Source organism: Rhamphochromis longiceps, linkage group LG17, assembly GCF_057381845.1.
Source record: "Rhamphochromis longiceps isolate RC_006_pf linkage group LG17, R_longiceps_female_GT1.1, whole genome shotgun sequence".
NCBI lineage: Eukaryota > Metazoa > Chordata > Actinopteri > Cichliformes > Cichlidae > Rhamphochromis > Rhamphochromis longiceps.
Window position 1 is genome coordinate 5,299,276 of NC_140573.1, and position 102,927 is coordinate 5,402,202.

At 41.4% G+C, this 102,927-nt stretch overlaps 5 protein-coding genes across 10 annotated transcripts in view; 2 read left to right on the forward strand and 3 right to left on the reverse strand.

The window, feature by feature from the left end:
- Positions 1 to 2,802, reverse strand: part of cep83 (centrosomal protein 83) — a 10,040-nt gene extending 7,238 nt beyond the window's left edge. The window contains exons 1-5 of one of the 2 annotated variants that reach the window (XM_085386188.1): positions 2,344 to 2,490; positions 1,514 to 1,720; positions 1,180 to 1,330; positions 912 to 1,004; positions 1 to 103 (exon numbers count right to left, since the gene is read on the reverse strand). The exon at positions 1 to 103 is cut by the window's left edge and continues 29 nt beyond it. In XM_085386188.1, coding sequence (XP_085242314.1) covers positions 1 to 103; positions 912 to 1,004; positions 1,180 to 1,330; positions 1,514 to 1,713 — 547 coding nt within the window. In that variant the 5' untranslated portion in view covers positions 1,714 to 1,720; positions 2,344 to 2,490. Of the gene's footprint in view, positions 104 to 911; positions 1,005 to 1,179; positions 1,331 to 1,513; positions 1,721 to 2,343; positions 2,491 to 2,664 lie in introns of those variants that run through there. The other variant, XM_085386187.1, reaches the window with a different exon arrangement.
- A 4,334-nt stretch (positions 2,803 to 7,136) lies between these two features.
- Positions 7,137 to 18,220, reverse strand: hcfc2 (host cell factor C2). Of its 2 annotated transcripts, none has more exons than XM_085386016.1 (17): positions 17,981 to 18,220; positions 17,347 to 17,495; positions 17,098 to 17,258; positions 16,810 to 17,012; positions 13,970 to 14,054; positions 12,071 to 12,174; positions 11,669 to 11,902; positions 11,377 to 11,580; positions 11,111 to 11,145; positions 10,430 to 10,550; positions 9,713 to 9,769; positions 9,572 to 9,627; positions 9,347 to 9,490; positions 9,078 to 9,260; positions 8,691 to 8,988; positions 8,531 to 8,603; positions 7,137 to 8,444 (listed from the first exon to the last, which is right to left on the reverse strand). In XM_085386016.1, the coding sequence occupies exons 1-17, from the start codon at positions 18,144 to 18,146 to the stop codon at positions 8,435 to 8,437; spliced, it is 2,283 nt and encodes a 760-aa protein (XP_085242142.1). In that variant the 5' UTR covers positions 18,147 to 18,220; the 3' UTR covers positions 7,137 to 8,434. The 2 variants fall into 2 exon arrangements, with proteins under 2 accessions (XP_085242142.1, XP_085242141.1); XM_085386015.1 differs by having other exon boundaries at positions 9,078 to 9,263; positions 17,981 to 18,218.
- Positions 18,221 to 21,457: 3,237 nt separating this feature from the next.
- Positions 21,458 to 30,389, forward strand: elk3 (ETS transcription factor ELK3). The gene is made up of 5 exons (XM_085386018.1): positions 21,458 to 21,823; positions 25,556 to 25,803; positions 25,897 to 26,625; positions 27,804 to 27,926; positions 29,488 to 30,389. Exons 2-5 carry the CDS (start codon positions 25,597 to 25,599, stop codon positions 29,581 to 29,583), a joined length of 1,155 nt encoding a protein of 384 aa, XP_085242144.1. The 5' UTR covers positions 21,458 to 21,823; positions 25,556 to 25,596; the 3' UTR covers positions 29,584 to 30,389.
- A 1,248-nt stretch (positions 30,390 to 31,637) lies between these two features.
- cdk17 (cyclin dependent kinase 17) lies at positions 31,638 to 88,651 on the reverse strand. Of its 3 annotated transcripts, none has more exons than XM_085387250.1 (17): positions 88,334 to 88,651; positions 62,412 to 62,556; positions 59,115 to 59,279; positions 44,489 to 44,622; positions 41,226 to 41,351; positions 39,792 to 39,848; positions 39,586 to 39,700; positions 39,197 to 39,291; positions 39,016 to 39,078; positions 38,614 to 38,737; positions 38,403 to 38,523; positions 37,026 to 37,123; positions 36,811 to 36,916; positions 36,533 to 36,575; positions 35,561 to 35,651; positions 35,364 to 35,441; positions 31,638 to 34,642 (listed from the first exon to the last, which is right to left on the reverse strand). In XM_085387250.1, the coding sequence occupies exons 2-17, from the start codon at positions 62,536 to 62,538 to the stop codon at positions 34,602 to 34,604; spliced, it is 1,584 nt and encodes a 527-aa protein (XP_085243376.1). In that variant the 5' UTR covers positions 62,539 to 62,556; positions 88,334 to 88,651; the 3' UTR covers positions 31,638 to 34,601. The 3 variants fall into 3 exon arrangements, with proteins under 3 accessions (XP_085243376.1, XP_085243377.1, XP_085243375.1); XM_085387251.1 differs by lacking the exon at positions 88,334 to 88,651 and adding an exon at positions 78,142 to 78,258; XM_085387249.1 differs by lacking the exon at positions 88,334 to 88,651 and adding an exon at positions 64,096 to 64,117.
- Positions 88,652 to 91,211: 2,560 nt separating this feature from the next.
- phyh (phytanoyl-CoA 2-hydroxylase) lies at positions 91,212 to 98,543 on the forward strand. 2 transcript variants are annotated; one of them, XM_085387253.1, is made up of 10 exons: positions 91,212 to 91,373; positions 91,486 to 91,581; positions 92,243 to 92,298; positions 92,526 to 92,636; positions 94,115 to 94,283; positions 95,499 to 95,580; positions 96,019 to 96,200; positions 96,285 to 96,434; positions 96,572 to 96,706; positions 97,846 to 98,543. In XM_085387253.1, exons 2-10 carry the CDS (start codon positions 91,516 to 91,518, stop codon positions 97,897 to 97,899), a joined length of 1,005 nt encoding a protein of 334 aa, XP_085243379.1. In that variant the 5' UTR covers positions 91,212 to 91,373; positions 91,486 to 91,515; the 3' UTR covers positions 97,900 to 98,543. The 2 variants fall into 2 exon arrangements, with proteins under 2 accessions (XP_085243379.1, XP_085243378.1); XM_085387252.1 differs by lacking the exon at positions 91,212 to 91,373 and having other exon boundaries at positions 91,392 to 91,581.
- The last annotated feature ends 4,384 nt before the right edge of the window (positions 98,544 to 102,927 follow it).

Below are 102,927 nucleotides of genomic sequence, written 5' to 3' on the forward strand. Positions count from 1 at the left end.
CCAGCACACGAGCGTGTTCCTCTCTCTGATGGTCAAACTGGGACTTGAGAAATGTGTACTCATACCGCAGCTTGTTGTACTCAGACCTGTACTTCTCCGTCTCCTAGAAGAAAGAACATGGAAATTAGCTGCTCTTTCCTTTACTAGGGCTTTAAAGGACCTTTAAAACTCTTGTTGCTATGGACTTTATATGCACAGATTCAGTAGAAGTGTTAAATAGCCCAGCAATTTCATTTTTCACTATAACCCATTTATGGCCATTTAGTCACGTGCATTATCATCAACAAACTAAGAAAAATGATGTAAAAACAGTTCACATGAAATAGCATCTTGTTCCAGTACTTCCAATTATACTGATTCCCCCCCGAATGCAAAATCTCCCAAGTGAAGAAATACATTAGCATTCAGGGTTGTGGGTGGACATTGTGAAATAAAACAAAAATGTGATAATGTCATCATCAGGACTTAGGAAAAGAAAATCCCAATGCATTTACACCGGGCCGCTTAAAGCAACACTGGATGCTGTTGTTAAACTACAACATCCTGAATATGGACTACAAGCAGAGACATACTGCCTTGTGCAGTTTTAATGTCTTGCTTCATGCATGCTGTATATAAAGCCAACCCCAGTGTATGATTATGACTTTATTGCAGATGCTGGACTGGAAATGAAATGGCTGTTACTTTCAGTTTAGCTTGGATCATTTATTCATTTTTTACTAACGTGACGCTTTTGAGTGCCTTAACAGATATATTAATTATAATAATGGCAGCTGAGACCTTTGAATGACATTTTTCAAGCTATAAAATAAATATATTTTTATGCCTTTCTTGTTTTCTCTTCTGAACATCTGGGGATTTTGCAAAGTTGTTTCTCTTTCATTTGCAAAAAACTAATCAGAGTGCCTGACCTCCTCCAGCTTGTTGAATCGGTCTCTGACTGGAGCCTCCATCTCCTGCTGCACCTGAGCTCTGAGCAACTCCAGCCGCTGAGGGGTCATCACCTTTTAAACACATAAGCACACACACATTTTCATCCAGAAAGATTACGATGAGAAATAAATGTCACTTTATTTGGGTGTCTTTAATATTTAGGAATGTGCAAATCTTACAGGGAACAAAAGCAAGAACGTTAATCTTCACTATCTAAGACTTCCCCTGATCTTGGGGGTGGTGTACCTGCAGACGAAGCTCTTCCAGCTCCCTGGCTTTGTCCAGCAGCTCTCCACGCAGCTCGGCCAACAGCAGTTGCAGTTTCTCCTGCTCAGACTGTTTGTCACTCAGCAGGCGCTTCAGCTCAGCCTGTGCCCGTGTGTACTCATCCTGCAGGCTGCACAACGGACAAAGAAGAGAATAACCAAAATTTGCCCCTGACACATTTATTACAATCTTCTGTCCTCTCTAAAGTTTCCCCATTTTTAGCAGTGTTGGTAAGAAGATAGCATTTTTGTTTCCAAGTGATCCCTACACAGACATATAGTGTCATTAAGTATCAAATAAAATTTGTTTTCACCTGGTATGTTCCGCCTTTAATGTCTGGTAATTTTTCCTGTGGTTCTCACTCTTCATTCTCTCGTCGATCAGCATCTTCTGCAGCTCCATCTCTGCTCCCCCCAATCCAGTTGACAACCCCAGCATGGCTGCGGGCTTCCCCATCCCCGGTTCCAAGTTTGGCAGATGAGGAGCCGACTGACCAAGGGTGGAGGAGGTCATCTCACCTCTACAGGAAAGATCCCAAAACAAGAAGAGACAAAAATTAAATAAATAAATACATTTTTAAAAAGGTTGGGTAAACCAAGCAAAGGAACAGAGGTTTTCAAAAAATCTCTTCCTTTGTAATGGTAATAAAACTGCCTGCAGTGTAGTAAAGCCAGAGATGACTTGGTGGCTTTGTTGTCAGTTAGTAACCATGGTGGCTTTAAGAAGAACCTCCCCAGCTACTTATTAAAATCACAGCCTCTTAGCATTGAAAGCTCTGCATCTGTCTCAAGTGATTAGCTGGCTGCTGGCTCTGCTGCGGATACCAGGGGCCGTGATTGCCACTGCTACATCACTTCAGCCTCAAGCACCCCGACTAATCCTAAAATAATTTCAGACTATTGCCAGTTGGTCAGAAATTAAAGAAATGAAAATAGCAGAACCATGAACTCTGGTAGTTGGTGAAAGGTCTTCGAAATTAGCTCTGTACAAAACAGCTACAGCTAATATTACAAATTCTATTATTGAATTATATTTCAAAACATGTTCCCCTGACATTGTCCACCGTTTATTTTAAATATCGCGCCGCAAAACATGCTAACTAGCCGCCTAGCCGCTCCAGTGGGTCCGTTATCGGACACTTACTACTTCCGCCGTTTTCTTTTTATCTTCTGTGGAAAATACTGTGCTTCACTGCCCATGATTAACACTGGCATTCTAGCTACATTTCTAACGAAAACAGGCGTCACTGAAATCAATCTTACGCGGTTCTTTAAGCTGTTGTCTACAAGCTATCGTTGGTTGGCCATGTACCAATGGACAATGCTAGCTCTAACTTATTAACATGGGTAATAATAAGTAGACGTTCTTGCACATTTGTAGTTCTAGCGACGGAATAGAAACCCATAAAGTACCGTTACAGTATTTTCCCCAGATGTGAGAAGGTGGTTGCCGAACAGCACTTACCTCCCGAGTTTGAGACTTTTTTCTTACTTCCTTATTAGCTATTTGTTTTGCTAGCTGGCTAATCTGTAAACTACAAACTGTGGGGTCATGGGTAGTGTTTTCCAACGTATTTCTCGCGAGATTGAGTCCAACTTGCGCGACACTTCTTTCTAAAGGAATTATCATTAATCATGTTCCCTACCGTCTATTTACCGACATAAGCAAACATATTAAACATAGCATCGGAAATCTCTGCCTTTTAATGTATCCGTCTTTTATATACATTCTGAGGCACCAAAGAAGGAACACTCGCTTTTTGTTGTAAACAGTTATAAATAGTTGCAAATATATTAATAAACTTTCATTATTTAATTATTGAAAAACATCTACCTTTTGTGTGCTTTTTTTTCCTATATTGCCAAATGTATATAATGACAACTGTATTTTAATTTTATATTTAGAAACAAAGCTGGTGATAAAGGAGAAGCAGACGGGATACAACTCGTCAGCAGAAACCAGCAGCTTCAGGTTCATTATGAGTTCATTATGTTACTTCACAGTGATGGCTTGTTGCGTCCTTGTTTAAGCATTTGTCACAGTTTAGTGCAAAAGCTTTGAAACAAGCGTTCTTTTCCTGTCCAGCACGTCCAGCAGACAAAGGAACAGGACGAGAAACTAGCAAGAGATCAGAAGGAACACTCGCTTTTTGTTGTAAACAGTTATAAATAGTTGCAAATATATTAATAAACTTTCATTATTTAATTATTGAAAAACATCTACCTTTTGTGTGCTTTTTTTTCCTATATTGCCAAATGTATATAATGACAACTATTTATTTAGCTCTGTTTGCGGCATAGTTTTTTAAGTCTAGTTCCCAAATCGTTTAATAGTAAATTATTTTAATTTTCATTTGTATGTTTTATTGAGTGGTTTTATGTCTGTATTGGCAGTGAACATTTATTGTACTTTCTAAGTGGCTTCAAAATCCCTCGGTCAATCTGGGCGCGGTCAATCACTGCGACGCGCTGTTGTACTTATATTTTAAAAGATCAACTAAATAAACTTGTCTGATTTCACACGCACGTCTGCCGTTGCGAAAACTGTATATCTGACTCCAAAATCAGGGACAAAATGGCTGGAAAATGTATTTCAACCTTCCCCGGTTAAACTGGTACAGTGGGTGATACTTCAGTTCTTCCAACAAACAGCATTGCTCGGATCCTTCAGCGTCTTTGTCTAAATCTTTATCCCTGACCCTTTCAGAGAAAAACTCGAATTTCAAGGCGTCACGTCCTCATCGTTGTTCCTTATTTCCGCCCTTCTCCACGCCTCTCTCTGCGGACCTTTAAGTAAAGGACTGCTCCGCGGTTGTTGTGGGGTGGCAGTGGCATAGCACTTAGGTCGAAGGGCTATCAACCGGTATTCCGGGGTTCGAGACCACCTTTCTCCACTACCTTCCCCTTTATGCGACCGTAACCAAGGATTGTGTAGTTGAGTCGTTTTTTTGTTTTTGTTTTTTCAAATTTAACACACGTTTGTTTTGTTTTGTTGTTGTTGTTGTTTTTTTATTAGTAATATTAACATACAAACAAAATGCACACATTCAGAGAATAACCATTCCTTACATATTAGCAACTTTCATGCATAGGAAAAAGATAATATAAAGATGGGGTCACATAATTTAACAGATTATTAACTCTCTAAATCAAAATCTTCCACAAAGGAAACAAAAAAAGCAGCCTTTTCCTTTCTAACTAAGGTCAAAGATTCAACCAACAGGTTTAAGTCGTTTTTCCAGTAAGCCTATGTTGGTTTGGTCTTAAAAAAACGACATTTATGTATAAATTGCTTGTACAAGATTAATAACACATTAACAACATAATTAGCTTTCTTTTCTTTCAAAAACACTCCAAAACATTATCATATTTAAGGTAAATTGGGTCATTTGAATCCCACTGGAATAAAGCCAGGTATGAAAATCCAACCAAAATATTTGTATAAAATTGCACAAAAAGAATAGATGGTCCAAATCCTCCTCTTCTGTTTCACAAAATACACAATTACCAGTTTCTATTTTGAATCTATCATCAAGGAGTCTATTTGTCAGGTAAATTTTATTCAAAATTTTAAATTGGTCTTCTTTCCCTTTAGGAGGGATAGGGAAGGTGATATAATCAGTTCTTATTTTTTCAATTTCTTCCCTTTGGAAATCTTTTAATATGTAAATTTGGAGAATAAAGACTCCTTAATGAAGATCTTAGAAACTTATTCAGTTGAGTCGTTTTATTCTATATCAGTGTTGAGTGTGCAGGTGCTAAGTTTTAAATTACAATCGCCGATTGTAATGTCCATTACGTCCTCCTGAGCTTATGCACTTTGGTTCACGGGATAGTGCCTTTCCCTATTCACACGTAAACAGCCCCAAACCCATATTTAAAGCATTCGCCTATGTTTGGTTTGTCGCTTCTTCCAGCTGAGGTTATTATACAGCAGGATCCGTGATAGTCTCCGAAGCGAACCGTGCACATTTACCCACGCAGGGGACATTCACTCACTGCCAGCTTCCCTGGGGCATTTTCCTGTCTTCTGGCCACTTTGACCACCTCCAGAATGGTCAACACCAATATTCAAGTGTCAGCGTTTCCTAGAAAGAACATTGGTCTGAAGACTACTGCTTTTTCCTTAAGCCCCTTGGCTATTTTGTTTCTAATTTAGCTTTTTTTGCAAGTGTCATTACTTGCAGCATGACCTGAAGCTCATTCAGATTAATCAGGTAGTTCAATTTCTAGAAGATCTATGTGTGCTATTGCAAGAGAGTTCGCTGTGTCTACCAGTAGTTTCAAGAGTGTGGAGGAGCTACCAGGAGATGGGCCATTACATGAGGAGACCTGGGCTGGGCGGTCAATCTATCAGTAGGACTGGCATCTGCTCCACTGATTTAGGAAGAACGGGAGGAGCACTGCAAGAGCCCCGCAAGATAACCTCTATCAGGGTGCTCATGTGCATTTTTCTAAACATATGGTCAAGAAGTCTCCATGAGCATGACATGAGGGCCTGAAAGGACCTGTGTTCATTGAACACCAATCAGTCTACATGGTGCTGTTCTATGGGGAACACCAGAAATGGTAGGTCCACCATTGGCACCTCATTCTTTTTCAGATAAGAGCAGGTTTACACTGAGTACGTGACAGATGTGGAAAAAATGTGGAAAGAACAAGAGAGATGTTGTGCTACCTGGATAACATCTTCCAGTATTGCTGGTTTGGCAGTAAGTTAGTGATAGTTTGGCAATGGTTATCCAAGGAGCACCACACAGACCAACAGTACTGACTCCTGTTATTGAACCCTTCAGACCTTACTATGAGGCTTACTTCTGGTTCCTTGTGAAGGTCATTCATGTGGTCAGAGTGTGAAGGCAACTCATAAATGAGGAAGGCACGGACGCTGATGACTGGCCTTCACATTCCCTAGACATGAAATAAATTAAGAACCTCTCCCGAGCCACATGAAACGAGCCGGATCAGCCTGTGATCTCAGTGTTTAATATTGACTTTTTTGGTGTGATTTTGTTTTTGAGGGACAGTCAATCTGAATGAAGTTTACTTTTCAGGGAAAAGGAAGCTGCACCAGCTCATCTAGCACCAACAACCATGACATGCCCGGAGTCAAATAAATCATCCATTTTCTCCCATTCTGATGCTCAGTTTAAACTGCGGCAGGTCATCTCGTTCACGTCTACATGCCTGCTGTCTTATTATTGATTAGATCATTTTTAATGAGCAAATAAACAGGTTGTAGGGCGGAAAATTACTGAGATTTTTACTAAAAAGTGTTCATCCTGTAAGCATGTGCTATATCTGTTACAGTAATAATTATATTTGCTACTGTATCAAACCTTCATATATAGTCTGGTATTTCCACATTATAGTTCATACTAACCCATACATTACCACAGCTGTTTCACACACATTTACCACATTCAACAAAATATGTTGCAGCGACTCTTCATATTTTAACTGAAATGCTAAATATATATTTGAGAACAACATATTTCTTTCTACGCCCGTACCCTCACCTATGGTCACGAGCTGTGGGTAGTGACAGAAAGAACGAGATTGCGAATACAAGCGGCGGAAAAGGGTGGCTGGCCTCGCCCTTAGAGATAGGGTGAGAAGTTCAGCTATTCGGGAGGGGCTCAGAGTAGAGCCGCTGCTCCTCCTCATCGAAAGGAGTCAGTTGAGGTGGTTCGGGCATCTGACAAGGATGGGCGCCTCCTGGGCAAGGTTTTCTGGGCATGTCCCACAGGGAGGAGACCCCAGGGCAGACCCAGGACACCCTGGAGAGATTATATCTCTCGGCTGGCCTGGGAACGCCTTGGTGTTCCCCCAGACAAGCTGGAGGTGGTGGCTGGGGAGAGGGAAGTCTGGGCTTCTTTGCTTGGGCTGCTACCCGAGTGACCCGGCCCCAGATAAGTGGAAGAAAACTGATGAATGGATGGATGGATGTTTTTTTTATTATTATTATTGCAGGTCACATTGATTAGTTATACACACATTAGACTTCATCACCTCTGAGACCTGAGCAGCTTGCACACATCTGCAATTAGATACCAGAAGAAGCTGCTGCTGATCCAGAGCAACAAACCGACCAAAGATGCTGAAGCACATCTCCACCGGCCCACACACAGGTGTTACACCAGCATCCAGCAGGTAGTCGTATCTTGAGCACCTTTCTTTTAAATCCTATACAGTGCCACTAATGATTGTCATTAGAAACTTTGTGCACTCTCTGGTCACTGCTTTAAAAGTGAAAAATGTAAATTCACCCCTTTTTTTGTTTTCCATTATATTGCAACAGTATTTCACCCAGCCTCTGTAATAACTGCCTGTGGTCTGTACATTATTGAGGTCCATGCAAAGCTGCGAGTGTCCTCAATAGCACAATTACAGGCTGATGTTTGCTGATACTATCATGACATTTATATTTATAAATCTTCAAGAAAACAGGTGCAGATTGATATAATCCGAATTATAAAAACAACAATTTACTCAGTGTAAATTCCAGTGGCTAACTGATGAAACTATATATGGATGAGTGAGAGTCTTTTATAAGAGGAAAATGAAACGGGTAAAAAGTGTGGCATCTTTACTGCACCTGGTAAAGACGGTAACACGATGGAGAAGATGGCAAAGCTGTAATACCTTTCACCCAGTACATGACTGTTTTCTGTGGCTATGAGTATATTGAAATGAAATTATGTCAGAAATAGGTTAAGAGTACATGGCTTTTGAACATGCTAATAAAAGCACTGTGATGTATTACACATACATTACAGTGAGATAAATGTAAAGACAAAGAAAAATCAAACTGAAATTATATATATACGTATAACGGAAACAAGTTTGCAGTAACATGTGGCTGAGTAAGACACAAAAACATGAGTAACATTGCTGATATTTCATAACCCCGTGGGACCGGTGGGGCCTGTAAAAGGACCACTCGTGTTTCCTTCTCATAGCCCGTCAGTGGCTTGTTCAGTAAACACTGAGGCGTCTTCACGTCTTCCAGAATGCATTTCAAACAATACTTGCAGTGTTTTCTACATCTTATAATACTATAATAATTACTTAACAAAACACTTTAACTAAAACAGAACAGTGGCCAAACAGCCTGTGAAAATGTAAATCTATTTACAAAGTAAAAATTAAATAGATTAAAAATAAATTAACAAAACTATTGGGAAATAGATTTGCCAGCATCTTGAGTGAAAAGTCCTTTCCCTAAAACATTTTCAGCTGGAGCTGCAAGAAGAAAGAAAATAAAGAACCAATTACAAGTGTCCACTTTGAAAAATAAACAAAGCAGAAAAGTTAAAAACTCTGATCACCTGTCAGCAGCGTCGTTGTCAGCCTCAGCACTGCTGTCAGCTTTGGATAGTGATGTTCGCAGTGTACTGGGATCTATAAAACACAGAAAGAGGAGGTTGATACATCCATCATTTTAATGTGAGAGGAAGTTTAAATAAATAATATCGGAAGCTGCTCCACCTTGAATCCAGCGGATCTGCGTGGCTGGGCCGTAGCCTTGCTCATTCTTTGCAGCGATCCGGAAGACGACTGCTGGTCGGTTGGAGGCAGAGCTGTCGATGTGCGCGTTGTCCAGGTGGCTGGAACTGACCGAGCAGGAGGTCTTGGTGCCACGGTATATCCGGATGAACGCCATCTGACCCGGCCGATCCGAAGTGGATGAGCGGCTCTTCCTCACTGCCATGTACATGGAATACTCCAGGATCCGGCCCGATGGAGATGAAGGAGCCTCCCAAGTGATGTGGACTGAATCAGTGGCCTACATGCAAACGATACCGAAAAGCACATCAAATACATTTTCCAGTTTTCCTGATCTTTGCATCAATATTTCTTGATACTGTGTGTCACCTTGGTAATCTTAACAGCAGAGGGTGCTCCAGGGAAGCCAGGCTGGCAGGTTTTGAACTCGCTCACTGGGCTGAAATCTCCCTGGCCAAAGTAGTTGATGCCTGCAACTCTGAACCTGTATGTCTGACCGGTAGCCAGCTCCTGCTTCTCTCTGCCCTGGTAGTCCTGAGGCCCTGGCAGCTTCTTCTGAAGGAGAGAGCGAGCATGTGAGGGTAAGATGTAATCCATAGGTGGTTTCTTCATAAACACCATTCACTTCTGGTTTTTACCTCTTTAGTGTTCGTTGCCCGACTGTTGATGGCAGATGTCACCTGGTCACCATCAGCAGGTAGGTAGTAGTGGCTGACCTCAGAGAATAGTGCTTTGAACACGCCGACATCAAACCACACAGCGTTGTCTGGATTCTGCCGAACCTGTAGGTGATGGTTTGTGGTGTTAGTATGAACCAAGCTGAGAGGCAGAGTTAAAAATTCACTATCAGAAGAAAATCCGACCTGATCTGTGTGGGTATAAAAATCTGCTGTCTTGTCTGCAGAAACCGGCTTTTTGCCTGTAAAAAGGTAAAACAATCAACACGTTTTAAAATCCTCACCAGTCAAATATCACTGATGTTAGAGCGTAAGAGCCACCATTACCTGACTGGAGCTGAGCTGAGCTGCTGAGATCTGCTGCTGCAGTCTCCTGCCCAGCAGCTACAAACAGAACACACAGAAACAAAAACAATCTAAAAATGTCATAACAACAAAATCCTGCTTTGGAGAAAAATTAAATTACATTATAGGTCACATCCGGTTCAGTAACACAATCTGATGTGGCCTGCAAATTTTGAAGCATTTACATTCTGTCATAAACAGTGCTGTGCCTGCACCAAGGCAGAGTATATGATAAATAAGGATAATTTGAACTGTGACTCGTACAAAGCTACTCTAGCCACGTCAAAGAATGCATTGCTTTTGTATTTTTTTTCAAGTTGAGTCTAAGATTAGAAGTCATAAACTGGAGTAAGAGTTTATTTGTGCAGCCATGTTTCTGCAAACATATCTGACTATTACTGTGCAGGAGCTTAAATTCTTAAACACACATTGGTAACAGCAGATAGCTTCCCCTCCCTGACCTTGCGTCAGCTGGAGGCTTCTTCCTATTAAAAGGGAGTTTCCTTCCCACTGTTGTAAATCGCTTGCTTATAGGAGGACATCTGATTGTTGGGGGTTATTTCTGTATTACTGTAGTCTTTATCTTACAATATAAAAGTGGCTTGGTGACTGTTGTGGTGATTTGAGGTCGTATAAACAAAACTGAAATGAACTGTATAAAACAGCATTTAAGCAAGAACCACCTGATAAGAGACTTACTGCAGAGTTTTAGGTTAGAGTCCTCTTTCAAGTCTCTCCCATCGATCCTCCCACCCTGTGCTTGACTGTCTGCTGAGCCATTTGAAGATTTTGCTGAAGCATCCTGCTGCAGCAAAGCACCCTGAGAAAGAAAAAAAACATCAGGGAGAAAATTTAAGCACTACGTCTGGACTGCTGGCGTGTTAGTGTGGCTGTATGTTAGTGTTTGTGTATTAAATCTTATTTATAGATAGTTCTGGGTGATAAAATGATAAATACAGTTATTGTGAAGTAACTTTTCCTCAGTGTTAAGATAAAGCCAGTAGAGCTCATTCCATTCACATTTTGACAGATAACCCAAAAAGCTAATAAGATTAGTACTGAACTGAACTAATGATGTGGCTGGATCTGAGCTATAGCCACATAATTTTAAACTGAAGCACCGTGTAGGACTGGCAGCCGGCAATAGCACACATGATATTTGGGCGACTGAAGCTTTGTACACGATTAAATCAGGAACAATAACAAGAGAGAAAACAAAGGGGAAAAAAGTGACTTCTTCAAAGACTTAAGTCACTTGGACGATGAAATGTTTCTCCCACTGACAGCACAACGCCCACAAGAAGTGATTTGATTGACATTGATCACTGTTCTTCCCCCATATTGCCCAGCCTTTATTATTGATATAAGAAAGACTCTTACCTGTGCTGCTCCTTTCTCCTCTCGGTTTGCGGTTTCTTCATTTTGACAATGATGGGATCAAACCATTTTACAAAGAAAGTAAAGAAAGACTGATAGTGTCAATAGTGTATTTTATGAGTCTGAAAGCATTGAAATTGTTCCCTTTTTGCTGTATTCTGTATTCTGTTTGCAGTGACCATTAGCTCTACACAGAAACGTTTCCATCTAAATCCAATAAAGATTTTAATATAAACTGATGAAGTCACTGAAGGCTGTGCTTTCCTTACCAGCAGATTGTTTTTCCTTTCCATTCTGACCATCTATTCCTGTTGGATCCGCTGGTTTGGGACCACTCACTGTAGTCCTGGGGGAACTTGCAGGCTGGATCTGGAGGATATAGCAGTCTGCCGCAGCCAGGGGGCGCCATGCCACATGGAGCATGCTGACAGTAGATTTGATGAGCAGCACTGCCTCTGGGGTCGCTGGTCGATCTGAGACCAAAGGATTTTTAAACAGATTTGTGCTTTTTGCCCCCCCAGCACCGACCCCATTGCCCTAACTCGCTCCCCCGTTTCTCACCTGTTTCCAGGTACCACAGGTCCTTGCAGCACACTTGGTAGTTCCAGCTCTTGCGGTATCCATCACGACCGCTCCAAACGTAAAGCCTGGAGCCAACACTAGCGGCGCAGTGGCCAGCCCTGGCTCTTGGCCTGCAGGCATATGGATCATCGGTCTGTGGTCCCTGGCTCTGCAGCTGGTACTCTATATCATCATCGTGCTGCTCTGGGCCAAGGTTCTGCCAAGTCATAGTGTCTGTGATAGGAAAACCAGGTAACAGTGAGCTTGCTGGCCTCCATGAAGGATTGTAGGAATTCCATGGATGAGATTAAACAAACAAACAAAAAAGGCTCACAGGCTACAGATCTCATTTACAAAACCACTCATAAGTTATTTTAAGGGGTTATAATGAGAAGAACTCACCTAAGTTGAGAACGCTCAGGGAATTAGTGCAGATCCATTCAGTTCCTAAAGCAATGTGCGTCTCTGACTCTGGAGCAGGAATCCAGCCGCCAAAAACATACATCCTGCAGACAGAACACACCAGACTATGTCGAAGGACATTCTGGTTTCATATATACACAAGAACTATAAAACAATAACACACAAACATTGGGTGATGTAAGACTTGGATGCAGCTGCTCATCCATGAAAACCCATTACAGCTCTCTATGCACTGTTCTTGACCAATTAGCTCAAGGCCAAACTAAGTTTGGAGGTCTGGAGCAACTGAATCTGCCAAAAGTTGGTGACCTCTGCACATTATGTGCATCAACAGCAGATGACCCTGCTTTGTAATTTTACATCGCCTACCACTTCATGTATGTTGGAGTTGCTGTCATCCCTAGTGGCTTTCACATTGTTATAATACCACTAACAGCTGACTGTGGAATATTTATTAGTGAAGAAATTTCATGACTAGACTTGTTGCACAGCTGCCATCCTATCACGGTACCACACTGGAATTCACCGAGCTCCTGAGAGCAACTAATTCTTTCACAAATGTTTGTAGAAGCAGTCTGAATGCCTAGGAGCTTTATTTGATCCACCTGTGGCCATGGAAGAGCCTGAAACACCTGAACTCAATGACTTGGATGGGTGAATACGTTTGGCAGTATAGTGTAGCATTATGCTCAGGACGAACTGAAATATGTTTTATCAACGTAGATAATCATTTATAAAGTTAAGCTGCATTATCAGATTTAGCCACATGGCAGAGTATAAAGTAGGGCTGCCACAAACGATTATTTTGATTATTTTTGTGATCAGTCGACTAATCACATCATGCATCTATTGGAGGTAAAGCGTACAGCTTATTTTAACAGCATGCATCTGCTCTTATATAACTATCATTAGTTTACAGCTTGAATATGTGCTAACTAAAAATAAAGACAAGATGATAGTTTATTAAATTTTTAATGAAATTTGCAGATGGTCTCAGTGGAGTTTAATAAACTCAGCCATCTGCTCCTTGCTATCTAAAATACAACAGGACATTGGAGTAAATTCTCGACCATCTCACACTTCTGTTTATTCAGTTTTCTAAATAAATAGAAAACTGATTATTCAGTTTGTGAAAACTATAACTTTAATCTCAGCCAAACTGATTTACTAAGGAACAAATAAAACACAGAAAAAAGCCAAACAATAACATTTTTAAACTATCTAAGTGACTTATATATCGTGTTTAACCCGAGTAGCGAAAGACCGCTGCTCTCGCCGGCTCTAGTGAGCCCTGAACCCCGGCTAGCTGTCGAGCTAGTGGGTAACAGACGTCTCTCGAAAACGTCAGAGCACTTTTGCAAATATGTGATGTCTTGATAAACTGAGCAGATATTTGAAGTTTACACAGCTACATTCTCGCCTGAAAATATGTTAAAAGTTTATTTTGTGACCCAGAAAGAGTAATAAAACTGAAGGACACATCTGTCGGAGTCTTCGAATTTGGATAGCCTTCGTCGTGTCGCTGTAACATAATAGGCCTACAAATGCGGCTTCCGAAGGATGCTGTCCCTGAATTTGGACACAGCAACGATGCTGGACACCGCTGCTTCTTCTTTGGGGTTTAACGGCAGCTGGCATCCTTGTACATGCAGTGCTGCCACCTTCTGTTTCAGCCCGTTATTACACTCTTAAACCCTAATGCTTATTCCTGTGTCTTTCGGGATCTTACAAAGCTTTAAAGGACGCGTCTACTATTAAATAAATCGTCGACGTAATCGTGATTAGTCGACTAATTGTGGCAGCCCTAATATAAAGTAGCTTTTTGTTGCCAGAGAGGAACACAAAAAACTCTCTGGTGTTAATACATAAGAAGCTTACTTGTTTCCGATGACACTGGCCGAATGAAGACTTCTGGGAAATGGTGTGGAACCTTTTGTTTCCGGTATTGACCAAACCATTGTGTCTAACGACGACAAAGAAAAGATATAGGTGTGTTTAAATATTCCAAACTCCTGTTCCTCATTACCAATTAGAAATGGAGACATGCAAACAGGGCTTAAAACATCAAAGAGAAAAATCAGGGTGTTAAACATGTCACTTCTTGCATTCTGATGATTTTCTATTTAGCAATTTGAGTTTTTCCAGAAATAATTTCTTATGTTATTTCAGTTAATTCATCAACCCTTGAACTTAATATGCTTATGCACATTAAAAAAGAAAATCTCACATCTAATTGGGGATGACCGTTTTCTAATTATGAGGATCTCAGTGGACTCACATGTGTTAGAGACATGGCTGAGCAAAGTTATATAACGTTACCTTTCTGTGATGAATGATTGCCAATAGAGCTGGGCGATAGAACGATAACGATATGTATCGCGATATAACTTTTACTCGATAGAGAAATTAAGCTATCGCGATAGACCTCGCCGCTCTTGTCCTCAAAAAAAAAAAAAAAAGGTCAGCCAATCCAAATTAAGTAGCGCAGAGCCGAACCAATCACAGCCGCAGCGTCACGTCGCGTGACTTGTTACGTACAGCACAAGTGCCAAGCCGCACGTGTGTTTGTTTGGGAAGCAGCCAGCGGGTAATGGAGCCAGCGCGTAATGGAGGAAATGAGTGTGCCGACTAGAAAAATCAACCGAGCGTGACCGAAGAGAAAACAGATGATGGTTCCAATGCCGGAGAGATTGTCGAACGGAAGAGCCAAAGAAGGTCCGTAGTGTGAAGGTATTTCGGCTATTTCAAGTCTGACAAAAAACAGAGTAGCGTGCACTGTAAATTGTGCCGAAAGCAAGTCTGGAAATACAATAAACCGGTGCATGCGTCACACTGTGCGCCACGTTATTGTTTCGGTGAAATTAACTTCTACAATACTGTTAATTGTACTCTCTGCAGTGTTTAAATGCTTACATATACACACAGTTACTGTCCCTCCACACATACGACTCGGTTCTGCTTCTATGCCCCAGCTTTGTTTACGTTTTCCCACCGAGGCTTCTAGACTTCTGATTGGCCAATATTTCTGCACGGTTAGGAATCTAGCGCCACCTGCTGCTTTGACATGTTCATAGCAGCGTTTTCCTTCATTTCTCCCTTTGTGTGTGGACGGGATTATTTTTTAAAACGAAAACGGAAAATCTCCGTTTTCAAAAATACCCGTGTACGTGTGGACGTAGCCTCAGTCTCTGACTGGAAGCGCTAATTCGTCATTCGGCTTTTGTCAGACTAAAGTAACTGTTAAAACTGTTTGAAAAGCTCAGCTATACAACAAGGAGAGATTGAGAATTTCCTTTTAGTTCTCAGTTTATTTGATATTGACAAAAGTTAGTCAGTTTTGTCTGTTCTTCTGTAAAACAAACTAAGATTTATTTTTAGAATTAATATTTTGTTTCTAAGTGGAATTGACAATTTAGTCTGTTTCGTTTGTTCTATTTTGAAACTTAAACGCTTTAGTGGCTGCCTTTTGTGTAGTTTGCAATATTTGCCTTTATTTATCTGAAAAAGTCTCATGTTCCTTAAGTACATCTACCCTGTTGAACTTATTATGGGAAATAAATATTTAAATAAAAACAAGCTGCTGATTATTTCACATTTTACTTGTGAGCAACGGCACATTTAAATCTTACAAATATAGTTATTTGGCTTATATCGTGATAGATATCGTTATCGCCTGAAATGAAAAAACATCGTGATATGAAAAAATCTCATATCGCCCAGCTCTAATTGCCAAATTAGCTTAAAAGGTCAAAATAACAAAATGAAGCCTGCAGGGAATGACACAGCTGACACCTAACTGAGGAGCAATGCAAACAAAGGTTTAAATTCATAACGCTGGTTTATTTTCTCAGAGTTGCCAACTTTGGAGGAAGACTGAACACTGACAATTTTGATCATATGTAACTTCACCAACTTCTGGCACAACCAAAGGTATTTTCACCATTACAGTTTTCATTTTATACTTACTGCCATGTTGCACAAATATACAAACACATGAATTTTTGATAGATAGATAGATAGATAGATAGATAGATAGATAGATAGATATACACACACACACTGCAAATCCTGTGTAGAGTTAATATCAACCAAACTTACTCTCACATTAAGGCAGTTTTATTAAAAATTCATGCTTAAACCCTTTTTTTGTCCTTCTTTTTCTGGCTGGTCTGTTTAGGGATTGCCTCCATCTCACACTATACCTAGAATCCTCCTCTATCACACCAACCCTGTGCATGTCCTTCTCCACTACATCCATGAATCGCATTCTGTGGTCTTCCTCTTTTCCTCCTGCCTGGCAGCTGCAATCTTCATGATTCTTTGTACGATACAGCCACGATCCCTCCTCTGTAAATATGCAAACTATCTCACTGCTGCCTAGCGTTGCCTCCAAACCATTTAACCTGAGCTGTCCCTATGATATACTCATTTCTAATCCTGTTACACTCTTGCTGCTATCCTTCTGTCCCAAATCCTCCACGACTCTGGTCTTCCATCGACTCCACACTTGCATTTAGGTTGTTTCTTTTTGTTGTTGTTATACTATTGTTCTTTTTTGGCTTGCAATTTATTGGGCAGGATGAGAGAATGACAATTGGCAACAATCACAAGCATAAGTATCACTAGTGCAATTTAAATTTTAATCCAAGTGAACATCAAAATAAAGCTTTCTTTCTGCAGCTAGTCACTATGATATATAAAACCAAGATCACTCCTACCAAGATCAAGCTGCCAGAGGTCATCTAGCCGACTTCCTTGCATCCCTCCAAAGATGTAGAGCTTCGGGGAACCAAGGCCAGTGTAGGCAACTGATGTATGGGACTCCCGTGCAGAGGGACCACGGCCCTTTGTGTCTGGAATGTTCCAGCCTCTGGCCCCTGAAACTGACTGGAGCTCCAATTCATACAAGTCTCCCAAATACCTAAAATGGGAAAAACCCAATAAACCACAGAGCACTTACAGGTTTTTACACCATTCTTGAGAGTAAAGATGTGTCTGCACAGTACCTTGGCACGTTGCCATTGGGATCCTCACTATCATTGGCCAGCCCTCCAAACAGGTAGCATTTATTACCCACAAGAGTGAAGCTGTGTCCGATCCGAGGGCACGGCAGTGAGCCATTTCTGGGTGCCCTTGGTTTCAGCTTCTTCCACAGCCAGCGACTCGCCTGAGAAACAAAAAATATCTTTTAACATCTTCCCCATAACAGCAGCAGAGTTAGAAGAAGCTGCAGTGGAAAAAAGAGACAGTGTTACCTGGAGTTCATAGAGGCTGTTGGTGTATTTTCCAAACTCAACCATTCCACCAAAGACCAGTATTCGAGTACCTTCACAAACAAAGCCATGGGCTGCACAGCCAGGAGGGATGTCACCCCTAACCGCAGGTAGAAACCACTGCTTTGAGACTGGGAAAAAGGGTAGCTGTTAGCCAATGTATTATACAAGTCTTAATAATGTTTAATGCACTGGCCAAAGCTGGCCTGGAGACAATTCACGCATTCACGTTAAATATATTTTTACATACATAACCCAAACTGCACCTTAAGTAACAAAAGAACTTCATATATTTAAACAAAGGATGTGACGTTCTTACTTTTTTTTGGCTCTTGCTCAAATTCACTTTACAGTTCACTACATTTCGGAACTATAAAACTCTCCTGATCAAGTAAGTGGATAGTTTACAAACATGAAAAATAACCCAACCAAATAATATCGTACACGCAATTTTATAATTTTGCGGTTGTTTTATAAAGATATATGTAACACATATACAGTATACAAAAGCCCGTGGTGGAGGGCTCGTTAGCTTAAGGGGTCGTTTCCCTCTCGAGCATGCTAAAAACATTAGCCGCTAACCTGCTAGTTAGCGTGAATGCTAACGGTAGCTCACCAGTGTTGTAAACATGGAGATCCTCCGCTATCCCTTCGTTTCCACCACCGAAAACGACGATGAGCTCCCGGATTGCGACTGCACGGTGTCCATGCCTGGACCGAGGTATCACTCCTGTAACGGAATGCACTTTCCTCCACTGCGGATCCTCTTCGCTGCTCGTCATTTTCCCGTTGGGGAGCCCAAAGTTTGGCGCTGTGGACGTTTTAAAGATGGGGGCGGACCGGAGAGGGCATCAGGAACTTCAACCAAAGAGGAACAAACAAATAGGAAGTCTCACTCTGATCTTTGGTTTGGCTTAATTTTTCTGTATATGAGTTTTTAGGAGTTGCAGAGCAGTTCGTTAGATTAACGTGAAGAGATGGAGAACTATTCGGTGGAAGCACATATTCTTGATGCCTGTGACAATTGATTTTACACATGCATATCTGTCTATTTGTAGTCTTTTCATCTGAAAAAATATTTCTCATTATTTATTTTTATTTTTTGGGTGGAAGGGGAAAAACACAAAGTTTTGATTTCCATTTGCGCCAAAATATGTTCACATGTGCACATAAAGCATTTGTTTTAACTTGTTATTGATCAGATTGTGTGTGTTGATTGGTTACCAGACAGATTAATTGTCCGTCAGTGCAACTTGGCCTCTTTCATCCTTTCTCTTATTTGTCTGTGCAGTTTTGCATGTCCTGATGCATGCTATATGGCTGTATTGTTATGATTTTCTTACTGACTTAACATTTAAAGGTGTATTTTGTAATTACCCTAGGCAAGAAGTAAATAAAACTTTCACCACCAGTGGGCAGTGTTTGGCAAGTGAGTGTCTTAAAATGGTTTCAAATGTGCATAGCTGCGCTTTCATTTTTGATGTAGCCATACCCACCATCTCGCCAAGAGCCTTTTGTAGTAGTGATGTGTCGGTCGCCAACGAAATGGCTCTTAGAGCGGATCTTTTTTTCCCTTTCTCTCACCCTCTCCCTCGCACTTTTTTCCGCTTCACTCCGCACGCGAGCCTTGTGCTTTACGCTGGGATGAGGGGGGAGGGTCGGTAGAGTTACACTCGCAGTAGCACAGGAACAGAGCGGGAGGGAAAGAGAGAGAGAAAGAGAGCCAGGGACAATGACGTCACATTAGAAAGGTATAGTAATCATCCACAACTATTTTCAGTTGTGGATGTTAAAGGATTCAGAAAGTTTATTCATGCAGGCCCATATGACAGAGAATATGCATCTTCTTTTTGTTTTCATATTTTAATTTATATTTAATTGTGTTGTGGTTTGCAGTGTTTTGTGTTGTTTCACTGAAAATTTAAATAGTTAAAAGTTGAAATGTGAATAGTTGGTTTTAGTATTATATGATTTATTTATTACATTTTATGTGGAGTGAATAAATAAAAGTATATTTACGGTGGCAAACGTATGTAGACAAAACACGTACAAACTCCAAAACACATAAAAACTCCAAAACACGTAAAAATTCCAAAGCACGTACAAAAGATGACAGAAGTGCTCCAGGATGCTAGGGGCAGTGTTGAGCTTTTGTTACCTAGTGGCTATACAAGCCAGCAAGTACCAACAACCGGATTTGGTGTGTGGTAGTAACAGGTAAATTAACTTTTCTTTTAAATTATTTTAATATATATGAGTGCTTGTGTATAAATACACAAACAATACACATATGCTTTCAATTATGTAATTTAAGTGATCTAGGTAGCTCTGTTAAGGAAGTTCAGTTAACGCTAGAAATGTGTTTTGGAGTTTGTACTTGCTTTGGACTTTGTGCATGCGTGTTTATACATGTTTATATATAAACATGTATAAATAAAACCACTTTTTTTTACATTAGTAATTCCTTTTGTGCTTAATTTTCTATTGTTGTTAATAATTAATTAATTAAAGCAACATAACAACCTGAAGAGCCGGTTCGGAGCCGAAAGAGCCGGCTCTTTTTAGTGAGCCGAGCCGAAAGAACTGGTTCTCTAAAAAGAGCTGGAAATCCCATCACTACTTTGTAGGCCACCAAAAATAACTTGCCTTGTTAAATTCAGTCCTCCGAATTCTCTTGGTAGTCTTAGTTTTTTCTAATGTTATCAACTACTTTAAAAGACAGGTATTCAAAAAAGCGCAGCAGTGTGTGCTGCACGTAGTGTAGAATGTTGCTCGATTGCACTGCATGTCACAAGCTAAACAGTCAAATGACATAAGGACGACATGCAAAACCACACAGTCAAATGAGAGGAAGTGCAACAAGATGACACATGTAAAGTTGCACTCACACAGACTAATCTTTTATTAGGTGAGAAAAGACCTGCACAATAGTTTGCTATTATTTCGCACACAAATGAAGCACAGGTCAAAGCAGACAAGACAACAAAATGTTTTCTCATGCGTTTGCCTCACACAGTCAGACAGCATCTGAACGTAACTTTATCACAAGAGGAATTTCATAGGAAACCCAACATTCAAACCTCCACCCAGGGACATTTACATAACAATTTCAAATTGATCTGTGTTGCGTTATGGAAAGTAACTTGACATGGTGCACAGACAATCCAGCTCCACCAGCTGTTGGGTAAGCATTACCTGCCAGTGACTGCCCATTACATTGTGTTTTTCCTGTTGGGTTAAATTAGCTTCTGACTGCTTGATGACTCTAAACTGTCTCACATGCGACCCCTATCGGCATGCAGTTGCAATAATAAATGATTGCAGAATTATGTCATGAAGGCTGCATGATATAAATGATGCAACAGCTGTTGGCATGGCATTGGAGGCCACCGTGACACACATACACTCACTAAAAAATGTTTAATGTAGAATTGAACCATACAGCACTGTCTGACTTAGACACAACAGGTTTCTCAGTGATTAAAAAGCAAAATCTGATTAATATTTTATGCTAAATTCTGTCTGTTGACCAGTATGTGACTAGAAGGTGTGAGGTCGTTTGATGTTGCTCTCTGGTGTGGGTTTGGAAATGGAAATTTCAGGGAGAGCAGAGAGTGGGCTGCGCTTATGCTGAGGCGTGGTTCATCTTTGCAGACATAAACGATCTTTCCCTTTCTCTTCCAACAGTCTGCGGTTGACCTCTCCAGATTGAAAGGCACCTTTCAAGGGTTTCAGCTGATGCGTCAACTAACAAAGTCCTCAGCCCCCATACTAAGTATTTAAGTCGAGAGCATTAAAGGTTTTATATTAAATCGTTTAAATATTACATATATATTTATTCATTAAACTTAATAAAGTTTTTGCTTTGTAAGTGTATGCATTGTACCCACCTCCAGAAGGTGATGATTTTTCCATAAGGAAACTAAAGTTTGGACAATAAAGTTACCCAAAGGCCCAGATTTACTTAACGTACTGTGTGTGTGTGTGTGTGTGTGTGTGTGTGTGTGTGTGTGTGTGTGTGTGTGTGTGTGTGTGTGTGTGTAAAAACAGGAACCCCTCCCGGTGAGCAGGAAGAAGGTGACGTCAGTTGTCACTTGGCTCAGCGCTGAGGGTAGTCAAGATTACAATATTTCTGTGTGTGTGTGTCTGACACAGAGAGAGAGAGTATTCTAAAAGAGGAGGTGTGTTTATGGGAAGTAGAAATTTTGTGTGAACGTGTGCACGCGCCTGTGTGTATGTGTTTACACAGACTGGAATACTGCGCCAGAGGAAGTGCGCCCGTTCTCCGTCTACGCGTCCCGACTTCCTGCTCTGAGCAGGAGAGAGAAAAGCTGCGGATCCGCTTTCAGACAGCGGGGCAGCAACAGCAGCAGCATGGAGCCCCAACACACCTCGCACACACCGCTTTAAAGACACAAACCCACACATCGCACACGGACAGAGGAGCAGCCACAGCTAGGTAGGTGCCATATTTCCTGCTATGGGCAACTTTCTGAAGTTATGTGTCTGAGCACATTTGGGCGTAATAGAAAGACAGAAACGAGCTCGCGTTAGCTGTTGGTGTATCTGCTGAAGTCCTCTAACGGTCAGGCAGTCACTGTCAACTTGAAATCCGACTAAAGTCGTGCGTAAAGTTGTGCGTAACGAGGTAAAGCTGTGCGTAAAAATGTGTTAAAGCTGCGGTTTTAGCACTCTGCTTTGGAATCAAAACTGACCCCGCTGATGGGAGCTACATTTGGGGGTAAAGAAAGGGATTAAAAGAGGTTAGAATGGTGGCTGCTGTGGAAAAAAAATCAGCCGTGGCTCCTTTAAAAATCTAGTAGTAGAATTTCTGGTTTGTCTGGACCTCGCAGACTAATTGCCATGCGCTTCCGGATAGAAGCTGGCAGCAGACAACATCTTGAAAATGAGTCACTGGTGCAAAAACAAAGAACCGTTTGAGTTCCAGCAGAAACCCCTGCTCTCTTTCCACAGACATACACTCACACACAGACATACTTCCAAAAATAAGAAATACACAGCCTAAAGAAAATGGATAGACTCATATGTGGCTTTTGGTTTGTTTCTGCTGGACTGAAGAGCCCCCAGAAGACACTGGCAGAAAATCCCATGGATAAACATTTGCAGTAGGAGAATTTTTTATGTACAGATCTTCCATGACTTGTGAGCTTGCACAAGAAGAGGGAGTTTATGGACAAGCAGATTTTAAGCACTGAAACAGCGGACCAGTGCTCCAGACTGCTTTTATTCTGAAATTCCAAATAAATCAGCAGTTTTTGTGGCTTTGTTCATCTCCTCAACAGACTTGCAGAGTATAGATCAGAAAGTTTGACACCGGGGCATACATGTATACCCCATATAACAGATCTATATAGAAGTATAGACCGTGTGTGTGTGTGTGTGTGTGTGTGTGTGTGTGTGTGTGTGTGTGTGTGTGTGTGTGTTCGTTCCCAGTGGGTCTCTGTGACAGGAAGTCCTGGATAGGAAAGGTCTCTCACCGGGAATGACGCCCCTGAAACTGAATGACAGGAAGTCCTCGTTTAGACAGACGGACATCAGTACAGTTCTTCCATCACTTCACACACACACATTCAGGAAATAGGAAGTGAGAACACACTTGCTTGTGTGTGTGTGTTCACGATGATGGGTCATTGTTTGCACGAAATGCACTTTCACCCCTACCCCCCTTTTGCTGGTTGGTTTCCTTTCAGAAAGACACAAAGGGAAAGGTGTACGCTGTATTTTTAGATCGAATCAGTAGTTGATTACTCCGAATATTAGCGGTTGTTTGTTATTTTTCGTTTCGCAGTGTGCAGCTCAGGAACTGTAATTTAATTTATTTGACAAAGGAGGCAGGGAGCGACAGGCAGACACCCACAGGTAAACATGTCAGTTAAAAACCCAGGCTTGCCTTGGCAGAAGATCACTGACCACATCCTGTTTTATCACCATGGGAACATCCAAAAACCAACCAACCAAATGTATGAACCTCTCTCTCTTGTTCTCTCTGTGTCACACACGTGATACTAGAGCTCATGCACACATGCGAAATAACAAGAAGCACAAAGAGCAGTGTCGGAGTTTGAGGAAATCCCAGAGAGATTTTATTTTTGTTTGTTTTTGGAAATTGTTTTGCATCTTAAAACAAAACTGAAAAATGATCAAAGAGCTCTTTTCAGAAATTGTAACACTAGTGATCCACCCCAACATGTACTGTAACATACACACTTCCACACACACACAAGAAGCGGGAGGAAGTAGCAAAGAACACAAACCAGTACCCACAGACACATGGTTTACATATCTCACACTAATCAACTGTAAGCAAAAGTAGTCCAAGTAAATACGAACAGAGCTAACAACTGTTGGCTTTCTGATCGTTTAAGATTCACAATAATGGAAGATTTTGGCAAGAAAATGACCTTTAATGCAGCAAATCATTTTTCATACCCCGTGTATAAATCTTCTGGGTGTGTCATTAAAGCATAAATAACCAAATAATGGGCTGATTTTCATTTCAAATGGAAATGCATGGGTGAGCGCCAGCTTTTGTGCATCAATATAGAATGGAAATGTTTTATTTTTGTAATGCAAAGCACCAGGTAATAATTCAACATACACTGAGTTTCCCCAAGTGTGTTATTTTGCTTTTTGAGGAGGACCAACGCATGGGGGAGGAATATGACGTGTTCCCCTTGAAAGTTACCCGTATGCCTTGATAAACATCCATATTCACAGATGACCGTTGCATGTCTGTTCTAAAAGCTCTTTTATTACTCTGTTATTCAAAGGTTGAGTTATTTGAACATGTGTTAAACATGTTTGAACCAGAAGAAGGATCAGCATACTCTTTAGTTTTGATGCCAACAGTCTTTCTCTTCTCCACCCACCAACTACCCTTTTCCTTTCTTTTTATGATGTCCTCTTTCACAATTGAGTCTTGGAAAGATTAAAATCTATAACCTTTTAAGGACACTGGATGACTTGCATGTATTGTGATGTACTTTAAGTACGGTTTTCCACAAAAGTTAACCCGCTGCGTGAAATGCAAATGCGAACTTTGAATGTGATGCCATCAACAATGTCCAGATATATCTTTGAAGCACAGCAACATTTATCAGTAAAAGGGATCAGCTGACTTGCAAATATTTTTATTTACATTTTACACAGCATCCCATTCTTCAATTAGATTGTTTTTCCAAGTTCAAGGTTCTCATTTATTTAAGTTCACTGGGAATGGTGTATTGTATTTCTAATAAAAGTGAGCTTTAAATCTGCATTAATCAATATTTTTATGACACCAAGTTCACATTATTAATATAAAATTAATATTTGTAATGCACAGAGTGTCACAAATTCTATCAGCCAACTGTGCAGTTTATAAGAAGACCTTTTAATGTCTTTTATATGGCAGCCCTGGAAGTCAAATGCAGTGCAACTTTAGGAAACACCAGCAAATAGAAAAATCCTGCAGTAATTTTTTTTTAATTGTTTTTTGTTTGTGAGTTTATTTCTTGAGTTGCAGTGCTTTTAACCTCTCAGGGCCATCATAGTTTGAGCTCATTGTTTTGGTTTAACTCATCGTAGCATGTTGAAGCTAAAGAACTAGATATTTCATTCTAAAGGGACTAAGAGCTAGATGGGCTTTTTTTGTTATCAAATGTTTATTGTCTTTAGACAAACATAAACATGTAATCGGTATTATTAAAAACTACAATAAAGAACCAACTCATCCAATAAAAAAACATAAAAGAAAAAACAGGTCCAGAATGAGGCAAGAGAGACAAAGGGGGAGATGACGATGACAAGACTTGGGCCCAAGTCATATCAGATCTTAAGTTTAACTGTGAATTCATGGAGTAAAAGAACATAGAGTTGTTAGCTATTATGACAGAAGCCGCTGTAAGTTGTAGACTTGTAATGCACCAGCAAGGAGAACACTTCCTATCAGCATCATAACTTCCAGAGATTCATATGTGACATGATTTTACTCGTCCAACAGTTGACATGTGAATGTTCTGGTACAGATTCAACTATAGAAGAGATGCGCTCTTCCTTACTGCACTCTTTGTACAGTAAAGAATTTATTGTCACTCTACAGATGTACAAAGAGATACAGAAGCAACCCCTGCAAAGGAATATAGGCCATTCCAGATTGACTGTTTCTCCTGATCTGATTTTTTTACTGCAGATCACCTGTGTCTTTGGTGTCCCCGTTCCCTCCCCATCATCATGGAGAGCTCCATCACACTCTGGCAGTTCTTGCTGCAGCTGCTGCTCGACCAAAGCCACAAACATCTTATCTGCTGGACATCCAATGATGGCGAGTTCAAGCTGCTCAAGTCAGAGGAAGTGGCCAAGCTGTGGGGCCTGCGCAAGAACAAGACCAACATGAACTATGACAAGCTGAGCAGAGCACTGCGCTACTACTATGACAAGGTACGCAACTTATATATCTAAGCTACACAACATTGAAGTGGTTTGTCTCCTCAGTTGTAATGAACTGCACATCTCATCGTGATTCTCCTGCAGAACATCATCAAGAAGGTGATCGGTCAGAAGTTTGTCTACAAGTTTGTGTCGTTCCCTGAGATTCTGAAGATGGACCCTGCATTGGTGGAGTCGGGTCGCAGCAGTGAGGAAAGCGGGGGCACCGCATCAGAACCCGAGGCTGAAGATGAGGATGGGGGTGAGAGGAACCAGTACCTCCACTCCGGCCTGTATTCCTCCTTCAAGATCAGCTCCCTGCATCACTCCTTAGAGCAGCACCGGCCAATCAAGACAGAGCCCAGATCCGATCGTCCGGACGACGGCTCCTCTGTCATCCGATTCATGACCCACCGTGGCCACTCCTCGCTCCCCTCCACCCCACCCCCATCCTCAACCGAGAACTCCCATTCCTCCAGGCCGTCTCCTCAGCTGGCCTGCTCTTCCTCCTCCTCATCCTCCTCCCCTCCACAAAGCCCCACCCATATGCTAGTGAGAGTGGGAGTCCAGAGCACAGATGCAGATGAATTGGAGCCCAGCGCACAACCTCTAAACCTGTCATCTGGTCAGAGAGACAGGGAGAGGTTACAGAGCAGGACAACACCAGAAAGGAGGGGACTGGCCAATAGTACGCCTCTAAAAGGAAGAAAACCGAAAGGCTTGGAAATCTCCGCCCCTTCACATCTCTTGACAGGAAGTGACCTTGTCTCACTTGCCCTCAACAGCCCAGCTCTGCCATCTGGGTCTCTGACCTCAGCCTTCTTCACAGCACAGGTACAACGTGACACATTACACACTTGTTATACACACATTCATGCTTCCAGAAATGCAGTAGGTAATAGGTGAGGAATGAGGAGATGAGGGTCAGACGAGCGAAAGAAGAGATTTTTGGATGAGGAAAGTCAGACAGGGAGGAGATGGAAAGAGGTGAGCGGAAAGAAAAGGAGGAAGGGAGGGAGGGAGGGAGGAGGTTCATAAGTGAAGCCATATGTTCATGCAGCTTCCGATTCACTGGCAACAACACACTGACCAAACCAGGACAGTCTGACTACATTCAGACATTCGGCGAACGCTCTTATCCAGACTGACTAATCATACACTGCTGTGCATCACTGATGGAAAATAAAAGTATAGGCTGACCTGTTCACTCATTATTTCAAAAGTTGAGCTGCGTTCATGTGCACACTTATTTAATATTAGTATGTATAACCCACTTTCACCCACGGGAACACATGGGAATTTTAATAAAAAGTCTGGAACTTTTTAAAGACCTTGTTCCCCCCCTTTTTCACTTCCTGGATCACAACCAGAATAGAACTGTGAGAAACAAGTTTATGGTGTTTGCTTTTTTTTTTCTTTTCTTTCAAATTTCGTAGGTTGTGGTTGGTAAAGAAGCAAAAATCCATTAAATCGTGCGCCACAAACAATCTTAATCTAGTTCAGTGGACCGGACATCAATAAATGGTTTATAACAAGGTTCATAAGACAGCTTTGAGTGGTAAAACAAAAGACATTTGAGGTCCTGGAATTACCAGACAGATCAATGGCAGGCAATCAAGTAAAGGTCATCAGCTAAAAACCATAAGTATACAGCCGTCTGCAGTCTAGCATTGCTGAAAGTGTAACTGTACTGACAGTGGGAACACAAAAGCATTCATTTACCTTTTACAGACTGTTGAAGAAAAGAAAACCAAACTGCTTTTATATATCTCAGAAAGCCGAGACAGAAAGTAGATGTCATGAATTTTGCATGAGTGGGGCTTCCTGGTCTGCATGGAGACAGTCTGCCAAGTCGGTTTGAGATCACTAGAGGGCACACTTGGCTTTGAGCTCTGGGTGAGACTGAGTGACACGACAGCCTCGCCGCTGATGTGCTGCCAGAATAAACACCATCATCTATTTCTTAGTGTATTTATTCCCTGACATTTCATTTGGGGGTTTTGTCTATGTAGACTCCGTCTGGTCTGCTGCTCACTCCCAGCCCTCTGCTCTCCAATATCCAATTCTGGTCCAGCCTCAGTCCAGTGGGACCCCTGAGCCCTGCCCAACTGCAGAGCCACGCGCCCCTCTTCCAGGTAACAGTCATTTATTTTTATTTCCATGCATGTGCACGGGCTGTCTTCAGCAGCTGCAGATATTTGCCAAGCCTCTGTTAAATCTAAAAATATCTTAACTTCAGGAACGGACCACAGGCTCGAGCTACATTGTTAAAAGTTGATTTGATTTTAACTGGATTCAGTTTTGTTTAGCACCAGGTTACAAAACAACTCAAGGTATTGGAAAGCAAAGATCAAAATATTAGACAGAGAACCCCAAAGGATCCTCTATGAGCAACATTTGGCAACAGTGGGGATAAAGAACCCACCTCCAAGAGGAAGTGGTTGCCAGCAGATCCAAGGAGGGAGAGCATGTCTGCTGCATTCTTACACTTACATTGATTACATTGGTTTTGTCACTGATGGTTATTCAGCAAAAACTACACTCTTTCTACATAGACTACGACGGATGTACTTCCCAGGGGGACTGCATTGGCTAGAAAAACAATCCCTGCAGAAGATATCAAGATAATGATTGTTACAGAATGATGTTCATTTTGTAAATTGTGGTCAAACAGACACAAAGCAGGTTATGACTGTATGGCCACAAAGTGTGAAATTAAATGACACTGCACAATTCCTCAGGTTGCCTCACTCATCATGTTGAGACCTGTTAAAATGCTCAGCTGGAGGCTTCAAGATGGGACTTCTAACCATGATGAACTCATCTTTTATATACAGTCTATGTCTTCACCTAAAACCAACATAGAAAAATTTTGGCAGTTTCTACTTGATGAGGACATGAAAAGATAAATGTTTTCATCTTTAAGTGTAGTGATGTGCCCATAAACTATCTCAGTTTACACAAACTGCTCTTTATAGTCATTTCATATGGCATTGAGACAAGCAGTTGCAGTTGTTTTCTCACATTAATGTGTGTGAGGTGTGTGTGTGATTCACTTTATGCCAAGGGTTTCAAAATAAGCTGCAGATGTTTCCGTTTTGGTGTGGACAAGAAAAGAGGGCAACTTCCTGTTGTCTAGGGGGAAAAGAGAGTCTCTCCCATCCAAGTCAGCTCTCACACACACACTACAACAAATAAACTTTTAAACCAAGCATCAAATACACAGTTTTAGTCCTCAGAACAGGATTTGGTCCCAGTGTCGTCCTCACAATGTCTCGAAACCTGAAGCACTTCCTCCAGCAGACTGTTTAGACATTGGCATGAAACAATTTTTACACTGACTTATACATTAGTCTGTTATATACTTACATAGTATTGTTAGTATATAACAGACTAATGTATGAGTCAGCGTAAAGCCACAAATAAAAACGACATGCTTTAAAGGTGATTTGATTTTTTTGTGATTTGCTCGTAAAAGCATGCAGAAGAACAAAAAGAAATGACTGAAGAAAAAGTAACAAATGACTCTAAAACTATCGAGTTTCTTTCTTCTTCACTTTTAGTGACTGTTAATAGAGTATGTGTTTTTATTTTAATTTATATCCATGGAAAACACTGAAGTCAGGAGACTATTTTGTCATTCACACAAACAACACAACAAATACAAAAATCCAGTTTTTTCTTCTCCTTCTGCAGTTCCCCACACTGCTGAACGGACCCATCCCTGTGCCTTTGCCTGCCATGGACACCTCCTCTCCTCTGCTGCTGTCCTCCAGCTCCCACAAGTCTTGATGCCAGCCTAAGATAACAGGGAAATGGGCCGGACCACATTAACACTGAACCGGCGCCCATTAAACACAGAAGAACCGCCGAGGATTTGGACTCGCTCTGTTACACTTTAAATCCAACACCTGTTGCTTTGTATTGATTATAGAAGAAACAGGAGCTTATCTGAAACTTTGCTCTCTGAGAAGAGCATCTGCATTGGCCCCTTTTTCATGTTTACTTGCTTTAACATGTGTTTGGTGTTTTCATTCCTTCAGGACAGAAATCTTTGAACTGTTTTCAAGCAAAGAATCTGAGTGAAGGCCAGACCTCATCACATTTCTCATGTCATTTTTTTTTAAATCAGTCTCATTCCACTTTGTCTAAGCTTCAGTGATGCAGACCAGTTGAAATATAATACTGCTTTCCCCCCTTGCATTAACTAAACTCAGTATCCACATTCCTAATTAGTGTACACCACAGTGTCAGAGGCTAGTCTTAATAGATTCATACCAGCAGCTTAAAGAAAGCACAGAAATATACTTTCCTATTGAGGGTTAGTGTTACATGCCAGGATTGTTGGCACTCCCACGCGTATGTGTGCAGAAAATGAAGCTAGAGCCAGACAGTTAAATGTTTAGATCTGCTTATTCACAAGGTAATAAAATCCAAGTACCTGAAAGCTCATTCATGAAAGATTTATCTGTAAATAAACTGACCTGTAACCCAGAAAATCACTGACATAGAAGCTCATCTGGCTTATGATTCATCACAATTCACAGGTTATTTTAATGTGTAAAGTATGCAAAGTAAGTACTTACTTGGCTGAACTGTGTAAACAAGAACTGAAATTCACTAAAAAGTCAAGGACGTTTACAGTCCTATCATGTTAATTGTTAATGAATCCCAATAGATTAAAATCTGACCAGTGTTCTAGGAAGAGTGGTTCTTCTGAAAATTGGAAAAGGCATCCATGAAATCTCAAACATAGTCTTGACCTTGAGCACAGTTTGGGTGAATATTGTGTGCAGGTTCGAGTCAGCTCTGACCAATACTCCAGGAGGAGTAGCGATCCTTGTGAATTGTGGACAGATTTGTATTCTTGTAGGGTCTCTACCTTACAACATAAAGCACCTTCAGGCAAAATCTCATTAATACCAAGAGAAGAGTCACAGCCTAAACCCTAAAATCACAACTTAAAGCTTCAAAACACTTTTTGTGTGTGTGGATTAAAAACTTAGTGATTTAATCACTAGTAAGCTTTAGTAATGGATTTTGTAACCTTTGAAACAGTCAATGAACTGTTCTAGCTTAATGTTTACTGCACATATATGAAAGGATCAGTCTTTGAATTCATCAAAATTTGATCAAAAGGGGACCATAACTCAAGAATTTGACACTACAGGCTACATAGGCCAGTAAAGAAAACTTGCTACAACAGCGAGCAAGTCATGAATGAGGATGATACAGCTTTTCCCCCCCCTTTCCTTTCCTGCTAAACCTTCCTTTTAATATACCAAATGTTCACATTTTTTGGATGTTGCAGGTCTCAGGATTTTTTTTTTTATTAAACACAATAAAAAAGTCTTTGAGCCGGACATGTGACCACATGACAAGGGACCTTCACTGACTCCTAGCAGAACTCCTGCTAGCCAGAGTGCTACAACGCTGTGGAAGTCATTATTTCCTGTATAATATCTTGTATTTTCTCAAATGCACTGTAATTTTTTAACCTTCTACCAGCTGTGCCTTTCTCAATATGTAAGATTTATGTAAATGTGTTTAGCTTAAGTTTGACATTCAAAGTCAAAATTGCACAAAGAATTTGTTTTTTGTTTTAATGGTTTGTTTTTTGTTTTAGAGAAATGAATAGAAGTGTATTCTCAGTGATTTGCTTGTTTTCTGCATTCTTTAAATAAATGTTACATTTTTTTGAAATAGAATTATTATAGTACTTTTTTTAAAAGTCAAAATTAACTATCGGGTAGCGTGGTGGTGCGGTGATTAGCGCTGTAGCAACAAGGTGGTCCTGGGATGGATGAAAAACAAAGAATGACTGCTACGCAGAGCTTTTAGGAAACTGTTTAAATTTACTTTCCATGGTTATGAGAAATAAATAGTTCCAGTAAAAAGAGTCACACACCAACTGTTCACCGGCAGCTCAGTGTTTCAGAGAGGTCGAGTTCACAACACAGCAGGCCTTCCATGCATCAGGCTCACATACACACACACGTTCAGACGTGTTCACGGAAAAATACATCAGTCACACATTTTGAAAAAGTACAGTTTTACAATGATAAATATTTTAGCTGTTATCGAAATCTCCTTTTGTGCATGTTACTGCTGTTCGTGCACACAAATGTCCTATTAACAGGAACAGTTTGCAGTTCACGGAGAAATAATCCTGCATCTTTTGGTCTGATCGAAGTAAAATGGAAATCAATAACTTCTGAAAAACAAAAACTATTCTAGTGAAGCATCCAAGCATGCAGTATAAGAAAGCTACTTTATTTTAAAGAGACATGTTTTGGGTCGATGTAATACAGGAAATCTACCATTAATATAATGACATTTTCCTGGGAACACAATAATTTATACATTATTCTAAATATAAACTGGTTACAGTATATTTTCTTTACAGTATTTGTGTTGTCACAGTTTGTGTTGAGCTCTTGAACACGATAATGTCCGCCTTATAAGGAAAGCCTCCTAAGAGTTATCTACAGGATTATTAAACTGTTAGCTGCAAACTGTGTTAGTTTAGTTTACTCCATTAATGCTTTCATATATTAATTTATCAAGAATTAGTTGTGCCTCGAGCACTTCTATAGCATTTTTCTACCCAATCAGTATCTGAAAGAGAAATCTCTACTGTAGACATTTAAAAAAGAAAAAAAAAAAGAGTGTAAATACAAAACTTTCATTAAGATGTCGACCAAAAGAACTGCAGTAACAGGAAAACCTCCATCAGATCATCTTACATGTGATGTTCAAAGCACCCTGGTATTTAGCTGCACAAGATTAACCACTGCAGTCAGGTCTGTTTTGCTACTGTGAGTGCAGGTGTTCGCTGACATTTTACGTAATTCTTCCGCGTGTGACTTTTTTGCTGCCACAAAAATGTAATGTTTTCTATTAATCCTTTAAGGAAATGGTTTGACATTTCGAGAAACATGCTTATGTGCCCCAAGTAAGATGACAAGGCTGACACAACTCTTGGGCTTGCACACTGAGCTAAAATTCCCAGCACCTGTAAAAAAAACCATTTTGGTTTTTACAGGTGATCATGTTTTTCACTTAAACGGTGAAATAAAGCAGAATGCGTTGATTTGTCAGCTTTGTAGGTGTGGACAAACGTTACAGAGTTAAGCTCGTCATTTCAAACTCTTTTCAGTCTTTTTGCTAACCCAACCAAAGCTAAAGCTTCACATTTAGCGTGACATCAATCTTCTCATGTAACCATTTCCAATGAAGATCAGCCAAAGTCTGGACCACGAGTGATTACACCTACACTGGTCCATGGCAAAAAGAAAAGTGCATATACAACTAAAATAAGCCAGGGATGCAAAGCACACCAGTGAACATTTATAAGAGGGTGATTTGAGGAGGTCTTCCCTTTGTTTCAGTAAACATATAATCAAAAGCAAGACTTCTCAACAGGCTTTATCATCTGTAGCATCACTGTTGGTTGCAAACAACATAGCGGGCAAATGTAAAAATTTCAATTTGAAATGTCTTTTTTTTTTGTACAAATACTGAAAGAGCAGTGGTTGTTCAAAGGCAACCCTCATTGCCTTTGAACAGCCCTCCCCACCCCCACTATCCCACCCCCCAGCTCTGAGAACATGCCACACTGACACTGCTGTTTCACAAGGAGAGGTCACAGACACAGAGAACACATCCTAATACTGTTGGGTAAACTTGGCCAAGCGAGGCTCCTGTCCCTGATTCCAAAAGAAAAAAATAAAACAAAATAACAAACTGAAACAGACCAAAAACAAAATACACGCACACACATGAAGTGCAAGTTAAACACAAAGAATTACTGCAGTGACATCTCCGAATGTACACAAAGCAAGAAAGTGTAGTTTGCATTTATCTTAAAAAAACAAAAAAAAACACACACAAAAGAAAACAAAGGAAACAAAGCATTGAAATCCTGGCAGCTCTGTGAGAGGTTTTAAGGAAGGCTTGCTGGCTTCCTGTGGGAGTCACATGACTTCCTTTTCAGCTCCAGTATTCCTCTTCTTTCATCTGCTTGCCTCCCGTCACACCTCAGTTTTGGTCCCGTTGGTGAGCAACAGTGGTCAAAAAGAAGCAAGGGGTGGATGTTCTCATGTAGACCATGTAGCTCTGCGTGTGCTTCTTTCACCGCCCAGCTGTCAGTCATAGTCACACTCTCTGATTTTCAGTTTAACCCCAGAGGGCAGCGGGTCTTCTGCAAGTCCATCCTAAATGTTTTTGGAGAAATGACAACCAACACCATCTAGTGTTTCTGGAAATGTTGTAGAGTTCAGTCACGGAAGCTCGAAGAAAAACAAAACATAATCTCCAAATATATATGTATATAGAGATATACATATTTTACAAAAGAAGCTTTCGATCTCCAAGGACGACGACAACAAGAACAACAACTTGGGCCACAGCATCGACATCAACATCAGTTGACTCATGAGAAGCCGGAGGATCGTTGTCAGGAGAACAATAGTAACCTTACTGACTGCTCAACTGTGCATGGCATCCCGAGTTCACATTGTGCAAACACACACACACACACGCGCCTTCGCGCAGACACACACTGTGTTAAATACAGACAGTAGTAGTTTAGCAGCAAAAAAAAGTTCAACCTCACCCATCCCCCCCGCCCCCAATAAATAAACAGTCACCAAATAGATTCAACTCAGAGTCACTCGCTCAGATTGAGTGTTTGCGTGCGCGTGTGTGTAGTTAAATGGGTGGTGTGGGTGTCACTCCGAGGGGCGGTGGGCTCATGCAAGAGGCTGCTGGGAGGTGTAGATGAAGTGGGGCGTCTTCTTCATGAAACACTAGAACAGCATGCTTTGCCTCCTGTTGATCTTGCTGTTACCTAAAAGAGAAAAAAACAACATGTAAAATACATCACCCATAATGCCTTTGGTTTAAGCCATAGACCGCAGGTGTTCCTCATTCAGAACTGCACTTTCTGTGTGTGTGTGTGTGTGTGTGTGTGTGTGTGTGTGTGTGTGTGTGTGTGTGTGTGTGTGTGTGTGTGTGTGTGCGCGCGCACGCATGCATTTAGGCAATTCTAGGATGCTAGAACCGTCTTAGTTAACAGATGCATTTTCATCATAAATAAATGATAGCAATAAAGCATTTTAAAGTTCACATTTAAATTTTAAGGATGGTTGACTCCACAGTGAGGTCACCGAACAGTTTATGAACTACTTTTCTGAAGTCTCGAGGTTGAGATCAATGCTGATGCCTTCTTCGTCTTTTGAAACCAGATTCGAACATGTTTGAGAGAGAGTGGAGCTGATCAGCTTAGCTCTTGGTGCATTTGATCTTCGATATATTATTTAGCTATTTTTGGACAGGACAAAATGTAAGGACAAAGGTGGTTGACTCTTTAGAGTGGCGGTTGGTACAACTGCATGCTGAACAGAGGGTGGGTTCTTTAGAATTCATGGACCATAATTAAAATAAATAAATAAAATCAGCATCATGTTAATTAAAAAGCACTTGAAAATGTAATTGAGACCATGATTTCATTTCTTCGTTAAATGATCTAAAAAAGCCGAGTTGGTTAAACATTTGGATTCTCCACCTACCTGACTCTGGATACGAGGAGTTCCTGTAGCCTGGGTCTCTCTGCAGCTGCACTTCTTTCAATGTGAATATCGATACACCTGAAACACAGGGGAGAGGTTCAGTTACTCCAACGAGTAACAGAAAAGATAAAAGAATCGAGAACCAAAGCCTCTGAAAGACAGACAGCAGCTTTATTATCAAAGGTGTGTGTGCTCACTCTCAGGCAGTGTGTGGACTCTCATCCCAAGCTGCCTGAAATAGGAATGCTTCATTGCCTCATCAGCTGAAATTCTCTTCTTGGATTCGTACTGCGGAGACAGAAACAGGAAACGATAAGGATACTGTGACTTTATCAAAAAACGCATCAGTGCAGCAATCAGGGAATTCACAAGAAGTTCGTTACTGTGCCTCCTGCTGTCATCATAAAGGAATTCATTACTAAAATAAATCTAGTGACTAGTGATGCAAAGCTGAAGCTTTGCCATTACAGAAACACACAAACGTAAACATATCAGCCTTTTTTCATATCCAGCAGATGAGAAGAGAAATGACAGGCAACAAACTGGAAGTCAGATATGAACTGGTGATACTGTGGTTCACGGTTGGTGCCTTAAACTAGTTAGATTATTTTTCATTAGTTTAAAGTCCTTTGTTTGCTAGTAGACTTAGACTCTGAAAACTACTACCAGACTAAAAGTCAAACATATACAGGCAAGCTGGTTCTTCCATGCAACCTATGGGAAACCTGCCAGCACCCATAGCAAACATAAAGAGGCATTTAATGCAGCCCCGTACACCTATTTGCAACAATACCCTGGGACTCTCTGCAACCACTAGTAACCATTCACTAACCCATTGAGCAATACACTTCTTTTCTTTCTTTTTTTTACCTGGCAACTTGTGGTTGCCGGGTGTTGGGGTGGGGTGTCGCTCTGTGTGACTGGGGCTTAAGTTACACCAAACCACTGATGATATTCATGTACATCTCACTATTTTTTGAGTAACTAAATCAGTTTTTAAAAAGCTGGGTGTAAATGGTTTAATAGGAGCATTTAACAGAACTCAGTTTTGACCAGCTGTTACTATTTAACCAAAGGCTTGCATAAGACAAAGAAAACTAGGAATATCAGTGCAATATATATACAACTACTTATACAGTATTGTGATTACTGTGACAGTAAAGACTCACTCTGAGGAATGACAGCAGCAGCTCGATGCCTTCACTGTCTAACCTAAAGAAGACAAAAAGAAGAGAACAGTTTGGGCTGATGGGAATCTAGGCGCTCATGGGAGGAAGGAAGTGGACAGACCTCTGTAAATGTTTTACAGGATTTCCTGCCTGCAGCAGGCATACACACACAGACACAAGCATGCACACACACACACACACACGCTCAAGAATATATATCAATTATATAAATGCAAAGGGGCAGATAAGGAAAAACAGATCCCACGTGCGAGCGGTACCTGGGGGCATGATTGATGATTGGCTGGGGTTTGTATTTGGGGAAGCTGTAGGATTTAAACTCTTCGATAGAAGAGATTCCTGGCCAGTTCTCCTCTGTAGGTGTTCCTGAAGTCACATAGTCACATATAGGTTGCCATGTTCAATTAAGCAGGTAATAACATGTGGTGAAACGTCTGAGTTGTTAAAGAGATCAGATCTTGCAGAAAATGCTCACCCAGTAGCCTGAAGATGAGGTGGAGCTCGTCTTCAACGGTGGAGCCGGGGAACAGAGGCCGACCTGCAGCCATCTCATAGAATATACATCCAACACCCCTGGAGACACACAAACATGCAATTTCACACAATAAATGAGTGAGTGGGAGGTGGGGTTAACAGTTTTCAAGCTGAGAATAATTTGAATTAAAAATGCTGAAGAGGTCTCATGATGAGGCGAACAGTTTTATATGACACAAAAATGTTATTAAAGTTAAGCATTACCTCTTCACGCATTCATTTAAACAGACCAAAGAGCAGTATGTGGTGATCATGGAAAACAGAGATCACTTCATGACTTTGGCTAACTGTAGGCATACTACTGGTTTGTTAGCCAAGATCTGAGGGTTGCAAAGAAGTAGTGAAACTGTAAGAGTGCAACAAAAACCGCAAGCAAAACCTGTACCGTTTCCTTTAAAATCTTTTATTCTAAAGATGCCCAGGTGTTCATTTCCGATTTCTCTCGCACTTTTCACAGATTTACTGCTGCTTAGCAAGTAGTTGACAAGTGTCTGCAGACGAGTCATCGTTTCCCATACAAAGTATGGGTGACCACTGCGATCTGCTAATGATCAAAGCCTTTGCAGGGAGGTATGTGTTGCAGTAACATGCCTCTTTGGGACCAATTTCACCTAGCAACTACAAGCCAACCAGTTGCAGAATACACGTTTTTCCCTAGCAACCAGAGTAATTCATGACCAACTGGTGTCTAGGCCTGTGTAAATGGGACATTGGCTTCATTTCATTCCCTCACTTTATAAGTCCACAGCTAACTGAAAATACAACCACACAACTACAACAACAAGAGATCTACAACTAACTAAATAACTAGTTTAAGGCACCAACTGTGAACCACATTATCATCCTCAATTCATACCTGACACCTGACTGGTGTTTTGTTGACTGTCATTTACCTTCTTAAAGTTTTTTTTTTGCACCATGAAATTGAAAGAATAACTAGCAGTTACTGTAACGTCGGAGCCTACAGTATTCACCTTCTTCCTACTTATAACCGTGCTTCTCCTTTAAAATTTAGTTTTTCAAATCAGAAGTTGATAAAAACTTATTTCTGGCTTCAGACATACATTATTTATTTATTCATACACAAGCCAAAGCAAATGAAAAGCTGTTATCATTAGCAGCTGCAGTAAAAAGAATGAAATAAGAAGTGCAGTACAGTAGAGAGTGCTGTTTAGTTAGGTCATAATTCCCTGTGGGTTTGTAACTACAAGGGACACGTGTTGCATTACCAGCAGCCATTTGATTCAGCATTTAATTAGTGATGATAGCAGTTTAAAACCATAAAAAGGATTATTTGTAGTTATTATAAGCTACATACCACATATCGATCTGGGTTGAGTACTCAGAGGATCCCAGCAGAACATCAGGAGGTCGGTACCAAAGAGTCACCACCTCGTTGGAATAGGTTTTAGTTGGAACAGACTTGGCCCTGGCCAAACCTGCAAAGCCACCACAGACTCATAAGGGTTTTTACACAACAAATCAGCATTATGTCTGTGAAGATCCTCTCCTGCTGGTCTTCCTCTTACCAAAATCAGCCAGTTTAAGTTCTCCTCTCTCATTGATGAGGAGGTTCTGTGGCTTCAGGTCCCTGTGGAGAACTTTCCTTTTGTGACAGTATGACAGCCCTCGCAATATCTGGAACAGGAAGATCTGGAAAGGTATTTTTAAATGGCTTGATGTTATTAATAAGTCAGCTCATGTTTTCATTACTTATGTTTATGCTTTTCTGATCTAATTTGCCTGATGTGATGGAAATACAAACAGAAGAAAAGACCAAAAGATGCTTTTAGACTCTTGGGAGAATTTATATAGAAAAATTGACAAAACAGTTTAATCTGTTAGACACACAGAAAATATAACAAAGCTGGAAGGGTTGAAAAAAAAGAGTTTACTTTACATAGCATGGGGAAAAAAAACATCATCCTCACCTTCACATTATGCATACTCATTATGTTTCCACAGTCGTCCATGTACTGCTTCAGGTCTTTGTCCTTCAAGAAGAGGTGGCACCATTAGACAGGACGTACATGTACAAAAAGTCTATAAACGGATAGACCATTTTTCTTTTTCTGTTTCTCTGTCATTCAACAAATCCACTCTGAGTCTTACCAGGTACTCAAAGACGAGTGTGAGGCTCTTGTCAGTGTGAACGATGTCATGTAGCGTCACAATGTTGGCGTGTTTCAGGTCCTTCAATAATGACACTACAGATGCACAAAGATGTTTACAAAGACAGAAACATTTAACATTTATATAACAAAACCTGACTCAGGAAAATGAAACACCAATTAAAAGGACAGTTCATAAAACAAAGGATTTTAAATCAGAATTTATTTTAGAGATAAGAAGGTTTAAAATGTAACATTGACACATTCGAGCTGTCTCTCTCAGGGTGTCACGTCTTGTTGTAGTCAACTATGGCTGAGCTAAACTGCTACACAAGACTCCAGATGAAACACCAGAACTTTGCTGTATCAAAGGACATAAAACCTGCTAACCTTCTCTGATGGCTGTGCACGGGGCTCCTTCCTCATGCTCCAGCCGGATCTCCTTCAGCGCCACCAGGTTGTCAGTCAGTTTACTGCGTCCTTTAAACACTGTGGCGTAAGTTCCCTGAAAGCAACACATAGCATTAATTTAATTAATTTAACTGTATAGCAAAGTTACACTGTGAAGTGCATGTGGAAACTTGAGCCTTCCTCACCTCTCCCAGCTTGTCCAGTTTAATGTACGTCTCCAACTTTCCAAAACCAATCTCTGACTAAGGAAGAGAAGAATTTAAGCATATTAATTGCACTCATTTCTGCAAACAGACACTTGCAAACAAATGCAGTCTGCGTTCTGTTGACCATTCACATTTGAGCAGGCTTTGCAGGTGTTTTCCTGCTGCACCATCTTACTGTGTCCCCGCACCCTTCAGAAAACCGAAGGCGTCTCAAATCTTTACATAACCCATCATGTACACTCAAACTTTAGTTATTTGTAGCAGGTTTTTTTTAATAATGTTGCAACAAAACCCACATCATACTTTTTCTTTCAGAGGGAAAGACCCAAAGTTCACGTGTGCAGGATATGATTTAGATCAAAGGTTTTCAAACTGTCAAGCAATTAAGGGCCCATTAGGATCACGTCCTATTCCAGTTTTATTCTAGACCCTTACAGAGTACCAGTGCATGAAGCGCAGTTAAAAATACTCTGTATTTATCTTATACTGATGCAGTTCATCCAGTCTGAAATGGGCTGTTTTAGCTCCTATCACTTTAAGACAACAACATGTTTGAACATGACCATATTAGGTATATAACTTCTAAACAAAAGAGCCCAGAAGAGAGGAAAAAAAACACCTGGAGCCTCAAGCCTGAAGTAAAGAGCTCACATTGATCACTCGCTAAAAAAAGAAATCTGTCCGTATTACATATAAATATTCAGTAATATTTATATATTTAGTAAAGACCCTTACACTTGGCTGGTGCAACAGAAAAAAAATAGAGTCAAATCTTTTTCTCAAAAATTGGACTGATATTTAATATTACAGGACCTTCAGAAGAAATAAATCAAAGCAGCCCACAGATCTCTCACAAACTCAGTAGCAAAATCATGCACCCAGTCTCACCAACAAGTGTAGTTCCAAAGCACAACAACAAGATAATCCCCTAAGAAACTAAGAATGAATAATGATACATATGAATATTTCATGTATGTGTGCCCACAGAGCAGCATGAATCAAACATTTTCTATCATATCTGGTTTCTGACAGCATGTCTTCAGGGATTGACCAAAAAAACCCCCCAAAAAACAAGAAGAATCGATATCAAGAAGAATGAAAGGCGATTAATTATGAGTGTTTACCGTCTTTAAACCTTTTTATTTACATTTAATCTTTCAAAAAACGTTCAAAGGCAAACTCACGATGACCACGAATCTCCCTGTCAGTGATGATAACCACACCGCAGCAGAGCATTACGATCTAATTTTATAGGCTACAAGTGTGAGGTGAGCGCATGTGACTACAGATTAATCCATCTTGGGCTTGTACCAGGAAAATCACCATGGAAACCCGGCACAGAGGGTGTCTGGTAACAGGACTGCTTGTGCCACAAAGCAGTAAAAGAACAGAGACAAACAGACACACACTGACCAGCGAGGCTCGGCGCGAACGTCGGCTGAGCGGTTGGTCGAAGGGTGGGCTGCTAAGCTGCAACTTCTCCAGGTAGCCGTCAGGGATTCGGATGTCAGCAGGCAGAGACAGGCGCTTGTTGAGGTCCTAAAACACACACACACATATATAAAGAAGTCTTTATCTAACGTTCCTAAAGAAACCGTAAAGTTAGCCTGTGTAACAAGATCACACATGTGCTGCTGACACTTGTTAAGTGTCGTCTGTATGTTGTGTAGGGCATGTTTCAGCAGTGAGCAGCACAAGACAATGTGCCCTGCAGAATCCACCCACATCCCTGCTGCTTCTAAAATAACTCGTCCTCTTCTCCTCCTACTCCCAGAGACGACAAAAAACAGGTCGATCACCATCTTATGGAAGGTGAAAATAAGAGGCGGCCTGTTGAAGTGTGACTGCTGGTAAAAAAACAACACCATGATTACAACATGATTATAAAACTGTACCTGCGTTAAGCTCGTACAGCCAATCTGCACTCATACTGCACAACTCACATCTAAAGTGTTCTGGATGTCAGATCATATCTATTCCAGGATCAAAGTCAAGAACACCACATCTGACACTGACGAGCTTACATAATGATGATGGATGTAATGGGGGAAAAAAACATTTAGTGGATTAAAAATACAGCGTGCATAAACCTCCCATCTCTGTACTTACCTTTAAAGTTTGGCCTCACCGCAAATAAATTATTCCCTCTCATGACAACAGCTTTTTGTTTTCTGAGACTGCTCGGAGAATAAGTTAGTATTATGAGTTCCCACAAAAGTCTGATCATAGTCAACATATACATCTTGTAAAAGGAAAATTTGTCCTCCATCAAGATGGTGTCAATATATGATAGAGTCATGAAAAAGAAAGTTTTTCACAGGACTGCAGTTCTGTGAAAAAATAGGTACACACTATAATACTGCCGACCTATTGCACGCAATGGCGGCGCCATCTTACCCTCCGACCCTCAAATGGTTATCTGTATGACTTTATCAGTCTCTCACATCCCTGTGGAGGAATTTCGGTCCACTCGTTTACAACGCTGCTTCAGTGAACTGAGTTATGTGGGCATTTGTTCACACAAATCCCACCACAACATTTCAATCAGGTTGAAGTCTGGGTGTGATACATCACAGCGCCTCGACTCTTTACTTTTTCAGTCTGTTGTAGATTTGCTGTCATGCTCGGAATCATCGTTCTGCTGCATGATTTCACGTGGGCCGAGGTTTAGCTGTCAGAAAGATGGCCTCACATTTCGATTCACAAGATCTGTCTAACCACACAACTACAATGGGAAGACTGGTAGTATTAACACAAAGGGACAAACTACCAAAATGTCTCCAGAGGTGCTCACAATTGAAAATGATCTTCTTTTTTTTTAGTTGACCTAATTAGCAGCACCTGCCTGCTACCTACACTCTTATGGAAGTGGTAAACATGTAACTTTCTCAGCAACACTGTGAGCCAATTGCTTGAAGCTTGGCAGCCTAGCCAAGGAAGACCCTATTAAACTGTGGTGAAGATGTGAATTGGTTTCTTAATGAGTGTAAGATAGGGCACTGACCCTGGGGGAGGACTGCACTCTCCAAAAGCCAATATTCTAACCATTTGTTTGTCAGCAGAGTTATACAAAATTGATCAGGTCAAACTTAATGAAACTTGGTGGAGAGGCGGTGGAGTGTGGACAAAGGGACAGAACCAACTCATTCATTCTGAGATCTACAACACTCATTTTCATACTGCGAGATATCTCATTGGCTAGTGCGATTTTTAGGTAGCTTCCTATTTAAACTACGCTGTGCATCTTCTTTAAGAATGAATCAACACAAAGACTTTGTAGACTTCTGAAGCATCAGTTTAATGGGTTAAGAAAATACCCATACTGCTTTTATAATATAGGAAACAGATTTTACCCAGGCATAGAGCTGGTTCACAAGTGAGAAACCAAAAGCCTGTTTATCTTTTACTAAGACCAGGTGACCGAGCTTTCGCTGTGCTCTTAACCTCTTTGCTGAGACAACTTTATGAAAACCTCCGCCATCAAGGAACCACAAGAAGAGCAGTGCGCTTACCCTCATGTAACGCGTATCTGCTGTCTTTGACCACATCCTCGATTTCCACTTATTTCATGCACAAATGAAACTAACATTTAAAAGGGGTGAAAAGCAGGTCAGTGTGCATGTGTATCTCTGTGAGAGGTAGCATACATCAGGGAAGGTGATATGGCGGGTTCTGGCATATTTTACCATTGACCAGCAGGGGGCAGGGGGTCTCCAGGTGAATTCAGTCTTCCTTTCCAAATCAATATTCCCCCAGATTAAAAAAAAGCCAAACAAGTAAACATATCAAATAGGTTTTATAGTGCACATAATCTATGGTAAAGTCAGCATTTGCTTTAATTCTATTAGGAGAGAAGAGATTTTCTGTAACTTACTAGTGAGTAACACCATAACAGGTGCAGTAAAAGGGTTCAATGATTACAAAACCACTGAAAAATTAAACAACTAGAAGGCAAAAAAATCCCCTGATAATCATGAGATCTGTTTCAATTCAGCTCTCTCCCTCTTTTCTGTTTTTTTTCTTATCTGAGCTTGCGTAAGGGACTAATTCTAATCTATCCTGGGTGACACCAATGCCAGTTTTTCATGTATAAATAACTTTCTTTGGGGTATTAAGAAAAACAAAAAGTGGCGAAAGCTGAAAATATGAATGAGAAAATAAGGAGATTACTAACAGGAGTCATTTAAAATGATTATGCAACAAAATTGGCCTAATGCTTGTTTTTAATACATTTTATATTGTATTATAATTCACCCCTGCATTTGAAATGCTACAAGTACTACTCACTTATACATGTCACACAGTTGTTTAAAATAGCACAACATAATTGTATTCTTCTTTACAAGAAGAATAAAGGGGAGCATGCTCTCAAGTGGAGACAGCTGACATGAAGAAAATCACTGTGGTAACCAGCACAGATTATCTCGTCTCTTTACCAGCCTCTTCTTTTGTCCTCAGGGAGCAGGGCTGCTATCAGTATCATGACGCCCCGACTCTTAGAACCCATTAGCCGAGAAACAATCTGTCCCAACCCCCTCCCAAATCACTTGAGGCAGTGGAGAAGACGAGCAGAAGGAGATGAGAGGAGGTGAAGCGTGGTATGTGGACTTGCAGCGTAAGCCGTTTTTACATGATTTACAGTGTGTGCATGTGTGTCGGGATTCTGCACGTCTCACCTCCATGGAGATTCGCCGGTGGACCCTGTTCCTCAGACAGACGCCCGTCGGAGACTGGACCTCGTCTGAAGACGTTCCTGATGCCTGATCGCTCTCCCCGTCAGATCCCATCTTCAGATTTTCGTGGACAATATCTGAAAAAAATCAAGGATAGGGCACAAGAGGGCTTTGGATAAAAATCACACTGGAACTGCCAGATTAAGACGGTTTAGGAGTGATCCAGACCGGCTAATGATTAATGCTGTTTGTAGAACAGACCTAAACTTACAAGAATCAATAACTTTCATTATCTGTTTATCTGTTGCTTAAAAAAAAAAAAAAAGGGAAAAACAAAGAAGAAAACACCCAAAGCTAAATTTCTTAAAGGATAAGTCAATAAACTAAAAAGAGCGCAGTTTCTACTATAAGTAAGAAGGGATAAAAAGTTGAGTTGCAAATCTATCTTATAAAGCCTGAGGTAGTATGTCCCAGTTGCTTTGTGTTCATGCATAAGATATGTCATTTAGAAGCACATATTACCATATTTTAGACATTTATTTTTTATGGCTCTGTAGCTTCATTCAGAAGTAACCAACAGCAGATATTCAAAGCGTTGCCTGGTGGGCGATGGGATAATCTTGTTCAGACTTTTAAATCGTGACATTTGATAAGTCACCATAAACACATCTGCTAAACATAATGCAGCTGATGAGATTTTTGGCCATCTCAAGTACAATAATCAGTGAGAAATGTACTTGTGAACTGATCTTGTGTTGGGTGAGCAAGAAAATGAAGCAGGAGAAGAAAAAGAAGGAAAAGAAGAAGAACAGCAACAGCTGGCAGTGCTATCACATTATTACCCAAAAATAGAGTTAGTTCAGGCAGGTGAAAAAGTGAAGCTCATCCACAACACAGGTTTCATCTGACCACAGCACTTTCTCCCAAGCCTTCTCTGAAACACTTAGATCAGGGGTCCCCAATCCCGGTCCACGAGTGCCGGTGTCCCTGCAGGTTTTAGATGTGTCCTTGATCCATCACAGCTGATTTAAATGGATAAATGACCTTCTCAACATGTCTTGAAGTTCTCCAGAGGCCTGGTAAAGAACTAATCATGCACTAAATAAGATGGCGCCGGTGAGGTCGGCTGCCGTCACGACTGCTCCGACCACTTTTTCTTTGTCTTTGTTTTTTAAGTTAGTTTTCAGCGTTTCTAAATCAGCAAAATCATCACCATTGGGTACATTAGGTATGACAGTGACACTCTTGTTTCTATTGGTATACAATGTACTCACAATTCGAAGTTTTTAACTCCGGATCCGAGCTGGCCGAGTGAGATCTCGAGGGAGAACAAAGGGAAGCGGCGGCGGCCTAGAGGGAAGCGAGTCGGCGTCAGGAACAGGCTGAGAGCTCGTGCACACCGCACACCTCTGCCTAGCATCCTGCTCGCCAACGTCCAGTCACTGGAGAACAAGCTTGACGACCTCAGGGCCAGGATAAAGTTCCAGAGAGACATTCGGGACTGCAATCTCCTCTGCTTCACCGAGACATGGCTGAACCCAGCGGTGCCGGACCACGCCATCCAGCCGGCCGAGTTCTTCTCGGTTCACCGCATGGACAGGACACGGGACTCGGGGAAGTCAAGGGGAGGCGGCGTGTGTTTAATGGTGAACAACAACTGGTGCAACAGTGCGAACGTTGTTCCTCTCACACGCTCCTGCACACCAAATCTGGAACTACTGTCCATCATGTGTCGTCCTTTTTATCTACCTCGGGAATTTACATCGGTCATTGTAAGTGCCGTTTATATTCCACCACAAGTGGACACGGTCACCGCCTTATGCGAGCTGCATGAGGCACTCACACAGCATCAGACACAACACCGGGACGCTGCGCTTATTGTGACGGGGGACTTTAATAGCGCCAACCTCAAACGCGCAGCGCCGAACTTTTATCAACACATCACCTGCCCCACCAGGGGTGAAAGGACACTGGACCACTGCTACACTACGGTCAAGGACGGCTACAAGGCACAATCCCGCCCTCCGTTTGGCAAATCTGATCACGCCGCCATCTTCCTCATGCCAAAATACAAACAAAGGCTGAAACAGGAAGTTCCGGTTCAGAGGAAGGTCGCGCGCTGGACGGATCAATCGGTGGCCGCGTTACAGGACGCACTCGATGACGCAGACTGGGGCATGTTCAGAAACAGCTCCGACGATGACGTCAACGTGTTTACGGAAGCAGTTGTGGGATTCATCGGGAAACTAGCGGATGATACCGTGGAGACAAAGACTATCACAACGTTTCCCAACCAGAAGCCGTGGGTGGATAAAACCATCCGCAACGCTCTGAGATCCCGCACCGCTGCCTACAACACGGGACTCATGACGGGGGACATGGACCCGTACAAAGCCGCGTCATATAACGTGCGGAGGGCGGTGAAAGAGGCGAAGCAGCGCTACGGGAGGAAACTAGAGTCACAACTCCAACAGAGTGACTCTAGGAGCCTGTGGCGGGGACTAAGGACAATAACGGACTATAAAGCACCAACAACCGGTATGACGAACGCGGCCGTGACTCTGGCAGACGAGCTGAACACTTTCTATGCTCGCTTCGAGGCTGCAGCTAAGGTCTCCAACAATGCTAGTGTTAGCGGCGCTAACGGCTGCAGACAGGAAATGTGCTCGTCATCTCCGAGCATGAAGTAAGGAGAGCCTTCAAGAGAGTGAACACCAGGAAAGCAGCAGGACCAGACGGCATCCCAGGTCGTATCCTAAGAGACTGCGCATACCAGCTAGCTCCTGTGTTCACTGAGATATTCAACATCTCTTTATCTCAGTCGGTGATCCCCACATGCTTCAAAGAGTCCATCATTGTTCCTGTCCCGAAGAAACCCCACCCTGCTTCTCTCAATGACTATCGCCCTGTAGCCCTCACCTCAGTAGTGATGAAGTGCTTTGAACGCCTGGTCAGAGACTTCATCATTTCTTCACTACCAGACACACTGGACCCACTACAGTTCGCTTACCGTCCAAATCGTTCCACAGACGATGCCATCTCTCATCTCCTCCACACATCACTCACTCACTTGGACACTAGAAGGGGGAATTATGTTAAAATGCTCTTCATAGACTACAGCTCTGCATTTAACACCATAATTCCCTCCACACTCACCACCAAGCTGGAGCATCTGGGACTCAGCTCATCTATGTGTCAGTGGATCTCCAACTTCCTAACTGGCAGACCACAGGCAGTAAGGATGGGCGGACATGTCTCAGCCTCCACCACTCTCAGCACTGGAGCCCCCCAGGGGTGTGTTCTGAGCCCCCTGCTGTACTCTTTGTACACATATGACTATGTGGCCACTACCAGCTCCACCACCATCATCAAGTTTGCTGACGACACCGTCGTGGTGGGCCTGATCTCTGATAACAACGAGACGGCCTACCTGAAGGAGATTAGGAATCTGGAGAACTGGTGCCAGAGGAACAACCTCCTTCTAAACGTCAGTAAGACAAAGGAGCTGATAGTGGACTTCAGCACTAAGCAGGAGAGGAACTACCAGACCCCCGTCATCAACGAGTGCCCAGTGGAGAGAGTGGACAGCTTCAAATACCTCGGAGTTCACATCACGCAGGACCTGTCATGGTCCTGTCACATCAACACCGTGGTGAAAAAGGCCCGACAGCGTCTCTACCACCTCAGACGCTTGAGAGACTTCCAACTGCCCTCCAAGGTGCTCAGGAACTTTTACTCGTGCACCATAGAGAGCATCCTGGCGGGAAACATCTTAACCTGGTTCGGGAACAGCACCATGCAGGACAGACGAGCTCTACAGAGGGTTGTGCGGTCAGCTGAGCGCACCATCCGCTCCGAGCTCCCTGACCTGCGCTCAATCTACAGCAGGCGGTGCTGGACCAAGGCCAGGAAGATCGTGAAGGACCTCAGCCATCCCAACAACAGACTGTTCTCTCTGTTGAGGTCAGGAAAGCGATTCCGCTCCCTGAAGACCAACACAGAGAGACTGAGGAGGAGCTTCTTCCCGCAGGCGATACGGTCTCTCAATCACACCACCACACAGTACTGACCCACACATATGGTTCTTACACACACACTGGACTTTCTGGACTTTGGTTTTGCACAACACTGGTCACTATATTCTTCATTTCCGGTTAATACTTGTACAGCTGCTGTTATTGTGTATATATTTATTTATATTTAGATTTCTTCATACATTCTTATATAGTTCTATATTGTGTATTGTGTATTTTGTTGTACAGTTATTTTATTTTCAACTTTAATTTATATATTTATCTTTATCTTATTCTTCCCAGTTAAATTTACCCTTCATTCTAATTTGTGTTGTACAGTTATTTCATTTTTAACCTTAATTTATATTTTATTCCTTCCTAGTTAAATTTACCCTTTTTAATTTTTCATATTTATTTCCTATCTTATTCATAGCCTTTTCCTTTTTTGTTTTCTTTAGATCACGAGCAGTTGTCCAAGCATTTCACTACATATCGTACTGTGTATGACTGTGTACGTGACAAATAAAATTTGAATTTGATTTTGAATTTGAATTTGATTCAGGTGTGCTGACCCAGGGTGAGATCTAAAACCTGGGACACCGGCCCTCGTGGACTGGGATTGGGGACCCCTGACTTAGATGTTCACTGACAAACTTGTGATTGGCCTGTACGTGTGCCTTCAAATCAAATCAAATCAAATCACTTTTATTGTCACATCACATGTGCAGGCACACTGGCACAGCACATGCGAGTGAAATTCTTGTGTGCGAGCCCCACAAGCAACAGAGATGTGCAAACACAACAACACAAACGAGCAAAATACAAGAATGGCCAACCTGAAACTAATAAATATATGTACAATATATAATAGTGTATGCATTTCTGGATGTGTATACTAAATATTTTCCTACGTGTGTGTGTGTGTGTGTGTGTGTGTGTGTATACACATTTTTACAAATTAAATAGTAAAAAAATAAAATAATAATAATAATAATAATAATAATAATAATAAAATATATAAAATATACAGAGTTGAATATGTGCAAAACAAGTGGCATTTATATACAGTGTGGAGTGCATAATGTTGAAGTTCCAGTAGTGAAGCTGAGGTGTCTATGACGTGTTCAGCAGTCTGATGGCCTGATGGAAAAAGCTGTCTCTCAGTCTGCTGGTTGGGGACCGGATGCTGCAGAACCTCCTTCCTGATGGAAGCAGTCTGAACAGTTTATGGCTGGGGTGACTGGAGTCCTTGATGATCCTCCCCGCTTTCCTCAGGCAGCGCTTCCTGTAGATGTCTTGGAGGGAGGGAAGCTCACCTCCAATTATCCGTTCAGAGCACCGCACTACTCGCTGGAGAGCTTTGCAGTTGTAGGCGGTGCTGTTGCCATACCAGGTGGTGATGCATCCAGTGAGGATGCTCTCAATGGCACAGTGATAGAAGGTCCTGAGGATGCGGGGGCTCATGCCGAATCTTTTCAGTCTCCTGAGAAAGAAGAGGCGCTGCTGCGCCTTCTTCACTGTTTTGTTTGTGTGTACTGACCACGTAAGATCCTCAGCCAGGTGTACGCCAAGGAACCGGAAGCTGCTCACTCTCTCCACAGCAGCGCCGTTGATGGTGATGGGGGTGTGTACTTCTCTGCACCTCCGGAAGTCCACTATCAACTCCTTTGTCTTTGCGACGTTGAGGGTGAGATGGTTGTCTTGACACCAGTGGGTCAGGGCGCTGACCTCCTCCCTGTAAGCCATCTCATCACTGTTGGTGATAAGACCCACCACTGTAGTGTCGTCCGCAAACTTCACAATGATGTTGGAGCTGTTAGTGGCTGTGCAGTCGTAGGTGTAGAGTGAGTACAGGAGAGGGCTCAGTACACACCCCTGTGGAGCACCAGTGTTCAGTGTGATGGGGGATGAGGTGATGCAGGTTAAGGCGCTGCAAGATTTCAATCCATTACAGCATTGTATGTTATAAATGATGTTCTTTGTGACTGTGGTCCCCTGTGTAACAAGCTTCTCCCATGTAGTTTTGGGAATATCCACCACCTTTTTTGTGATAATCATTCACCCCATGATTTTCACGGAGCTCCAGATCAAGGGCGATTGATGATCACCTTATTACAAAGGTTCATGCTCATAATCTTGCAGCCCATTCCAGCACCGTGCAGATCTACAAGCACTTTTTTCTATGCTTTTTCTATCTAAGTAACATTCACATATATGCACACTCCAATAGATGCATTGGAGAGCAAATTGGGGCTCAGTATCTTGCCCCCACTTGCTTTGGCTTGCAGAGTGGAGCAGCCAGCGATTGATAAACCAAGCCTTCCCTTTAGCGGATCCATTCTGTACTTCCTGAGCTACAAGCACCCCATTAAACATTTAGTTTGATTAAGTTTGATCAATCGAGTGTCTTACAAAAAGTAAGACATGACAAGAAACTTACAGAAAGAATATATGACAGAAACACTATCCATCAGTGACCACAGGGTGATGATTAAATAGTAAAGCCTGGGGATCATCACTAGTCTGTCTCCAAAGCAAACTTAATGAAAGCAAAAATGTACAGCTTTATTTCACAGAGCCCACCTTCTCCCATTCATCTCCTCTCAGACCCTTATAACCCCAGAGGCCCAAAATGCCACGCCACAACATCGCTACCTTCTCCACAATAAAACTACCACTAACACAAAAGAGGCAAACACACTCAAGTTCAAACCACATGCCCACCCTCTCCTCCGCATACACAAAAACGCTCACCGAGTTAATGAGTAGCCACAGTTTTGAGTAGTTCTCTGTCATCAATGTGTTAGCACCTCCAACCATGCAGACTATCATCAAATGGCACAGCGCGGAGAAACAGGAGGGTGAAAAAAAGAAATCACTGCAAGGTTTCTCTTAAGAAGATTTAACTTTGCATATTTCAGTCAAAGGAGCTTGCAAAGAAAAGCGTCTAGACTTCTTTAAGTTGCTTGAAGACGTTTCACCTCTCATCCGAGAAGCTTCTTCAGTTCTAAGGTCAAATGGTGGAGAGTCCCAGATATAACATATGCATATTTAACATATGCATATTTTTTGCATATTTCAAACATTACACTTGTTAATCAGCTCTTTCATGTGCTTTAACAACCAAAGTTCTTCCAAGTCTCACTGACTAATAATGTACATAGATGTATTTATCCATTCATCACTGACTTTTGAGGATGGCGTGTATCTACAAATCTGTCAGCAGGTAAAGTAAGGTCTAAATTACAGACAGAAAAACTCAAACCTCTATCAACAACATGGGCATAATTGAGAAAACGATTTCTTTAGCGTAGACATGCAACTATATACCACTGCAGTTAAAATTATCTGGATTTTTAATGGGTCCAAGTCTGCTTGTTAAGTCGTTTTGTCACATGACCAGAATTCTCAAGTTGGTTCACACTGCATGAATTTCAGCTTGAACTATTCACACTCTCTCTTCTAAAGTGTACTGCTGCTGTTTCACAAAAAAGCATTATAATGGGAAATAAAGTGATTTTTACTGTGAAGAAATTATGGAAAAATGAAAAGAATTGGTCACATACGTTAATACTAACTGCACTTCTGGATTTATTGATCAAACATTGATCAGGGACAGGCATGATGAGTAGTTAAATAAAGATCTGCAAGTGATGGGACTGCGGACTGCAAACTCCACAAAGTAAACGACTCCTGCTTTATGACCGTGTTTGGCTGTGCTGTAAACAGTGCATAAGTCACTCTTGTTTTTAAAGCAGGGGCTCCCAGAATTACACAAAGTATCAAAGTACGCTTGTTTCAAACAGTAACCTAAAGTTTTGCCAGGCCAACCATGAATCTAATTATTTGAATTCTATTATCAACTGTCATGGGTAGTTACTCTTACTTAGAAGGAGAAGCTTCTGTTTTAAGTTGATGACATATGAGATATATATATATATATATATATATATATATATATATATATATAATATAACACCCAGCGCGCCCCTGCGGGCGGTTTATCCTTCAAGCTCGGATCCTCTACCAGAGGCCTGGGAGCTTGAGGGTCCTGCGCAGTATCTTAGCTGTTCCCAGGACTGCGCTCTTCTGGACAGAGATCTCCGATGTTATTCCCGGGATCTGCTGGAGCCACTCGCCTAGCTTGGGAGTCACCGCACCTAGTGCTCCGATTACCACGGGGACCACCGTTACCTTCACCCTCCACATCCTCTCGAGCTCTTCTCTGAGCCCTTGGTATTTCTCCAGCTTCTCGTGTTCCTTCTTCCTGATATTGCTGTCATTCGGAACCGCTACATCGATCACTACGGCCGTCTTCTTCTGTTTGTCTACCACCACTATGTCCGGTTGGTTAGCCACCACCATTTTGTCCGTCTGTATCTGGAAGTCCCACAGGATCTTAGCTCGGTCATTCTCCACCACCCTTGGGGGCATCTCCCATTTTGACCTCGGGACTTCCAGGTTATACTCGGCACAGATGTTCCTGTACACTATGCCGGCCACTTGGTTATGGCGTTCCATGTATGCCTTGCCTGCTAGCATCTTGCACCCTGCTGTTATGTGCTGGATTGTCTCTGGGGCATCTTTACACAGCCTGCACCTGGGGTCTTGCCTGGTGTGATAGACCCCAGCCTCTATGGATCTTGTACTCAGAGCTTGTTCTTGTGCTGCCATGATTAGTGCCTCTGTGCTGTCTTTCAGTCCAGCTTTGTCCAGCCACTGGTAGGATTTCTGGATATCAGCCACCTCCTCTATCTGCCGGTGGTACATACCGTGCAGGGGCCTGTCCTTCCATGATGGTTCCTCGTCTCCCTCCTCTTTCTTGGGTTTCTGCTGCCTGAGGTATTCACTGAGCACTCGGTCAGTTGGGGCCATCTTCCCAATGTATTCTTGGATGTTCCTTGTCTCATCCTGGACTGTGGTGCTGACACTCACCAGTCCCCGGCCCCCTTCCTTCCGCTTAGCGTACAGCCTCAGGGTGCTGGACTTGGGGTGAAACCCTCCATGCATGGTAAGGAGCTTTCTTGTCTTTATGTCAGTGGCTTCTATCTCCTCCTTTGGCCAGCCTATTACCCCAGCAGGGTACCTGATCACGGGCAGGGCGTACGTGTTGATGGCCCGGATCTTGTTCTTACCATTCAGCTGACTCCTCAGGACTTGCCTGACCCTCTGCAGGTACTTGGTGGTTGCAGCCTTTCTAGCGGCCTCTTCATGGTTCCCATTTGCCTGCGGGATCCCCAGGTACTTGTAACTGTCCTCTATGTCTGCAATGTTGCCTTCTGGTAGTTCAATCCCCTCAGTTCTGACTACCTTCCCTCTCTTTGTTACCATCCGACTACACTTCTCCAGTCCGAACGACATTCCAATGTCATTGCTGTATAGCCTGGTAGTGTGGATCAGTGAATCGATGTCTCGTTCACTCTTGGCATACAGCTTGATGTCATCCATGTACAGGAGGTGGCTGACAACTGCTCCGTTCCGTAGTCGGTATCCGTAGCCAGTCTTGTTAATGATCTCACTGAGGGGGTTCAGGCCTATGCAGAACAGCAGTGGGGACAGAGCATCTCCTTGGTAGATCCCGCACTTGATGGTAACTTGTGCTATGGGCTTGGAGTTGGCCTCTAGTGTTGTACGCCACATCCCCATTGAGTTCCTGATGAAGGCTCTTAGGGTCCCATTGATCTTGTACAATTCTAGGCATTCCAGTATCCAGCTGTGGGGCATTGAGTCATAGGCCTTCTTGTAATCAATCCAGGCAGTGCACAGGTTGGTCAGTCTGGTCTTGCAGTCTCGGCTGATTGTTCTGTCTACCAGTAGCTGGTGTTTTGCACCTCTGGTATTCTTGCCAATTCCTTTCTGTGTCCCGCTCATGTATTGACCCATGTGCCTGTTCATCTTAGCCGATATGATGCCTGACAGGAGCTTCCATGTAGTACTGAGGCAGGTTATTGGTCGGTAGTTGGAGGGGACCGGTCCCTTCTTGGGGTCCTTGGGGATCAGGACCGTCCGGCCTTCAGTTAGCCATTCCGGGTGTCTCTCGTTAACTAGCAGCTGGTTCATTTGTGCTGCCAGACGCTCGTGGAGTGCAGTCAGCTTCTTCAGCCAGTAGGCGTGAACCATGTCGGGCCCTGGTGCTGTCCAACTCTTCATACTGGAGACCCTTTCTTGGATATCTGCCACTGTGATGGTTACTGGACCCTGTTCAGGGAGGTCGCTGTGGTCTGCCCTCAGATCCACTAGCCACTGAGCATTGCCGTTATGGGTTGCATCCTTCTCCCATATGCTCTTCCAGTATTGCTCAGTCTCCAGCCTTGGTGGTGCTGTTCTCTTATTGTTCCCTTGCCACTGAGAGTACACCTTTGCTGGTTCTGTGGAGAACAGCTGGTTTATTCTCCTGCCTTCTATCTCTCTGGTGTACCTCCTCAAGCGGCTGGCCAAGGCTGTGAGTCTTTGCTTGGCAGTTTCCAAGGCCTCAGGTATGGACAGCTTGCTGTATTTCTTAGGCACCTTATTTGTCGCACCTTTCTGCAACTCCGTTAGTTGGCTAACCTCCCTCCGTGCTACTTTGATCTTGCCCTCTAGCCTCCTTCTCCATGGAGGGTACTGCCCCTTGTGGCTGTTCAACTTGTAGCCAAGCATCTCACTGATCACTGCTGCCGTATTGTAGATCAGCTTGTTAGTGTCGGTAATCGTGGTTGTAGGTATTGCCCGTAGTGCTGCATTAACATCATCTAGCAGACCTTCTGAGGGTACTTCACGTAATCTTGGTAACCGGCTACGGGGGATCCAGGTTTCAAGCTTGGCCATGATCCTATTTTTCAGGTCAGCTCCTCTCGCACTCAACGATCCTTCTCCTATCGCACTTGGGGCTATGTACCCAATCTCGGGTGGGGGTGATGATATCTCCCCCCTGACCTGGCGTCCTGACTCCTCCTTGCCGTAGCATTTGTGTTGTACCTCGTCAATCTCTAGCTGTGAGAGCAGTCCCTTCTTTCGAATGTTGGAACACTGAGCTACTAGTTGTTTCGCCGTCATTGTGGATGTTGGGTATCGAAGAATCCATAGGTCCCTCATCCTATTCATGTAGCCCCTTCCGCCGGGGTTACTTGCGTAGTAGCATTCCAACAACGCCCTGTTTTCGTCCCTTGCCCACCGATGCCTTCTTGTTCCAGTAGCCCACTTTTCGTCAGGGTGCCCTGGTTCCTCAACACCTGACGCGGACCTTGTTGATCCGGGCGACGTCCGAGCCGGCATGCCTTCATATTTATCTGTCTCGCTCATGTCTGCGGTAGGCTTGCTTAGCATAGGGGGTCTAGCCTTAGGACCCTTACTGGATACAGACGCCCCAGGCAGGAATCGAACTTGCGATCCTCTGTTCCAAAGGCGTGTAGTTTAACCACTACGCTATCCAGCTGCGTATATATATATATATATATATATATATATATATATATATATATATATATATATATATATATATATATATATATATATATATATATATATATTTTTTTTTTTTTTTTTTAGGGGTGCAACGATACTTGTATCGATATTGAACCGTTCGATACAGTGCTTTCGGTTTGGTACGCATATGTATCGAACAATACAAAATTTTTAATTTATTTTATCAACTTTTCATCTGACGATGCTGTCTGTGTTGAGAGCTCAGTGGATCTGCGCTCAACTACTCTGCCTAGGCTGCACTGTCGAGCACAGATTTACTGAGCGCAGGGCAAGCTAGCAAGACAGAAGTTAAGCTCTCCTTGCAACATGGCAAACTGAACCTCCCCCACCCTCATTTGGAACTATTTTGGTCTTCATGTGAAGTATGACCCTGAAGGTAAGCGCGTCATGGACAAAAGTAAAACAGTATGTCGGATGTGCCACGCAATGCTCAATTACACGGGTGGGAACTACTGCATTAGCGCAGTTTGCTCGTTAACATGTTGACGCTGTCCAGCCTCACTCACAGGGCGATCCGTGGTAGCTCGTTAACGGAGATTTGCCGTGTTGTGGCGTTAACGTCATTTCAGATTTACGCTGACAGCACTAGTGGGAACACAACAAATATGACTGCACATTTACGCCGACATCATCCTAGTGCAAAGACAAGTGGAAGCAGACAAAAACAACAAGCACGCATGTTACAAACTACCCGAAGTCATTTAGACAGCCGTTAGCACATGATTCTCCTTATGGGGACCTGATATGTTCAATATGCTGCTGAGAATATAGCCCAGAAGAAGCGTATAGTATAGCTTTTATTTTGGAAAGAGCCATTTCTCTGTAATAAACTCTCTTCTCCAAAGATGAGTGATTTCTCGATCAGAGATTTATTATTTTATCCCTTTGTTGTTTCAGCAACATTCAATTTAAAAACTGTGCGTTTGAGTATATATATATATATATATATATATATATATATATATATATATATATATATATATATATATATATATATCCCATATATATATGGGTTATACCTTTGTAAATGCTCAGAATGTTCCTGTGTTTTCATAAATGAGTGCCTACAGATAAAGACTGTCTAATTTCTTTATTCCAGAAAGCTTTCACTCCATTTTTCATGCCTGTAATGCTCGTACTCATCTCAACCTAACCCACTTACTGTCTTTCCACAAACACTCATCTTTGTCCCAATTTTCAACTCGCCTTCTCTTCGAAAAACTTCCAAATATTCCACTTTCCCCTTTTTCAGATCCTCTGACTTGCACACTTATTTCTTTCTCAGAAACTTCAGCATTTTTCAGCTACCACTTCTGCCTTTCATGTGTTTTTATTCTATGCATTTCTCACTCTTCCAGCTTATTTTCTGTTGTGTGTGTGAAGTTTTTAAAGGGTTTAGCTCATTTGATTCCCTCTACTGCTTCAGCAGAATCCCCCCCACCTGCCCTTGTTGTGCCTCTTCTTCTCCAAAGCTTTCAAATGATCTAATCTGTCCTACTTTCTTTTCCCGTTAACCTCCTTTCACTTTCACATACCTCTGCATCATCTCCTGCTATTTTATGTCTTCCCTCATCCTCTCCAAGAACTCTCACATTTTTTTCCTCTCTCAATAATATTTTTACTTTCTCTCATTAAACCAAACCAAACCCAGTCTTTTTTTCTTACAAATCCCCCTATGCTGATTTCTTATCTTCCTCCCACATTGTTTTCCTTTAGGTTGTCTTGCTTCACCTCTTTCTTTCTCAAAAACCTTGAATGATTTCGTTCTCCACCCATAATTGAGCTTTCTTTGCTGAACATTTTCACTGATCCTTCTTTTATTTCCCTGTCTCTACAGAGCTTTTGACACATCGCCACATTTCTCTCTCTCTCACTACTTGTCTTCCTTCTCTCTGTGGTCATTAGCAGCTTTGCCAAAAGGCAAACAGAGTGTAGCAGCAATATGCAGTACATCAAGGTCCTACTTAACTGGCCTGCTTTTAGATCCAAGTCCTTCTATCTAGGCCAGGGTCCAGTGTGAGGCTCAACAGGTCCTTTGGTGTTCCACTGGCTGAGAAAAAGCACCAGCAAAAAGCCTGAGCTGTAAAATGTCTAACATTGTGTGGAACACATGCTTTGCACAGATGCTGGTTATTGCTGTTGGGTCACTTTGAAAAGAAAAATATTTTAAAGTTTGCTTAATGTTTATGGCACCATCTGAAAAATTTGAAACTGACGAATATAAAACAATTAACAGGTTGTGACCACTCTGACAGGCTTTAAGCTAAATGCTCATGTAAACATGTAGAATCCTAATGTTAACTGGTAATGTTTTTAGTGGTCCTCAGTCATCTTTTAAGCCCAACAATCAGCAGCTCGTTCAACATGCTACAAACAGACTCACAACAAAAGGAGAGAACACATTAAAACTTCAATGATTGCCAGCTACAGAACATAAAGCTGGTCTTCTGACTTCCTACAAGCATGAATACAAAAACTGTTTAGTCACAAAATTGGTCTAAAGGTGCTATCACATAGCACATCGCTCTGAAACCAGTTATTCTATTTTATTCTATTCTCAGTGGATGGTGTCATACAGTGATGCACCAAGAAAAGCACAGAAATTGGGAGCTCCGGTAGATTATGAGGACAAAGTTTGACAAACGCGCAGTTAATGTGGCTCAATTGAACTCCCATTGAACCCAGCACGTCCTGTGTGGAAGTCCCATGATGTATACCACATTTTAGCATCACTTTTATTTGAACTTGAACTGAATATCAAGATGTATTCACCGACATTTAGAATTAGCGTCTCAGACCATGTTTCTACATCCTGTGAATCATTTTGCCACCATGTGGGTTGTTCAACCCCAACCTTGAAATCTGCTACTGCTCTGAATCATCTGGACATCATCTCACTTCCACCAGTCAGGATGAGACTCGTCACTAGGCTTGACTGTGATGAGTCAGTTCTCGCAGGAAACTGCGTAACGTTTGACTGAGTTCCCCCATCCAGCAGCCTCTTGGGTAAAAAGCAAGCCTGCTAAGGGTTCATGGGATTAATGCCCAGAATCTGTCTGCAAATGTGAAATCACAGGATCGTGAGACGTTTCCTGTTTGCTCTTGGATGGCATCTGCTTTTCTATCGCTGTGTGTGTGTGTTGTGTTCTCACCCAGGCGGCTGCCATGGCGCGGCATCACCATGAAAGATCCCAGAGTGCCCCCGATGACGCTGTGTGGCCGGCGCAGGGGCGGCTTCTTGAAGGAACCGGTGTACTGGTGCAGAAAGGAGTGCATGCTGTGGGAGGTGGGTGGGCGGCCATTCCTCATGAAGGGCTCTGAAACACAACAAAGCTAGTGTCAGGATGTCTGATTTCATGACACCCAGATGCTCCACAGTGGAATCACAAATCCTCGGGTGCACGCACGGAGCACCAAAGAATATCACGTCCCATCTCCTTCAACCTTTGAAATGTGTTGGTTATGTGACATGCATACTGTGCAGCAGAGGTTTGTTTGAACCAACAGAATTTTATTTAACATTTAAGTTGAGATCCAGAAATGTTAAAAAATACCAACCTTCAGCCTCAATTACAGGGAGATGGGTAGAAATAAACATGAGACGACATCAAATATTCTCCAGAGTTATGTAATGCCCAGAGTGACAAACCTATGCTAAGAGGAGAATAATACCACAAATAAACACACACACAAATACTCCGTGAGTCAAAGACTGAGACTTCAGGTTGTTTTATACAGATTTTTGTGCTCTTGGTTCTGTATGATGTCAAAGGGATACCTAACATGATCCCCTCATGCTCACAGAAGTCCTACACACTGTGCAAACCTTGACTACAAAGGTTGATATAGAGAGCGAACGCTCTATGAGCATTTTGGTCCTTCTTAAGAAATGAAGTGATCAACTGACATAATTATCTTGCTTATTACTTCTAATCCAACTAGGTCTTAAGACTGCAGTTGCGAGGGTACTTCTTGTTCAGAGAGGTGTGCTACACAGCTAGTTAAAGGCTTAGCGGGCTATGTTGAGCTTAAAGTCAGAGTTTTCTGTGTCATGAAAGTGGCTCTTGTGGTTTAAATTCAGCTGGAAGCGCCACATCTTTTCAAGTTCTTTAATTTACAGCATGTTCTAAGTGCCATATAGATTATGTTTTGGGCCAATAAGTCTTATATGTGCAAGATGTCAAGCTGCTCCTTGCTGAAACCTGAATGAAGCACCACATTGACACAGGAATATCTATATGTTGTTGAACTCTAATCTGCTGTAAAAGTCTCTTTTACATTGCTGGAATTGTAGCAACTAAAACAGATAAAAACACACAAGAATAGATGTTCAATCAGTGAGTTTGATTTCAACTTGAACTGCTGACATAATAAAGGGATTTCCACATGGCCTTTATTAGGCTGTGGGACAGTAATAATGTCTAAATGAATCCAGTTTAAAGTTTTAGAAATCTAATGTCCAGCTGTCACCTTACAATTCAACAGTAGCAATTCAACTGGAATTAAAACATTTATTTTAGCGCTCTGTGTGAGATTAACAGTTTTCTGCAGCACTCATCTTTTGTCTTATTTACAAAACTGTTGTGCTTTACTGGGTTTTTAGGCTTTGTCAAGCCAGCTAATGCAAAGAAAGCTTGGCTGTGAACTGTATTTGCAGTGTACCCTTTCTGCTGCTGTCAAAAATAGAGGAGTCAAGAGTATGCCCCACTGCAGGACGGGACTAGATTGCCTCTGGGAAAGCAACTGAATGATAACGACAATCGCCATGATAAGAACATGACCGGTGAGTCAGCCAGTGGGGAAACAAGAGAAGGGAAGGGCTAGAGGCTTTCAAAATAAGATTAAAAAAAAAAAAAAGTCTGTGGAGGTTTGCAGTCTACTCCTAAATGATAGATGTCAGTACTGAGAAATGATTCACCTTTCATTGCTTGAATAGCAATTAGAATAAAACAGCGAAGTCAAAATACAAACAAAGTAAAAGCAGTTTTGTTTCTGTTTTTAAGTTTTCTGCTCAATGTCCAACTATTCCCTTTGGGAATTACTCTCTGGGAATGCCTCTGCAACCACGAGAATAGACTTTCTCTAACCCCAAAATTAGAAAAAAAAAAAAGGCATCTAAAATAATTTTCTAAGTGGACATAGTCAAAGGAGCTTGCAAAGAAAAGCGTCTGGACTTCTTTAAGTTACTTGAAGACGTTTCACCTCTCATCCGAGAAGCTTCTTCAGTTCTAAGGTCAAATGGTGGAGAGTTGGTGTGAGATTATCATTCCTGAGATCATCATCATTTCTCCACCATTTGACCCTTAGAACTGAAGAAGCTTCTCGGATGAGAGGTGAAACGTCTTCAAGTAACTTAAAGAAGTCCAGACGCTTTTCTTTGCAAGCTCCTTTAACTACAATGACCTGGATGACTGAGAACCTTCACAGACCTAAGTGGACATAATTTAAAAAAAAGAAACAACAGCAAACCGGAAAAAAAGGATTGTAATACTGAGGGAAAAATGGCCAAGTATACAAATATTTGAAAGCATAATGTGGGGCTCTCTCACAACAATTAAGTTCCCTTTCCTCTAAGAAAACATTACAAAACACTTTCTCCCATATGGACCTTTAACATACATACAAAAACATCAGACACGGTTTCATTCTGCACTTGATTCGATTGATGGGAACAGAAAGTTCCAAAGTCCTTTAGTGCATCCTCCATCCATTTTCAACTGTGAGCGGATGGATTTTGCTAACGTTTCAATCATGATGCTGTCACACCAAAAAAAAGTTACAAACTAAGTACACATTAATGAAGTGATTAATGTTCATTTATCCTGACAGCTGTCAATCAAAAGCAGCAGCCACTTATGGTCATGTGTCTATCAACCCAAAGGTTCACTGGAGACGTGGTGTAGCACATATGAGGGAAAAGCAGAAAAAGATTGGATGTCTGTGAATGATCATTCACTATGGACTACTTTCTGATCGTCTGAGAAGCTCTCAGTGTGTGTGTGTGTGTGTGTCTTTAAGTGCTCTGCTCTTACTCCTCTTACATAACTCGGTAGAGAGGTACTTGGAGGAAGGCCTTTACAACTGTTACTGACACACATGCTGAACTTTGTCTTCATCAGCTTCAGAGATTTATAATTTAGAAGTCCCTGAGAGATGTCGAGATACAAAACCCCCGTGTCCTTCTAGCTTTTACATATCAGCTGAAGGGCATGCACAAGAAAACACTTAGAAAAATCAGACTGGTAGAATTTTCTACGCTGGTGCAGATCAGGCAGGGACTCAAATCAGAGATTTTTTTAATGGAATTGTAACCCTTTTAAAATGAATCATCCTCATTTTATTCACTGCAACTAAAATATGTTTTTACCATTTTGTTCTTTTGTATTTCAACATTTCTATACGTTCATATCTTTTTTAGAAAAGGATTTGTAAAAAGAAAAGGTGAATACCGTTGTCCTTGGTGCCACCATCTTCAATGGTCATTTGCTCAGCCAGTTCTGACAGAGACTCGTCGATGGTCTGACTGGGGCGGAGTGTTAATGACAGACGCTTCTTAATCCTCTTCATCTTTTCCATAACAGGGCAATGTGCGGCCTGCAGGACACACAAAAACACAGAGTCAGCTACAAAAGAATGCAACATTTAGAAGACTGCTTTCATCTGTGCTGTTATTTTGTGCATTCTTGTGCGATGTTGAAGATTTTGTGAGCACCCGTACAGTCCAAAATATCTCCGCTCATGAATAACTCAAAGCTCCTTTTAATCCAATATTCATTCACTTTGCAAATGCTTCAACAGTACATGAATAAACCATGAACGAAGCATGAATAAAGGATGACCATCATGCACTTGAACACAGCTGTTTTCACTTACACACACGCTCACGCATTCAAACGAGGAGAAATTAATGAGCGCTAATTGACAGAGTCAAATCAGTTTGCCGAGACACACGTACACGCTGTGCACGGCTGCGAGCGCCTGCCAGTGTTGTTCCAGACGAATGTATTTCTGTTGACGCAGCAGTTGTTCAGGTCACAGGAAACACCTTGCTCAATCTGCCTGAAGCCAGATCGTGTTCATTGTGTCGCTGCGGTATCGCCTCGTCAATGTGTGCGTGTGCATGAGTGTGAGTATGTGTGCGTGCACTTATGAGGCAGGCTGAGTGGAGGAAATGCAGTGAGGAAGCAGCGGCAGCAGAAATGCCCTGCCCATGCTGCCTGACCCTCGGCACAAAACACGCTAACCCCTGCCGTCACCATGCCTCTCTTTTCATTTCTCTCTCAAGGTCGTTAGCTCCCTTCATACTCTGGAGACCCCATCTGCCTGTCCACGCACGCACGCACACACACACGCGCACCTTCACTAATACATCATCCATGACACCGCACAGCGAAAATGGCTTCAGTCAATATCAGCACATGTGACTGTAACCTCACCAACACAAAACCATAATGTTTGTTTTGTGCGTTAACTAGGCCTGAGAAAAATATATATTGCAGCATCATCCCAGACTGCAGTGATGTGTGATCAATAAATGCTGAAGATTAAAAACTATTTAATCTTGGCTATAACACTGATCTCGCCCCCTTTGCTATCAGTAAATGCTAACCAACATTTAGTGATGCCGTTCGCACATCAACATCACACAGACGTTTTGCTACAAAACAGAGCAGGTTAAAGGCTGTTGAAGGTCTGACTGGAGTACCACTGTGTGTCAAATTACAATATTACTGACAATATAATTATGCAAAATAATACAAAAATAAAATATTTTTTAAAATAATTTATGCAAAATAACTTTAGGAACACTTAGTTCACTGTGGGTCTACCAGGTAAGCAGCAGGTAAAAACGTTACACCTACCAAGCTCTCAAGTGTTCTCAGTTACAATACATGCTTTCCTCCAACAAAAAACAATGTTTTTGTTTACTCCATACAGTTTGGCTAACAAGATGCAAAGACTAAAAATGAAAAGGCAGGAAGCAGAAACTATCACGACCATGAATGTCAGTAAAAAACACTTAAGTGAAACTAAATAAGTGCCAAAATTTTGCATAACTTTTCTTCTGTTCATTAATTGTGTTATGTGTTATTTTTAGTGCTGTCAGCGTTAATCTTGTTAAAATGACGTTACCGCCATAACCGCATTAACGCGACAAATCTCCATTAGCGAGTTACTGCAGATCGCCCGTGCTTGGGGCCGCACTGCATCAACGCGTTGGCCCAATCCAAGGAAACCGCGCCGTCAGCTGCAGTGATGAAGACGCTCCGCCGCCCCCTCGTGTTGAAAAGAGAGCTGAGTACAAAAGCAAAGCCGTCAATCTACCAGTCGAGCTACAACCGTAACCTATGGTCGCAAGCTTTAGGTAGTCGCCAAAAGAACAAGATTGTAGAAACAAACAGTGAAAATGAGCTTTATCTGAAAGGCGGCCGGCCTCTTACTCAGAGACAGTAAAGAGTGCAGTTGAGAGTAGGGCTGGGCCATATCATACTGTTCACAGTAATACCGGTATAATGTTGGGCAACAATAAGAAAATGAAATATCGCGATAGAATATGGGTAAAACGCGCATGCGCAGTGCCTTTGGTTTCATACGCACATGGCGAGAAAAAAAAGCATGGTGGCGACGGAGCATGAGAAGGACGAAAGCGGATCGTTGAATGAAACGGATGAACCAGAATTGGTTTGTAAAAATGCTGCAACTTCAGTGGTGTGGAACTGGTTTAGCTTTCGTCTGTCAGATACACAACAAAGCACTATTTTTGGTAGAGCATGCTAGCAGGCCGTCGTTATTACAGTGTTTTTTGGAAAATACGGCACACTTAAAATCAATCCTTTGATTTTTCTGAAAATCGACAGAGTCCCTTATAATCCCGTGCGCCTTATGTATGAATTCTGGTTGTGTTTACTGACCTTGAAATGATTTTATGTCGTACACGGCGCTCGAAAATCTGTCAAATGTTTTAGTACGACTTTGCTAAGCTACGAACCTGCACAGCTTGATGGATTGTTTGAGCATTACGGCTATCGTAGGCGGAGCCTCGCGGAGTGATACGTACTGTGCTTCATCATAATATTACCGTATTGTGTGCGTATAACCTGTTTTTAAGTTTTGCAGATATTATACATGGTTATGCTGAGGATATGTTGGCTAATTTCCACTGGAAATGCCTTTTGGTTAAACTGTCAGCAAGGATTTTGCATTTGCACTGTTAAATTTTCACATAACTTTAATGCACATAAAAACAGTGAAAATACATTGATGTTCTTTTGGGGTTTTTTGCACTAATAAAGTTGTGGAGTTGTAAAGTATTTTGTCTAGTGTCAATTATATCGTCAGTTATATTGTTATCGCAAACTTTCAAATGTATAAAATTATAATATAATAAAGTATAAATATTTTTGGTCATATTGCCCTGCTCTAATTGAGAGGTCCTCAAAGTAGAACCACTACTCCACACAGAAAGGAGCAGGTTGAGGTTATATCTCTCGGCTGGACTGGGGATGCCTCGGCATTCCCCTGGATAAGCTGGAGGTGATAAGGTGGCTGAGGAGAGGGACGTCCCCTCTTCTCTGCTTAGGCTGCTGCTCCCTGCGACCCAGGCTCAGATAAACAGATAAAAAGGATGGACTGATTGGTGCGTGCATGGATGTTGTTTCTTAAAAAGACTTTACTCATGTGAGTCACCAAAGTATATTTTCTATTTTTTAGCATTTGTTCCTACTATTGGACAGTTTTTGCCACCCCCACTGTTGCCACCCAGCTCTGGCTGTATTAGAACTAAAAAATAGTTGAGCTATTGCAAACATGCTAAGGTACTGCTCACAGAGATATTAGAGTTTTATTTTGGCAACTTCTTTTATTTATTGCTTTAGCATTTTTTAGAATAATTTCCCATCCAATCCGTCTATAGTGGGTTTGTGTTGAACTTTAAACTTAAATCTTTTAACGTGTGATTAGCCTCCTTTTCAAGAGGAAGTGTGTCATGCTAGCCCTGGTGGCTAAATCAGCATGTAGATCTCATGACTACAGACACAGATCCACAAGGGAAAACCCCCCACAAAACAAAACAAAAAAACAGACTTAAGTACACTGAAAATCCAGCTAGTTAAAGAAAAAAATATTTTTTCAATGCATAAATAAAATGACTGCATTGGAAAACACTCACACAAACGCATTCTCTCCCTCAGACACACACATTCAGTGTTATGAGATAAGCGCTCTTTGTCTCCCTTACAGAGAAGTGTAACAGAGCCGGGTTTTATCTCTGCAGCAAACCAAAACAAAGAACCTCATGTGACGTGTGTGTGTGTCTGAATCTGTGTGTGTGTGTGTGTGTCTGAATCTGTGTGTGTTGAAAATACAGCATCTGGCACATATGAGTGATGTGTGTGTGTGTGTGTGTGTGTGTGTGTGTGTGTGTGTGTGTGTGTGTGTGTGAGTGAGTGAGTGAGTGAGAGAGAGACGGGGGTGGGGGGTTTCAACATAAAAAACAAGCAATCTGCCAATGACAGAAAGACACTGAGGGAGTGCACCACAACTTTCTCTCTTTTTCATCATCAGCATTGCAAAAAAACCCCCCACTCTTTCTCTCTCTCTCTCTCACACACACACACGCACACACCTGTGATCCCCCATTCCTCTTGGATGCCTCCCAAGTGCATCCAAGGTAGTCTGGAGGAGGGAACTTCAAAGGACAGGAAGGTGGGAGGGGGAACTAGGGACGAGACCTAATTACTGGGCTAATTATTATACTCGCATTCTCCTCGATTCCTCGTCTTCCTTGCCTTATTTCCCCTTCTTTCCGTCTTCCCCCACTTCCACACGAGAATGAGGTAACAAAATGGAAAATATGGCTTTAGATTTGATTTCAGAGAGAAGTGGGTGAAAGTGTGAATTTAAAGAGGAGGCGGAAGAGTGGGAGGAGATGGAAGAGGACAAAATGGGCGAGAAGGAATAGGGGAGAGAAAGTGAGTTTATTTCAGTGAGCGGAGCCATAATGGAGCCTTTGTGTTTGGTTAAGAGCCATGAAATCACCCAAGTGACTGCAAGCGTGTACAGTACTGTCAAGAAAGATTCGCTGGTCGGGGTGGGGGTGTCCAGCCTGAAATTAGGTTTGGTTTCATTAGTACAATTTAGCATATCACAGGCTTGGGAATTGAAACTGCTAGCACTCCCGGTGACCACTGAAGTGTGATTCCCAAATCCTGCTAGTCCATGTTCTCATTGTAATTACACAATATTTATTCACTAAAAACAAGTGCTCTTTAGAGCCTACCCAGTTAAGCTTACATGATGAGTGTATGTTTTTCCTTTTAACTGTGTTTTTATGGCATACTAGGGTGTCCTGCAATACTAAAGGGGGGATTTTACATAGCCTATATGTTTATTGTTAATTCTATTACAACACTGTTGCATGGTTCAAAGTATAAAACAATCCTATCAAGGGCCTTCAAGCTGTTTTAGCTCCACCTTCCTTCTGATTGACTGCCACTCGCAAATAAAAGGTTTTAACAGTCGGTGGGTACAACCTGCAATGACCATATTAGGAATATCCACTCTGACTGACATCACAGTAAGAGTAGAAAATACTTTCTGAAGCTGAGCCTTCAGTTTTTGCTGCACAGGGAATTCCTTCTACATGTGGTCACCTGAGTATTTAAAACTCGGGCCATGTTTAATATAAGCTACTTTTAACCCGCTGAGTAATTCTACATGTGTTTCACAATAAGGAAATAAGGAAAAGTATAACTGAGGTGTCTGTAGCTCAGAAGGTAGAACAGGTCATCTACTGATCGGAAGGTCGGTGGTTCAATCCATGGCTCTCTGCATGCCAAATATCCTTGGGAAAGATATTAAACCCAAGGATATAAAAGTTGCTCTCCAATGCATCTCTCCATCGGAGTGTTAATGGTAGTTAGAAAGCACTCGAAACAGTCCACGTGTGAATAGGTGAATGTGGCATGTTGTATAGAGCGCTTTGAGTCCTCTGGGAGAGGAGAAAAGCACTATATAAGAATCAGTCCATTTCCCTTTTGCTCCAAGTCCAATAACAGGCAACTGCAGCACAATCCCAACTATTATACTTAAAATCGTATGCATCTTGCCGCCCCTCCAGTTTAATTATGTGATAATTTTGCAGCTCTCTCTATAAGTATAAAAAAAACCCTTGAAAATTAGTTTTTTAAAATAAAATTCGGCTAACTAATACAGAAGACATTTCCTGCATGTCTGCATATAAGCTCAACACATCAAGAAAAGGTCACCGTGTAGCGCTATCCAGCAATTAAACTTTCTAATGCAATTAACAGCAGAAAAAAATGATGTCTGTATGATGTGATCTTACTGGCTACTTGCCATGCTGGAGCATTTGTTTATGTTGACTTTCAATCAGAGGGAGAAAAACAAAGCATGGGATCCAACACTCAGTTAGGCAACACATGATGTCACTCCATTCAAAGTGAATGAGAAGCGAGAGCATTGAAAGCTGAAAGCCATCTGTGTGAATCCTCCCTCAGTACCCTAGAATGGACCACTGTTTTCTTGCTATCTGCTCTAAATCAGACACATACATTTTCAAGTTCACTCAGTCCATTTGCTTCCAGTCCCACTTGGTAATGTGTGGATCAACCACTCGGGGCAGATAACACATCAAGCACAACAGACTAACAGCTGGTGTGCAGAATATTTACAGCACAACTAAATGGAGGATTTAAACAGGATTTATTCAGTGACATTGCCGTTCCTGTTATTAATATTGTTTGTTCCCTAATTCACGCAGTCACTGACTGCATTTCCCCAAACTGAAGCCCTGTTCTCAAGGCCATTATTTAAGAGGAATTATTTAGTTTCAGCTTATCATTTACTGTCAAAGTGAATTCTGATCCTACTAAAAACATTAACTATACTTATGTCAATTTTTTGAAGTCTGTGCATACGCTTCAGAGCCTAAGCTGTTGTACAAACACCATCAGATGCTATTTTTATCAGCTTATGTCAAAAACGAGCTGTCCTTTAATACTCCTCTCCATTCTATAAATGTTTACAGACGTGACAGAATCGGAGCAGGAACAATGAACAGAAGGTTAAATAGTCACCAGCACCGCTTCTTCTCAAAGGGAAAAACAACAGCTAATATTGTTAAAGCAGTTTCTCAAAATAGAGCCTCTCATATGAGAATCACAACTGCTTTTAAAATAGATAAAATCATCAGTTTCTTTTTGGAGAGCGGACATAAAGGAGCCAGGACTGAACGGGACCCAAACGGGAAAGTGATGTCACATGCCACACTGATCTGCTTATTAATGATTAAGTTTTATTTGTGGTTCATCCCTCAAGGATTATCGAGTCATTGTGTGAGCTTTTGGGTTTGTGTGATGAACTGCCTTTTGACTAGGCCATTCTTACAAAACAGAAAGTCTCAATGGGACACAGTAATAACTTGGTACTGATGTAAATGGTCTAAAACAGCAAAATCTCCCGATACAAAACCAAAACGTTCAGATTTTACCTTTTATTTCTGTTTTTTAAAATCCCAAAAATGCTTGTGTTCAAAATTAGAAATGCATATGGTGAATAAACTAAATGATTAAACATTCCTACACTTGCTAGACAGAACCAGACAAAGCAGTCAGTAAGCAAACCATTCATATTTAATCCATTGTCCAGATGATGCCATCTATTTGGGACATTTTAGAGGACGGGATGTTTATTTTTAAATATCTGTAAAAATTTGGGATTATGTTAACCACTAAAATTTGGCTGGCTGGATAATTATACATGTTTCTGTTTAATTTAGCTTTATATGAACTACAATAATAATTATAGCTACTTAAGAGCTTTTGAAGGTCAAATATGTAGCCTGAATTTTTTGGCGTACGCACTTACTAAAAATGATCCCTAACAAATACAAATACTCCTCTTTTACCTCCACTACTGTGGTGTCGATGCTGGTGCCTAAATTAGAACCAGTTTCCTGCATTTCCACAGAAAACGGGCTTAGAGTCGTTGCCAAAAGCAGGCACAGGCAAGGCACCACAAAGCTTTGTGCTCACAGTGAATGACATTTGATAGAAAATACAGTACATATCAATTTTGGAAGATTTCTTTAGTTTTCTACATGTAAAAAAAAGTGTCTTGTAGCTTAGGTTTTAAAGCTAGGAACATGGAGAAGCCCAAGTATTACTCATTTAGTCACTCTTTGCTTTTCTCCTTTTATGTATAGCGTTGATCAAAGTGGCCTGTAATCTTTGATGTGACACGTAAGCTTAACGTTGCCGTCATCCAAACCGTTCACATTATCTAACACCGCATCTGTTTCACAACATTTCCTTTATTTGCAGATTGTGTAATAATTCAATTGTCGAGTGACATCTATCTGGCTCTCTGCTCCATTTCTCCCACATTTGCAGGCTGCTCGCTGCCTACAGATGGTGGAAGTCACAGCTCTTTGAATGAGATGGTGACAAGCGCCATAGTCGGACAAGTTTATATGGAAAACAAAATACAAATCGCCCAAAACAAAGCTCGAAGGCGAAATCCAACCTCGCGCAGGTGCTGACTTTTCATTTTCCTTCATTTACCACTTAGGATAAAAGATGCGTATGTCTGCCTCGGGCTTCCTTACACCACTCATATCATCAGATCACAGCAGGGCGCACACAGACACCAGGGAGTTTCCCCTCACACTGCTGGTATACGTTACAATCAAAGTACCACCATCTGTCTTACACGATGTGCACGAGGACAAAGACTTCAAACAGATGAAAGGATGTCCCTTCCCTAAAGCCAACAGGGTGGATGAATCCCTACATCTCACTAAAACCACTTTGAAATCTGCCAATCTTTGTTTTGGAGGCTTTTAAACACCAACGAAAATTAATTAAAGAAAAATTATTCTGATCTGCAAGCATAGTGTCACTGCAAAACTATTAGCACTGTCATCAGCTTTCAAGCATGCATTTTATCTAAAGCCTACTGAGTACAGTCACAAGTATGTGTTTGTGAGCCTATAAGAAAACACACACACACACACACACACACACAGAGAGAGCATCAGTGCTATTGCCCAGCGCAGTGGGCGCTTTTCACTGAAAGACCCTTTGTTTTGTTTGTCTAAAAACTGAAAAAAGGAGCTTCAGCATGACTGACCCAGAGGGCTGAGCTGAAATAACCCTGTATGTGTGTGCCTGCAAGTGCACAAAAGCTTGCAATGTTAATGAATGGGAAATGACCAATGAGCATGAATGAAAGCATGCCTTTGGGTGATGAAGAGATGTAGGAGGAAAACAGGAACAAGTGAGAACGGTTTCGGTGGGGATAAAAAGTGAAGTGAGATTGAAGTTAGCTTTTCTAGTTGACACCAGAATCACCCACATGGTCATTTGCAATGCTAATGTTAATGCACCATCACAGCACTTCAGAGTGCTGAGTAACAGGAAGAATGTAGTATGATCGGAAAAAGAAGAACGAACTTCTTGCAGCAGCAAATCGAAGTGATCTGTAATCTGTTGTGCCATGTGTTAAGTGAGTTGTACTGTACATTGTGACTGAAAATGCTCCAATTTAGATAAAATGTGATGTAACGAGAGTCTATAACCATGTTTCTGCTTCCATCTCTAAAATAATATACAGAGGAACAGAAGCATGTCCACAGGCTCTCAGTCGCAAAATGTATATGCTAAGAGGATGCTGTGTACAATTTCAGTTCAGCACAATTTCAGTTCAGCCCCAACCTTCACAAATGAGGTTGGGGCAGATGGCTGCTCCTCTTTGAGTCAAGTTCTGTCAAAGGTTTCTTCCTGTTTAAAAGGAGTTTTTTCTTCCCACTGTCACCGAGTGCTTGCTCCTAAGGGGTTTTCTCTATAGAACAAAAAAAAAAAAAAAAAAAAAAAAAAATGTGTGAAGCTAACAGTAAAGTGCTAACAGTGAATATGTATCTATAGCAGGGGTAGGCAACTCCAGGCCTTGGGTTCTGGTGTCTTGCAGGTTTTAGATATCTCCCTGTGTCAACACACCTGAATCAAATGATTAGTTCTTTACCAGGGCTCTGGAGAACTTCAAGACATGTTGAGGAGGTCATTTAGCAATTTAAATCAGCTGCGTTGTATCAAGGACACATCTAAAATCCCAGGACACCGGCAGTCGAGGCCTCAAGTTGCCTACCCCGATCTATAGTATTATGTGACGTGTGTGATTAAAACCCATTACCTGCATCATACACTGACCAACCCTCTCCTTTTTTGAAACCAGTTTCCTTCACTTTCACAGCTGTCCCGTCACGTTATCGTCTCCCCAATAAAACCTTAGTTGTGTTTTGAGATTTGCTTTTTTTTCCTACTTCCATTTTGTTGTATTCAACTTTTTGGGTGCTTTTGCAACACTTTTTCTATGTGCAGATGTTTTCTTAAGTTGCAGTGTATTTGACCTCTCAGGTCCACCTTAGCACCGTTTCTCAATTGATAATTAGAAAAGTTTGCACATATAAACGGAAGTTTGATGTTGCAATAAAGTCTTCACATGTTTTGGCACAGACAGATCAACATTTTCCTTAAACTTAAATTAGCTTTCAAAGATTTCCTGCAGCAACCTGGGAGACGCAGCTCTGGGGCAACAATGAGGAACAGCTCAAAGTTTGGCGTTAGAAGCTAAATTAATGTTAAAATTCTAAGTGTTGCTCTTTTCAAATCCACCAAACGTTGTTAATAAAAAATAGGAGACCTTGAAGAAATTGTAGGTTTTCACTTTTGCACAGTTGTGTGGCTTTGGTTAGTCAACTAACCAATTAAAATACCAAAGCCACACAATAACACCACCTAACTAATAACAGAGGAAGCAGTAGCAGAAAACTGCTGTGTTTTATGAGATAAAGTGACTTTTTTGTCACTGGGGTCTGGAGGTATCTAACAGCTTTACTTCTTTGTTGGAAAGAGCTGTCTGACGCTACGTAAAGTGATAAAGATGTTCTAAATATAGTGTACACTTAAACCAGCATTGATTCTTTTAGGTGGCTCTAATCTATTTTGCTCCTGTCTGCTTGGGGTCTTACCTGCAGCCCTGTACTGTAAGTAACTTACCGCTCAGAATCGTACTGCAAAGATATAAAACTGCCCCAAAATGAGCAAAAACAGGATATGCTTATTTTAAACATCAGATGGTTTTTACAAATTTTCCTGACAGTGCAGCTGCTCCTGACTGAGACACCAACTGCTTTTGACCAGCATGTTTAAACAAAAGTGATTTTCATATCTCACATGTCATTTTTGTATTGTGTAAGGCCATTCAATCTAAAAATACTGAGCTATAATTTCTGTTCCCCACTGCCCAGCCCTCAATTTAAACACTGTGTTTATCAAGGTCTTGTGTATAGTGCAGCGTAGGATGAAGCATGGCATTCACATAGCTTTGACATCATCAGTAATCCAAGTGAGACAGGATTAAGCCCGAAGATGAAGCTTCAATTTACTAAGTGATCTTCATTATGACCTTCAGCTACAGCCTAACCTGAACAGAGCAGAGAGTCCAGAGTGTGGAGAACTAATCTTAGCATATAAAGAGTGAAATCTGGAGCAGGGCAGCAGAATTAGATTGATTTCAAGGCTGAAGAGCTGCAGACTAAGGCGGAGCAGTGTGAGGATTGGATGAGAGAGTAAGAGAGGCTGTTGGGAGATGTAGACAAGACGATGAACTTTGATGGGGTCAAAATTTTTCCCACGGTATCAACAGTGATAAAGTATTTTCCTGGGTATCGGTATCAAGTTTGAAATTCTAACATCGTGACAATCCTACTAACAGGTGTGATTACATATCCCTTCTGGCATGGGCTATCCTCGAGAAAGAGTTACATGTAGGCCACTAAGACTTACATTAACAAATTTAAAATTTTAAGTGTAGAAACAAAAAAAAAAAAAAAAATACTGTATTGTTTTTTCGCCCAAGAAGAGTAAAACAGTTCATATAAAATGATCAAATGTGATCATATCAGTTAAATGGATGTGAAAGTGTACCTGACAAATATCTCAGTTTGGTTTATGCTTCTAGTGTCTACCTACTGTATCAAAACAGTCCACGCTTAATTGCTTCCATTAAAAACAACTAAGTGATAATCTATGACAGAGAGACATAAACAAAATGTGATCCTGAAAGGAGAGAGAAAGAACAAGGAAGAGAGGAAGAAGAAGAACGCAGATCTTGAGGCATAATGGGGGAGATGGAAAGAATGAAGATAAAGATTGAGAGGAAGAGTGCGTTGGAGTTAATTTTAGGTGAGAAAAAAAAAATGCCGCAGGGTCTGTCAGCTGAATACACACACAAACAAACATATGTTAACACAGCACATAGAGCACCATTACCCCATAGCTCTTTTTGCCACATGACACACAAAAACAAAACAAAAAAAAACAAAACAAAACACAAAGCCCACAGGCCACAAAACATACAAGGAACTCAGCTGACAGAGACACACACATCCATGCACAGACGCACACACTCACGATTTGACTGCACGCCCAGACACTCCAGTGTCATCTGTTTGCAACAAGAGGAGGGTGAGCTTCAAAGAAACAAACACGCTGCATGTGTATGTACGTCTGTGCAGGGAGGCCGGTAAGCCTGAGGTCACACCAAAGGCAATACACCTTATCCGTCTTCCAATTACAAAGCGGCGATCGCGTGCAGGATAGATTATCCTCTTATCAGTTGTTCACACCAGCATTGTAATCAGTCCACAAACACACACACATACTCTCTCTCTCTCGGTAGGCGGCAGAGCCATCAGCAGCACGTAGACTGCTCTGGTGCAATCTAGGTAACTGTATACAATTCAACACAAACACGAACACTGACGTAAGCAGAGTGGAGCATGGCTTGAAAATGAACCACATTTTCTAGAGTATTTTTTTTTTGTTTAAAGTTGGACTCCTCAATGTTTTCATATAAAAGGAATGCAATTACCAGATGTACTATGATGATGTACATCATAGTAATGAACATGAATTTAATCACTCAGCTCTTTTTGTTACTGTATTAAACAACTGTTTTTCACAGGGAGGCTGACTCCAAAGAATTTGTCAGTGTGCACTCAGATGTTAAAATGTCCAACAAAAGGGCATTAAAAATGTTTACAGCCTTACATAAAGAAGGTCACGAAAACTGTATGTCAGTTTTGTGATTTTTTTTTTGTACTGTGTATAGTGCCTTGCACCTAGAAGCTATTTTCTGATGCTGCCTTACAGTATCATACAGGTGTGAGAAATCCTGAGATCAGCGGGAATGTACAAACAGAAGAATTATGAAAAGCCAGAGATCACTACAGGTTTCAGAAGTTTGGGTGGCACTTCTTCAAATAGCAAAGCAAAATAAAGTCAGATGCAAACTCCCCTGTAGCCCCCCTTCCACCACAAATGCAATCTGTATTTTCATTATCTTCATGGACAATCAACCAAAATGTAAGGATTCCCAAAAAAACCATTTGTCTCATGGGTGGATTCTATGACGAGCAACCCACATTTTTTCAACTGTTATTACACGACTTTACATGACAGAATTAGCTGGTGCCTAATACAGCTACTGGTTTCCCACATTGCTCCTGAGTTCACAAAAAACAAACAGGCAGGCACCTGGTGCTGTTTCAGTAAGTGTTGCTGCTCTCTGTGTCCTCTTCCACTCACACACACAATCTGTTTTGTTTGTGTAGTGAGCGTGATTGTCATCTAGTGCAATCTGCAACTAGTAGTTTTATTTCCCATGAATGATGTTTGTGTGGCCTCGTTTAGCTCATTGTTGCATGTACTTGCATAAATAGGTGACTTGTTACTAGGGCTGGGCTATATCATACCGTTCACGGTAATACTGGTGTAATTTTGGGCAACGATAAGAAAATGAAATATCGCAATAGAATATGGGTAAACGCGCATGCGCAGTGCCTTTGTTTACATACTCACATGGCGGTGACGCAGAATGAGAAGGACGAAAGCAGATCGTTGAATGAAACTGATGAACCAGAATTGGTTTGTAAAAATGCTGCAACTTCAGTGGTGTGGAACTGGTTTAGCTTTTGTCCATCAGATACACAACAAAGCACTATTTTTGGTAGAGCATGCTAGCGGACCGTCGTTATTGCCGTGTTTTTTGGAAAATACGGCACACTTAAAATCAATCCAATTCTGAAAATCTACAGTGCCTCTTATAATCCTGTGTGCCTTATTGTATGAATTCTGGTTGTGTTTACTGACCTCGAAACGATTTTATGTACACAGCGCTTGAAAATCTGTCAAATGTTTTAGTACAACTTTAGTACGACCGTATTGTGTGTGTGTGTGTGTGTATAACCTCTTTTTAAGTTTTGTGGATATTATACATGGTTATGCTGAGGATGTCGGCCAATTTCCACTGGAAATGCCTTTTGGTTAAACTGTCAGCAAGGAATTTGCATTTGCACTGTTACATTTTTATATAACTTTAATGCACATAAAAAACAGCTGCTTGTTTAAGTGAAAATACATTATTAGTGCAAAAAAACCCATCAAAGTTGTGGAGTTGTAAAGTATTTTGTCTAGTGTCAATTATGTCGTCAGTTATATTGTTATCGCAAATTTTCAAATGTATATCGTGATAAATATTTTTGGTCATATCGCCCTGCTCTACTTGTTACTACTGACTTGTAGAAGTGTGCTCCAAAGCCAACCACAGCTTTAAATTTTGTTTAAGTTCTGCTTTCTATGGCCTGCTACACAGTACAACAGGAAGCCATAAACAGACATTTTAAGCTCACTTATGTATTGATGTACTGTTGAGAAAACTGGTTTAGCTCAATGAGCAGGTGACCTGGACGGACTCAAACCCGGACGCAGCTGGTCCGGGTTTGAGTCCGTCCTGCTTTGCCCCATGTCTTTCACTCTCAACTCTTGGAGATCTTTTTAAGGCAGCAAAAAAAAAAAAAAGTATCCGTTTGTATTTCCAAAAACTAAAAGGACACTAACCACCTGCTGTCAATTCTCTTTTTCAATTTGCTCCTCCAGCTACTACGCTGACACTTCAAACTACACAATAACAATGTGTTTGAAAACAACACCTTCCTTCTTCTCGGTCCTACTGTTATTCCTCCTGCTATGTGATGCTCATCCGTCTTAACGTTCACCAGATTAACCAGGGTTAACAAGAAGCTTCCGGTCTAACTGGCATGCATGCATGCATGCACACACACACACACACACACAGCTGGATGAACGCAACACTCAAGAATGTGTATTTTCCTGTGTGGATGTTTGGTTGGTCCAAACAGATGGCACATTCCAGCAGAGAGAAGACAGGGAATTATGCGATGTTAAGATTACATGCAAGCACTCACACAAAACAAAAACAGAACTAAAGAAATAATACAAAAAAATAAAAAATACAACAACACACAAACACACAAAAAAACATTCTTCCCAATGATGATTTATTCTGCCACAAAAATAAATATATGTGCTATATATTTGCACATAGTAATGATAATGCAACAACAGTGCTGTATCTGACCAATGAGTCACAGACCAGTGTTGGGCACTGTCAGTCTGTGTCCCACAGAGTTTAAAAACAAGCAAAATATAGCCACATTTTAAAGCTTTTAAATTCATTTCAGTTGCATAAATGCAACAGCAGCTAGAGTGACCCACATCTGATGACAAAATACAAAAACACTGCTTAACTGCTGACAGCTTTGAGGTAGCCTTTCATATAGGGCTGCTCAATTAATCGAATTTTAATCACGATTACGATCTGGGCTTTCAACGATCATTAAAAATGACTGAGCCGATTATTAGCCCCTCCCTCATTTATCCGTGACACCTTAAAGACCGGTCCGTGAAAATATTGTCGGGCATAAACCTGTCCGTGGCGCAAAAAAGGTTGGAGACCGCTGATTAAGAGGACCCGAGGGAAGCTCTGAAAGCTAAGCAGAAGTTATTAGGAGAGGAGAGTGACTGCCGTTGGTTGAAAAGAGAGGTAAAAAAAAAACTTCAGTGGTGTTGCACACTATTTTATATTATTTTTTAAAGTCATTATTCAATACATTGTTATTGTTAACCCTTTAAAGCCGGTCAGAGCAGCACGCTCTGTTTTGTGTAACTATTTTTAAATCCCTGTAGAACATGAACCGTGTAAGCTAGCGCAATAATTTGTTTTGCATATGAAACTTACATCTTATGCCATCAGCTTGTACTCGGTCACGGTTTCCTCCCACATAAATTGCTTGCAGGAACAAAAACATAATATTCCAGAAACACGCTTTGCCGATCAGCTGTTCGTAACACTTCGCACATTGAAACAGACGTCACCGCTAACTATCACATGTCCGCCATTTCCTGCCCGAAACCGGAAGTGATGTCATTTTTGCGGAAAATGTAGTTTTTTTTTACTTGTAGGCCTTAAAAGCCTATACTGGTCATGTTTGACTTTTCTGAATAGTTTCTGGGATGCTTAGAACTCGAATTGCACTGCTGGAAATAGTTTATTTTGATGCACCTGCTGTTTTCTTTGCAAATTTGCATCATAGGATTGTTTTTGTTTTTCCTGCAGTATATAAAAATTGCTGTATCTCCAAAATAAAACTATGAAGACACTCAAAATAAACTTTTTTGTATTTAAAGTTTTGAGGGATAAACCTCTTAAATTTCTCCAAGTAGAAATATATGTTAAAAAACAAAAACAATTTTCAATTTTTTTGTAGTTTATTGCACTTTTTTGCAATTAATGTAGTTACTATGGACTTAATGCATACATATTATTAAAATATGGGCTATAACAGTTGTATAGCAACTTGAAATGCTCCCACAAATGGCACTACAACATGTAAAAAAATAATATAAGCTCTGGCAGACTTGGTTCTATGGTAGGTCTTAAAGGGTTAAATAAATATCGTCAAATAATCGCGATCTTAATTTCAGTGAAAATAATCGTGATTATCATTTTTGCCATAATCGAGCAGCCCTACTTTCATATGTGTAAAACAGAACTCTAATCCTCCCTACTTCCATCTGCTCCTCCTCTTCGACTCTGTCTTTTGAATGGGTTTCTGTCACGCATCCCCCCCCCACACACAGTTTCTAGAACCACCTTCATTACCCCAAGGCCTTTGGAAACAGGTGTTCCCTGCCTGAGGTGCATGTTACTTACAAAATTCACCAGGCAGCCAGAGATGCAAAATTCTCCATAAATTGATTAAAATGCACATTTGCAGGCTAAAGAATTTTTCATGTCAACTTCTGTCGCAGCAGTGCCCCCAAGCATGGTTGAAATTTGTGGTTGCTGGAGATCAAAACTAGACAATACATCATTAAATCATCTTTTTTGTGTGTGACTTTCATATGCAATATCTTTAATGCCTACATCCTGACATTTTTAGAAACTTGTCATATGTTACAGCTGGATGGTACCTACATCTCTGCCAAAAGCTAACATATAAGAACTGTAAAAACAACACTGTGGTTTCCCACAGGTTCTGTGGCACTCTGTTATAAGAGTCAGAATCAGAATCAGAATACTTTATTCATCCCGAGGGAAATTAGGGGTTACAGCAGGCAGCACGCTAATGGCGCATGCGCACTCACAAAGGAACCTTCTGACCAACTTTACACAAGCATGTTACTGTGCCTTGCTGTAAAGCCCCTATAGCCTCTTACCAACATTATATGCAGGAGATAGCTCTGTATTTACTGTACCTAGAGATGGTAAGGAAACTAATTTATGGCGGCGTTTCCTAAAGATTTCAGACTCCACATCCGAGTCTACTGCAGTGATTAGATTTGGACATGCACTTATTTGCAGAAACCAGATCCGCTTTTCGTTTCTTTCTGCCACCCCTCTGTACCTAATAACCGCTTCAGTTTTCAGAAAATAACTCTGCATGTCTTCTACCCTAACACATAATGTTGAAGACCAAAGACCTGCTACTCCTCATTTTCTTTCCCTGCTGCCAGCAATCAGGAAACATGATGGAACAAATTTTCTATTTCTTGCCTCGATGCAACTCTGCCAAATTCATGGTGGATGACTGTTTTCTGACTTTATCTTGTGCCCTTAATACCCAGTGCTCACAGCTGTGATGTACTTCTCTGAGACCTGAAGGTTGCACTGCAAAGCAAGATCAATGGGTTTGTTGAGCCTAAAACCAGTTTTCAGTGTCAGAGCGTGAATTGCCCTGAAGTGCCACATTTCAGTAGTTATTCTGCAGATGGTCCATTTTCTACAGAGAAGCACATCTAATGACGCATTAAAACAGCCCCTTTTATTGAGCCCACGCACAGCCTGATTGTGGAAAGTTGTATCCGTTATCTCAGACTGGGATTTTAGGTTTCTTCAGGCTAGATAATACAAAGAAAGCCAAGCTATGTCAAACTTCTTTTGTAGTACACACCACTGCTGTCAGTAAAAGCTTCTGTGTTTTACTACTCATCGTGGAGTGTTTCTTTAGTGTGATTACATAAGATTATCAGCATCCACAGCCATCTGACCTCTCAAATAAAGATGAAGGGGACACTTGCTCATGCTAATGCAGAGAACAGCTCCAGAAATAGGAAGAGGAGTACGGCGAAACTTGACTCCTTTCAGCAACATGTCACAGAAGAATCGTTAAAAGTGGCTAAATTAAAAAGCATCATGGCCTGAGTATTTACGCTCTAGGTTTCATAAGCAACTACGGTCCAATTTCTGTGTCTGTTTCCTGTGAACTTTCGGTGCACTTTGCTGGCATTGATTGCAGATAACGCCTATCTGGGAGGCAATGATTAACCCGACGGGAAGAAAGCGGGATAATTAGAGATTCCTGCTCACGATTAAAAGGGAAACTCAATTTTAGAATGAGAGTGGAATTTAAAGTTAAAGTAGGCAGCCGGCTAAAAAGAGGGCAATGAGAACACAGTTACACAACCTTGAAATTCAAAGAGCTCACGGGTTTGATGCTCAAGAAGGAGAATCGTTACCGATGGTGAATAATGTCGACTGTCGTGTCCTTGTTGTGATTATGTGAAATGTTGGAAGAATTGTTTGTGAAAAGTAGGCAGATGGTGAGAGTTGTGTAGGACGGGATGAACTAAACAGCAGAACATCAACTCCAGCTGACTAATTGGCATCAACACTGTGCCACTTTTCTCTGGGCACAAATCAGCTACTCGTACAACGTTGCATTCCAAAAATCCAATTTCAACTTGACAAGCGGAACAGCTAAATGTCTTTATGTTTCAACCTAGAAACACAAATCCATCTGCTTTACTGATGGTATACAATATGACTACTGAGCTACAGCGCCATTATATCAACAGAGAGCAACTGGGAGATGTTGGAAGTAGTCTGAATCCCACCTCTTGACCTTGTAGCCTTTTTAGATCATCACCTGAGTGCAGTGCTCTGGGGCCTGTCCCTGTGACGAAGCAGTGAGCCTGCTCGATTACAGCAGAAATCCTAACCACGTTTATTTTGGTCAACATATCCAAGGGTGCCTGTCCCTGTGACGAAGCAGTGAAAATGGAAAATGGATGGATAGAGATCTTTTAGATGACATAATTCCAATGAAAAAACAATCAATGAGAAAAAGAGTTAGTGGGGGACAAAGGGTTGTCAGGTAAGGCGTAACATGTAAATTATACTTGTGCTTCAGATCCTTGCCGTAACTTACGCCATAACCGGACCCTAGGGCTGGGCCATTCATACCGTTCACGGTAATACCGGTATAATGTTGGGCAACGATAAGAAAATGAAATATCGCGATAGAATATGGGTAAAACTTTAAATTTTAAATTTTAGTTGTAACTTTTAGAGCTCTGCATGGTGAAGCTCCCCAGTATATCTCTGACCTGTTGAAACCTCATGCTTCATCCCGAGCACTTAGGTCTTCAGGTCAGAGGCTACTGGTGGTCCCACGTACTAGATTTAAAACACGTGGGGATCGGGCTTTTCAGGCACTGGCACCTAGGCTGTGGAACTCTCTGCCGTTGTCTTTACGCTGTCTAGACTCTACTGACTCCTTTAAAAAGCAGCTGAAGACATTTTTATACAAACGGGCTTTTAACTAATTTAATTAATTTTAACTTGTATGTCTGATCTTACTGTAAAGCACTTTGTGATTTTTATCTGTGAAATGTGCTATATAAATAAATTTTACTTACTTACTTACTAAAACGCGCATGCGCATCGCCTTTGTTTTCATACGCACATGGCGGAAAAAGCATGGCGGAGAATGAGAAGGACGAAAGCGGCTCGTTGAATGAAACGGATGAACCAGAATTGGTTTGTAAAAATGCTGCAACTTCAGTGGTGTGGAACTGGTTTAGCTTTCGTCCATCAGATACACAACAAAGCACTATTTTTGGTAGAGCATGCTAGCGGGCCGTCGTTATTACCGTGTTTTTCGGAAAATACGGCGCACTTAAAATCAATCCTTTGATTTTTCTGAAAATCGACAGAGTCCCTTATAATCCCGCATTACGGCTATCGTAGGGAGGAGCCTCGCGGAGTGATACGTACTGTGCTTCAACATAATATTACCGTATTGTGTGTATATAACCTCTTTTTAAGTTTTGTGGATATTATACATGGTTATGCTGAGGATGTGTCGGCCAATTTCCACTGGAAATGCCATTTAAACTGTCGGCAAGGAATTTGCACTGTTAAATTTTTATATAACTTTAATGCACATAAAAACAGCTGCTTGTTTAAGTGAAAATACATTGATTTTTTTTGTATTAATAAAGTTGTGGAGTTGTAAAGTATTTTGTCTAGTGTCAATTATATCATCAGTTATATCGTTATCGCAAATTTTCAAATGTATATCGTGATAAATATTTTTGGTCATATCACCCTGCTCTACCGGACCCCCATTTGAACCAAAAAGGAGTTTCCGGTTACTGCATAAGGTAGCATGTAAACGTCCCGCAGACGTCTAAATCAAGCTTACAGCTCAAAATAGCAGATGTCAACTGCTAGCCTGGACACCATTTCGGTAGGGAAGCGACAAATCAAACAGTTGCACTGACTGATCTCTAGCTCGCTGGGGGGATGCTGTGGTTCTAACAATGCTTAAACTCCAGATTATGAGTCAATTTCACTCAACTCAACCCTGGGTACACAAGCAATCGCACAGAGAAGTGTAATTAAAAGACTTCCATGGGGGAAAACTGGACAGGGCTCCATAATGCTACAGAATACAGCAATAATAGAAGACTAAATTTGTTTATGTGAAAAGACAATGTATGAAAATTGTTATTCAGAAGAGAATAAAGAGAAGTAACACACCTGCTCAATCCATTTAACACCAACACACATACATCCTACAAGACCTCTAACAGCCAAATAAATTCATACAAGATGACAGCACACACACCCACACACAGCAGTAGGGCTGACAGAAATGCTTGATGATATGACCTAAATTTTTTCACTTTTTGAAGCTTGAAAGAAGCTGTGTGTGTGTGTGTGTGTATATATAAAAGAGACAGTCAACTCCCAATTCACATTCCTTGCATGGCTCACATAACTTTCTCATCTGTGTGTGTTCATGTGGCTACGACTGAGTGCGTGAATATATATGTGTGAGAGAGAGAGAGAGAGAGAGAGAGAGAGAGAGAGAGAGAGAGAGAGAGAGAGAGAGAGAGAGAGAGAGAGAGAGAGAGAGAGAGAGAGAGAGAGTGTGTGTGTGTGTGTGGTTGCGCTGCACCCAGCCCACACTAACTGTATTCATTTGAAAGCCCAACAATTTTGTCAGTCCCCCAAAGAACCCAGAAATTACCACTTCACCTACATCATGCCCACCCTGTAGCAGCACAGTAACAGCCTCCCTTTCATTCCCCCTGGCTGTTAGCTAGTCCACCTCTTAGTTTTTGTCAAATTCTACACAACAATAAGCTACGCAGTGCTGGAAGAAAAGCTTATTGGTTTAATAAATTCAGCGCACACACAGAACAAGGATGAAAAAGCACAAGCAAACACCAGAGTTGAAAAATCATGAATTAAACAGAAACAGCATGCGCCTAACACACACACACACAAAAACACCTATCTGATTGGAAAATATGGCACAAGTTGGAGTTATATAAACAAGAGGTAGAAGGAGGGAGAGAGAAGATGTCTGTGAAGGTTCTCAGTCATCCAGGTCATCGTAGTCAAAGGAGCTTGCAAAGAAAAGCGTCTGGACTTCTTTAAGTTGCTTGAAGACGTTTCACCTCTCATCCGAGAAGCTTCTTCAGTTCTAAGGTCAAATGGCAGAGAATCCCAGATTTAAAACCAGTGGGGGTATCCCCCCCAAAGAGGGACAAAAGGACCCCCTGATGATCCTCTAATCACCTGCGCGGTGCACATTGAAGAGAACGGCAACCTCAACATCGAAGTTTACCGGAAGCCCACACACACGGACCAGTACCTCCTCTTTGACTCCCATCACCCTCTGGAACACAAACTTGGAGTAATTAGGACCCTACACCACCGGGTAGAACATGTTCCCTCTAAGCGTGAGGGAAAAAAGAAGGAACACACACATGTAAAGGAAGCACTCAAAACATGCGGTTATCCTAATTGGGCGTTTATAAAGTTAGCAAAGATGCACAGAAAAGAAGACCAGACACCAGCAAGGGAGGATAAGAAAGACAGACGCAACAGCATTGTCATCCCCTATGTAGCCGGTGTATCAGAGAAACTCAGGAGAGTTTTCTCCAAGCACAACATCCCGGTGTACTTCAGACCCAGCAACACGCTCAGACAAAAACTGGTTCACCCGAAAGACAAAACTTCAAAACACAGACTTAACAACGTGGTGTTTGTTGTACAGTGCAGCGAGGAATGTCCAGACCTCTACATTGGAGAGACCAAACAGCCACTTCACAAGCGCATGGCACAACACAGAAGAGCCACCTCCACAGGACAAGACTCAGCAGTCCATCTGCATCTTAAGGATAAAGGTCACTCTTTCGAGGATGCCAATGTTCACATTTTGGACAGAGAGGACAGATGGTTTGAAAGAGGAGTGAAAGAAGCCATCTATGTCCACTGTGAGCGACCATCTTTGAACAGAGGCGGTGGTTTACGACACCAACTGTCTGCCATGTATAATCCAGTTTTGAGTTCCCTCCCCAGACGCCTTAACGCCCACACACATCCTGGGCCATCTGACCACAGGAAATCACATGATAAGGTGGGGCCAGGTTTCACAATGAGCTCACCCGAAACTCTGGCTGATTGGGACCCACACCCGCTTTCACACCTTGGCTCAGGTGATTAGAGGATCATCAGGGGGTCCTTTTGTCCCTCTGTGGGGGGGATACCCCCACTGGGTTTAAATCTGGGACTCTCTGCCATTTGACCTTAGAACTGACGAAGCTTCTCGGCTGAGAGGTGAAACGTCTTCATGCAACTTAAAGAAGTCCAGACGCTTTTCTTTACAAGCTCCTTTGACGAGGGAGAGAGAAAGCTATTCGACTGGTTGTCAATAGCAACAGTGTTTTGGAAGTGCAGTCTGCTTGGCTACAAAGCATGTTGGGATATTGCCACAATTATTATAAGCCACCATTCGCTAATTCACTTCTTCCTACAAAACATTTAGGTGTTTTGTGAAAAACTAACGAGTAAAAAGAAGAAAAAAAAACAAACAAAACACTTTTCTGATGATTTTCTTGCCATTATCATCTACATCACTGCAGCAGCTAAGTTAAAATGTGATGGAATATAACATATTTTCCTAAATACTTTGTGGCAGTTACAGTGGATCTACTGAGCTTTTCCTTATTTCCTGTTATGTTTATACTCTTACAGCAGTTCCTGCTCAGATTACAGATTTCAGAAACCTAAAATATTAAGGTCAGTGTATGTATAATTTATCCCTGTACGGCTACAGACTGCTCCCACTGCTGTGTTTAAGACATTCAGATTTTTAACTCTATGTCAGGGGTCACCAATCCCAGTCCACGAGGGCCGGTGGACTGGGATTACCTTCTCAACATGTCTTGAAGTTCTCCAGAGGCCTGGTAATGAACTAATCATGTGATTCAGGTGTGTTGACCCAGGGTGAGATCTAAAACCTGCAGAGACACCGGCCCTCATGGACTGGGATTGGGGACCCCTGCTCTATGTTAATGGTCAGCAGGTCCCTAATATGGTCACATCTAGCCGTAAGGACAGAAGCCCCACTCACCTACTGTTCAAACCTTCTGTTTAAATGTGGCAGCCAATCAGAAAAAAAAGCTGGCTTAACGCAATGGAGAATTTAAAAAAAATGTTTTGGTTCAGAAAGGATGTATCCTAAGTGCTGCATCAAGGCACAGTATAAGAAAAGTAAGGACCGTCCTGACCTGTAAATCACTCAAAGCTACCCTGGTAGAATAAAAATATAGAGCTCCATAACATAAGCCACGGCAGTGATGCAGGCAAAAACTAACTGATTCAAGTTAAAATTGCAGATAGCAGATACAGAGAGCTGTACAGCTGTTCACCAGGGAGACAGCGGTTTACCCCATACTAAGGTAATGTTTTCAATGACACAAACATGTCTTTTTCTGTCCTTTCAGTTTTTTGTCTAAGCTAAGACTGGATATCCCCCGATGATCTCATTAGGATTTTTTTCTGAGATGTGGGAAACCACCTGCAAAGTCACATTGTCTGATTTTAATATGACACAGAAAAATTAAAATCACAGCCCAGTGTCACTCTGAATGGTAAAAGAAAAAAACAAAACAAAAACCTTTTGTTCTAACAATCTCATACTTGCTTCTACACCAAAGTTAGTACTCTGATCCAATTCGTCACTTACTCGCTCTGACAGGAAGTTCCAAACTAATCGCTGACACCTGCTTCACAAGTCCTTCACAAGACACTTTGATTTCTCAGATCGAAACCACTGACACATCCCACATTCTTCTAGAAGACAGATCATTATAATATACATCCTCATGTGTCAGTCCCAGGAGCAAAAGAGAGAAACATAGAGTGGGTGTGCACACACATACACCTCCCACAATCGTGGCACAATGCAGAGACTGATCGATATGTGCACTGCTATACGGGCCTACAGGCATGGAGTGGGAGCTGTCGGGGTAATTAATGTCGCTCTCTCAGGGTGTATCGTTCCCACAGCCAGCAGCCCAGATCTGAATGTGGGTCAAAACGCACACATGCAGATTCGCAAATACACATAATTGAACAGCTAGTTGTTCCAGATGAAGGACACTGGAATTGAATGCAGGTCAAACGGGAAATAGAAAAGAGCCTAAAAGCATCACAGGCATTTCCCGGCAAAGATGGGTGAGAAGTGCTCAATACTGCAGAGCTATTTCCCTTTCAACAATGCAAACTGTCTTTCTAATTTCATAATCAGAAATTTTTAACTTTCATATAGGCAGAGCTCTAATATTATTGAATGGTGATAATAACTGAAATGATTTATGCTGGATTTCTAGTTGTGTAATTGCTTGTTTTTTATGCTTTTGTATTCGATTTGGGAGAAGAAGAAAAAAGGCGAAACTCTAGGACAATAGTGTACCTAAGATCAGGTCACTGTTTTCAGGGTAACAGCAGGGCAGTGTGTTCCTGGTGCATTAGATTAAAATACCCTTGAGCTTGTGTCTGCTTAAACACAGTCAGTCCATAATACTTATTTTCAAGGGCATGTCTCTTATCTTCCACTTTCAGCAACGTGTCTCAACCGTATTCAAATAACTTGACAGGAACAACCACAGTTTGGTAAAAGTCAAGAGTTCTTTGGAGGTTATTTTAAGGGATTTAACTCAGTTTCATAATGTTTGTATTCCAACTTTGTTCCACAGTGCTTTCACATCAGCAAAAACGTGGCACAAGCTGAAGTAAAGGCGCTGACTGTAGCAGAGAAGCCATTTCTTTCACACTTATATGAAGTCAAAGGCCGGTTGATGGTAAATGCACCTCTACTCCTTTAAAGGGAAGCCTCATTGTATAGCTACAGTGTATTGTGAGCAGGTTTGGGGTGACATGAATATGTTGTGTACAGGTCTTGCATTATACCTGCAATGATCCATACTGTTTTCATTGGGATTTAGGGCGATTTCGAGGATGCATTATTTCATCCTTTAATCTACAGTTCGCTTTCTATCGCTGGTGACATTCTGGCTGCCGATGCCTGAGCCACGTTATGTAAACAAACATACCGTGAAATAAGATATTGTTTGAGGCGCAAAAACAACACGTATAATCGTGCTGGATAAAGAGTAATATATGAATTACAGTAAGAGTCTGGCTGTATTATTCTCCAGCTGCCGTTTCCTCTGTTTTGCCATTTCCAATGGCCACCATTCAGACTTCGTCTTTTGTCGCCGGGCGAAGCCTAGCCTCCTGCTTGTTCATTAAGCGTTACCTGAAAGTGACCCATCAACGAATTTACCTGAAAATGGTGAATTCCGTCGTTTTCAAGCCGACCCTCCGGAGCTGCCAGGCCCGGATGCCCTCCTCCGCTTTACCCGCCCACTGAAGTAGCCTGAAACACAGCTCCGTCTGTGCTCGGGTTGTGCTCCACACGCTCCGCCAGAGAAAGAAATATCCTCCGAAACAAGCAGAAAGGTGTGCGGGTGTGCGAGTGTACGGGCGAACAGACACAGACCGAAACCCGAAAAAGTCGTCTGTTTCGGCAGCGGAGACAGTTTAAAGAGGCTGGAGGATGTCGAGTGCGGAGACGGGAGGGGTGCGAGCATGTAAGGTAGATTACGATAATGGCACTTCCGCTGACATTTCAAAACAAAGGTCTGTTCTATTGCAATTTCCAAAATAAAAGCCACTGTGATGTCTATCTGGTCAGTGTGCAAACTAAAAGCTGTTTTTTTTGTACAGACATCTTCCACATCATAGACTTGAAAAACGTAAAGAAAAACGTGTAGATAGACGCATACACCAAAAACTATACATACATACATACTGCATATTATACATTCTAAGTGCTATTTTGTGTGCCTTTTTGTTTGTTAGCTCGTAGGTAAAACTAGAAGTTAAGTACAGTATAGTTTGTCAAAGTTGGGAAATAGATAAAATAAGAAACAGCTGCAGGTTTTGTTAGCATACCGTTCCTTTTCATTTGTAACTCATCACTATAACAATGCAACACTGTCCATTTCAGTCTTTAAATGAGTAGATCGATTATTTCATCGATTCAACTTCTATTACAAAATAGTCTGTGTTTGTTGAAGATGCCAAAAATGATGGAATGGTTAAATAGCGCTCAGGGTTTCAACAGCTTCGAAATTAGCATAAATTATAAAGCTGATGAGAATAATTATTGTTGTGTGGCGCCCCCTGCTGGATAAAACTTTAATTACTAGTGATGCTGGAAATAATCCTTATGAAATCCCGTTGTTTGCAATAAATAACGTTCACTAACAGCTGAAAAGGTTTGCTAAAGGGATAAAAATGCTTGAACTCTACAATAGAGTTTTGATTTTTCTTTACCCGTTTACACCATTAGCATTTTTGCGATATTCCTGCTATTTTTAAAGGATCCGTTCATCTAGTCACAGGAGGGGAAATATAATTTCCCTTACAAATCATTGAAGTATTTTTGATTCTATTAAACTTGTTACGGCGTTGTGATAATGACTGGGCTGTGTTTTAACGGATCCATAAACGACTGTAGGTAGGGTTGCCAACTCCCTGAAAAATAAATAAGGGACACCTCGTGGCCAGGGCCGGGCAACCCAGTTGTCTTCACCATTCCCAGTGTGGTGAATTTTCTAGCTCTTTTTTTGTGTGTGAAATTATTTTTTTTAACCATTTGACTTGAAGTTGATTTAAGTAGATGCATATTCTATTCTTTGTGATATGAACACATGTGAAACAAATGATCATTTAGCCATTTATTTTTAGCTCAAAATGACAACATTAACGCAATAAAACAGGTCTCTTTCTTAAACAGAAGCCTGTCATGCTTAACTTTTGAGAATATAAGTAAATCTTTCTTTAAAAGAACTCTGTCCTGCTTAACTTAAAATAATAGAAAACAATAGAAAGAAAAATATTCTTGTAACAGTGCACATTTAGTGCATTTAGTACAATTGGCTTCAGTTGAGGTATTATTTCAGCTTTTCTAATGCTAATCAGCTGCTCCTGTTTGTAAACCCGCTTGTTCCCATGATTACGCATCATAACTCATCATCATTATTCACCTATGTATTACTTTTATGTATTGATTACAACAAATAGATGACTATCTATCCTTGCAGTTGTTTATTACACAAAATAAATTATATTATCACACTTCTGGCCACATAGCGCTGATATTCACTGCACATGCCCATATTAACTTTTTCCAGCCAGGTGTTTTCCTTTTCCCATTCTTCCCTTTCTCTGAGGGGAACAAACATTGCTGCTCTAATGCTGGGCTCACACTGTGCGGTTTTAGGCCCATTTTGAGCCGATTTTTGAGTCGTGCGACGGTTTTGGCGATCGGCCCGATTTTGGCCTTCATCGTGCGTCGTGTAGTATACGTGGGGTAACGAGAAGTGATTAACACCTCACGACCAGCTCCCGATCATCAATCGCTCGTGAGGGTCTCACCACAGCCGCTCACACTGCTCACGCGCAAACACGTAAACGTCGGTGAAAAAGACGTTGCAGCACGGCTGTGCAGCGTGCGATCTGGACACAAGCGATGGAGGCACAACTTGTAGAACTTTGGAAAGCTCATCCGAGCCTTTTCGATGTGGCATCACAAAATGATCACGACCACAACAACCGTGAAAATAGTTGGATTTACACTGCTGCTCAATCACAGCTGCCTGATAAATGTTTTTCATTAGCAATTTAGCAAAGTTGGTGGTGGTGTGTCTGTGTGAGTGAAAGACAGAGAGAGCGAGCGAGCGACAGATTTTCTGTTATAACCTTAATTTTATGGAGGCACAGTGTGAGCTCTCAGGTCGCATCAGAGCATCGGGTCGTATAGTGTAAGACCTGCATCGTGACCTACCAACTTCTAACCCTGCGAGTCAATCGTGCAGTTTGAGCAGGAGCTGAATATCGTGACTGAAAAAATCGCACAGTGTCTGCCCAGCTTTAGGTGTACTGTCGTCCGAGACTTGCACCGCAGTGTCGGCGTTTGTTTCCCTGTTGGCCATGCTTCTTGTTGTGGTCATCTGTTGTCTTCCGGTATTTTCTCCGTAAGCGACCTTTCCTCGACCAATGAGATGAGCGGTAATCTGAATTGTCATACACTTATTGTCATAAGTGTGCTGTCAGCTCATTGGTCACAAAGCAGGAGAGGGGCTGGGAATTATGTTTTCAAACAAAGCGTTAATTCCATTAAAAGTTATAGGCCACTTTTGATTCTCACTGTATTACGGGACAAAGTGCGTCCCTTATTAGCTCAAAACGGGACGTGTACTTTTGTTTCGAAATACGGGACGATTCCGTATTTTAAGGGACGGTTGGCAACCCTAACTGTAGGTGTTTTGCATAACAGCACATTCACAGAGCGTGTCATCATGCTAGCCTTTTCCCCAGTCAGCGGAGGTACGTAAAGTACAACAACCCACTTCTCCACTACTTTTACAGAGGACACGACGCACTGCTACTTGACAGAAAATGTCTCGTCCTCTGGAGAGACTCCGAGTCATTATCAACCATCTTGACAGACATCCTGCGGGGATTGTATCTTTTTTAATTCGTATTTGCGATAAATCGGCTCGTTGGAGGCTCTTAGCCTATAGCAAAGCAGTGAGCGCCCGATAACACTGATACTCCGCTACTGGGAACCCGCGGTGGACTGCAGGCCTCCCGGAGAATACTGACATAAGGACAGGAGCTGAATGCCTGTAACTATTCTTGCGCTGTTAACACCGCTAGTTATTTTCGTGTTCGCCGTTGTTTCTCTACAAGTGTGTTTGTTTGGACTGCATATCATTTGCAATAAACGTTTTTAATGCTAGCTAGCTGGAGACATTTATAACTGTTACTTAGGGCTCGGAAACGGCTGTTATTGGATTATTGTCTATATCAACCTGTTAAATAATAGGTGTAATCTGTTAGGTCTATCTGTAGATAGGTCAACTTAAAGATAAGCTAGTTACAAATTTATACATGTGATTTGTTTTTTTAAAAAGTGTTGTCGGTTTCCCTGGTTTTAATATGGGGCACCAATGCAGATTTTCACATAAAAGACATTTTCACATATTTTGGCAGAAAGGCAGAATGTTTCACTGTAAAATCTTGGAAATGATCTGAAATCTATAAATCATAATCTCTCGCTGCTGTATAGCAGACATTTCCCCCGTGTTTTTTGTTTTTGTTATCCTTGACTGATTTGCTGAAGAGAGCTGCACCCACGTCTGCTGAAACCGTCAGCTACGGTCACCCACAGAGACTGAGGTAAGGACACACCTAAGCTCCGCGTCGGGCTAAAGGTTTTTATGCACTCAGCAATCATGTTTATCGTTCACCTTTCCCACAGTTTCTTCTATTGATCAGGTCCACAGTGTCCCACTTTTCTGCTCTCCATGTGTAATAGCAAGTGGTGCCACAGTGCCATTGGCTCAAAAGGCAAGGCAAGCTTTTTTATTTTTTATTTATTTATTTATTTTTTTTCAATTTGGCAGGTATACTTTGGATAATGACCTGCTGACCCCGGAACAGCGGCTCTTCTATGAGGAAAATGGCTTCCTTCTCATCAGAAATCTGGTGTCCAAGCAGGACATCGACAGGTTCAGGTAACATCAGACACTTGGCAATAAATAATAAATGAAATAAGTACTTTTTAAAAAGCACAAACACATAAAATAATTATTTTTACTTGAATAGGTTACAGTTCAAAATATTGATTATTTATTTTATGCCAGCCTTTGGCAGATCCCCCATCATTTCAATCAGTTTTAGCTTTCATCCCCTTTGAGCTAGCTTTCTTCTGATTGGCTGGCCCTCGTACAGAAGGTAGACAAGGATACCTGATCTTTCATAAGCAGGAAAACTAAATATTTACAGCGGTCCAAAGGCTGATCGTTTTATCTCTTGGAGATTATTCATACATGCACTATACTCAGTATGTAAAAGTTTGGCCATAGGAAAATCTACCAATTTTACAGTGACTGTTTAAGGAACACTTTAATCAGAGTGTAGAATCAAGTCAGTTAAACTTATGGGATATTGATCTGGTCATTTAATTAGCAGAGGGGTTGTTATTCCATTTCAGCTGTTTTGGTGTTAATGAAATTAACAACAGGTGTACTAGAGGAGCAACAGTGAGACAACTCCCAAAACAGGCACAGTTTTACAGCTGGAGGACAGTGACATTTTACCTGCTCATCTGACTGTTTTTATTACACTAGTTTTGCATTTGGCTAGGGTCAGTGTCACTACTGGCAGCATGAGGGGAGACCCTACAGATCTTGCATAGGTAGTTTAACTCCTCCAAGATGGAACATCAATACATGCCATTGCAGTCCAGTACAGTCTCAAGATCATGGTAGAGATTTCAACAGACAGACAGTTACTCTAGGAGAGCTGGACAGGGCTGTAGAAGGTCCTTAACCCATCAGCAGGACCAGTGTCTGCTCATTGTCTGCAAGGAAGAACAGGTTGAGCACTCCCAGAGCCACAAATGACCTCCAGCTGTTTACTGGTGTGAATGTCTCTGACTAAAGTATCAGAAATGTGACTTTATGAGGGCGGACCAATGTCCTCTAGTGGGCCCTGCACTCACTGCTCACTGCTTGGCATTTGTCATAAGATACCAGAATTGTCAGGTCCACCACTGGCACCCTTTTTTTTCACAGAGGAGAGCAGGTTCACTCTGAGCACATGTGACAGACGTGAAAGGCTCTGGCGAATCCGTGAAGAACATTACGCTGCCTGTAACATTGTTTAGCATGACCGGTTTGGTGGTGAGTCAGTAATAGTCTTTGGAGGCAAATCCATGAAGGGACACAGACCTACAGGCTTGGCAACAGCATCCTTGAAATCCTTGGACTCAGTCTCAGACCCTACATTGGTGCAGCAAGTCCTGGGTTTGTCCTGGTGAATGACAGTGCACAGCTTCATGTGGTGAGAGTGCACAGTCAGTTCCTGGAGGATGTAGTAGTTGATGCCATTGACTGACCTCCATACTCACCTTACCTAAACCCAACAGAACATCTGTGAGACATGTTTCCGTCCTGACTGTTGTGTGTGTGTGTTTTGGTGCCTCCTTCAGGGGGGAGTTTGAACGGATCTGTCGACAGGAAATAAAGGTTCCCGGTCTGGTGGTGATGAGGGACGTGGCTATAGCAAAGTCCGAGTTTGTCCCAGATCAGAGAGCTGTCTCAAAAGTGCAGGACTTTCAGGAGGATCCTGAGCTGTTCCGGTACTGCTCTCTACCAAAGGTACTGGAACGCCACATACAAACAAAGACAATACACACAGCAGTAGGGTTTTTCGTAGGGCTGGGCCATATTATACCCTTTACAGTAATACCGGTACAATGTTATGCAACAATAAGAAAATAAAATATTGCAATAGAATATGGGTAAAACGCGCATGCGCAGTGCCTTTGTTTTCATATGCACATGGCTGAAAAAGCATGGCGGCAACGGAGAATGAGGCATCCATGAAAGCAGAATTTATTGAATTTAACAGAGTTAGAAATTAGCGGAAGTTAGCTCACTAGTTTCGCTAGTTACCTAAACATGATATAGCATGTTCTGACTGAGAGATTTCTGAAAAAATTAAAACGTACAGCTCTGCTATCACTTCCAACATAAATGAGGACAGAAAACTAAACAGCAGTGACATTTGTAGTGACACAGCTATGTTAGCATAACATAACCACTGAAACTGGAGGATGGACGCTAAGTTTTTTTCCACTCGATAAAAGTTAACGTGAAGGTTCCTGATGGTTAGGGACAAATGCAATCGCATGGCAGGATGCTCTAAATCAGGGGTGGGCAATTCCAGGCCCCGAGGGCTGGTGTCCTGCAGGTTTTAGATCTCACCTTGGATCAACACACCTGAATCAGATGATTAGTTCATTACCAGGCCTCTGGAGAACTTCAGGACATGTTGAGGAGCTAATTTAGCCATTTAAATCAGCTGTGTTGGTTCAAGGACACATCTAAAACCTGCAGGGACACCGGCCCTCGGGACCTGGAATTGCCCACCCCTGCTCTAAATGGACCAAACTTCAGTCAGGAAAACAAATGAGATAATCCATCCACAATACGAGGTTAGTCATTAATATACTGCAACAACATGGGAATAGAGCAGCTGCCAGAGAGTTCAATGAATCAATGGTACGGAAGTGGGGGAAGCAAGAAGTTGGATAAATCTGACTGTTTTGTCAAAGGATGGTTGTTTTTTCTGTGTTAATTGCCAAATTAATTCTGATAAAAAGGGTTTGGTGCCTCACAGAGGTGCTATCAGTAATCACACAGGTGATAAAGCAGAAAACATTACATGGACTTCAATCATTAATCTGGATGTCTAAATGTTTTTCACAAACAAAAAAATGAATAGGCATTGAATTTGTTTCTTTTGATAAACAATGAAATAAGTCAAGCCTGAAGACTATCAGAACAAAAATTTTCGCTTTTCTTTATCAGATCCTGAAGTATGTTGAGTGTTTCATTGGACCGAACATCATGGCAATGCACACAATGCTGATCAACAAACCTCCTGATGCAGGTATTTCAATTCTCACTAAAATGTTTGGCCCACAAAGTCACAAATACTTAATACTTATTTGGATGCTGCGTACTTCTTGGGTTTACTCTTAAACTCAGTATTTTTAGGTACGTGACTCTTTTTAGGACAAGTATTGTGCAGATAAATAATAACCAATGTAATAACTGGACGTGTCCCTTAGTTTTGTCTCCCTCTTGTGGCAGTGATCATAATTACATCAACACTCTTGATGTGTGCTTGATTGTTATTAGCTTTTCTTTTTAGACTGTGCTAGTAATCTTCCCTCTGAACGGCCAGTTCTTTATCTATCTGAAGCATCAATCCATTTCTTAAGCTCAAACATAACATAGAGTATCTTTAAGGTGTGATTTGTGTGAAGAAAATAAAATGAAAACGAGTTTGGGACCGTAATGTCTAACGTGTCTTCTGTCATTCCAGGTAAGAAGACGTCCCGTCACCCGATGCATCAGGATCTGCATTACTTTCCCTTTCGACCAGTCGATCGGATCGTCTGTGCGTGGACAGCTATGGAGACTGTGAACAGACAGAACGGCTGCCTGGTCGTCCTGCCAGGATCACACAAGGGCACGCTGCAGGAACATGACTATCCTGAGTGGGAGGTACACACAACACTGTAACAGCTACAGTCATGCCTGCTAGGATGTACACACACAGAGTGTTTAAATAATTGCATGTGTCCTCAGGGCGGGGTGAACAAGATGTACCATGGAGTCCGAGACTATGACCCGGAGCACCCCAGGGTGCACCTAGAAATGGAAAAGGGTGACACAGTCTTCTTCCATCCACTGCTCATCCACGGATCTGGCATGAACCAGACACAGGGCTTCCGCAAGGTACTGCATTACCCAGAGTCCACCTGAGATCCTGATATTTTCTAATGCAAATTAGCTCCATACAACCACATGATTATTTGTGGTATTTCTTTTTGCATACGAGTAATGAGGTGTGATATCTGTGTGTGTTTTCACAGGCCATCTCCTGCCACTATGCCAGCGGTGATTGCTATTACATTGACGTGAAAGGAACCACACAGGAAAACATAGAGAAAGAGGTGAAGGAGATCATAGTGAGGAGGCACGCTGTTGGTGATGAACTCACTTTCAAGGTCAGACACGTACATCCAAGCTTCATTTATCTTATTCTTTCCATTATTACTTTTTGATTAAAAGGAGCCTCTTATGCTTTTCCTTATATTTTTAATCACATAAATACGTTTACAGTTGATTTATCACTAGCTTTAAGCACTGATAGCTCACAATCCCAGAAAGTGTCCACGTTAAAGCTCTGGGCAATGAAAGAGGGAGTAATAACAAAGTTAAACCATAACAAGGAACTGGAAGCAAAGTCAGACACAGGTTGTCAATTACATGTGATGCCCAGGGCAGGAAGCAGGTGCTGTGGTCATGTAGTCCATGCAAGGCTCCTTCAAAATAAAATCTTTTGAAATCAACGTTTCACATTTGTAATCAGCCTTTTCGTAGTCTGCCACATATCATCAATGTTTGTACATATGCACGTAATGATCGCCTGAGCTTTATTCAAACGTCTTAACTTAATGATTTTAATCTATTTATAAAAAGTTAAAATTACAGTGGCATCGTTAGGTAACAACATCCCTGGTCTGTCTCGTTATCGTTTACAAGCCCCCGTTATAAGATCCTGTTATGGGCTACATTTACCTCGAGGTCAGCCTCTGCTTAGCATGTGTGCCAGGAAGCGTGCAACCTGGCGTGTCATTATATATATAAAACAGAAACTGAGCGCAGCGAGATACTCAGTTAATGCATCTTTAGAATGAAGTGTGGCTTAGTGGATGTAATTGCCCTAAACGAGAAAACAACCTGAGAATAAAGACTGTGTAGAAACTTTCCTGCTGAAATTGAATTAAAGTCACATTCTTCCCATTATATGAACAAAACACCCGACAGACATTTCAGGAAATTGGCAACAGAGTCAGACAGAATACAACACATTGGTTTTACTTTATGTAAACACAAAGATAAAAAACATCAAACCTGGCTTACATGTAACCACCATCTGCTAAACCTTTCAAACACGGCTTAAATAAGATTGCTATTATTATGAGCTGGCTCATAATGAGCAGCTGATGTCTGATGAAAAGCTAAAGGAATTTCTGTTCCTGTAAACTCCAAAATTTGCTATTAGAATAACATTAAAACAGAGGAAAATAAAAGGGATTTGTTTTTGTGGCTAACCTCTCCTTCAAATCCGTCTCTCTCACAGGACACCTGGGCAATTCGGGGTCGTCTGGTGCAGGGAGAGAGGATTTCGATGTGAAGACGCTGCTGCGGGGTGATGAAACTGAGCTCAAACTTCGCCATCTCAGCACAGCGGCTGAATGAGAAGCAACAGGCTTTGGATCACTGCAGCAAAGTTTTCGGGTTTTTCTGCTGAGGGCTCTGCAAGGGCTTCAAACAACTCTTATCTAATTTATGCGAAAACAGTCACTGATTTTCTTTCACCTAAATGCACTGGATTAGTCTGCATATAATTCAACATTTAACAGTGTTTTACTGCACAGAGATCCTTCTAAAATCCATCTGTAAAGTTGTTTAGCCAAGTGGGAAAAAAAGAAGACATTAATTACACAAATGAGGATTCTAAATAATAATTGATTTTTGCATAAAGAAAACCGAGTGTGTTACGAGTGACAGAGTGTGAAGTTCAAAAAGGGATTAAGTGGAAAGAAAGATTAATGAAAGTGTTTAAGTGATGTTGCACTTGTGAATTGACACTAACAGAGGCCTTAATCTTGCGGCATTCTGCCTTGTAAATTAATGAGAATGTTTATTTTTGCATCTTTAATGGCATTTTTAATCTTTCAACAGGAGTTTTTGAGCTTCATGTAATAAATGTAGTGTATTTTGCTAATATTAGCAATAAAACTCAGAATTGACTGCTATATAAACAGACTGTGGTTTTGAGTTTCATACACAGAAAGTTTGGGGTTTGTAATAATTTAAGTTCCAGTGACTGGATTAAACCGGACGGTAATCATCCACTCACTCCTACAAAATAGAACTTTCTCTGTTGAGCGCACAAGAAACTTAACTCGAATTCAAGAGGAGAGTCATTTGAGGTGGTTTGTTTTTATCTGATAGTCCCTAACTTGTTTGCTCCGAGCAAGGTGACCAGATCCAGCAAACCTAAATGTGGCACAGAGGGTGTGTTGGCGTGGCACAATGTGAGACATGTTTCTATTGCTGAGAGGCATTTTGCATCTGAAGAACGAATATAATTTATTTGAATACAACATTCCCCGAGCAGCACAGTGGTGCAGTGGCTGGTAGAGTCCCCTCACAGCAAGAAGGTCCTGGATTTGACTGCAGATCAGGCTGACTGAGGCCTGTCTGTGTGGAGCTTGCAAGTTCTCCCTGTTCCTGTGTGTGTTGTCTCCTGGTACTCTGGCTTCCTCTCACAGTCCAGATAAATGCTTGTTAGGTTAATTGATTTTAAATTTCTGTGGGTGTTATTGTGTCTGTGCACTTATACTGGTGACCTGTCTAGGGCGTATCCCACCCTTTGCCCTATGATAACTGTGATAGGCTCCAACCCACCCTGAATTAGATAAGTGCTTCTTTTTATGTTCCTGTTATCGCAGTTGCTGTTTTGTCCAGCGGTGAGGCTAATTCAGACTCATTTGCCTGAATCTGTATGACCTTCTAGTTACACAATATTCATAAGCAGCGAAAGACAGTGACATGGCTTTAGTAAAGTCTCCACATAGTGAGAGGCTCCAAGTCGTACTAGCTTCTGGAGATCCTGTGTGAAATGTGGAGGTCAAGCAATGACACTGATACCTGAAAACAGAATGGCTCCAAAACACAAGGCATCAAGGAAAAACATATCACGGTCACCAGATTCTTACCTGCAACCTTCTGGTTGTACCTAGGAGAGTGTGATTTGCTTTGAAGATTTAACATGAAGAGTTACGTATAGCCAAACAGGTCTGGTAAACAAGCTGCTCAAGAACTATGTCACTTTGTTGTTGAGGCCTATCTGTTGTGGAGTTAGGCAGCACACCACAAATGTGAGCATCAGCATTTGAACCTGATATAGTTGGATGAAAAGCAGTGCAAGGTAATTAGTAACTGCTTGCCCTCCACTGGAAGAAAGAAAAAGGTTTTGTGAGGCCAGATCTGAAAGTTTTAACTTTGAAAATGGGAGGAAACAGAGTTGTAAAACACTGATGAACTTCTCTGTTTAACATTGAATTAAAGTCAAAGTGGCTGGCACTTGATGATAGTGGCAGTCATATGACTGCAATTAATTAGTTGTTTTTAAAAGCAGCACTGCTAAGAGTGAGTCGACGTGGTTACATTTCAACAAAGCCTTTGTTCAAAAGCATGAAAGTCGAGCTGAACTTTGAGACCGTCATGGTCACTAAAAGCAAGCCTAGAAAAACATATATGTTACATAAGTACATGTTGTCATGCGGAGGAAAATGCAAAAGAGGACACTTAAACCATACCAGCATAAGCACTTTGCAATCATTGCATCCGGTTTTTCTTTTTTCTTTCCCCCTTTCTCTCACCCTCTCTCTCGCACTTTCCCCCCCCTTCACTCCGCACGCGAGCCTTGTGCTTTACGCTGGGATGAGGGGGGAGGGGCGGTAGTTACACTCGCAGTAGCACAGGAACAGAGCAGAAGGGAAAGAGAGAGAGAAAGAGAGCCAGGGACAACAACGTCACATTAGAAAGGTATAGTAATCATCCACAACTATTTTCAGTTGCGGATGATAAAGGATTCAGAAAGTTTATTCATGCAGGCCCATATGACAGAGAATGTGCATCTTCTTTTTGTTTTCGTATTTTAATTTATATTTAATTGTGTTGTGGTTTGCAGTGTTTTGTGTTGTTTCACTTAAAATTTGTTTAAAAGGAAAAAGCTGAAAATTTAAATGGTTAAAAGTTGAAATGTAAATAGTTGGTTTTTGTATTATATGATTTATTTATTACATTTTATGTGGAGTGAATAAATAAAAGTATATTTACGGTGGCCCCTAGCGACAAAGAACGTACAAACTCCAAAACACGTACAAACTCCAAAACACATACAAAACACAACTGCTCCAGGATGCTAGGCGCAGTGTTGAGCTTTTGTTACCTAGTGGTTACACAAGCCAGGAAGTACCAACGACCGGATTTGGTGTGTGGTAGTAACAGGTAAATGAACTTCTTTTTTTTTTTTTTTTTTGAATATATATGAGTGCTTGTGTATAAATACACAAACAATACACATATGCTTTCAATTATGTAATTTAAGTGATCTAGGTAGCTCTGCTAAGGAAGTTCAGTTAACGCTAGAAATATGTTTTGGAGTTTGTACTTGCTTTGTCTCTTGGGGCCACCGCATATATTTATATATAAACATATATAAATAAAACCACGAGTTTTTTTACATTAGTAATTCCTTTTGTGCGTAATTTTTTTATTGTTGTTAATAATATATTAATTAAAGCAACAAAACAACCTGAAGAGCCAGTTGGGAGCCGAGCCAAAAGAGCCGGTTCTCTAAAAAGAGCTGGAAATCCCATCACTGGTATATGCATATATATAACCCATATTTACACATGCACACACATGCTGCGTATGCATCTGTAACTATGTGTGTCTTGCAAACAGGTTCTGACTTCTGGCTCATTTTCTGTTTAATGTTTTCTGAGTAGGACTGTTGAGTTTCCTTCAAAGGAAATTTCAGATCACAAACACTCCAGGGTAAAATCTGCAGAGACCAATTTAAATTGCAACTCAAAATTTAAAGAGGAACTATTATTCTCATTTCTATCTCCACATGTTCATTCTTTGACCCTGTTGCAGTACGCTCACATGTTTTGCCGCCAGATTCATGTGCCTGAGGCGAGCATATTAGAGATATTTGTTTCTGTTGACATCATATAGAGCCAAAAAAATAGGAAAAAGGAGCATTAAGCAGGATGAACCCTGAGCTTTTTTATTTGGCCATGTTTTATATAACCACAATTCCAAAAAAGTTGGGATGAGATGTAAAAACAGAATGCAATGACATGTGGATCTCATAAACCCATATTTTATTCACAGTAGTACACAAAAAACAAATGTTTAAAATGGGATAGTCATGATGGGTATAAAAGGAACATTTTATAGAGGCAGAGTTTCTGTTCCTGTTTATATAGCGCCAAATCACAACAGCAGTCACTTCAATCAGCTTTATATTGTAACGTAAAGGACCTACAATAATATAGAGAAAACCTTAGCAATCAGATAACCCCCTTGGTTATTACTTGGTGAGAGTGGGGAGGGAAACAGTGGTTAAGCCTTTTGCAGCATAACTAAGAGGGGATTCAGGGTCACCTGATCCAGCTCTAACGATAAGTTTTTACCACAGTTTTAAAGTAAAGAGGCTGTCTGTCTCCTGAATCTAAACTAAGAGCTGGTTCCACAGAAGAGGGGACTGAAAGATTCTGCCTCTCATTCTACTTTTCAGTAGCTTTAGTAGCCTGGCTTACTACAAGTAAGCCAGCAGTATGAGAGCAAAGTGCTCTATTTGGGTGATACGGTACTATGAGGTCTGTAAGATAAGATGGGGCATAATTATTTAAGACCTTCTGGTCAAAAACAACTCAAAGATTCCTCACAGTGTTACTAGAGAACCAAATTTTCCAGGTCTTTATGTCTTTAAGACATTTCTGCAGTTTAACTAATTGGTGTGTGTTATCTGGCTTCATGGAAAGATAAAGTTGGGTGTCATCTGCATAGCAGTGAAAATGTATGCTATACCTTCTGATGATACTGTCTAAGGGAAGCATGTATAATGTAAACAGAATTGGTTCTAGCACTGAACCCTGTGGAACTCCATAATTAACCTTAGTGTGTCCATTTACATGAACAAATTGGAGTCTATTAGATATATATGATTCAAACCACTGCAGCACATACCTACAGCATGCTCTAATCACTGTAATAAAATATTATGGTCAGCAGTATTGGCCCTAGCAGGACAAGCACAGAGATGACTTGACTATCAAAGGCTAAGAAGATCATTTGTAACCTTCACTAAGGCTGTTTCTGTACTGTGATGCATTCTGAAACCTGAATGAAGCTCCTGAAATAAACCATTCCTCTGCAGTACATAGAAAGAGAAAAATGCACAGTGGGTGGTTTGTTAAGACAACAATTATAAAAGTGCCATTTAGAAAAAGTCTATTATGCTTTATTTCATATGATTTATAGAAAATTTCAGTATTTACCTTTTGCTACAAGCTCCTTAAACTACAAACACAGTTATCTGTAGGAAAAGCAGAGGCTGTATGAACTCATCCACCTA

Bases quoted from the DNA above. Each gene is read 5' to 3' on its own strand.
- hcfc2 (XM_085386015.1), bottom strand. From the start codon at position 18,146: ATGACGAGCAGCGAAGAGGATCCGCAGTGGAGGAAAGTGCATTCCGTT. The intron at 11,903-12,070 runs GTGAGTTCTTCT...TTCCTATCACAG, and splicing joins CCTGAGCGTTCTCAACTTAG to ACACTATGACTTGGCAGAAC. The intron at 9,628-9,712 runs GTAATGGTGGCT...ACCTTTTTACAG, and splicing joins CTCAGCTCAGCTCCAGTCAG to GCAAAAAGCCGGTTTCTGCA.
- elk3 (XM_085386018.1), top strand. From the start codon at position 25,597: ATGGAGAGCTCCATCACACTCTGGCAGTTCTTGCTGCAGCTGCTGCTC. The intron at 25,804-25,896 runs GTACGCAACTTA...ATTCTCCTGCAG, and splicing joins TGCGCTACTACTATGACAAG to AACATCATCAAGAAGGTGAT. The intron at 27,927-29,487 runs GTAACAGTCATT...CTCCTTCTGCAG, and splicing joins GCCACGCGCCCCTCTTCCAG to TTCCCCACACTGCTGAACGG.
- cdk17 (XM_085387249.1), bottom strand. The intron at 39,701-39,791 runs GTGAGGAAGGCT...TGTTGCTTTCAG, and splicing joins AACTGGACAAGCTGGGAGAG to GGAACTTACGCCACAGTGTT. The intron at 36,576-36,810 runs GTACCGCTCGCA...TGTCTTCTTTAG, and splicing joins ATCATCAATCATGCCCCCAG to GTTAGACAGTGAAGGCATCG.
- phyh (XM_085387253.1), top strand. From the start codon at position 91,516: ATGTCTCGTCCTCTGGAGAGACTCCGAGTCATTATCAACCATCTTGAC. The intron at 95,581-96,018 runs GTATTTCAATTC...CTGTCATTCCAG, and splicing joins CAACAAACCTCCTGATGCAG to GTAAGAAGACGTCCCGTCAC. The intron at 96,707-97,845 runs GTCAGACACGTA...TCTCTCTCACAG, and splicing joins GTGATGAACTCACTTTCAAG to GACACCTGGGCAATTCGGGG.